The following is a 116272-nucleotide window of genomic DNA, read 5'->3' as shown; positions in this document are numbered from 1 at the left end:
TAAGATTATTGGAATGCATTTTAATATTATTAGTTTATTAGTTTAGAAATTGCAACGCTTTAATTTTTTGAAATTATTTATATTTTTTAAATTTTATTATACTTTAAATAATATATAAATTGGATTTCGCGCAAAAGCGCGGGGCTTACGACTAGTTCAAACTATAATCTTGATTTAAAAGAGACGTTCTTATTGGCCGGACTTTAAATTGAAGCATTTACTTTAGTATTTATTAGGTTCATTCACTGTTCAAATGAAAAGAAAGAGCAATTATGGAGTAAACAAGGGACATATTAGCAATTAAAATTCATTTCGGTCCATTATCCCGATAGATCACTATTATAAAAAAGGGAAAATTTACTTGGCCCGAATATTTTGGACACAATTTGGCCAGAATGATATTTTTGAAATTAAACCTATTATGAGGAGAAATACTTGTGTGAACCTAATTCGTCACGTAGAATTATGAACTATCCATTAAATACATGACACGTGGCGCTATTAAATGTTATATCCAATCAATAAAGTGCATTTAATTCTAATTAAAATATCAATAATTAATATGATATTTATTGATTGGATACAACATTTAATAGAGCCACGTGTCAAGCATTTAATGGGTAGTTCATAATCTTACGTGGCGAACTAGGTTTACACAAGTATTTCTCCATTATGAGGGCATCTGTGAAAAAAAAAAAACTACGTATCTAATTGTTTTTTCCAACTTTCAATGCCACTAATTATTACTCTTATTAGTACTAGTATTAAATACACTTATTATTAAAATGGTCACTATATTTATAGAAAGAATTAAATTGCCGATTTAAATATTTATTATCCACATAATTTATTGTTATAAAAATATTTAAAGAAGTCCATATTAATAAGTAGAGAAATCTGAAGTGTTGAGTATTAGATATTTAGGGCACATATGAATTCAATTTAAAACAATTAACACAAAAAATAGTACATAGTAAATTTTTTAAATAATATTTTAATTCTCTTTAACACATCTTCAATATAAAGTCAATAAAGAATAAAAAAATTATTTTATAAAACTTGGAGAAAATTGTCTCATGTATACGATTTAATACAACTACATCGATGTTTCTTTCCTAATTTAAATGATCAAATTATACTCACGATAACCTTAAAAAAATTTATAAAAATAATACTATTATCTATAAGAAAATTTTATATTAAATTGTCTAATTTTATACAGCTTAAATTTTTCAATCTACTTAAATTAAAAAAGATTAAGCATGAATTTAAACTTTAAAGAGGGTGAATTTGATTCAATATTCAATATAAAGTATTTTTTTTCATATGATAATCTCATATTTAACCAATTTGTATTCGGGGTTAAATTTTATAATATTTTTAATTTTAGGTTTTGAGGATATTTAAATATTTTAGGTCTACTAGTGTAAAAAATTATGAACTTTAGCGTATTTTATAAATTTATTATGAACTTTTATTTTTGACAAATTAAATCTGAACTCTTAGGGTTTTGCAATTTTAGATCCTGAACAATTTTCCATTAGAAAAATACTAATGTGCACATCGGAATAACCATTGTTTCGGGGTCTATATCAGCGTTTTTCTGATAAAAAATTATTCGGTGTTAAAATTAAAAAATATCAAAAGCTGGTGTTTTAATTTGCTAAAATTTAAAATTCGTATTAAATTTACAAAACACGTTAAAATTTATGATATTTTACGCTTTTAATTTAATATTTTACAAAACTTATGGCAACTTTTTAAAAGATCATAATGATACTTAATGAAGGAAACTCAATTTTGCATAATAATATGATGAGTCGAGTCTAATGGATTCACCTACTGTAGCGAATCTCAAGAATCGCCAAAAAATAATAAGTCAAGATGAAATTATTAATTTTGAGTTTGATATTCATAAAAAATTATTTGGAAGTTATTCAGAGAATTTGAAATCGAAAGTGATAAAAAAAGTCAGTTTATGCTCGAAATAGTTTATTTATGAAAATGCCATAAAGGTAAAATTATAATTTTGGCCTAGTCTTTCTATATAAAGCCATCATATTCTTCATTTCATTTTCACCATTTTTCTTGAAGTTTCCAAGCTCCCACTTTTCCCTTATATACATTATTTCGAACTCTTTTATTAATATTTTTTAAACAAAAAACGTTAATCAATTATCGTAGATTATTAATCTATCGTTTGTTTTACGATCAAAAGAGTTTAAAACTGTTAGTTTCCACATATTTTTTCAAGTATTTAAATTTCAATTAATTTTTTTAAATTTAATTTTAAATATTTAAATTTAATTTTTGAAATACTTTTTGTATTTTAAAATCAATCGGAACAATGAACTAGAACGATATCCGGACTTTGCAGTCTGTATTACAAGTTGGCATACGTACGTTTGCGTATTTTTACCAACATATAACACTACGGAATTTGAGTCGAGTTCAACCTTGGTCTAATTAGAGTTTGACTCGACTTCTATATAATCCTAATTTGTAAACACTTATTGATTTGATTATTAATTTATTTTATCCTAACATGTACTTGTATTTTGTATTCTATTTATTACCAATAATGACATAATGTTATTATTTATTGCTTTTGAAATTTTTGAAAATTTATTTTATTAAATATATTAGTATATGGCCCCTTCAAAATAATATATTCAATTTTGATAAGATATATTGTTATTTTTAAATGTTCATCGATGATTGTTAAATTTTCAAAATTATCTATAATTTATCTAACAAACTAAGGTTACATTTTGTATAAAATAAAAATCAAACATTATTTTTTAGATTTTTGTATTAACTAAAATAAAAAAGTATGATATGTTTTATAGTTTTAAAATTAATGAACATTATAAAACTAATATATATCTAAAACATGCTACGATTTATAATTTTAATCTTAATATTGATACACATAAAATTATATATAAAGTTAATATATATACATAGTTTAATCATAAGAGAATACAAAGAAAAGGAATAAAATAGAAAAAGAGACTAATTTTCTAGTAACAAATGACATTAACGGTTATTAAAAGCTAGTCTTAATTAGTTTGGACATATGGCATTGCTTCTTTTTGTGGTTATCCATTAAAACCCACATTAATTGACCATCAATTCCACCAAAACAAGAAAATGCCGCTTAATAAAACGGATGGAATATAAGGACTGATTAGCAAATTAAAAAAATTTCTGGCCATTTTGTGTCCATAGTTTTTCGGGCCATTTAGTATTGCCCTTCCAAATTTTCTTAAATTTTCTAAGTCGATATTATTAATTAATTATGAGATGCAATTGCATGCGCGTAGCATTAATTTATGGTACAATAACTATCAACCAAAAAAATTTATTATCATTATATATTTTAAAGTATACTAATATCTTATTTTTGCTCAACATACTTTAATATGAGAATTTGTTAAAAATACTCTTTTCTTAAATTTTATTTGTAATATAATGTGTAATTTGATTTTTTTTTTCTTTTCTTCTATGGTTTTTATCACTTTTTTATTTCAGCTTTTTAAATTGGAATAATTATAAATATTGTGTGTGGACTAATTTGAAAAAGTTTAATACATATAGTTTAACCCATAAATTACCTTTTTATTTCCTGAGTCTTATAAATTTGTTTTATTTTTTTATTAAACCTCTTAACTTTCAATTTCGTTCTATTTAACCCCTCAAATCGTGAATGACACGTGCACTGATGTATGAAAAAAATTCTTCACCTCTAAATTATATTATCTTGACCTATAACACCCTTCAACTACAATCTTTTCCACTTACACATCTAAACTACTATTTTCTTACACATTTAACCTCACACGATGTATTGATTTTGTAAAAGGTATAAATATGTCTTTCATATTTAACATAAAGAGCGATGTCTTTTATATACTATTTAAAAGTTCATTTAAGGCTCAATTGTTTTAAATTTAGGGTGTTGAAACTTTAACTCGAATTTGAAAGATTCGGAATTGTTTTTGAAAGGTTTGAAATTGCAAAGAATTGAAAGTTGGCATCTAAAATTTTTAAAATTGGAAGTTCGTGTTAAATTTGCAAAACACATCAAAATTTGTGATCTTTTAAGCAATTAATTATTCATTTAATATCATTAAAGTATATGAAATCTATATATTTTATAAACATCGTTAAAAAGAGACAAACTCCTTTTATCATTGTTGAAATGTTTAAAAAAAAATTAAAAATCAGCGACAGATTCAAATTCGTCATCGCTAAAATGTTTGTTCTGTCGCGAAATAATTTTGTGGCTAGATATTTGTCGATCGATTGAATACGTCGTCAATCCGTAGGGAAACCATTTATCGACAGATTTTTTTACTTCTACCGACAAAAAAAATTGTCGCTAAAAGCAGGATTTCTAGTAGTGTATGCCAGATTCGAGTCTTTATGAACGGTTGTTGGAAGTTTGGTTTATCTCACTATCAATCGTCCTGATATTGCATATGATGTTCACATTGTTAGTTAATTTGTCCCTTCTCCTACTATAATTTATTGGGCTATTTTTATATGGATGTACATCTGTGGCATTCAATTTCAAACTCTGTCTCTTTCATCCACTTCATCCTAGAATTATGTGCTTACTCTGATGCCGATTGGGTTGGTGATCCACTAACCGTAAATCAACTACCGACTTATGTATTTTTCTGGGTGATTTTCTTATTTTTTGAAAACGTAAGAAGTCGATGTTGTATTCAATCTTCAACATAGGCCGAATATCGTGCTATTGCTTCAACTACTTATGAAATAGTTTGATTGTGATAGTTACTTGCATACATGGGTGTTTTCTTACGTCGACCAACTTCTTTACATTGTGATAATAAGAGTGTTGTTCAAATTGCTCATAACTTGGTCTTTCATGGAAAGATCAACATGTTGTAATTGACTGTCCTATTACTTGTCATCATTTTTTGAATGACAACTTTTTTTTTCAAACCTAGAATGTATTGATAAAGACATAAATACAAATAATGAAAGTCGTATTACAAAGAGCTCAATATGATCTTCCAAATTTGAACAATCAAATACTAAACAACAATCTATGATAGAATGATAACTTGACATTCCCCTTTGTTTCTTCTTCCTTCAGCTTGCAGATTTGTTTACTAAATTATTGTCCTCTTCGCATTTCCGTTTTTTAACCGACAAATTATCGATGCTTATTATTGTGGCATCATGAGTTTAAAAGGAAAATACTAAATAGTTTATTATGCTTATTATTATTTAAGAATACTGTAGTCTTTTTCTTTTTTAATTTAGCATATATATAACACCATTCATATTATATTAGAATTAAGACTTTTCATTATAATTTATCCTCCATCTTATTTTATCTCTTTGTTATTCTCTTTCTCTATTAAATTAATAATATTTGCATTCTCTCATCTTAAATGCCCTTAGTTCTAATGTGTAAATCAATTTGATCACAACATTAATTAATTAATCAAACAATATGTAAAAGATAATCGTTCTCATTCTCATTCACATTCGCAACTTCAAACCAAATACATACTAATCTCATACTATAATTTTGAAACTATAGCCACAAATTGGTAGTGATTTCATTTCCTTATCATGGAAACGACTAGATTATTATGCAAACCAATCCCCTTGTTCAAGTAATCTACAATCTTGAGCGACAATCGATCGAACAAATCATCAATGATGGAATTTTCAAAGTGAGTTGCTAGTATAGATTCTGTAACTGCCCTTAAATACGTGGCTACGTACTTACCTCGTTCCCATTTATTAAACACCAATTCTTGATTATCATCTTCAATGTTTACATCCCAACTCAGTTCGAATTCGTCTAATTCTGCAATCATGAATGAATCTTCTCTTTCAATTAAACTGACTATTTCTTCTTTAGAAGGAGCATACATTGGAATATCACACGAGTCCAGAATTGATTCTTTGATTATTCCCTGCATCAATTAAAAAACTTACTACAGCAAAGAATTCTATTATATATACAAATTAGAGTAATTTAATATATAGAGAAAATATACCTCTCTATCAAGAATTATAGTGTTGTCATATATATTCTATATTTAAAAAACAATCGTTAGTGTAGTTCATCATTTTTGCTTTTTATGACAAGTATATTCATCTGCCTGATAAGGATACGAATAAGTCATTGTGTTTATCTTAATTACTGTTAATGTTAACAGTAGATAGCTATTAAGGTGTTATAGATAGATAATACCTCTCCTTGTATTCTATATAAATACTGTACCATCACAATTGATTTGATTATCTGAATACCAAACTTCTACATGGTATCAGAGCCCTACAAGGGTTAAACATCTACAATGACAAATAATCAAACGATTGTTCCTGTCAATTCCATGGAAACAGTGCATCTTCCTAGTGCAAATTTTACTTCTCAATTATCAATTAAACTCAATACAACGAATTATCTTCTCTGGCAAGCACAACTGCTGCCTTTATTACGATCATATGACTTGGCGAGTCATATTGATGGAAACATCGATCCTCCACCAAAAACAGTGAATGAACAACCAAATCCTCTATTTCATCAATGGTACAAACATGATCAATTAGTTCTTACCTGGATCATTGGCTCTGTCTCAGAAAATTTTCTTTCGCAACTCGTTAATGTCACTTGTGCTAGAGAAGCATGGCAAAAGCTTTCAACAGCCTACTCATCCGGCTCAAAGGCGCAAATTCGAATGATCAAATCTGCTCTCTATCGTCTTCAAAAGGAAAACAGCGAATCGATTGCATCGTATGTTCAAAGGGCAAAATCTATGTTTGATCAACTCATTGCTTTGGGAAATTCAGTTCAAGAGGATGATCTTGTTCAGGTAATAACCAATGGCTTAGACTCTACTTATCGTCCTTTTATTCGCTCATTGGAAAACCGTCTTGATGCGGTTGGATTTGATGATTTATATGGCTTGTTGTTAAGCGAAGAATCAAGTTTATTATGTGAAACAATGAAAAATATTGCTGTTCCTACTGCCTTTTCTGCCTATTCACACAATCAGGCTGCTGCAACTTACTCCTCTGGTGGTCGGTCCTTCTCTGCCTATCGTGGCCGTGGTGGGCGGTACCGTGGCAGAGGACGCACAAATAATTATGGTCGTTTTTCTGGTTCTGCTGGGAACCACTGGCAGTCAGCTGCTGTTAATGGTTGGCAGTCTCCAAATATGCCGAACCAAAACAGCAACCCCAACTCGTGGCAATTCTCTGGCCGCACGTCACAACCAGATCCTATGACTATCACATGTTATAATTGTTATGACAATGGTCACTATGCTAATACTTGCTCATCTCCAAAAATTCGTCGTGAATCCCGACCTCCTACTCAACCATCAACTCACCTTGCCTCTACCGCATCATCCCACCCACAGCCTTGGATTTTGGATTCGGGTGCAACGCATCACTTGACTTCGCAAATGGAGAATATTTCAGCCCCTACTGAATATACGGGCCCTGATGGCATCAAACTCGGAGATGGTAAAACTATTCCTATAACCCATACTGGTTCTTCTTTCGTCAATATTTCTGGTTCATCTTTTTATTTAAATGACATTCTTAGAGTACCAAAAGCTTGTGAAAATTTATTGTCTATTTCTTCGTTTACTAATGCTAATCAAGTTTCTATTGAATTCTTTCCATGTCATTTTCAAATTAAGGATATCCACACGAAGCAGGTGCTCCTTTCCGGCCCGAATGAAAATGGTCTCTATACTGTCTCAGTGATGCCGAACCATGACGTTTCTCCTACCAAAACAGCCTTGAGATGTTCTCTGTCTACTTGGCATGCCAAACTTGGCCATGCTAATATTCGCACAGTTCAGCAAGTTGTAGCTAGTTCAAATATCTTGGTCGATAACAAATTTGATTTATGTCATGCTTGTAGTATTAGTAAGAGTCACAAACTACCTTTTCCTGTTTCAGAGTCTATTTGTGATGGACCTTTGGATTTAATTAGTTCTGATGTTTGGGGACCATCACCGGTTCCGTCAGTTGATGGATTTCGTTATTATGTTCTTTTTCATGATCAATATAGTAAATATTGTTGGATTTATTTTTTGCGCAATAAATCAGATGTCTTGAATACTTTCATCAAATTTCGGCATATAGTTGAAAAATTCTTTGGTCGTCCAATTAAAGTGTTTCATTCTGATTTAGGAGGTGAATTCATAGCTTTAAAGGGTTATCTTTCTGATAATGGAATCACTCAACGTAGTTCCTGTCCTAAAACTCCAGAACAAAATGGGTCTGTTGAACGTAAGCATAGGCATATTGTTGAAACAGGTCTTGCCTTACTTAATCATGCGAGTATTCCTCAAAAGTATTGGACTTATGCTTTTGACACTGCTGTTTATGTTATAAATCGCTTGCCCACTTCTGTTTTAGCTAACAAAGCACCTTACACTAAATTGTTTGATCTCATTCCAAAATATGACGACTTACATGTTTTTGGATGTCTTTGTTATCCGTGGCTTCGACCCTATGCTCACCATAAACTGTCACCTCGCTCTACTTCTTGCGTTTTTCTTGGTTATAGTAAATTACACAAAGGTTTTATTTGTCTCGATTTATCATCTCTGAAATTAATAACGTCGCGACATGTCATTTTTGCAGAAACAAATTTTCCATTTAAGAAGACCAGTGATGCTTTGCACTCTCCTGTACCGGCAAACAACCCAGTTACTATCTTGGTTCCACCAATTCCCATTCCCTCACAAAACATCTCAGCAATACCAAACTCATCAACATCTCCACCAATCATGTTACATCAAGATCACTTCCTACCATCACCTTCCCATTCGTCTAATTCCCCACTGCCAGTAATCTCACCACGTCAAAATTCTCAAACCAATCCTCCAACTTTAACATCTATTCCATTTCACCAAATCCCATCTGTACCATTACAAGTTGATGTCTCTCCACATAACCAATCAACCACATCTAAACCTGCTCCTACCGAATCAACTCATCCGTACAATACCCGAACCAAAACTGGAAATCTTAAACCCAAACAGTTTTTAGCATGTATTTCCGATCTTGACGATGAGCCGACATGCTTCTCACAAGCATCAAAACTTCCTCATTGGCGGGCTGCCATGACGGAAGAAATCAATGCACTTCTCCACAACCAAACATGGGATCTTATTCCTCCGAGCATGACTCAAAATGTTATTGGCAATAAATGGGTTTTTCGTATTAAAAAGCATCCTGATGGTTCTATTGCTCGATACAAAGCACGCCTAGTGGCCAAAGGCTATCACCAAAGACCGGGAATTGATTTCCATGATACTTACAGTCCAGTTGTTCGCCCTGCGACTGTTCGGTTATTGTTGTCTCTTGCAGTCACTCATAATTTGTCCGTCAAACAACTTGATGTCTCCAACGCATTTCTTCATGGAACACTTGAAGAGGACGTTTTCATGAATCAGCCGCCTGGCTTTGCTCATCCAGATCATCCCACTTATGTTTGCAAACTCCGGAAGTCCCTATACGGTCTCAAGCAAGCACCTCGTCAATGGTATGAAAAGCTATCCTCCGCTCTTGTTCTTCTTGGATTTACAAGTTCTAAAACTGATTGCTCACTCTATTATTACACAAATGATAATGTTCAAGCTTATTTTCTCATCTATGTGGACGATATTATTCTTACGGGCAATGACAACTCGTTTCTTGATACGGTTGTTCACTCTTTGAACAAAGATTTTGCACTCAAAGATCTTGGCACATTGAGTTACTTCCTTGGTGTTGAAGCTTCATGGCAACCAAATGGACTTCACTTAACTCAGAAGAAATACATCCGAGATTTGTTATATAAAGCTAAAATGGATCTCGCCAAAGGCATTTCCTCACCAGCCGACTGCAAGCAGAAACTATGCCTCACCGGTGGGACTGCCATGATCGATTCTAGCATGTATCGGAGTGTTGTTGGGGGGCTGCAATACCTTTCTTTAACCAGGCCTGATATTGCTTATAGTGTGAACTCGCCACGGACTACCATTGGACAGCCGTCAAGCGTATTCTTCGCTACCTCCGAGCTACTTTAGATCATGGTATTTTTCTCAGGAAAAACAGCTCCTCACACGTTTCTGCTTATTGTGATAGTGATTGGGCGAGTTCGGTTGATGATCGCAAATCAACTACCGGTTTTTGTATCTTTTATGGCTCAAATTTAGTCACTTGGGGTTCAAGAAAACAAAAGGTTGTTGCCAAATCTTCCACTGAAGATGAGTACCGCGCACTCTCCACGACCGTTTCTGAGTTACAGTGGATCACGTCTTTACTTAAAGAACTTCACATTTCATCCTCCTCTTGTCCAACAGTTTGGTGTGATAATTTAAGTGCTACTTATCTTACTACTACACCGATTTTTCACTCTCGGTCAAAGCACTTGGAAATCGATTTTCATTATGTGCGTGAACAAGTTTCCAGCAAGCAAATTGACGTCAAATTCATCAGTTCAAATGAGCAAATTGCAGATGCGCTTACCAAGCCGCTCTCCAGCAATCACTTTGGTTATCTTCGTACCAAGTTGACCGTTGTTTCCTCCCACGCTCAACTTGCGGGCGGATGATAAGGATACGAATAAGTCATTGTGTTTATCTTAATTACTGTTAATGTTAACAGTAGATAGCTATTAAGGTGTTATAGATAGATAATACCTCTCCTTGTATTCTATATAAATATTGTACCATCATAATTGATTTGATTATCTGAATACCAAACTTCTACACTGCCAATCAAAAGATGTGATTGATAAAAGAATTAAAAGAAAATATGGCACTTATATTTCAAGATCAAACTATGCAGTCCTTAAATTCTAGTAATATATACCATTTAAGTACTAAATTAGTATTTTATAAATTTTTTCGATGGAAAATTCAGTGATATGGTCCACAGATATATCTTTTAAATTTACTTTTTCTAATGTTATGGTTTTTTTAGCAATTTAATTTCTAAATAACTATCTTGACTGTGAATAATAATTTTCATTCACACGCTCTAATTATTAACATGAGTTCATATCATCTGATCCTGAAAGAAGAAGAATGCAAGTGTGAATATGGTAAATATTAATAATTTTCTCTTGAAATAAAATATAATTTAATCTCATAACTTAATCTTACAATTAATTGATTACTTAATTCATAATTTAGTTAGTTTAGTACACTGTAAAAATAATTACATTTCCTAATAAAAAAAATAGATAATATAAATATATTGAAAAAAATCATGAAATGTTTTCAAAAATAACGTTTATCAATATTATAATAAAACAATATGATATCGAATTTTACTTTGTTTATCAATATTATAATAAAACAATATGATATGGAATTTGACTTTCACGGTATCTTTTAAAAGAAAGAATATGAAGGAAAATTAAAAAATACCTCATCAACCATATCCTTGAGGGAAATATTAATCAATCGCAAAGGTTCACACCCGCCGAATTTGCAATGAGGATTAGTAGTCTGAACCATGCATGTAATCACCATGTGACCACCGGAAATCATCTCTTCCGAGCGCGACCTTAGAAATTGTGTGAAATCTGTTTTGAATTGATTGAAATATGCTTTGTATATAGTAGGAGGGCTTGTTTCGGATAACCAAATATTGCCTTTGTTCAATGAAACTCCAGATTCAGTCAGAATTTCTTTAGGTACCTGATTACAACATCCGTCACTAATCTGTTATAATTTTGTGACGAAAAACAGGCAGTTTGTGACGGACAAATCTGTCACTAATCCGTCACAAACTGCAATCTGTGACGGATTTTCATCCGTCATAATTTTGAGCATCACAAAAACACAAAATACTATATAATAAAGTAATTGGCAAAAATGTATCACCTGAGACAGCCAATGGAGAGTGTAGGAAGAGTGGACAAAGTGCAAGAAGTGAGATGGAAAGAGTCTTCCGTAGAAATTTCCAGGCATAGCTGCTATGAAGCAAGGCACGAACTTGCCACCTTTCTCAACCTCGAGTTTCTTAAGAAAATTCGGCAATGACCTGAAGATCGAGTTGAAATCATTTGTCGGAAGATCGTTCAAGAAAAGTTGGAGAACGGGAGCTTTTCTTTTTAGTCGGTTGCACGCGTCGTCAATGGCGTCTATGATCTCCCTGATCGGAACTAAAGTGTTGGGACCTGAAGAGCAGCCCATGTCTGCTATTTTTATGCAGTCTGAAAAATTCTTTCTATATAACTCGCTTATACTTTCTCGTAACACTGGTTTTGCTCTTTGCATCACTTTCTTCTGTTAGAAAGACAATCATGAAGGTTTGAATATTATGGAAATGTGCTAATCGAATTTTGCTAGTTCTTTTTTACAAATTTGCCATATGCATTGCTTCACTTTAGAGTTTTAAGGCGAAATTTTGCATACATGGCAAGTTTTTAAGTTAAAAAAAATTAAATTTTGACCAGCACTTTTGGCTAATAAATCTCATGTTGAAAAAAATAGTACTAGAACTTTAGTAATTAAAGTGGGAAAAAAAGAAATTGGTCATCAAGATAAAAAAAAAAACGATAATTTAAATACTATTGGAATCAATTACTTCTAAGTTAACACATCAAAACAAAATAAGTTAAAATTTACTGACTCCGAGAATTAAGTGTTCTATAAAATTCAATAAAACATAACAACTGAAATGATGATAACCGTTACGTCAGAAGTCTATAAATTAACAACTGTTTTTTTGAAAAATTCAAATTTAAAATCAAAATATTATTGGAAGATAGAGACATAATAAAAAGCTTGCCTGAAGTAAGGAGTTGTTGGCATAACTGTTGTTTCCATCACCAGCATTCATGTGTAGAACTTTCTCTAGCTCAATTCTGTCACCACCTTTCTCTTTCACAAACTCCATAGCAATAGCAACTCTCAAGCGTCTAAAGATAACACTTTAAAGTAGAGATAAATACTAGAAGATTTGTTTTCTTTTTCTTGTATTGATACATTAGGTATTTCAATTATATTTTATTTATATACTAAAGTTTGTATTTTGAATGTGAACCATATAAAAAAATGTGGTGGGCCATATATATACGACCATTATCAGAAATAAATAATTTTGGTCCCATCAAAATTACATACCTTTTCAATTTACAGAACAAACAATAAAAGCCCATTCTTGTTTCTTTTATTCCCTCCCTCCCACTCTAATTGACATAAAATATGGAATTTTTGATGTCCCATTCTAATTGATAAAACTAACATAGCTATAATTTTATCTTTTAAATTTTCATCTTTAACCTCATTTAAAATTAAATTTTTTATAGGAAAATGGTGAATATTTAATGAGAATTTGACTAATATACTAATAGCATTAATTAGCTCCATTATTAATAGAAGAGTATAGAAGTAACTATCTATATCATTTATTAGTTTGTATTGATTATTGTAATTTAGTTATTTTGTCAATTAGGGTAGGACGGAGGGAGTATTCTTTTAGCAAAATAACTTTTTCTGTTATATTTTGTTAAGTATGTTTTTATAAAGAAATTAGATAGATTGATCAGTCGGTTTATAAATTAAAACAAATATATCTAAAACATGAATGGTCCTATGTGAAACTATTTAATTGGTTCAATTAGAATAAAAAAAATTCTTTGTTTGTGTTCGATTTGGGATGTGAATATATTTAGTTTTGTTAAATTGTCAGATCATACGGTATAAGATTTTAATAATATATATTTAATAAAATAATTAAAATTATGAAAAAAAAAATTATATTGCTTTTATGTTCTAGACCTTTACATTCTCAAGAATTAGATCAAAATGTTTTTCCAAAATCATAAATTTATACAACTCTATTAATTAATGATAAGATTTATTATCTCTATACCAATAAAATTGTCCATCTTATCATTATAACACAGTTTAAAAAAATACAATTATATTATAAATTTTTATAAGTTTTTTTTTATTTTTTTTATCATATCCTTATATAATGTACTGTCTACTTTCAATTTACTCATAGATATCAATAAACATTAATTTATTAGTGGATTTTAAATAGGGATGTTATAGAAAAATTAAATTTAAAATTTACTTTTAAAAATAGATAAGAGTTTTGGAACAATTTTTTTTTTAAATAAACAACTTTATTGGACGGAGGAAGTAGACAGCTACAAAATAATATTCCCTCCGTTCCAATAGAATTGTCTATTTTAAGAAATTTTTTTGTCCCAATATTCTTGTCCACTTTTAAAAATTAATTAACTTTTACACTCAGTTTTTCTATATTAGCCCTATTTAAAATTTACTAATGAGTAAATTGAAAGTAAATTGTAAATGAACCCTATATTAAAAAAAAAGGTTGACAAAAAAAGTAAGAAACTTTTTATAAAATTCATATACAAAAATTATTGTTTTTTGAATTTTATGATAAAAGTAAAGTAGACTACTCTATTAGAACGGAAAGGAGTTGAAATTTTTAATTACCATAAGAAATGATTTTTGTATTTTTCTGTTACGATAACTAGAGAAGGATATTTTTTGAAAATACAACTGTTACTTGAAAGATTTTCTAATATGTGCCATGAAATTAAGTTACACAACGACAAAAGATTAAAAAGTGAAAAATCCAATAGTCAAGATATAGTGCAATTATGAATGTGGGGGACTCCAAAAATCTCTACCCTTTTTTGTATGGAATCGGATGGAGTATTTAAAATTGTTGATTTTTTTTATAGTAATGAATAGGCAAAAGGTACAAAAAAACTCTCGACTTTTTTTAAAAAGTACAGATCAACTCTTTTATTTTTTTTGGGTATAATTAAATCCTTGTATTTTTAAAATTGAACAATTAAACCCTTATTGTTTTAAAATCGAAAAAATAACCCTTTTAGTTTACTTTTTGGACACTTACCCTCTCAAATTTTCGGTAAATATTTTAAACATTAAAATTATTTTTGAGCTTTTTTCCTATATGATTATGAGAGATATGTCAGCCATTAACGGGTGTTTCTAATGATGTTGGACAAAAGGGGTTATTTGTTCTATTTGAAAACAAAAAAGGCTTAATTATACCTCAAAAAAGTAAAAGGGCTGATTTGTACTTTTGTGAAAACTACGAGAGTTTTTTGTACCTTTTGTCTAATAAATACTAATGAATAATTTAGAGCAAAGTATCAACTAAACCCAAATTAGACCTCAGGAAAGAGTTTCCTCCTAAAACCTAGTGCACTTGGTGCGTTTTAGGATTTCGGTAGGTCTGATCTCTTGTTCATCAAGTGGTGTTTCTCCGTTAGAGTTTTTGTCCGGCCGTATGGCAGAGGATGGTAATGGAGATGTGGTTGCAGTTTATAGTAATGGAGAAAACCTAATGTTAACAAAGGAGAAGGAAGAGGAGATTGTTTTGGTGGAGGCGTGCGAGGTGGACGCAAAGGTTTGAACATTGTTCTGGTTCAAATAAATATGAGACGTACTTTTAACTCGATTTGGAAACTGAATAAAAGTTTCAATATTAAGCAATGACCGAATAATATTTTTATTTTTCAATTCTATTCGGTTAGACATTAAGAGAAAGTAATTAAAGGGTGCCCATGGACTTTTGATAACTACCTCCTTATGCTGAAAGATGTTTATGAGGATGTTTCACCTATGGAGATGGTATTTGACGTCGTTCTTTTTTGGATTTATATTCATAATGTCCCCATTGGACGCATGACAAAGTGGATGGCGGAAGTAGTGGGGAAGAAGATTGCTGGTGTTGGGCGACACAGCGGAAATTCAATTAATTATGCTAGTGAATAACGTATTGTGCTAAATAATTATACCGGAAAAATTCCCAGAAAAAATTGGAGGGTCACGAGCGGACCATTTAAGTACCAACCTCCTAGACAAAATTCAACACGATATAACTAACTTCACAATAGGGAATTCCAACTAGCCTAATCATTAGCGTCGAAAATAAATCAAGGACGGCAGAAACAAAATGATAAATGACACCGAGAATTTTTTACGTGGTTCACCCAAAATGCTGGATTACGTCCATGGGACAAAGTCCGATAATTCTTCCACTATCAAAATAGTAGGCATACAAGTAGAGTTATTTTACAGAGAGATCTCACCAAAATAGTGACATTCAAGTGTTTCCCACGCATCCGAAATAACCTCACTATTTTTATCTCTCACTCACTCTAACTTCTCACACCCTTTAGAGAAAGCGTTTCTCTAGCTCGCCTATTAACCTGAAGCTAATACTCTCACTCACAAATACTTTGTGAATTTGGTGTTTGGTGTACATTAATCCCTTTCACCCCCTTCCTATTTATAGGAAAAAGTGTAGTAGCCTCCAAGCCAAAATTTGGCTTGGAGGTTACTCCAAGTAATTTTTTTTATTTATAACTTGTGGGGCCCACCATGTGGAGGGACCCACCCTGACAAATCTCCCCCTCCCGACTACATGGGAGGCACCACCAGTCCAGCTGTTTGTCGACAATATTCAAACTTTCCTCGTGGAAGAGCTTTGGTTAACATATCAAATCCATTTTCATTAGTATGGATCTTTTCCAACTGTAGCAGCTTCATCTCCAATACATCTCGAATCCAGTGATATCTCACATCGATGTGTTTGGATCTTGAATAAAAGGAGGAATTCTTCCCGAGGTGAATAGTGCTTTGACTATCACAAAACAGCTCGTGCTTCGTCTGGTGAAAACCAAGTTCACTTAAGAACCTTTTCATCCATAGCAACTCCTTACAGGCTTCAGTTGCTGCAATAAACTCGGCTTCTGTTGTTGAGAGTGCAACACATTTTTGTAGTCTAAATTGCCATGACAAAGCTCCCCTTGCAAATGAAATCAGATAACCTGATGTAGACTTTCTCGAGTCAACATCTTCAGCCATATCTGCATCTGTGTAGCCAACAAGCACAAGTTTTCCATCTCCAAAAGATAGACACATTCTTGATGTACCTTGAAGGTACCTAAGAATCCATTTCACTGCAGCCCAATGTTCTTTTCCAGAATTTGAAAGGAACCGACTCACTACTCCAACTGAGTGAGCAATGTCTGGCCGTGTGCATACCATGGCATACATCAAGCTCCCAACTGCTGAAGTATATGGAACTCTTTCCATCTCCTCCTTCTCTTTCTCAGTAGAAGGGCACTGTTCAAAACTCAGTCTAAAATGATTAGCAAGGGGGCAGCTAACCGCTTTAGCCTTATCCATGTTGAACCTTTGAAGTACTTTCTGAATGTACTTCTCCTGTGATAACCATAGCTTCTTGGAGCCTCTATCTCTGGTTATCTTCATGCCTAGAATTTGCCTTGCCGAGCCCAAGTCTTTCATCACAAAAGACTTGATCAACTGCTTTTTCAAGTTGTTGATTCTTGAAATATTCTGGCCAACGATCAACATGTCATCCACATAGAGCAGAAGTATAATAAAATCCTCATCAGAGAATTTCCGCACGAACACACAATGGTCTGAAGTAGTCTTCTTGTACCCTTGCTTCCCCATAACAGACTCAAACTTCTTGTACCATTGTCTCGGTGCTTGTTTTAAGCCGTATTTCCCCTTTTCTTCGAAACCCTCTGGCTGCTCCATGTATATCTCTTCCTCAAAATCACCATGAAGGAAGGCAATCCTTACATCCATCTGCTCGATCTTCAGGTCGAGGCTTGCTGCTAACCCTAGCACTGTACGAATGGATGTCATTTTCACCACTGGTGAAAAAATCTCATCAAAATCAATTCCTTTTCTTTGGCCAAATCCCTTGACAACTAGTCTAGCTTTGAAACATGGTTGTAGACCGTGTTCCTCATTCTTTATCCTGAACACCCACTTGTTCTTCAAGCCCTCTTGCCTTTTGGCAACTTCACCAGCTTAAATGTATCATTCTCATACAAGGATCTCATCTCATCTTGCATGGTGTCAATTGTTAGCAATTTTACTTACCAACTTGTAAATAGTGGACTATAAGTCCGGGTTATCGTACCCACAAGGATGAGAGGTTCAAAGTGAGTGAACTAGATTTTGATCTTCAATTCGTTTAGCAACACACAATTGGTTGAAGTTTCAAGAATCCGATTACTAATTAAGAATTATACTAAACGTGAAATTGCAATTAACAAATAAAGAGATACTAATTATCAAGAATTTAAATCAATAAAAGGGGAAAGTCAAGGGATTGGTAATCCAACCTAGGTTATGCATTCATGGTTGATCAAAGTGGAAGCTACTAAGGACCGAGCGAGGCCTAAAACGTCATTCCCGCTCTCTTGAGCCTCAAGGAATGCCAAAACCGCTATCTAATCATTTAATCAACACCAAGCTCACTCTCGTGTTACAAGGCAAAACTAAATCATTATCTAACGATTAATCAATCCACTCTAAGGCCACCTAGATTCAAACCCACTCTCGTGGTGCTCTAAAATCTAGGTTTTCAATCCTATAAGTCAATCTAATCAACCACCTCTCGGTGTATCAATCAAACTCTAAACATGATTAAGGTAGCTAATCCTAATCAAGCAATAAGTAATAGGAGTGAAACATAAGCATACAACACTAAGAACCAGCCAATCAATAAAACCCTAAGTTATCATACCAACCCCCTAACAAGGGGGTTTAGCCACTCATACTCAAATTAACACAAGCAATTGAGGAATAAGAAAAGTAAAACATTAAAGTAAGAAGAATTACCTTAATTAAATAAGTAGAACAAACAACCATAAAGATAATGAAGATTCACAATAAGTAAGCTTGTAATAAAAATGAAGATCTTGTTCTCACAAAGAAAATAAAACTTTCAATCAAGCTCCAACAATGGAGGAATCTCTAAGAAGATGGTAGCTAATCTAAAAGAGGTAAAAATTAGAGAACAATCAAAATGTCTACAACTTGTTTCTACCTAAAAAAGATAAGGTGCTATTTATATGGGTTACAAATGAGGTAAATAAAGGACACCCTTCTAAGGAGTGTTGGGCCTAAAAAGGAAATTGAGCCCTTGAGTTTTGTCTTGTCTCGAAATTCAAATTCTGAGCTTCTTTCTTAGGGGCTCAATCGAGCCATCCACTTAAGAGTGAGGGCTCGATCGAGCCTTTGCCTTCAAGAATTCTCTGGACAACTTTGTACATAGGGCTCGATCGAGCCTCCCTTCATAAGTGAAGGGCTCGATCGAGCCCTTCCTTTAAATGCCCATATCTTACTCGTTTCTTTGCTCTTTCAACTCGCTCATATTCCGAAACTTGATTTCTTCCTTCTTTAAGCCCAAAACACTTCACGTTGCTTCATTTTACCTGAAACGCCAATACACAAAATAAGTACACCAATACGTGGAAAAAGCGCTTCAAAGTATACTAAAAGCAAGCGAAAACAACTCCTAAACATAGGTGTAAAATGCACCTATCATCAATCCATTTCAACTTGTGTTCATCATCCATGGCTTCTTCAAAGCTCTCAGGTTCTCCCCCGTCAGTTAACAACACGTACTGATCTTCAGGATATCTGGTAGATTGTTGTCGAACTCTATCAGATCTTCGCAGAACTAGAGAATCCACATATGCTGGTGGTTGATGATGAGCACCATAGTCATCAACATTACCTGGTTCAAACTCAATAGGAGCATCTTGACCACCTATCTCCGACTGGTCGCATTCTTCATCTCCAACATGTCTATGAACCGTCGTTGGAGGAATCAATTCCAAGCCTGTTGATTCTCCATCGGATTCCTCAAAAACATTCTGAGCCTTTTTAATATCCTCAATGGTTTGATTTTCAACAAACACGACATCACGACTTCTGATAAGTCTCTTCTGGACTGGATCGTAAAATCTATAGCCAAATTGATCTTGACGATATCCAACAAACACGCACTCTCGTTGCTTAGCATCAAGTTTAGACCTCTCGTCTTCGGGAATATGCACAAAAGCTTTGCACCCAAACACCCGCAGATGACCATAGGAAACATCTTTTCTCGTCCATACTCTTGCTGGAATACCAGACTGTAGAGGGATACTCGTTGAATGGTTGAGCACGTAAACTGTTGTTAGTAGCGCTTCACCTCAGAACATCTTAGGCAACTTTGCATGTGAGAGTAAACATCTAACTCTCTCCATCAAAGTCATGTTCATCCTCTCAGCCAAACCATTCAACTGCGGCGTCTTAGGAGGTGTTGTTTGATGCCGAATACCATTATTTTTGCAATAAGCATCAAATGGTCCAATATACTCTCCACCATTGTCTGTACGGATGCACTTCAGCTTCTTGCCGGTCTATCTTTCCACCAGAATTAGGAATTGCTTGAAAACTTCTAACACCTGGTCCTTTGTCTTCAAAGTGTACACCCATGTCTTCCTTGAATGATCATCAATGAAACTCACAAAGTATTGAGCACCACCAAGTGACTTTGGCAGTGGTCCACATAAATCTGAGTGAATCAGATCTAACACATTCTTCATTCTTGAAGGAGGGGAACTTTTGAAAGAAACTCGGTTCTGCTTTCCTGCCAGACAATCAGTACATTTCTTCAAGTGAACTTGATCCAGCCCATGCAACGTTTTTCTTTTGGCCAGTATCGACATTCCTTTCTCACTCATATGACCGAGTCGTCTATGCCACAACTCAACTATATTGTCATTCTCCGCTGTATTGACATCGTCATGGGATAGCTTTGCATGCATCATATATAGTTTTGAATGTCGTTTTCCCCCTGGCCACCACCAATGAGCCTTTGGTCAGCTTCCATTGTCCATTGAAGAAGGTGTTGCAAAAACCTTCATCATCCATCTTGCCTGCTGAAATTAAATTCAGACACATATCTGGGATGTGCCTGACATCCTTCAGGACTAATTGCGTACCATTCTCTGTTTCCAGAGAGACATCACCTTTGCCTACGACTTTTGCAAAGTTCTCATTTCCCATTCTTACATCACCAAAATCGTATGATGTGTAAGATGAGAAGAATTCCCTTCGAGATGAAGCATGAATGGTAGCTCCAGTGTCGATCACCCAACTCGTCTCGTGAATTGCAAGATTGACAATATCTTCATCATGGACTTCGTTGAACTCCCCGACAACATTTGTTTGTTCATCATCACTGCTGTCATTTTTCCTCACATCTTTGCCTTTGTTCTTTTCTTGGTCTTGCTTCAACTTTCGACATAACATTTTGATGTGGCCCTTTTTCTTGCAGTAATGGCACTCAGTATTAGCATATTTGTTTGACTTTCCTCTGCTTTTGTATCAATGTTTTTGACCTCTAGCTTCGCTCCTCCCTCTAGATTCTGCAACGAACACATCTGATTCTGATGAAGAGAAACCTTGTGATCTCCGTCTACTCTCTTCATTCAGGATGCCACTTTTAACGGCTTCCAAATTTACTACTCCATTTGGTGCAGAATTTGTTAGTGAAATCTTCAAAGTCTCCCAAGACTCTGGTAGAGAGGCAAGCATGAGGAGAGCGGGCACCTCCTCGTCAAACTTTATGCTCATACTTGATAACTGATCCACAATCCCTTGAATTGCATTCAGGTGATCAACTATAGAAGTCCCTTCATGATATTTTATCTGCGTTAATTTTGTCAGATAAAATAATTTGTTGTTGCCGGTTTTCGACGCGTTCAGCTCCTCAAGCTTCTTCCATAATGTCTGTGCATGAGTCTCGTTACAAATGTGGTTGTACACGTTATCCTCGACGAACTGTCGAATGTAACCACACACCTGCTCATGCTCGAACGCCCATTCTTCATCTGTTTTTCCTTCGGGTTTATTTGTTAAAAACATCGGTAAATGCAGTTTCGTCACAAATAGGAGATCCTTCATCTTGTTTCTCCATATGTGGTAATCTATGCCATTTAAACTGACCATCTTGCCAGTTTTTGCCTCCATATTTTCGACTAGTGCCTAGTACTATAAATATATCTAATTTATTTTCTGATGTGGAGGATCCACTATCTAGTGGCAACCACAGAGCATATGATAAATAGATATATAAATACTCAAACCAGCTCTGATACCAGTTGTTGGGCGACACAGCGGAAATTCAATTAATTATGCTAGTGAATAGCGTATTTTGTTAAATAATTATACCGGAAAAATTCCCAGGAAAGATTGGAGGGTCACGAGCGGACCTCTTAAGTACCAACCTCCTAAACAGAATTCAATACGATATAACTAACTTCACAATAGGGAATTCCAACTAGCCTAATCGTTAGCGTCGAAAATAAATTAAGGACAGCAGAAACAAAATGATGAGAGTTTTTTATGTGGTTCATCCAAAATGATGGATTACGTCCACGGGACAAAGTCCGAATAATTCTTCCACTATCAAAGTAGTAGGCATACAAGTAGAGTAATTTTACAGAGAGATCTCACCAAAATAGTGACACTCAAGTGTTTTCCACGCACCCGAAATAATCTCACTATTTTTATCTCTCACTCACTCTCACTTCTCACACCCTTTAGAAAAAGCGTTTCTCTAACTCGCCTATTAATCTGAAGCTAATACTCTCACTCACAAATACTTTATGAATTTGGTGTTTGGTTAATCCCTTTCACCCCCTTCCTATTTATAGGACAAAGTGGAGTAGCCTCCAAGCCAAAACGCTTAGAGGTTACTCCAAGTAAATTAATTTTTCTTATTTATTACTTGTGGGGCCCACCATGTGGAGGGACCCACACTAACAGCTAGTTGATCGAAATCGATGAAGAAAGACTAGGGGGTTGGAGCAGATTTTTAAGGGTGAGAATTGAAATTAACATCAATAAACCTTTAAAAAGAGGAGTAATTGTGAGGGATGATAATAATCAGAAACGATGGTTATTAATTTAATATGAGAGGCTAGGAAGTTTTTGTTACGCTTGTGGTAGAATCGGGCATCAAGACATTGATTGTGAACAAGTTGACTCAGAGGCTGAAAAATCATGTTATCAGTATGGAGAAGAGATGAGAGTCTCACCATTAAAAGTGATCAGCATAAACCAAAAATTAAAGAAAAAAAAGAAGAAAATCTAGTGAGGGATATGTATAAAAAATTAAACATTGGGGAGAAGAAAGGGGAGAAGGTAAGTCGTAAGGACCAAAATGTTACAAGAAATACTTTCATGTATGGGGAAAACAATAGTAATATTACCTGTGCTGCTGGAAAAGTGGTGGAGATTGGGGATGAGGGATTTGAACAGGAGGTGGTAATTGAAAAAGGACAAGAAATAAGTAACTACAATGAAAATTTGCATCTAACAAATGGTCCTTCCATGCATGGGACTGTTCACAAAAAAAGGCTCAATTATTGGCTAGGAAAAATCTAGATAATAGGAAAAAGAATGACGAAAGAGGGTTGTTCGTAGTGGAAAATCATCAACTAGTTCAAATTCAGCGAGAGGAAAGCGAAAAGAAAAGAAAAATGGGGAGGACGAGATGGATGGAATGGAGATTGACAGTGGAGTGCAAGTTAATAAAGCCATAGAAGGAGAATTTGTGACAAATCTTTTATCGGCCGACTCGGATATTTACCGAGTCCGTCGGGACCAATAAATCACAATAAAATCTCTTGGTGGAAATTTTAATGAAATTAGTGGCAAAGTGAAAGGGTTGGTGGTAAGTTGAGAGATGACAATAAAATGCAAAGGTTTTACGATGCGCTTAATCAATGTGATTTGAAGATTTGGGTTCCAAAGGAAGTAATTTCACTTGGTGTAGAGGAAACGGAAATAGGGATCCTATATATGAATGCTTAGACAAAGTGGTGGGCAATTAAGAATGGCACAACTGGTTTCCGAATGCTTCAGTCCTCACATTTTTAAGGGAAAGCTCTAATATATATCATGCTCCAATTTTGTTGGAGGCAAATGGAAATAGACAATTTCAGCCTCAAAGAAGGAAAAAGTTGCCTAGATTTTAGAAGCCATTGTAAGGAAATTGTCAAATAGGCCTAGAATGATATTCCAAATGGGCAAAGAATGAGTATGGTGAGCAGAATTAGCGACTATATGAAGAATTTGCATAAATGGAGCAACGGTGTTGTTGGCAATGTGGCGAATAGAAAAAAAGCAAAACGAAAACAACTATTGAATCTACAAATGTAGGCAGCAAACCACGCTCAATTCCAGGAAATTCGAAGAATGGAAGCAGAGTTGGACGAGCTGCTATGCTGTGAAAAATCGTATTGGATGCAGAAATCCAAAGCCTTGTGACTAAAAGAAGGGGACAAAAATGCCTCTTTTTTCCATAGGAAAGCATTACAAAGGAGAAAGAGGAACACTATTGAGGGCTTGTTTGATTCAACCTTTCATTTTTTTGCAAATCTATCACGAATATGAAAATTCGGTGTTTTCTTTGTTAATACAACAACCGGAATCAACAAAAAAAGAGAAAAATATTTTTTGAGTTAATTAGGATATTAGTTAGATTATGACATTTATTTGGGAAGAAAGAGACACCAGATTGTTTAATCGGTGGTAAATTTGCAGATAATGAAAGGTGGTGATTTTATTGACATTCTTTTAAGAACTTGATGAAAATAAAAAAAACGTATAAAGTGGTGATTTTTTATAAAATTAACCCAAAAATAAAATAACAGAATTGTTCTTGATAGCAAAAAGCTAAATTTTAGTTTTAGACCCTAATTTATCAAGTTTTAAGTTTCGATGTTTCCAAAAGTTTGCTCAAAGTTAGCTTATTAAAGTGTCATATTTATTTCATATTTTTCGACCATCTTTGAGCTAATAAAACTATTACTTAGAGTGGCCCAAACTCTAAATAAAAATGACATTCCTAAATTTTGAAACGTCGCCTATAATATTTGTTTAGACTTTAATTTGAAAATAGCACTGGGAAGTGTCGAAAATTAAGTCGGAAGTTACCACTGCAGACTGTTTTTTAAAACTGCTGAAAACAGCCCTATGGGCTGCTGCCTTTGCAGCAATTTCTTCTGCTGTTCTGCCACTTTTATGGCAGCAACTATTCTGTAATTTTATTCTCCATATTATAACGAACAAAATAATACCAAAACCGACTTATTCCAACATTCCGTTAGCTCACAATCTTATTTCAAAGTTTGCCTCTTAAACACATTTTATTACTTGTTCAAAACAGTTTTAGAATTTATATTTTGGATACTTTTAAAGCTTGAAGACTTTACATTTGTAATCAATTTTTGTAACAAAAAAAAGAGTTTCTTTTCTTAAGAAGATAAAAAATAAAAATAGAATAAGTTACTCTAACGTTTTTCACATGGAATATAATTATACATACATTTTCCTATTTTAAAATCAAATTGTTATATTTTTATTTTATTTTCACTTATATTTTAATCATTCCGCTTATTTTTAGATTTCAACTATATTAAAAGACTTTAACTTATTTTTAACATTAAGTATTAACAGAAATTAATATCTCTTATTAAATTTAATGACTTGGTGAATTCAGTTTACATTTTTATATGTATTGCTATTCTAAATTTTATCTTGTTGATACATTTCTGATACATATCAGTTTTGTAATTTATGTTATAACTAGATGATGTCAAAATTTTATATTATGGATATATTTTTGATACATATTTGATATATTTTTGATACATTTTCGATATATATTTGATAAATCTCTGATACATATATGATACATCTTCGACTCATAATTTATTTGTGATATTTATCCAAAAAAAATAAACATGATACATATATTTTTTAAATGTATTTAATAGATAAATCGCTAATACATATTTGATATATCTCAAACATATATATATATATATATATATATATATATATATATATATATATATATATATATATTTGATACATTTCTGATGCATATTTGATATATATTCGATCGTTTGGACCCTTTTTCTTGTTTTTATACATTTTTTTTAACTTTTGTTGTATATATTTTTTATCGTATATTTGATATATCTTTGAGACGTATAGAAAATTTTATTACATGTGTTACATGTATGTTTTTTTATACATATTTGACACATGATAGATACATTGTTTTACTAAATTTATACACAATAGATAAAAAATTTAAATGTATTTCATAGATAGATCACTAATACATAATAGATATAGTTTTTAAATGTATGAAATATATATATCGTTAATACATAATTTATACATTATAGGTACATTTTTTACCACATACTTTATACATGATATAATTTTTTTAAATATATTCAGTAAATACATCTCTGTTACATATATGATAAATATATTATTTATGCATCAGATCCGTGTTCGATTTGTATCAACAATGCATCCGATGAATAATTCATAAAATTATATTTTTTTTCAATTGTATCATTTATATATGGCTAATCCTCTGAAAAAACCTCCACCTTTTAGCCCCTTTTCGTTTGCACCCTGATGTTGTAAAATCTCCAATTTTACCCAAATTCACACCTTTCGTTTTCAATTCCACCCTTAAGCATTAAATCAACCTTTTTTCACTTGAAAAATGTCCAAATCAATACTTAATATTTAAGCATATATACTAAATAGAGCTTAAAGTTATATTTAAATAAAAGAATATTCTTTTCACAAATTAAAAAAACTTAATAATAAATTTTTATTGAATTCAATAAATATTATTATTTTGTACAAATTCAAATCCGATTTTATTCGACCTCTCTAATTTATTTGATATTATAATTAATTTAATTTTTTTTTAATGTATCATTAAAAAAATTAATTTAATTAACTAAATAATTAATAAAAATACTACATCCGTGTATTCCGACCCACTCTCGGTCGGCCGCCGTCGTCCTCCGGGTATTCCGACCCACCCCGGATCAGCCGCCGTCGTCCTCCGCGTCTTCCTCCCATGGAAGCCGACCTCCTCGTCTTCCATGGGAGGAAGACGAGCTGGTTTGTCTTCCTCCCAAGGAAGACAAACCAGCAGCTGGTCGTCTTCCTTCCATGGAAGACGACCAGATCTGGTCGTCTTCCATGGAAGGAAGACGACCCAGGTCGTCTTTCTAAGGAGGAAGACGACCAGATCTGGTCGTCTTCCTAGGAGGAAGACGACCAGCTCGTCTTCCTTGGGAGGAAGACGAGCTTGTCTTCCTTGGGAGGAAGACGAGCTTGTCTTCCTCCCATGGAAGACGAGCTGTTCGTCTTCCATGGGAGGAAGACGAGCTGGTCTCGTCTTCCTCCAATGGAAGACGACCAGCTCTGGTTCGTCTTCCATGGAAGACGAACCAGAGCTGGTTCGGTTTGCCGGAGGTCAAAAAAAATTAAACTAAAAACGATATAAAATATAATTTAATTAGTTTAAATTTATTTTCGAAATAAAAGCAGCAAGTTTTAAATAAAAAGGTTTGTATAATATTTAAAATTAATTTTTAAAATTTTAGAAAGATGGTTTTTTGTTTTAATTATAATATTAGGGACTATTTTGAGTATTTATTAAAATATGAAATATTGGAAAAAAGATCAATTTAATGCTTGAGGGTGTAATTGAAAGTAAAAGTTGTGTATTTCAATAATTGAGGGTGGAATTGAAAACGAAAGGTGTGGATTTGGATAAAATCGGTGATTTTGCAACGTGAGGGTGCAAACGAAAAGGGACTGAAAGGTGGAGGTTTTTTCAGGGGATTAGCCTTTATATATTTATGTATTTTTATATTTTTAATATTTTAAAATTTAATATATTCATATTTCCAAAATTAATATTAATATTTGAGCAAATTACTCTAAGGTACCTCATATTTGTCATAATTCACAATTTGATACCCATTGTTTGAAAATCAAACGATTTGGTACTTCAGTTTTGATTTTGTAAACTATGAGGCCCTTCTGTTAAATATAGGTACTCAATCGTTAACGGAATGAAATGTGAGGTACCAAATAGTTTACAAATGAGGTACCTAATCGTTTACATAATTGAAACTGAGGTACCAAATCGTTTATATAATCAAAACTGAGGTACCAAATCGTTTGAAAATAAATTTCAAATTATTAACGGAACTAACAGAAGGGCCTTATAGTTTACAAAATCAAAACTGAGGTATCAAATCGTTTGATTTTCAAACAAGAGGTACCAAACTGAGAATTATAACAAATGTGAGGTACCTTAAAATAATTTGCTCTTAATATTTTTAAAACTTATATACAACGGATGAATTTTTTAATATTAGAATTTATATATTTTAATATTTTAAAATTTAATATATTCATATTTCTAAAATTAATATTAATTTTTTAAAACTTATATACAACGGATGAATTTTTTAATATTAGAATTTATATATAAGAATAAATTATTTGTGTTTAAAAAAAATATATCTTTTTACGCGTCACCTGCTGACATCAACATAATGATACGGCTGATTTAAAAAAAAAATGTAAAGATTCTCAAAAAGAAGGTACCTTCCGAAAAGTGGTCCTTTTTTGGTATTTTTGTTGTTTTTTCATAATAATTTAAAGATTAAGTCAAACCATAAATTACTAGCGCAGAAATAAGTCCCTTTGCTGAGATATGTATGTTCCGAGTAAAGACTAGGAATAAAATAGTAAGAAGACCAAGACAAAGTTTGCTTTGTTGGATTGGAAGCCATTATATACTGATAAGAAGATTGGAGAATAAATATAATACAAAAAACTGTTGATTTTAATAAACATAGAGAGAGATTTTGTATTGCTGGCTTGAGTGCATCACTGTTCTTTGGTGATCATAGAGAGAGATAATATAAATGGCTGAATTAGCTTTGACTGGGACTTTATTTCTGGCTGATACTCTGTTAGCCTTTCTCAACCAGAGAGACGGCCATGAAAATGTTCATGTTGAAGTTGGAAAGCTTGCAAATTGGCTGAAGTTGATGAAATCATATATAACCGATGAACAGCCAAATGAATCTCAACAAGTTGCCAAAGATCTCGTGAAGCAAGCTCGAGACGTGGCTTATGACATCGAAGATATTCTCGACGAATACATGCTTCGTCTGTCGCGTGCTGAATACCATAGCTATGCGGTTACAACTTTTGCATCCAAGATTTTCCATTATCCAGCGGACAAGAGAGCTCTCGGGACCCTGTCGGACAATATGAAAACTGTCGAAAGCAAAATCGAGCAACTTTCAAAAGGACGGGCGCTTCTACGTCCTGGTAATAGTACTTCTGATGCTGTCTCAGAAGCAGGTTCAAGCTCTGGCTTCAGACATGAAGCTTTTGCGAATCTTGCAGCAGATGAAATTGTGGGTTATGAGGAGCAGAGAAATTTGCTTCTTGATCTCGTAACAGGACGAGATACGAGGCGTATTACAGTTGCAGTGGTTGGTGCTGCTGGATCCGGCAAATCTTTGCTTGTCAAAAATATTTATGACAGTAGAGAAGTTCAACAACAGTTTGATTGTGTTGCTTGGGTTCATGTGCCTCAACCCTTTAGACTTGATGATCTGTTGCAGCAAATCCTGCACAATGATCTGAAGCACAAAAGATATCTTGTAGTTCTTGATGATATTTGGAGGCAAGATGATTTGGACAAGATTATCTCTGCTTTACCTTACGCTGTCGATGGCTGCAGGATAATTTTTACGAGCCAGATTACGGGTTCTTGTGGTCGGTTATCCAATCACGTCATTGAATTGAACGGATTGTCATCAATGGATTCTTTGAAGCTTTTCTGTAAGAAGGCTTTTGGAACTAGAGAATGTCCTGATGAGCTTGTGAAATTGTCTCAGAATATTGTGACGAGATGCGAAGGCCTGCCCTTTGCGATTGCCAATCTGGGGAGTTTACTGTCAAGGAAGAATCAGAATCAAATCGAGTGGATGAAATTACACGGTAGCCTTGCGTCCGAAATTGGATCCAACTCTCAACTCTCCATTATCAGCAGATTCTTAATGCCAAGCTTCAGAGATCTTTCGAGCACTATCAAGAGTTGTTTCTTGTACTTCAGTCTTTTTCCCGAAGATTGCTCCGTCAAGCGAGGAAGGCTAATTCGCGCATGGGTTGCTGAAGGATTTGTGAAGAAAACAGGAAGCAGGACAGCAGAAGAGGTTGCTGAGGATTGCTTGAATGAGCTTGTCCAAAGGAATTTGATTTCTGTTAGCCAACTGGAGATCGACGGACGGATCAGAAGCTGTAGAATTCTGAACCTCGTTCGTGGGTTTATCGTTTCAAAAGCTGAGGAGTACAACTTTGCAAAATTCTTATGCCACTCAGATATCACTTATCCTTGCGAAAAAATCCGACGCCTATCTGTTCAGGATGCTAGCACCGACTTTGCCGCAAGCGTAAATTTGGGTAATGTCCGAACTTCATTTCTGTTTCAGCATAAAGACATCACTCCCTCCATAATAAAACAGATGCTTGATAAATTCAGATTGTTAAGGGTTCTAGACTTGCAAAATGCACCTTTGGAGGATTTTCCTGATGAAATTATTGCTCTCAGACTATTAAAATATTTAAGCCTGAGCCATACAAATATTAGGAAAATCCCAAAATCCATAAGGAAGCTTGTATTGCTGGAAACCCTGGATCTAAAGCAAACTCGTGTAACCGTGTTACCGTTCGAGATCCTTAAACTTCCAAACCTGCATCATCTGTTAGCGTATCGTTACGACGTAAAGAACTATGTCACCTTTGAAAGCGTCCAAGGAGTGGAGTTTCCTGTTGGAATTGGAAAACTATGTGCTCTGCAGAAGTTGTCATTGATAAAAATGAACGGAAATCGCGGATTTGCTAAAAGCTTGGGAAATCTGATCGGACTCAGGAAGCTCGGTCTTACGGGTCTAAGACGAGAAGATGGAAAGGAATTGTGCAGATCGATTCTGAAAATGGAGAAACTCTCGACCCTCAATTTGACAGCAATAACGGAAGACGAATATCTTGATATCGACTACATGCAGTATCCTCCATCCTGTCTGCGACATCTGCATCTAAAAGGCCGCCTACATAAGTCTCCAGAGTGGATTTCCATGCTTCACAACGTTGTCAGAATCACCCTGAAGTGGTCGAAATTGAATGCGGATGAAAATCCTGTCGAAGCCCTCCAATCTTTGTCAAGTCTGACAGAGCTTCATCTGGTTGACTGCTATAATGGCGACAAGTTCGAATTCAAAGCGGACAAGTTCAGGAAACTAAAGGTGTTGCATATTGAGAAGTTTGATGAGCTAAACATGATTACAATAGAAACAAAAGCAATGCCTATGCTTGAAAAGCTAACCTTTTGCAGGTGCAACAATCTGAAGATGCTTCCATTAGGAATCTTCAATCTCTGTCATCTTCAACAACTACTTCTGTATAGTATGCACACCGAGTTCATTGACAAACTTCAGAAGCACTCCGAAGATCGTTGGATGGTTGACCATATCAGAATCATCCATTCTTTCACTCTTCAAAATAACCAATATTGGTCACTCCAAAAAATTTCTTGAGGTGGGCGAAATGGAAATGCTGAAACGGTAAATGCAAACACGAGGAATGGGCGAAATAATTTTTTTTTATAAAAGTTATAAAAATATAGGTTTCTGAAGTTTTAAAAGTATAGTTTTCTTGCAATATAAGTAATTATTTCTTCTTTAAAAGTATGCCAATGTAATTGTTTAAATTGTTGTTTTTTGGTGTTGTAAGAGCATCCTCCTTCAGTTTTTACAGTTTGAAACTATTTGAAATTAATAAAAGAATTATGTGTGTAAACAAAACTTACAAGAATGGTCAATTTCAGAAAATAACAAGCTAGTAAAGATCTCACTATAGTCTATATTATAAAATTTAAATTTGCTGCAAGCTTCACAGTTACTCGACAAAGTTGTGCAGTAGTCAGCAATTGAACTTAAAAATTTGATTAGATTTGTAAAAAGTTGAAAAAAGTTTTAAGTTTTTAAATGAATTAGGCCTATATAAAACATGAATCGATTTTCAAAATATTACATGTGGACTCAATTTGGAAATGAACCAATCTATATTGAAATTATACATAGTTGTAATCAAAAGCAATTAGCATGGTGAGAAGAGAAGATTAACATTTAATACATATAAACATGCATAAAAATTATACTATAGTATTAATCATTTTCATCATCCTCTAGTACTTGTATCCCTCAACAAACAAGCTCTCAGAAGCCAAACCACCGGCAGCTTCTCCTTCGTACTTTCCGAGCGTCGCGTCGGAATTACTTTTGCACCGAAGCAGAAATGTCTGCTGAGCTTTCTCAACATTTTCTTTCTTCCCGGCCCATGTTTTGAGTGTGCTTTGTTGCAGAGCTCGTCCGAAGGAGAAGGTTAGTGTCCATGGCTTCAATACTGAAAGCTTGTTCATTGCATTGAGGTTCAGAGTCGCCTCTTGTTCGCTTTGTCCGCCGGAGAGAAATACTATGCCTGGAACTGCTGGTGGAACTGTCCGGCGTAATGCGGTGACTGTATGCTCCGCGATCACCTCTGGTGATACCTGTAAAATTTGGAAGAATAACAATGGCAATGTGTTCAAGAAACTTTAAGGAACTAGATAAATTATTTATCTCTATTATAATACGATTGATTGAAGAGAGAGAAACACAGTCTTGACTAAAAAAGGAAGCAGAATGAAACGATTAACGAAAAAAATAATATAAAAAGAAATTTAGACAACTGGAAATAATAAGTGAACGGCTAGAAATGACCGTCCATTCTGCCTCTTTAGTTTTTATATGTCTATTTTAGAAAAAATTATTTTAACTATAATAATTTTTGCTATAAATTAAATTAATAATTTTAATGAACAATTCCTATTTAAAAAAGGAAAAGCTTTTATGTACAACTCTGTAATCCCATTTTACATCAAAAGATAATAGTTCAATGAAATTACAATAATATTTGATTCAATGTATATTTTTAAATAATATGCAGTGTTAGTTATTTATTTTTTCATGAAATTCAATAGTGTTTTATTTTTTTCTTATTCATTAGAAGTAGACTGATTATTGTTTAAACAAATACCACAAAACAAACTCAATTTTTAATTAATTTAATACTGTATATTCACCAAAATAATTCATTTAAAAGCATTTAATTAATTTAATACAATAAATTTTTAGTTTATTGTTGAAACATATATCTACAAATATCAATAAATTAATATAAAAAATTATCATCGAGAAATTCTGAGATTAGCTCTAATTAATAAGTTTTTTTTTTATCAAATTCACTATTACTTTTCTATCATTTAATTTGGGGTCTGATTATTATAATTGAAATTCATTTTTTTTTAAATTCAATTTTCTTTCATTAAAATTCATAAAATAATAAAAATCAAATAAATTTTTAAAAATAAATTGCAAATATTTATTAATTAAAAATAAAATATTTAAAACATGTCTCAATGTTTAAAATTTCCTAGAATAAATATATCAGTACCTTGGGGCCACTTGAACCAGGAGTAACCATGTTAGGCTTAAGAAGAGTGCCTTCAAGAAGTACATGCTGATCATTCAAAGCCTTATAAACAGCAGCAAGAACAGTTTCAGTCACAGCAGCACATTTCTTCACATCATGAGTCCCATCAGTCAACACCTCCGGCTCCACAATGGGCACCAATCCATTTTCCTGACAAATAATAGCATAACGAGCCAATCCCTGAGCATTCTGCTGAATCGCCAATTCTGACGGCTCGGTAGGACCGATCTTCAGAACTGCACGCCACTTCGCGAATCGAGCGCCAGCCTTGTAGTACTGCTGGCAACGAGTGGCGAGCGAGTCGAAGCCTTGAGTTGTTGTTTCTCCATCAGTGCCGGCTAGTTCGACTGTTCCTTTGTCAACTTTGATGCCGGGAACGACGCCATTTTCTTGGAGGAGTTCGACGAATGGTTTGCCGTCGGAGGTGTTCTGGTAGAGAGTTTCTTCGAAGAGGATGACGCCGGAAATGTAGGTTAGGGCGTTGGGAGAGGTGAACAGAAGCTCGCGGAGAGCTTGGCGGTTTGATTCGATGTTCTCGACATTGATGCTGGAGAGACGCTTGCCGATGGTGCCGGTGCTCTCGTCTGCTGCTAAGATACCCTTCCCTGGAGTGGCGATGTACTTGGCAGTCTTGATCAGCTCCTCTGGAGAAACAGTGCATTGCTTAAATATAAGGATATTTAATAAACACAATCTGACGGAAGCTTTGATACGTGAAATTAAAAGCCTAGGAACTAAATTTTTATCCTACATTTGCAATTATCAGGACTTTAATTTGTATTAAAATGATATCAATACTTATAGTTTGTATTTCATGTCAAAATTGATGGCAATATATTATAATGTAATTTGAGAATTGCGACTCAGCTCACCGTATGCGATTGACATATGGTGTCCCGCTAAATAAAATATGTTGAGAATATACGTTAGCTAGTTACATATATTCAATCGAAAAGTGCCGAGTGTACCATATCTCTAAAATAAAGGTTAGATAGCTTATATCATTTTGATATAAAAAAAACTAAAATTTAATACCAAATCAAAATATAGAGCAAATATGCATCTATAATGCATGCATAAATACAAGGAATATTGTTAACCAATGGTTTCTACTTTATCATGATACAAGTACACGAATGTGCAACTCATGAATTGGTATGGAAGAAATCAAACGTTTGCAATAAATAATGACATTTGCATACTGAATGAAAAATGCGTCTATTCTGAAGTCGCACGCGTAACATAAATTTCGAAGCCATAAAAAAGTTAAGCCAATTATGGGATGCTTCTATTACGTTAAGGTTCACTTCCTCGTACTGTTGTATGTGTTAGAAAGTGAGTATGAAAGAGAGTATACCTGCATATTTGCCAACAAAGGCAGACATGGCTATAGGAAGGATTTTGGATAGGACGAAAATTAGAAGACAAAAACTACAACTCAAAGCAACTCAGATATATAAAGATGAGCTTCTATTCTATGGAATATACCCAACCGAATCAAACCCACGAACAGTTCATCGCCACGTGTAAGCAGATTAGCCCATTACATATTATCACCCTTGGATAAACTAATGAGTGATCATTCTCTAAGCCAAGTGGCATCCCATTTCCAATTTATCCCCAAATCTCTAATAGTATTAAAATGTTAGTATTTGCAAAATCCCATCCATCCCTCATCCACAGGCTCTCTCCAATTTTTGAAGAGCCACAAAGGCTAATTTTGGATGCTAGCAACCATATCAAAGTCTTTATCAATTCATATCAGAGCTTTACTCGACCTGATCGGTTCAATAAAAACTGACAAAATTCATAAATATCTAAACTTTTCAATCCTAAAGCCAAAAATTACACTGATATTATCTATTACCAGGCTGAACTAACCAAATATCAAACATTCCGAAGAAAATATTTCAGTTTCGGCAGGACCAAAATTTTGCCCACCCCTATTTACTTTTTTCATTCATCAAATGCACCACCTATAAGCTCGAGATTAAAAGAATGATTTAAAGATATATGCCAAATCACATAATGTGAAAAGAAAAATGCACGCCACAACAATAGTAAGGACCTAACAGCGGCATTCAGACTAGTGAATCAAACGAAATAACGAAAAGTCTGGATATTCATCATACAAGTAAGATATTTAAATTTGGAGATACATTTATCATTAAGCCATGCATACAACGGATAACATTTATTTGAGTTTAGTTTGGGGAGGGGAGGGGAGTTTGCGCTCCTGGCGGATTGCAATCAAAACCCTCCCCTCGTGCAGAAAAAATAATGGAAGTAGGCGAATAGGCGATGCATGTTTAAGGTGAGAAAAAGAGGGAAGAAAAATGAGGTGAAAATTTTATGCTATAAGTCAAAATTTGTTGAAAACTGAAGTTGCAGAACTCAGCATTTAAAAAGGCATAGAAAGTTTAGCTGATTCCTCTCAACTCCCTGTGGATAATTGGCAGCTCTTAATTGATCTTTTGTCCAGGGGCAACCACAGGTTGGTCATCATCGTCTGTTCCGAAATATCTATCCCCAAACTCTCCCATACCAGGAACGACACGAAAATCTTCGTTCAATCCAGTTTCAATCTCGGAAGTTACTATCTTTATTCTTGGGAATTTTTTGCAGACCACATGAACTCCCTGAGGTGCCTGGGGAAACAAAATGCAAATGTTTGTACAGAGATGAAATTGGCAAAATAATACATTGAAACAATAATATAATAGGTTAAGGAAACAGAAATGACACGGAAGGCCTTGACTTACAGATATAAGATTAAGAAATATAATGTTGCACTCTGGGACACCCTTTCTAATCAGCAATGAGATGGCTTGAACAGCGGAGTTGCCTGAACAGAATGTAAACTAGTCAGCTTGAATCAGCTAATTAGAAACAGTTACATATGAGATTAGCATCTATCAATTTTAAGTACAAACTTGCAATTTATACTATCCTGCAAAATGCATATCGGCAGTATCTTTAGACATGGGTACAAATACAATAGAAGATGAGAGATTCTTAGGTAGACTCAGTCCACCACGTCACCCATAGACTAGCCTATCACATAATGACACGTCATTAAAATGATGGCAATCTTGTAAATTCGTTTATTACTTATTTACACTTTTGAATAGTAATATTACAAGATTGCCATCATTTTAATGACGTGTCATTATGTGATAGGCTTAGTCCACGGATGATGTGGTGGACTGAGTCTACCTAAGAATTTCTCATAGAAGATAGCACATAAGATCCCCGAGATACCAACTCTGATACATGTGCAAATTCTAGGTGGATTATAGTAATAAAAATCTTACAATTCTCTGTTTGATTCAAGCCTATTCCCTACTCTAGCAATTCAAACCAATTTGATGAATCGCAAATCAGTCATTCAAATTTAAATTCAATCTCATTTTGAAAAGAGCTGTGAAACAATTCCCCAAGAAATTTAAAATGAGATTATTGTTTTTTTTGTCAAAAATGAGATTATCGTTGAAAAGCCAATAAGTTATACAAACCTAAACAATAAAAACAAATGAGCAACTCCGGTAGCATATCCATTCTAGTCTCTTACTTTTAGATCTACAAAAATTTCTCAAATCCTAAATACTAAACGCAATAAGTACACGATTTTTATAAATCTAAAATTAAATTTGTTTCGATATTCTTTGATTTAGATTTGTTTCGGAGCTTATTTGATTGATATGAGCATTATGATTCAAAAAGAAAAACGATCATGGTGAGAATTTTAAACCTACGCTTTATAGGTTATTGTGATTCTAATTGGCTATATGATCCTCTACAGTTAGCCAAATATCCCACTTTTTAAGTTACTCTAATTGATAGTGACAACCAACACCAAATCTTACGATTAGATTTGACAATTGATCCACGACGCAACATAACAAGAATTTGATTCTAGATTTAACAGCAACGACAAGCAAGAAAAAAGAATCAGAGGTGGACCATTTAGCCGAGATCGTGAAAAAGCCTCATTGGCTTTGCAAATGTAACACTTTCCATCAAATCAAATATTCCATAGTAGTGGGAGGGTGGTCAGTGGATATGGGAGAGCATAGTGAGAGAGATGAGAAATAGTTCCTATCATTAAAACAAACCTGTCCCCAAAATTGGATCCAATAGCAAAACATGTCTATTTGAGATGTCTAGTGGCAATTTCTCGTAGATTAGCTATCAAAACAATGAAACAACGAGAAAACGTCAGAATTAAACAGTTGGGAGACAACAATATACGCCACTCTGAGACATACACACAAATATAAAGAGAGAAGATTCTGCAAACCTGCTGACCATTGTCTCCTTCCCTATGAATAAGTATCTTCCCGATCTTGATGCCTTTACAACATGCTCGCAAAGCATTCTCCATACTCTCACCGCTGTAATAAGTTTATGGCAAATCAGCTAGTTGTTTGACAATAGGTAGAAAAAAAAAAGGATGAAGTAAATATAAAGCGACAAGAAGATGATGTTAACAAAGCTTTCAGATTCACAGATGCAAAATCCAGTCCAGTATTCCATTCTGCTCCTCTAAGCAATACTTGTATGATTCTTAAAGTGAGATTGAAACTTAGCAACAATCAACTTAGGGAGAAACTTTGGAAAAATTAAAGTTTTCAAGCAACAGAGCAATTAGTAATATCCTTTTAAAAATGCAGTACTCAAGTAAAGTAAGGTCACTACAAAGTATATTGAATTGGCCAGTCTAACAATTGCCCACCACATGATTCTATATAATGAACATAGGCTAAAGGTGAAAAGCAATTAAGCATAATAATAAAAATCATAAGGTTAAGAACTCGGGTATTTTACACGGGAATGTTTGGGAACCAGTGGAATAATGCGAAATTCAGAATGTGCACAACGGCTAATTCAGTTCACCAAGATAAAGTCCAAGGACAAAAAAAAGAGCATCAGCAAACGAAAGAATGCATACTGATAATTCTTCTATTTTGTATTTTTAGTTATTTCGATTGTTTTTCTCAGCCATCTATAAACATGGAAATCAACTTTCTTAAACTAAATTTTCCTTCTGATTGTTTTAGAACTCTCCCAATAAATAAATCCACTAATTAGAGATTTAAAACCACACCATACCTCCTAATTACAGAGACACCACATAGCCTCTTACAGAAATCCACACCTGTGTACACTGACCCTGCAATTTATAACAAAAAAGGAAATGTAGCTAAAATTAACAGATACAATTTTAGCAATTACAGATTCAAAATAACATCAATGGAAAAAATTCAAACAAAAGAGCAAGGAACAATACAAAATATGGCTAGACGCAAATAATAAATTACTCCTCTTTCAGATATGGGAAAAGGGTCATTTATGCCCTTAAAGTTTGCCTCCAGGATCAAACAAGCTCTCAACGTTAAGAAAGGTTCAAATATGCCCTCGACGTCTTAAAAAGTGAACAACCAGGCCCCTATTTTGACTTATAAGTTAGACGTTGAGGGCCTGGTTGTCGAAATTGCAGGGCTTGGTTGTTCATTTTTCAAGACGTTAGGGGCATATTTGAACCTTTCTTAACGTTGAGGGCTTGTTTGATCCTGGAGGCAAACTTTAAGGGCATAAAGGACCCTTTTCCCTTCAGATATAGCATAGCAAATTCTATAAAGGGTGAAAGGACAAGGACATGAAATTTCAACACCTAATATAATCAATATTTCCAAAACAGCATAAATCAAAGAAAACAACTATCTCTAACATAAAAGAAAGTGAAGGCATCATAAAAAAGTGCTACGCTGAGGATTTACTTATGCATTACATTTAGTTTAGTAACAACACAAATCAATGACACAAATCATCACCCAGGAGCCAACATGGTCACCATTTTCTATATCTATCAAGCAAAAGCATAAAGAGAATTATACTACTGGAAAACATCAAAACCTTGCAGGAAAAGAAAACATCATGCAAAAATTAAACCAGAATCAAGTTCTGGGTACTCCATATGATGCGGTAGGAAGCTGTGATAGTGGCATCAGCTAACCTGTGGGTGTGGTCACCTGCTTTTCTGTAAACGGTAGGTGTCCTAGACCATGTTCAACAACCTAGTAAACATTCAAGAGTTGGTATGGAAAAAATGCCTCATAAAATAAATAACTTTCAAGTTAATAAAAATAAAATTCTCTCAGGAAAAGAGAAGAGAAGAAAAACTAAACTAACCAAACGAATCAGCCGATCAGCATAAAAAACAAAGTCATGCTTTGTTGTTTGAGCATCACGTATAAGGGTATGCATACCACGTATCTGCAGGAAACAAATGACAGTTGTTGGATTTAAACAAACAACTGCTACTGGGTGTTGAACCAAGCAAACCACCATATACTTTTCAATCAAAATTTACAAATTTTACAATAGAAATCATCATCGGGAAAAATTAAAAAGGAGGAAACCCAACCTGAAAGGTTGACTGAATCATATATAAATTAGGATATATTTTACATAAATCATGTTGTCCAAGCTTTGTTCGGATATGCTGTACAATTAAATCAACAGCAACATGATTATCTCCTCCACGGGGAATGATGATATCTGCATATTTCTTGGTTGGAAGTATGAAGTCATCGAAAGCTGGCTTCACAAATTTTGAGTACTGCATAAAACTAGCTGTCAGTTTCTATCAAAGGATAGGGTAGCACACCATGATAGCAAAACTTTTTTTTTTCCAAAAAATTATAAGAGAACCTATCGTCATGTGTCATAATGGAGAACATACTCAGAGTAGATGTGAGATCTGATCAACGTTTTTGAATAATTTTACAAGGTTATGTGTAAGGTGAACAAGAAACACTGATCAAAAGGATGGTTACTTAGAGAAGAAGGGTCAGATTGCAATGCATAAGTTTTTCTTTGACCATTCGACTATAATAGACATTTTTGCATGAAATTCAGAGGACTTGTTTTAGAATCAAATATATAGAGGAGGAGAAGATCAAAGCGAAGTGATAGACAAATAATTGTCTCCATCAGTCAAATTTGAACCTTGCATTTTTACAATAAATATAGTGCAGGATATGGTGCAAGTTAGTGAGATTGACTATAATTTCATATCTTCTTATCTCTCAGTTTAACAAACATTACTTCTTTTAAAAAAAAGGAAGAGAAATCTAGGTGAACAAAATGGTGCAAGTAAAAAAAAAGGCTTTCACCGGCTATTTATAACAGGATATTTTATAATAAAAAATGACAGAAATAGATTTTCAAGATCACAAGACAGTGAAAAACTAACCTGATCAAGAACAGCACCAATATCTCTGCCCTTCTCAGCAGTATCACGCCTTATTCTTCTCGCCAAACGTACATCAGCATCTGCACTGAAAATTGTACAATGTGAAGTAAAAGCCCAACTCAGCAAGAAATAAAGCAAAAGATGTAAAACATGCCATACATTCAGTCATATTACCATGAACATCAGAGACTGTTCTAAAAGAAAAGAAAAAAGAATAAACAAAGTTGGTGAGAAAATAATATGAAATTGCTATTAAGTAGGTGCAGAAAGTGAGGAATGTTAAGGCAGTTTATTGGACGAAAAAAATAATCACCATCTCTTAGAGTTATCTGAGACACTTAGCAAAAGGATCAAATTAAGAAATTCATTAATCAAGTCGAGAAATTAGCTAGTCAACGAAGTTAGCCTTTCATTAGCGAGATTTCAACTGAACATGCATATGCCATGTGCACATTTAAGCTTTATATGTGCAAGTACACACAGCGTTGCACCAAATGAGAATTTGCTTGTGCCATTTCGATTTATGATTCAGGCGATGGAATTTGTGTCATACTATATAGAATTCTTTAATATTCAACTAAAGCATCTTATTCCACTCCACTCCCAGGAACTAAAGGCTGAATGACACTTCCCTAGGCCTACTGATGAGTGGATGAGGTATAATTTTGACATGGACCACTTAAGTTAAAAAACAATTACATAGTTTAAAATTCAGATGACTTTATATATAAACTTTAATATTTACATATCATCGTGCAACACTGATGTAGGATAGAGTGGTGAATCACCTACTTATTTTTTATGGTGTCTTGGAGAGAAGAACTGGAGTCATGATAATAGAGTCTAAATTAAAGAATTAAAATCTGAGATTGGATAGACAGCAAAAAAAAGTAGATCAAAGTAAACAGAATCTATCACTGAAAATGTCACTAACAGTATTGTGGCAGGCAGCCTCTACAAGAAAATAACAGGACAGAGAGAAATGGAAAGAAAAAAGGGGGAATTCCTACTAGTAAGGACATAAACTCCCAAAACACTCGAAACAAACTCATTTATATAATTCACAGTCAAAAGAAATAAATAGGTTTATAGTTAGTTCAAAAACAAGGTCCTATAGTATTTGTGGAGAACTAAAGTGTATTTGGCGGTTTCTATTGAATTCTAAGCAGCCAGTTAACAAGACAAATCCTAAATGATAATAGAAGTCCATTCCCTAAGTTGGTAGGCCCTGAAAAACAAAAACAATTTAATAAAAACATTAGACTCTTAAAATAAAGAATTAGATCAGAAAAAACCCTGAATTTGCTTTTCATTGATTGTATTAGATGCCTTCTAGATGTCATATTCCTATCTAACGGAGTATGGAAAGCCTGTTTCTTAACAATGATACAAAATGCAGAAGTAACGCTTCACTTTCTATAAAGTGTAAAACAACATAACATTCAAGATTACATAATCTAGTTGTTTATTTTGAAAAGAAAAAAAAGAACTAAATAAAGAACACAACATTACAAAGATAATAAATAACCTGTATCAACAAATATCTTCATGTTCATCAATTCTCGAACTTGTGTATCGTGAAAAACAAGTATGCCTTCCAAAATTATAACATCTGATGGATTAACCTGAAGAACAGTAACAATAATTACAAATTTACAGTTAAAAGAGATGGAATGTCTAAACATAATCTGAGTTTCATATGTTCGCCTCCACGTCAAAGATATAAACAGTAGACAACAGGTCTAAATTTGTCCACTAATGAAACAAATATCAGAGAAAATAACTAAACAAAATTTTGAAGACATCCCTCCTCGATGATAAGAAAGAGCCAAATATTAACTACAAACAATCTGAAACTTTATGCCATCTGCAACAAGATTTAGCATAAAAAGAAGGTCAATTTGGCATTGCATTAATCAAATGTAGGAGACAAGAAAAATGTACCCTTCTTGCAGGTAAAACATCATTTTTGTAGCTCTTGAAGTCATAGTTCGGGATATCTACTGCTTGCCCATGCCTCAAGTTCTCCATGACACATAGTAGTTGTTCAGTGTCAAAGGCATCTGATAATAAAAGAAAACATTATAATGAATATAAGGACCAATACAGCATAATCCATCAGATAGGAAACTACTGTCACCTACTCCTAAAGCTAGCAAGGCTCTATTCGTGTATGCTCATTAAAATTCCTATGCCAATGCATAAAGTACAAAATTATGTTTGGAACCTTAACTTTTTGGACACATCGACTCACCAGGATGGTCAAAATTGTAATCTTGAACTGTTGTGAGTTCCCCTTCAGTCAGATTGTGATAAAAGGAATCCTGCAATGTCAAATATTAAAATCAGATCATCCCAGGCAAAGTAAAATCAGGAAAGCAAGAAACTCTAATGATTATTTAAAAAAGGAAAAGTAAGGAAATTTAAGTGTAAACTTGTGTTTTGCTAGTAATTGATTACAATATCCATTCTTGAAGCATCATTCCACAGTTCACAGCTGTTAAATAAAGCAATAACAGAGAACTTTCCACATATAAGGAAGGCTGAAAAAGAGGACAAAGGATAACAGAGAGAACACAGCACTTCAGTTTACCAAGTCCTTCTATCCTTCATTTAGTCATTACACGTAACAGAATTTTTGTATCTAGCCATTCAAAGATTTATAACACAGCTCATCAATACCTGGTTAACAAGTACTACACGCTGATCATGAAGTTGTTGAATAATCATATCACAAACTGTCGTTTTTCCAGAAGCTGCTCCCCCAGCAACTCCTGTGCCACAATAATAAAAGAACATAGCACTTCTCAAACTCAAAAGTCAATCTTGAGATACAAGTTAAAATACAACTGGAAAAATTTAGCAGAACAAATACGCCAACAAACAAGTACAGGTCAAGTGCACTTTTTCTGTGTATCATCAGTCTAAATAGCAACTGTCCTCTTTACCAATTGCCAATAAAAACCTAACAAAATTAACAGCAAAACCTCTACACAATCTGCAATCAACCACTTCACCATCTTATATAAGTAAATCTTTCTACTGCATGGATGCTCCTTGATAAGAGCATCTCTTTTCAACATATCTATGAGCTGAATATTTCAGTTATTCTCAGATGTAGCCAAATAAAGCAATACTCAAACCACATCTACGCCAGGCAGCCAGGCCCCCGTGCTCAACCCATGAAAGATGACATCCAAACAACTTACTAGTGCATCAATGCTAATCTTCACATGCTCTCCTATTAAATACTCTCTATGGTGTTCAACTTAACTCTTCATAAAAAAATATGTTGAGAATTACATTTTCTTTTCAAAATAAATAAACGCATGTTAGATTCCATCTTAAAACCAATTGGTGTTAAGTGGAGGTGTCCAACCAATATATAAACACATGTCCACTCACACACACAACCAATGTGGGATTTCTCACTTTAACACTCCCCCTCACGCATAGCGTGTACGGGCCGAGCAACAAAGTCCCCCCTCACGTAAATCTCACGTGGGCCGGGCCAAACTCAAATTGTGTGAATGGACAAGGCTCTGATACCATGTTAGATTCCATCTTAAAACCAATTGGTGTTAAGTGGAGGTGTCCAACCAATATATAAACACATGTCCACTCACACACACAACCAATGTGGGATTTCCCACTTTAACAACGCAAAAAGAGACTTTTCTCAAATACTCATTTTAAATTAATCTCTCATCATGATGCCTCTAAGACTAGCATTCTAAGAGCATCAAACCTTTATTAATTAAGAATTCAGCAACTTACATAGAAGTTTCTCATTCAGCATGAAATACTTTTTCAGCCTAAACTTAGAAAGATAGGATAAAATTGTGTAATTAAAAACTATGAGACTCCAGTTTAAAAAAAAAAAAAAAAAAAACTATGAGACTCACCGATGACAAATGGCTGTTTGTACATCCCACCATTTTCAGATGTTGTTGGCTGCCCCATCTCTCCATTTCTCGACCCTAAAGCATCCATATGAAATCCAGAAAAATGAGCTCTTGATGAAGCCTCTATCATATCCACAACTGATTTAGAATCCATACGATGAGACCTGCAATAACCATAGCAATTTGATTCAGGCACATAACACCATATCTCATGCTAAATAACGTTGCCTCATATCTCTAAACATTGCCATCCTAGCAACAATAAACTTGCCAACATATTCAAATACACAATAGAACACTGTGTGTATCTATATATCTCCAAAAATTCGATACAAATCAAAACAGAAACCAATCAATCATGGCAATTTCTGATTGAGATGTCTATGATCCGAAACAAGTTCACTTCCGTGGAAATCGGATAAAAGCAGCATAGAATCACAAGCCTCATTCCAAACAAAAACATGCACTAAAAATGTAAAGTTTCGTGATACCAATCACTTCCTTTTATTCCTATTATTACCATATAAAATCATCACTTTCCATTTATATCAAAAAAAAAGCATCACTTTAGCATTGCAAAAACTCTTTCACATTACAGAAAAATATCAAAATAACAACAATATTAATCAACAAAAAAACAGAGGCAGATCAAAATTAATAAGATACAAAAAAACAGCAATCACCTAAAAAAATCTAAAAAAAATCTAAAAAAACACAAAATTAATAAATAAACACAGATTCACTAAACAGTGTGATCCAAACATAAGAGACAATTATAAATAAAAAACTAAAATTAATAAAAAAAATGCACGAGATTCTTGAATATACCTGTGCTGTAATCTCAAAGAAAAGATCAAAGGAATTGATAGGGAAATTCAAGTGAGTATAAAATTGATATTTTATTTATTTTAATGTTTTTTATTTGAAACAAAATCCAAATTAAAATAAAATAATTAGGGAAAAGTATTTTAATTAAGTGTTGTAATTAAGCGAAATTACAATAAAACAAGAGAGAAAGGAAAGGAACTAGTATTGATTTTGGAATTATATATAGGGCAACTGTGCGACGGAGACAACCCACCGGAAATTTATAATCGACGAATTGCCCCTATAATTTTGAAAATATTTCAATTTAGCCACTATTATTACAAGATCTTACGTTATCCAAAAATGATGATGTTAAAGAAATTCTCTCGAATGTCACTCTTCATTATTAAAAGGATTAATTCACTTTAAGGTCTTTTAATTTTATATTTTACCGATAAGCTATATTTTAAATGATATAAACACTGGACAACATTCTAATAGATCGTGGGATCGATTTCTTTCACAAGCGCTCCCCTTTTTCTAATTATAAAAGAAAAATTATATTTTTAATGTATTTGATCTTTAATTTTTTTTTTGACACAATTAAAATTTATTAATTGGATTGAGATTCCTCAAATTCATGAATTTGAGGAAGTCAAATTCACAATCTAATGAATGGTGTAAATCAATTTAATTAAAACTGTATATTTTTTATCTACACCTTCTATTTGATAATGAACGGTGCGAATTTAATGAACTTGACCCATCAAGTTCAATAAATTTGAAGAAATTTCAATCCTAATTAATATGAGAGAAAAAGTATACCGTAAATTTATAAACCTAATTAAAAATATTACTCCCTCCGTCCCGTAAAGATAGAAAAAGTACCACCTTTTTTTGTTCCATAAAAATAGAAAAAGTGGAGTTAGTTAAGTCAAAAATTATCAAAATATCCCTACATGTTTATCATAAAACCTTAAATGCATAATTTGAAAAAGTAAAAAAAAAGAAGTTGTAAGTGTTATATTTAGTAAAGTGGCTTTGGGAAATGTACATAACTAATTGATTACAAAGGGTAATTTAGACAAATTATCACAAGTTACCTATAAATAACTACTTTCTTAATTCTTGTAAAATGAGTGCTTTTTCTATCTTTACGGGACGGAGGGAGTATAATATTTTGATACAGGTTATAGCCTTTGAGGTTATCTTTTTGATATTTCCTAAATAAGTAATAATATAAGCTTCAAATGACCTCGTGTTGGTGTTGCTTGAAAGCTGCTTCAATGCTTAAATTTCTAAGAGTTTTCTGGTAGGTAAATAAGTGTATGAGTATTTAGGGCTAAAAAGAATTATCACCTCCTTAAACACCATGGAACGTCTATTTATAGGACCGATAAAGACCAGTTATCAGGCTAGATATCGTGGTCTGAGTCCACGATCTCTAAACATTTCATAGCCATATTTTCTTTCAAATCTGGTTAGTGGATAAGCAGGTTTGGTACTGCATTCTCTTGCTCGACTATCCAGGCGAACTCGAACTTCTTAAGCCGAAGCCTCTTCATCAGATGGAGGATCCTAAAAAGGCCGATCTTCCTTAATGATGAGGGAACCAAGAAGAGCGAAGCATGGAGTTCGGATATTTCTAAATCGGTATTACATATTTTAACCGCTTCATGGGTCATTAAATTACACATTCGTTTAATAAAAATTGTTGAATGCTAAGCGAATAGTATAGTATAATATTGTAAGTTGTTTTTAGTAATCCGATTTTTTTCTTTGCTGCAAACATGTATTATAGTATTTGTAATTCAAATGTTGGTATACCTAAAAAAGAATGAATAATGCAATGGAAAATACAATTTAAAATATTATATATAAAATATACACAAATTGAAATCAAAAGCTGCTTCGAAATTGATTTGTAGTTATCGAATGACGAGTGTCTTTATTAATATACATGCATCGCTTATAAAAGAAGGAGAAATGATTTCATGAAAAATAATAATAACCTCACATCTAAAACAAGGTTCAGTATGAAGGCAAGAAAAGTCTCTAGTCGATGATAAAGAGATATGCCAATTAGCAGCACATTTACTAAAAATATCTTTTCGTGAAATCATATAACAAGACATAATTCTTATATTAGTGACTTTTATACAATCTCTTTAGGGAAAGGATGATTCATGGGGAAGGAGGACGTTTAACCTCACGGGAAAGATAATAACTCCATAAAAAAGATAAAATCCCACCAGGAAGGACAATAACTCCATGAGAAAAGACAAAACTTCTACAAAGAAGGACGTTTAACCTCACGAGAGAGGAGGTTATATGATTGAGTATATTTGAAATTTAAAGGACAAAGTTTTAAAATAAAAAATATACATAGTGTAAAGTTGCAACAAGTATTACTTGTGAAATAAATTTAAAACAAATTTTATAAAAAAAAAACATAAATTAAAGATTAAAAAATAAGATCAAAAAACTTATATGTAAATTACATCGACATGCTTTTGTAGAAATTTTAAACAAGTACGCAATCCTGAAAATAATAATTATCTATTTTATTATTTATATAACGCTTATATATTCTGAAATTATCTTTTTTGCTTTCACGCTATGTTCTTCTAAGAGTGTTAAGAAACAAATAGATGCTAAAAAAATTATTGATTATAAAATTAAAATTTGTATTGTCATAGTTGAAGTTTAAAAATTCTCGTTTTTATAGTTTACATACTTTTGTATTATCTCTTTTTACTGCCGTATTTATGCTAATGCATTTTGATAATAGAAAGTTCAAACATCATAAACAGCGGGTGGTTGATCTTTGGCATGTATAATGTATAATGTATAATGTATAATCTATGAAATTATTTATTTATCAAACTTTTTAAGGTGTTGCTATATTTTAGTTAAATAAAACCCACCGATAAATTTTTAGCCCAAATGGTATAGCCGACGAGCAACATTTTACTAAAGTTCCGGGTTTGTTTTTTTTTCATAAGCATTTTTTCTTTTTAATATTTTAAAAAGTTACTCTGCCAACTTATTTTAAAAGTCTCCGTTTTTATTTTACATTTAAAAACTTCATTTTTGTTTTTAGAATAAAATTATATAAATATATTTAATTTTCTCTAAATATAAAAAAATTCATATTAAAAATTTCCACGTTCATTAAAATAAAAAAAATCAATCCGGTTCTCAAACTTGTGTCTCCAGATTAAATAAATATTGTTTAACTTTTCAATCAATTAGATTTAAGAACTTGTTTTTCAAGTCAAATAAGTCACTTTTAACCTTTTCAATCATTTAGATCCAAGTTCTCTCTTTTTTTCTTATAATTAGGAGGTGGAAGGTATCGAGCCCACGACACAGCAAATTGCTACCTAGCGCTTATACCGTTTGAGTTATAAGTCATTGGTAGATCTAAATTCTCTTAATTTAAATAAAATTACTCCTAATATATATACCTCAAACATGTGACTTTAATGCAGCATTATAATTTTTATCGAATAAAGGGTCAACACGCCCCCTGAACTTGTGACATAGGGCCATTCAAACCAATTTTTACTTGTTTGAGCAACAAACTCCAAAACTCTTCATTTTTGGGGCAAATAACCCCATAATTTATATTTTTATTGCAAAAAATAAGTTTAGAATAATTTTATCGCAACAATTAATTTTTTTTATATTTTTTTTTTCGCATTTTTCACCTCCGATTTATATTTTACGCGTTTCTAAAGTATAATTATAGGGTTATCTGACTGAAAAATAAAAAATTTTGAGGTTAGTTGTTCAAACAAGTAAAAACTGGGTTAGATGATCCTGTATCACAAGTTTAGAGGGTGCGTTGACCCTTTGTTCAATTTTTATCAGCCCGTAATTTACATGTAATTTTTAGACTGATCCAATTTAATCTCTATTTAATTTTAAATTGTCTGGAAATTAATCTCAATTTAAAAAAAAATTGTCTTTTTGTTGTATTAAAAAATATAGACCTAACCTGGGCTTAAACTTACCCTATCATAGGGTGGTTTCATCCCACATAACTTACTTGATTTAAAAACACAAATTATAAAATCTGATTGATTAAATTATATAAAAAAAATTAATTGATTAAAAAAATGACTTATTTGACATTAAAGTATAAATTATAATATATAATAGCCTGAAAAAGTTAAAAACAATTTATTTAAACCCGAAATATAAATACAAAAATAAAATAAAAAATCGTAATAAATATCTTATTAATTTTTGCAAAGAATGGAATGAGATTTGTAAAATGAAACTGTGGAAATACTATTTTGTATAATCACCTCTAATGAACATTACACGTCATATACACGACGTGGAATCAAAAATGTGGGACTGTTGTGCAGTGTTAGATTAGATTAAGAAGACACACGTAAGCGTCGAGTAGGATGTGTACTTCAATGTCTAGAAGCTCCCACAATAAAGTTACACATCCACCACGAGTTGGTTCCTTTGGTTTATAGAGGACTTAAATAGCACTTTCCCCCTCAACTTGTAAGCAATGAGCAATTAACACATCAGTTAACTTTGTGGGTAAATTAGTTATGAACTTGTATATTATGAACAATTAGCCCTATTTTGCCAATTTACTCCCTAAATTTGTAAGTTATTTGTCCCTCAATTGGCAATTTGCCCCATCAAATTTTAAGCTAATTTTTCAAAATGGGGCTAATTGTCCATAATCAGCAAGTTCATGACTAATTTGCCCACAAAATTAATTTATATGTTAATTGCTCATTACTTACAAGTTGAGGGGGCAAATTGCTACTTAAGTCGTTTATAGAGATAAGAAGTTAGCATTGTTTATAGGCTAAATCTATTTTAAGATCCTTAAACTTTTATCTTTTATTTATCAAGTCCTTCAATTTTTATTTACTTTCTCAAATCTTTAAACTTTTATTTTTTGGTTCATCAGGTCTCTCAACTACTATTTGACTTTCTCAGACGATTAAAATTTTATTTATTTAGTTTATTAGATCCTTAAACAATATCCATTTAAGAAACCAATAAATCAAAAAATAAACAATTAGGGACTTGAGAAAGGCAAATAAAAGTTGAAGTACCTAATGAACCAAAAAATGAAAATTTAAGGACCCAAAAAAGTTAAATAGAAGTTAAGGGACTAATGAACTAAAAATGTATAATTTAGGGACCTCAAAATAGATTTAACCTTCTTTATATTATTTTTTTAGAACAAAAGATCAATTCACCCCCTTAACTTGGTACGAAATATCAAATGAGTCATTTTGAACGATTTTGGTATAATTTAACATGCTACTTAACGAAACCGGATCATTTCAACTCACAACTTAGCAAAACCGATCAATTTCACTATCGTAACAGAAAAAAGGAGAATGGATTTTCTAATTAAAAAAATAATTCTAATTAGTCTTAATTAATACTAATTAAAATTTTAAATTAAACACTAATCTAAAAAAATTAACTTTTAACCCTTTTCTTCTTCTTCTCTTCCACCTTTCACCGCCGCCGTCGTCGTCCACCCTTCCACCACCATCGGATCTACTCCGTAACATATCTGAGGAGGAGCAGATCTGCTCCTCCAAAACGCGGAGCTGGGCTCCTCGTATTTCTGGTGAGGAGCTACTGCTCCTCGCCGAAAAAGCAAGGAGCAGACAACTCTTCTAAAAATGAGGAATTATGCTCTTCTGAAAACGACAAGTTGCTGCTCCTCAATTTCCGGCAAAAAATGGGATGGAAAAAGGGATAAAAAAAGTCTCTAAATTTTAGTTTAAAAAATAAATTGATTTTTGAAAACTTTAAAATATAAGGGGCAAAATTGAAATTTAAAATAAATTAGGTATTAGATCAGAAAATAAAATAAATATTTAGTACTATTTTGAACCTTTTATTCATCAAAACCAAAGAGTGTGTCACATTCCCTGAGGGAGAGTGCGATTTATTCGATTTTACAAAGTTGCAGGTCTGTTTGATCCAAAATCGTCCAAAATGACTTTTTTGATATTTCATGCCAAGTTGAGGGAGTGAATTGATTCTTTGTTCTTTTTTATAAGGGTACATGAGGTGTCCTAAACTATAAGACGGTATTTTTAAATTTTTCACATTTAAACTAATTTTAGGAAGATAAAATTTCTAATATCAAATTTTAAATGAATGCATATATAGATACGATAAGAATCTGCAATTTCATTTAAGTTAAAAAGTGTAGTTTACTAACTCACATGCACCTTGAGACCATATTTGTTCTATTTTAATGAGTTGTTTATGATATTTTTATTACAATTTATTAATATTACTTTTCACATTAAAAAATAATTTTACCATATTTTAAATACTATTTTTTTATATCTAATAATTATATTTAAATATATTGCACTTTACATATATATTTTTTATTTTTGAATAAATGTAATTTTCATCTATTAATATATTTGGATATTATATAATAACAATAAATTTATAAGTTAGTAGTAAATATTATATGATCTAATTTTAATATTAAATAAAAATAAGATATTGTTATGTTCATATCTAATTTTTTATAATTTCAAAATAAAGCCCATAAATATAGACCTAATCTCCATAAATATAAATTCTCTGTTTCATAAGAAATTCAACCTCAAGGATTTGCAAGCAATACATCAAGAGGTTTTCTACATTCACCCTTTTGTTAAAATAAAGAAAGAAGGATCAAAATGACGATGTCAACCTCATATAGTCTTTGGTTGTTAAGATCATGAAGATGGAAAAAATCAAAGAGGCCAGTCATAAACAAGTGAAAGAGTTGCGCCGAAAATAACCCAAGGCGAGTTAAGACTCAGACCTGTTAGTCTAGGTACATACTCTTCGAATAGCAATCCACCCGACAAGTAGGCGAATAGCCACAGGTTTGGCCCGTTATTCGACGAGTAGCGTTCTACTCATCGAGTAACAGAAGGTCTAGACGCTGCTCCTTCTGGACCTGTTCGACGAGTAGGTGCCCACTCGTCGAGTAGGCACCTAAAACCTGACAATGTTGTTATTTTCACATAAAATCAATGTACTTGCTTCTAAATCCCGTAAAATATAATCCTGAATTGTTATATAGAGACTTATTTAGGGCCTCTATAAATTTGTGGGAACAAAGAATTGCAAAAATATAAGAGGTTGGATCATAAGGAGAAAATAAAGGAGATGGGCAAATACTTGTCTTGACTCCAAAATGAAAAAATTAAACCTCTAGAGGCTAGGAACGATTAGAACGGGCCACAAACGATCATAACCGTATTTACGAGAGAGTGGACGTATCACATGAAATTATGTACGTGAAAATGGTTACAACATGTAATATTACCATTTTCCCCTTAATTCGATTTTCGGGTCCTAAACCGATTCTAAATCACAGTACGAAGGGTTATATATAACCTCTATAAATTTTAAATAATTAAGAGACAAGGAGTTAATAATGGTTCTAAAAAAATACAAGAGGTTGGAGTCATTAGATAGATAAAAAAAATACGCAAGAAGTTGCCTTAACTCCAAAAATTAAGAAATCCGACTTCTGAGAGTTATAAAAGTATACTACTAAATACCGCCCCTAAATTACTAGGTACTACCTTATTTTTTACCTAAATATATTTTTACCTTTTTCTAATTCTAAAACTTACATCAAATTCTATCAACTCACATTCAAACACGAATACACTTAATTTTTATTTTTATTTTTTATCAAAAAAATACACTTATATTATTTTTAAGTACAAATATATTAAGTTTTATATTAATTTTTTATCAAAATAATATACTTATATTATTTTTAAGTACAGATATATTAAATTTTATATAAATTTTTTATCAAAAAAATACACTTATATTATTTTTAAGTACATATATATTAATTTTTACATTAATTCTTTTATCAAAAAATTCACTTATATTATTTTTAAGTACATATTATTGGTTATTTCGTTTAATTTCAAAAACAATTCGTTTAATTTCAAAAGTGTTTCTCATTTAATTTAAAAATAATTTCAAAAAAATAATTTTTCCCGAAAATTTAAGGGACTTCCCCGTAAAACGTCTTCCTAAGGGAAAGACTTCCTCGGAAAACGTCTCCCCAAGGAGAAGTTACAGCATAATGGTTACTGCAGAATGTGGGTGTAAGGAAGTTTCAAGATGCTCAAAGGTTCATTAAGAGGTTCTGAGGCAACCGCAAGGAGTTGGGAAAAGTTTCAACTGGCACTATTTTCCCTATAAATAGAAGATCATTTTGTTATTGCAAAACTCCGATCAAACATCCCAAAAAACAGCCCAAAAACAAAAAGTTTACAAACACATGTACTTTTTATTTTCTTCATTGTAAACACATTCACGGGTTGAACGCTTTTCATTATTTTCATAGAACTCAAAATGAAAGAAATAGTGGATGATCCTATTGCCGACAATGTAGGACATGAAAACTATGTGTATCACATGGTTGAAAACATCACAAAGAAAATGGGAAGCCGAGTGAAGATGTACAACTTGATTTTGGAGGACAACAAACACCAATTCGGCAAAACTCTAAGCCGAAATTGGACAAGGCAAAACAAATTTATCACCTTCATGGCTTTGCCGATACAGCTCGTTGGTTGTTGATCATTAACTTTGTTGTTTCGTGGCGAAAGACCACTCGAAATCGACTCATGAATCGAAATACCAACCACGCTGCCATTGCCTATCGAGGCCAGATAATCAGCCGCATTATTCGCTTCCCTGAAATGTTAAGCATTAATAGAAGGGTTGAAGCATAACAACAGCGTGCAAATGCAACAAGCCCACAGGTGGTGGCAGTCTTAGTCTCCGATAAAGGGACCAATTCAAGTGAATTATTGGAATCCATATATTCAAGGCAAAAATCATTTCTAAGTCCCTATAGTTTTAATATTTTGACTTTAGATCCCTATATTATTTATAGAAATTGAATTCATATACATTTATAATAAGTCATTCTGTTAGTTTGTATAGAGTAAAATTTAATTCAAACTTTGATTTACAGTGATAAAGTCCTGATATTTTTTATATTTTATGAAAATCGAGTTCCTATACTTTTATTTTAATCAATATTAAATTCTGATTTTTTTAATCTTTCAATAATTATATATTTCTTTTAGAAGTATATGAATTATTAATCCAGTAATACGAGATGGTGATAAATTTAATTGTTATTCTATAATATTTAAATTAATAATTTAGGATATAAGATTAAATTAGTAATTAATTTTATAAAAATAATAGGAATAAAACGTGTTATTTTATGAACTATAGAACAAAAGTTTCCTGCTGCCCAGGCAGCAGGAAATTCCTGCAATTACTTATGTGGCAGCCTAAGAGAGGCTGCCACTGTTGCCTCACTTAGATTTGCTATTAATTGGTTAATTAACTATTTTAGTGCTACTTAATTAACCAATTTAACTATTACAACAAGATTGTATTTCATCCAAAAAGAACAAGATTGTAAAATAATTTCATAACTAAGGTCAACTTCCGTTATCCTAATCATGAATCGGTTACGATGTAAATGTAAAATTATTTAATACTATTAAAATATTTTAGAATAACCACATAAGAACAAAGTGTTTGAGATGTAGTCATGTTTTGATATATTACATAATTTTAGTATTTTTATCTTTAATTAATACAATATTGAAATATGTAGTCATGTTATGTATAATATTTATATTTATATTTATTTAACTTAATCAAATATTTCTATATGTCTAATATAAAATTCAGTTTATATTTAAATCAATATAATTTTGAAATATTTTTTTGTATATCAGTAATTTTGTATAATATTAAAAATATTTAAATTTATAGTTATATTAATATTTGTATTTTAATACTGTACAAAATTTTAAAAATATGACTTTAAAGTTAAAAAAATATAAGATAAATATAATACATAGATAAATAAAATTATGAAATAAAAAATGTAATTATTAAATTGGTTTATTAACCATACGTCAAAATCAATTTATGATTAGGATAATGGAATAGTATAAAAGAAGTTGACATGAATCGGTTACGAAGTTATTTTATAATATTGTAGTGATAATTCAATTGGTTAATTAAGTAGCACTAAAATGGTTAATTAACCAATTAAGAGCAAACCTAAGTTAGACAACAGTGGCAGCCTCTCTTAGGCTGCCACATAAGAAATTGCAGGAATTTCCTGCTGCCTTATTTTTGTTCTTTTAGAAATACAAAATTAAATTCAATTTTATTTTATGTATTATTATTAACTTATATAAATGTCAAAAATAATATTTATAAAAACATGAAGAAAAATTAAAATTCATTTAAAATATTACGTTTTTTATTTTTAAAGTTTTATGTCAATAGATCAGATCTCGGTTAGAAGTGGAACTTAGTCCATATAGACAAACAATGATGAATCCAGATATTTTCTCAAATATTGCAAGCATCAGTAAAGAGCAACATATATATTAATAACAACAAGAACAACTAAACGTCTAAAATGATTACATCAACATTGACAATTTTGTACCCACTACCAAAATTTTAGCCTAACACCATAAAACTGCAATAATCCGGCAGAAATTGATAAAACATAAGCATAAACAAGTAGAATAAATAGGGCCGATGGTGTCGTAGAAAACAGAGTATCCACAGACATGTTTACCAGACCTGTAAGCACGTTTGCCTGCAAAACCATGACACACACTACTATTATTTAGAGGAATTAAAATTGAAAGCACGTTAAGAGTCGGAATCAGTTGAGAATGATTCATCACCAGAAGAAATGTGCCTAGTAAATTCCGATTAACGGCTTCTTCAAGCAATGACATTCTACTTCCAGCAATGAAATCAGAGAGCATTAGTATGGCCAAAACCTGAAAAGGTAAGTGAATATGAATATTTTCAATAACATCTCTTTAACTTCAAGCTTTATTTGGTTCATGGAATAGGTAAGGAATAAAACAGTTATGTCAAATGGAATAGTAACTCATTGCCTTTGGCTCAAAAGTAAAAAATAAATAGGTAGATATTCTATTCCTTAAGAATTGTTTCCACGAACCAAACATGGCCTCAGTTCAAAGAATAAGACAAACATACATAGATATTATCTATCAATCAAATAGCCTGCGGCAGCAAGTCAAAAATAAAGGACTCCCAGAACAGCAAAAACATCATCATTCTTGCAAATAATTATTGCTTTAAGTTTTTCTTAGAATTGTTTTTTGCAAATCTTTCTTTGAATTTCGCTTTTAATTACTTTATCGTCATATGCTTCGGAACAGTATACCAAAAAGGAAAGCAATTAAGGATAGAAGTATATCAAAATCAAAAGTGTAACACTAACGCAAAAACAAAAACAGTTACTATCTACATAAATGGTTTATCCTAGAATATCAGTGGCATTAATGTGGCACAGCTGAATTTTATGTGGGGCTCTACATTGTGCCCCCTGCCATCCCTATATCTCATTTAAACTAGTAAATCACTTGGTTGACAAGTTGTTTGTGTTAACTAAGAGAGGAGAGATTCTTAGGTAGACTCAGTCTACCACGTCATCCGTGGACTAAGCCTATCATATAATGACACGTCATTAAAATGATGGCAATCTTGTAAATTCGTTTATTACTTATTTACACTTTTAAATAGTAATATTACAAGATTGTCATCATTTTAATGACGTGTCATTATGTGATAGACTTAGTCCATAGATGACGTGGTGAACTGAGTCTACCTAAGAATTTCTCCTAAGAGAGTTTCTTTGAGCTGAGAAAAGTGTTCTCTCTTGGAGGACAAATCTTATTATTTATAGCAAGGATACAAGCTGATATTCAGCACCTAATTAGCTAAACTACCATATACAATATTGTCTAATTAGCATCTACAGCTAGCATATCCTATATCAAAGGAAAGAATATTATATTTGCATATACAAAAGATAGTTGACAAAAATTGTACAGAAGGCATAAATTAAGGCTGAAATAGTGCAATAAATTCCTTTATCATCCCCCCTCAAATTGATGCCGGTAAATCGATAAGCATCAATTTGCTAACAAGGAAATTATGGCGCTGACGTGTCATGGATTTGGTGAATATGTCTGCAACTTGTAGAGTGGTTGAGATATGAGGAAGAGTGATAACTTGACGATCATAAGCCCCTCGAATAAAGTGGCAATCGACCTCTATGTGCTTTGTACGTTCGTGATAGACGGGGTTGGCTGCAATTTGAATTGCACTAGTGTTGTCGGCATGTAAAGGAGTAGGCTGAAGTTGTGTAATGCCAAGTTCTGCTAAAAGACCACGCAGCCAAGTGATCTCAGAACATGTAGCAGACATGGCCCGATATTCTGCCTCTGTGGAAGACTTTGAGACAGAATCTTGTTTCTTGCATTTCCATGAGATGAGAGCATCACCAAGAAACACACACCAGCCAGAAGTGGATTTTCTAGTGTCTGGACAGCCTGCCCAGTCTGCATCGCTGTATGCTTGTAGGTGAAGTGAAGTATTAGTAGGAAAGATCAATCCTCGAGTAGGTGTCCCAAGGATGTATCTAATGATGCGGCGGACAGCGGATAGGTGGAGGTGCCGAGGAGCTTGCATAAACTTGCTAACAGTGTGGACAGCAAAGGAAATGTCTGGTCGGGTGATGGTTAAATAGATAAGACTACCAACCAATTTTCGATACAGAGTAGGATCATCAAGAAGCTCCCCTTCGTCGCGACGATATTTCACATTGATTTCCATAGGAGTATCAACAGGTGTAGCGTTTGTGAGACCAGCTAACTGAACCAGATCTTGAGAATACTTATGTTGATTTAAAAAAATACCTTGAGATCGATGATGAACCTCTAAACCCAAGAAGTAGGTGAGCTGCCCAAGGTCTTTCATATGGAAAGTGGAGTTCAACAACTTCTGAATTGTAGAGATGGCTGTCAAGTCAGAACCTGTGATAACAATGTCATCCACATATACAAGGAGGACAACTATGCCCGTAGATGTCCTCTGGATAAAAAGGGAGGCATCATATTGGCTTTGAGTAAATGAGAAGCCAAGAAGAGTGGATCGAAGCTTTTCAAACCAAACTCGCGGTGCCTGCTTTAAGCCATATAAGGAGCGTTTTAATTTGCAAACATCATTAGGTGAGGATGTAGACATACCATAAGGTAGTTTCATGTAGACTTCCTCTTTAAGATCACCATGTAGGAACGCATTTTTAACGTCCATTTGGTGCAGAGACCATGATTGAGATGCAGCAAGGGCTAATATGGTTCGCACTGTAGTCATCTTAGCAACGGGTGCAAATGTTTCATCGTAGTCTAGACCATACTCTTGCTTATTTCCAAGAGCCACCAGCCGAGCTTTAAAACGGTCTATGCTTCCATCGGGGCGGAGCTTAATAGCGAACACCAATTTGCTGCCAAGGGGTTTCACCGATGGAGGACATGAAACAACATCCCAAGTCTGATTTTCTTCAAGTGCTAGCAATTGCGTGGATGCAACACCAAACACTTCTGCTTCTGTTCAATCTATAACTCCTGAAATGATTCAACAAATGATTATTTCTGCATTCTCCGCTTTAGGACTCTCAGGTAAAACTTCTACATCACCTCCTCCTTGGTACTTTGATTCTGGAGCTTCGCATCACATGACCAACAATACTGATTTCTTGACCAATATTAAGAAATATTGTGGAAATCTCAAATTGATCCCTTTTAGTAGTTTCATGAACAGATTGAACAGAAGTGAGACCTTCGTGAGGTAAAGTTGCATAAATTATATCGGTGTATTCAGTCCATAGATTTATAAAACTAGAATAAAAATCAGAAATAGAGTGACTGCCCTGTTGAATAGTGGCCATTTCATGTTCAAGCTGAAATCTACGAGCAGTGTTTTGTTGGCTGTAGATATTCTTCAAATAAATCCACATTCCAGCAGCACTCTTGAAGGGTCGAAGGTTCAAGATGAAGTTAGGCTCAACTGAACCTAGAATCCACGCCATGATCTGAGCATCCTTGACCTCCCACTTGGAGTGTTCCTCCTGCTCTGTGACTTTGTTTGGGATAGGTTTGCTGCCATCAATATGGCACCATAGATCCTTGCCTTTTACAAATATCTCGAAATGAAAGGCCCAAGCTGAGTAGTTTTTGCCATTAAAACGAATCATAACTGATTCGTATTTGTCTGAAGACATGATGATGTGTAGTTCTCAAAAGAACTATAATCAAGAATAGTTAAGAAAAGAATCACCAAGACTGAAATCTGAGAGAAAGAGATGTGATTTTCAGAACAGAAGCTCTGATACCATGTTAACTAAGAGAGTTTCTTTGAGCTGAGAAAAGTGTTCTCTCTTGGAGGACAAATCTTATTATTTATAGCAAGGATACAAGCTGATATTCAGCACCTAATTAGCTAAACTACCATATACAATATTGTCTAATTAGCATCTACAGCTAGCATATCCTATATCAAAGGAAAGAATATTATATTTGCATATACAAAAGATAGTTGACAAAAATTGTACAGAAGGCATAAATTAAGGCTGAAATAGTGCAATAAATTCCTTTATCAGTTTGTACAGTTTAGTGTTCGTCGATCTTCCTTGTTCTTCCTAGAAAGTTCACATTTCTTAATTACTCGAATTTGATTCACTTGCCACCTTTTAAACATGTACAATATGACAGTATTACTAGTTTCAACCCTAAGAAGACTACTGCTATTTCAGTAATTTTACTATCTTTCAATAAATTGCTCTTGCTTACATCACGAAAGCAAACCAACCCTGCTGTGAATTTACACCTTCAGGCCTTATCAACCTTTTTCCAAAAGTTTCCACATTCCTTGACTATTTTAAGGAGAAATGAAACCTTAAAACTGGCTAGGGGATTACCTGAAAGCTTTGAGCCAGCACCAGGGTAACGTAAGCCATGTTGCACTGTACAAAAGTATTTGTTGTTCATTCATGTTAGAAAAATCAATTAATCAATTTCACAAACAAATCAACTAGAGCAACATATTCTACCATCCTACGGGAAACACTTTCAACATGTCTGTCCAGAATCACAGTTATCAACCTGCAAGACAATTTACAAAAATGGATAGTCCTTAGTATTTCTCGTAATCCAATTGTTAGAAAGGATGCTGACTATATATAGTTTCTTGGAACCAAAAGGAATACCACAACAGTAGTGAAAAGAATAAGACTCTGATCCTTGCCCACTTAATGCTTTTCATTTTAGTAGAGGACTGATTCCCGAAAAATAGATAGTAACCAAACTGGACACCAAGAAGGTACATGCTCCAATATCCTGCAAATGATGAGACATGGTCACTATTTTGGACAAAAAATAGAAACAAGAACAGAATCCCAACAGCATATGGAAATAATCCACCCTCAATTTCTTAGAATTAAAAGGTTAGTGAGTGAACTAAGAAACTATAAATACAGACTCGGAGGAAAACGATCACTGAATAAAGAGGTATTTAACAAGCCTGCACCATTAAATCCTTTCCTTGATCAATTTCTCTTCATTTGATAGATCATTGATACTGATGTCTGCTGAACCTATACTAGTGTTTGATCAATAACACATAATATGACTGAGACCTTAATCTAACAAATTAAAACCAAAGCAGATATGCATTGAGTTGGAATTGGGAATTGACCAATTCCCCCTTGTCAAGAAACCTGGGTGCATTAGCTAATGAGTTTGTTACTTAGGCATAGTATTAGCAAGAGTTCATGATGCCCAAGTAGTTTGTTAGCCATATCATAATTCAGTAACATGAAGTCAAGTGCAATCTGAGGACTGTGAAGGGAAAAACCATACTGCAAAGAGAAAATGCTTTCGGTGAATTCACAACTAAAATTTGCTTTTGTAGAACCCAAACTAATGGATTTATTCAGCTACAAAGGGCCAAGAAAACTGATTGTTTGAAAAATTACATAAATGAAAAACGCAAATCCAACCCATTGTTACTTCAAAAAATCAATAGATACTGCATTGCACCATAACAAATAAAGAAAATAGATAAACGTAAAGTCTTGTCGAGTATAGTACATTATGCTATGAGGTTAATAAAACTTGATTGTATTTTACCAAGTATGCTAAAAATCCCCTCCTTATTTTTGCTTAAGATATCTGCTCCCCTTTCATCAGAAAGCAAATACACATTTAATCCATTAACCAGCCAAAATTGATAACCTGACAAATCAAATCAACTAATAAGAAACGGTTATCAAAATATTTTATCCACGAGTATAACAAGAAATACATTCTGTTTAAACTATACCAATCAGGATTGCTAAACCAAGAATTCCTGAGTACTGTGGAGGAACTCGAATTATCGAGGTAAGAATTGACACAGCTGCTAGTGTGAAAAAGAAATTCCAATGTACTCCATATTCTCCTACATGAACCTTTAAGAAATGGAAAAGAAATAGACTTTCCATAAGGACAGGAATTATTAAGCAGTTTAAAAGTAACATAAAAGAGAGAAGAAAATCATCTCTGAAAAAAAAAGGTTTTACAAGTTCAGGGCTGCTCATTATTTTTAAGTTTATATGACAGGAATTTACATATGAGACCCTGCGGTAGGATTACTAGTTTTTTAACCACTAATTCTCACAACTGACTGAAAAAATAGCACATGAAGACTACAGTTAAGAAACAACATTGGTCTTTTGTTATCTTCAACTTGAATTATAAAATTTGAATATGCAAAAACAAAACTATTGTATATTTATAACCTCTTTGTGATAGATTTGAACTACTTATAGAGTGCATATTGACTCCCCATCTATGATGACAGCCAATAAAAATAGGACAGAATACGCCTGTTTCAGATTTAGATCATCGATTGGACTCTTAACAGGTTAAATCTTGAGCATATACAGGATAAAGCTAGGGAAGAACCATTAAGAAATTCCTCGTATTCTATTTAAGCTCTTAAAAAGAGAAAGAAAGCTTTGACTTAATATGACATTAAATTTGCTTTATCAACATGGAGGGATATTTTAATAAGAATCTACCTGATAATCCACTGTATTAGTTGATAGAAGTCGTCCAAACCCCAAAAGCAAAAGTGGACTAGTTGACTGAATTGAAGCCTTCAGGCTCCTAAAATAGCATGACAAAAAATCAGAATCCAACAGCATCTCCATTAACATGCTATAATCATGTCCAGCAAATAATGTGATCTTGGAGCATGTTCAAACACATCTCAATAAACAAAAGGCATTATTCATGATACAAGGAATATTCATGAATCAAAATATTAAAAGAAATAAAATTGTGTATAATAAAGAAGATAGCTCCTTATTTTTACTCATTTCAGACAAGAAACTGAGAAATAAAATAGAAATCATAGTTGGAAATTGCACCAGCAGCAAATAGTAATTTGAGATATTTTTTAAAAAATGAGATATGGCACGGAGATGCTTTTCAATTATGCAGACTAGAGAACCGTATCTACTAGATACAACTCTCAGGCACCAAACTTACAAGTTACAACCTGGTGCACCAGAAATCTGAGTTAGGTTACATCATACCACATGAATTCTCCTCAAGGAAATTATAGTTTTTCATTCTTCATCGCCTTGAGAATGTATAATAAAACCTTGGAGAAAATATTGAGAATGTCCATATCAAACCAAGATTTATTAACCTAGCCCAATGGTTATTGAATTTGACATAAAACCATAACATAGACCAAATGAATTGGCCAAGTTGATGTTAGATTCCATCTTAAAACCAATTGGTATTAAGTGGAGGTGCCCAACCAATATATAAACACATGTCCACTCACACACACAACCAATGTGGGATTTCCCACTTTAACACTCCCCCTCACGCGTAGCGTGTACGGGCCGAGCAACAAAGTCCCCCCTCACGTAAATCTCACGTGGGCCGGGCCAAACTCAAATTGTGTGAATGGACAAGGCTCTGATACCATGTTAGATTCCATCTTAAAACCAATTGGTATTAAGTGGAGGTGCCCAACCAATATATAAACACATGTCCACTCACACACACAACCAATGTGGGATTTCCCACTTTAACAGTTGAACCTTTCCAGAATATTTATCTGGAGTTTTAGTTCCTTAAATACATATCTCCATTTATTTTTCTGGTTTATAAACTCGCTATGGTTAATTAAGCGAAGGAAAAAATAAATAAAAACTTTATTGCTCCTTCAAAATTGAATAAGCCCAGTCCTTAAGTACCAAAATATATGAGCTCAAGAAATACGGAGTTAAGTACTTAAAATAAAATCCCATGGGCCAATAAGTTTTATTAATGTGTTGAAGACTGAGAACTTGTGTTCGATAGGAATCTGCAAGAGGTCAACTGAAGTATGTTCAACAGAATAAGACTCTTCTTCTGTGCAACCTCATCGAAATCAGTCATAAGATGTTTAGATTAATCACTTTTGCTGAAAATATTCTTAACTTGAGTAAACTCTATAGTACAGTGGTCTTTGTCTCTTCCTTCACATTGCAGATAATTAGATGTCGAAATGATGTTACACTTTCTATATCAAATCACATGTTTAGTTGTTCACAGTCATACATTCAAATCCTACATTATTGCTTTTACATATATAAAGAATGAGCTTAAGACAAGAATGTGCATAGCTATAAAGAAAAGGACTTACACAAAAGACAGACTTCGTGCTTGTCTTGAAACTAGTGAATTCGCCAAAATGAAGGAGCCAACTCCACAATCCATCTGAAATCATCCAATAAAGCTTAAACTCAAAAGTTGCTTTCAGCAAAAGTAATCATTACAGTCCAAAATCTCATTTAGAATAAGCTCATCGCTATTTTGTTGCATCCAGATAAGCACCCAGAAACCCAAAAAATCAAAGATCTAAACTCTGAACAGCTGGTACCCTGACAAAAGTAGGACTACACTACAGTTGTTTGACAAAGGAGAGTTCTAAGAATGGGAAGGAAACAAAAAGGGGTTCAACATGGCTGAAAATAGAAATATTTAGTTAACTATTTAAGGATTTAAGCATCAATAATATAGTTTGTGGCAAATTTAGTTGAAAAACAAGGAAATGAAGATTGAGATAGAAGAACAACAAGAAAATCCTTCCTTGATAGCAACGAAGTTTCAAAGAAGCAAATTATCAAAGATTTATCATAGTTTTAGGAATGCAGACCTAGGATACTTAGAGTTCAAACTTAGACCTTTTTTTCATAAATAGACCTAACAAAGAAAAGGAATCTACGTAATAGATAAAGTGTAAGTTTAGCTTAATCCAGTCCCATCTACGATATATGGAGCAAATACAGACACGACATTAAACAAAAACAGGTATGGCTATTTTTGAAAAATTGAAACATATACGCCGCAGACATATCACTCGAATAGTATACTTGTCTACTACGTTAAAATAATACATGCATGCATAAAAAAGGAATTACATAGGGTAAGTATACACATGTTTCTGAATTTATTAATTCGAACAAGATATATAATTATCTTTTAAAATAATTTTGTGATGTGTCTAATAAGTATTAGATACTCATAGAAAATGCATGTGACACAAGTGTTGAATACTCTTGATATTTTATTTTTTTACTGTTATGTTGAATGCAATCAGACCAATGCCAAAAAAAAAGAACACTTGCCGAATAAGTATCCAACACTGCACACCCTTTATTGAAGGAGTGAAGGGATGACAGTGGGTGGGGTGGGGGTAGGGATGGGGATGAGGATGGGGATGGGGATGGCTATGGCAAATCCTATCCCCATGCCCATCCGCATGGGTATCCCCAGACTCATGGAGATCCCTAAACCCGTTGAACTTTTAAATATTTATAATAATGAAGTGTATAAATAATTTTATACTCCCTTCTACCATTTATAAAGTCCCTTTATTGTTTTACATACACATTAAGAAGGCACAAAACATTTTTTCCCTTATTTTACCCTAATTAATTGTACTTTGGAAGTATAGATATAATTAATTGTCTTGTAAAATGTGTTTAACCATTAACATAAAACAAAGGGTAAAAAAAATTGGCTGAATACATAGTTTGACCCCTGAACTTGTACCCTTTTACCCATCTAACCCCTAAACTTAACGTCTCACCTATCGAACCTCTGAACTTGTTAAATAAGCCGATTTGACCCCTGAACTTAATAAATACGTAAACATTAAACCCCTCCGTACATAATTTCTTCTAGAATGTTTTAAGTGACAGGTGGACACGGAAGGGTTCAATATTTATGTATTTATCAAGTTCAGGGGTCAAATCGGATTATTTAACAAGTTCAGAGGTTCGATAGGTGAGACGTTAAGCTTAGGGGTTAGATGGGTAAAAGGGTACAAGTTCAGGGGTCAAACTATGTATTAAGCCAAAAAAAATTAAACTAAAAAGGTACAATGAGACTTCTTTAAGTACGACATAAATTGACAAAGAAACTTCCTAAATGGAACGGAGGGACTAATTCTTATGAAAGATTTGGGAAAGATATATAAGCTACTTAATATCAATAAAATTTTAAATCATCAACTTTTAAAATTTAAAATCTTAAAATTTCAAAAACAATATGCACGATGTTATATTTTTAAGTATATTCATAATTAAATTTGTATTAAAAAGAATTAATTAAATTATATGTTATAATAATTACTAGATCAACAAATCAAATTTCTAATATAATAAATAAAAGTGATTTATATACATGTATATAAACCGGGTCTCCATGGATGGGGACTACACTCTCTGTCCCTTCTTCATTCTCGTAGATGGAAAATAAACTTTCCACATCCCTGTACACATGGGGCTAATTAATGGGAATTATCTACCTCATTCGGGCGAGATTCCCTAGGGGAATGAGGAATCCCCGCCCCATTGTCATCCCTAAAAAAGTGTTGGTGGATCATAGTCCCATACAGGACTATAAAAGGAAGTTGCCTTACTTAAAGAAACCACAAGACCAAAAAGCCCAAAGATATCAATTCTAAAATATAAAGAAGTGATAATAAAAAATATTACGCAAAAAGCTAGCGGAATAGCTGTTTTCAACATCAATTTATGTCCCTAAGCCACTTAGAAAAGATGTCAACTAAGCAGAATCAACTAATAAACAGACCCTATTTAAGAAAAGCCTTGTGAACTAATCCAAACATTTAAATCATGATTATAATATTGCAATATGTAAGCATGGAAGTCATTAGTTAATTGCTATCTACATTACAAAATGACATGATAAACTTCAAAAGATAAGTCAGATTTTTGTCCGGTGTTGGCTTACAAGCTACACTTCATACAATTTTCACAAGGTCTCAAGTCTCCAAAGGTGATAAAAAAATCTTTTTGGTAGAATTCAAAAGAAAAATAATAATTTTCATGACGAGAAAGGGAAAGGAAACTTCAACAAAATTCAATAGTTCATTGAAAGTGAATGGACGCAGCATTTTAAAGAATCCTTACCAAACTCGTACCATATGTCTCAGTTTTGGCATATCTTCTTGGATATATTCTAAAATCAACAGCCAAGATACAAAGGCAAGTAACAGCCATCTGCATTAAAAGAATTCATATTACCCAAAAGGAAAACCAGAGAAAACAAATCATATAGGTAATATGCAGTGTGTAAATGAAGCAAAACTGAGTACCACGAGAACCCTGTATGAGGAAATTATTGAACTGAGAGAAAGTGAGCCTTGAGAATAACAAGTAGAAGTTGCAACCCTGTGCAACTAATACTCAGTCAATCAATGTAGCTGATTAAATAGCTCTCCCAGGAAATACTAACAGTAGCAGCGATAAGAACGTTTGTGACTTACAGGTTCTACCTTTTAGCTGCAATGGTGAAAATGAGTGCCGCCAGCAAGATTGCAGATATAAATATCCATTCTGCTAGAACCTGCAAGAAATATTCTCACAATTCAGGAGCAGAATAAAATGATTATCCAGTAGTGCATATGAGAGACATGATTAATCTACCTGGTTTCTTCTCACATTGTTAATAAAACATGAATCAATTCCCATTGCAAATTCTTTGTTACTTGCGACATGATTTTTATGTTGTACAGATAGGCCGAAACAAAATGGGAATTGAAATGAATTCGAAAAAAAAAAAAAACTTACTGTGAGAAAGAAGAGAGTAGGAAGAAGCAGAAAAAGAAAATCCAAAGTTAAAATGGCCATGTAAGAGCTGCCATGATGTTTCTTGATACGGACATTACAGCCTACATAAATCAATATGAGCATTGTCATTCTATCTATATTAGAATGATGAGGATGATTACAATATCAGGGGAGAGAACCCACCATTTGTGTAAAAGGAGGAGATGGAATGTTGGAAAACAAAGAGAAGCTGCAAAAAGAATAATATTAAATGAAAATAAAATAAAATAAAAAAAGTAAAAACAGATGAAGAAACTTACAGGGATAAGAGAGGAGAGTGCAGCGATTTCAAGCATGGAAGAACCCTTCAAATTGCTTACGAATCTGAAAATACCACAAATAAAGTTCAGTCAGTCAATTGTAAAGGAATAAGCGTGACAGAGGACATGAGAAATTACTCTTCTTTGAGGCGTTTCTTTGGATTGAGTGACGATTCCATTTCACCCAGATCGCTTCTTTGCACCGGTCTTTGTCTTCCCAGGTCACAGAAGATGGAACTGAAAATTAGATGATGAAGCGTGGTGAAAGTATGGAGCTGCGGCTGCACAAGGTAGAAGAAGACTTTTTTTTTGACGACGAAAAAAAAAAAAAACTTGATGGGCCATAATTCAACTAATTTAAAACAAAAAGGGCCAGGCCTATTTCTGGAGATACATCATTCATTTCCATTTTTTTTTTTTCAAAATATTACAGAAAATGCTCCGTTTTTCAAAATATTTGTAAAAATACTCCGTTTTAAAAAAAATTATTGTTTACCTTTTTTTCCGAAAATTTATTTTTTTACTCCAGTTTTATTTTTACTCTGAAAAAATTTGTAAAAATACTCCATCCTTTTAAACCGTTTTAAACTTCATTCATTTCCATTTGTATGTAACTTTTTTCCTTTCATTTTTTTCTTTAAACATATTAATTTAATGTATTATATTTATACATAATTATTTAATTTATGTTTCTATGTTATTTAAATGGATTTGTTCAGTTGAAAATTGTCAGTATACATTAATAGTTGACAAAATAATATTTGAAAACTTTTTTGTGATTTTTTTATATAAATATTTGATAAAATTAATCAAAATAAATTAATTTAGGATATGGATTTATTCGTTCTTAGAATATAAAAAAATATCAACGCGTATGATTAAGTAGGTACTCCAATTATAATTTCCGAACAAAATTAACTTGTTATTTACATATAGTTTAGTCTGGGCTGAATTTGTTTTTTGGATCCGCCACTAACTCTCTACCCCCCTAATATGAAATTCTGATTCCGACCTTACTTCTTTGGTTGTACAAATTCAGTTCATGCACAAATCCAAAATTTCAGAACAATTGATAAATTCAGTAATCAAATCATGAGAAAAGGATGTCAATACTTCAAATAACTCTCTATAATAAATTATTTTACTTTTTATTAATATCCTCTTAATTACCTGGTTCTGATTTTTTTTACCCTTTTCTATCTCATATTTTTTTAGTTTCAAAAGTATTTTTTAGTATGTTACGATCGAGACATGAGTTGAAAAAAAAATGTCTCGATCGAGACATGTCTTTACAGTATATTTTTTTATGGTGGATTTAGGATGTATTTAGGGTGTTTTTTAATAATGGTGTTTTTTTTAATTTTTTGAAATTAAAGAATTTTTCAATCAAATCATGTATGTCTTGATCGGAACACGAGTTAAGAAAAAGAATTATTTCAAAATTATTTTTAAAAATTAGATATCCGGTAAAATTAGTAAAACATGGGCAATAATTTTGTAGTTAAATTTAAAAAGTAGGATAACATTAAAATTATCCCATCAAATAATGTGTACCCGACTATATTATTTATGTGATGAATATTTTTTGAGCATTCTAATTCATACATTCGTTATATGAATAAATTAGATTAATATCTCTTAAAACAATTAAAAGTGACAATATAAGTAGTAATTTTTTAAAAAGTGATATTTAGTAGTACTTATTGAATTATTGCCAAATTTTAGTGATCAGGAATGTTTTTTACACAAGAGACTCCTTATACTTGTGTGGCCAGGGGAAGTTATCTATTGACAGGTAAACAATGCTGGAGCCTCTAGAGTTGTAGTGGACGAGGATCGCCTGAGGGCGTTAAATATAGAAGATGAAATAATATTATATTTTTAAAATGACTAAATCTAATTATAAACACTCTATATTTAGAAGATGAAATATTTTATTTTTTTTGAGCTATCTCATACTTATTAGATAGGCAATGCCTTAAAAACTCCCAATCTTTTAGCCCATTTTCGATCCTATCCTGACGTTAAAAACTTGTCAGTTTAACCCTATTTTGCATTCGTTTCAATTGTACTCCAATTCTTATTTTTTGTCACTTTTTTTTATTTAAATGATAAAATCATTTAATTAACCATGTTTAAAGATAAAACTAAATTCATTTCCATTCGAAAAAGTACAAATAAGTCTTTTATTTTTAAAACCTAACTAAAAACAATAATCAAATAAAAACTAATTAAATTTATTTAATTAATTTAACTAAATCTAAATAAATTTTAAACATGTACAATTAATATATGCTATACATGAATAACGATTTTGAAATTTTTCCAAATGAAAAAGACATCAAGTTAATATTTCAGGGTATACAATTGAAACGATAAAATGCGAAATAGGATAAAATTGACAAAGTTTTAATGTCAGAATAGGAAAAAAAAAGGGCTACAAGATCGAGATTTTTTTTAAGGTATTAGGCCTATTAGATACAAGTGTATATTCCGTCAGTTGATAAAAAGTTAGGAACAATTTAGAAATAAACAAAATCATTGTTTAATATACAGTCTTTTTTACTACTAGCACATATATTTAAATGACGAAATTTTGTATCCATAATTATGATTACATTTAATAGAAAGTAATTCGTCCGATCTGTCTATTTTGCGAGTTTTGACAATCATATTTAAAAAATAAAAAAAATGAGAGTCTAATCAATAAAAATAACATATAATTTAATATTTTATGATAAATGGGTACGTATTTGAAGGCATTTTTATACAAAAAATTATATAGTAACAAAATTATTTTAATAATAACATCCAAATTTTTATAAAATTAGATATATAAATTTTAAATTTGTACGATTTTTTTACTAGTTATTGACTAATTTATCATAAAAACAAATTAAAAAATTAAAATATATTTTATTTTTATCAATTGCATCCTTTAAATTTTATTTGTTAATTAAATATAACTATCAAAATTTGTAATATATATAGTATAATACACCGAAATAATATAAGTATAAACGTACGACAATCACTAGTTGTTTCGGTTATCTCTTTATACTTTTCGATATCATTTTTCTCTTTTAATTATCTCAGTTCACTATTCTTCTTCATTTATTACTCGTTTTCTCCTCTATTTTTCTTTCCTTATTTTCTAGTTCTTTGATTATAAAAAATACTCTACTTCTATGACTCAATAAATATTTTTCAGATTTTAATATCTTTTTTAGCATACATAAAATATGAGAGTACATTATACAACTTTTGGTATCATAGATGTGTTACATAGAATAGACAAAAAGCAAAAACAACAAAATTAGAAAAGACCCATATACATATCCAATTTGATCCCATCATCTTCATTCTCATTTTGAGTGAGCCCTAAGTATAGTCTTGATGAGCAATCTTGAAGTTGAAATGGTGCCAACAACTCCAAGAAAGGATCCAAATGCAATGAAAATAAGATTAAGGACAAGAAAAGGTTTACCAATGGAAGGCCAACAAATCTTGATATAAAAAGCACAAGGCAACACTATACAAATAGTGACACTAACCAAAGAGCCAGTGAGTCCAAGAAAATGTTCAAAATATGGGAGGCTTAGGGCTAGGGCTAAGATCACAAGGAGTAAAATTGAACCCACAATTCCTCTTATAACCAATTTTAATTTTGGAGTTAGTGAGTGGGGAAGAGAGCGCTCTAATTGGATGGCAAATGGTGCAAATTCTAGGGCATATTTTGTCATGGGTGTTAAAACTGTTGCCCATAGTGCAATTTTTGTTACTATGAGATGAGGTGGCATGCTGAGTGTGATTTGAGAGTTTACTTGTGGACCAAACAATCTTGCACCCATGAATGCTAGGGATGTGTATAGGGCTGTTACTGATGCAAAGCTCACTATGGATACCTGAAATAAAAAGTGAATAAATAAAAATGAGTATATATGTATATATAAATTGGAATTTTATAGTAGAGAAATACCATTTAGATTTTAACATTTTATAGTGGAATTTTTTTCCAAAGAAAATGGTATTAATAACAATCCAATGTTCATTATCATTTTATAGAATTTATTTTATTTAAATCAGATTCGTGGTGAATCGTTCTTAATTTTTTATATGAATATATTTTATTATTTAAGAAGAATAAAAATTGTGATATAGATTCACAAAAATTGGACTTATAGATGAAAAAAATACTCATTTTAAATTAATGTAGTAAAATAGAAATTAGATTGACAAATATCATTATGATTCTCTATATTTTCTTGAGGGGAGGAGATTCTCTAAAGTTGAGAACAGAATAAAAGATGACCTCAGTAAATTTTTCAGAGTATCATATGAATTTATAAGTATATGAGGGCGATTCATCATAAACATTTTCGTGGTTATCAAGCTATCGTGTCTTATAGAACAATTATCCACTTTTAAATTCTTACATTTTAATAATTAAATTTTAATTTTATCAATATAAATAGGTCACTAAATAATTTCCAGTGTATTACTTTTATGTGTATAACAAGAATAAAATATTTTCTATATATTTTATTTACTATAAAGTTATCAAACTATATAGTTATTTTAAAATAAATTAATATTAACTTTTAAATGACATGACAAAATTAGAAGGACGATCATTTTTTTCGTCAACCATGTAAGTAATTTTTTGCCTCAATTCATAATTTATCGACCTCCTATTGGTAGTAAAATTAAAATTTGATCACCAAAACGTAAGAATTTAAAATCATGTAACCATCGTAAAACTCGGTTTATCATAAAGACTCGGATTAAGCAATTATTTTCCATAAATTAAAGCTGGCTATCAAGATTATATATATGTATGAACAAAAGTAAATATACCTTAGTAAATTTGGCAGGCTCCTTCATAGATTTATACAAATCAGGAAAAACAATATGACCAGCATAACTGAAGATATAAAGTCCAGAAATTGCAGGTATTTTCCTCAACTCAAGAACTGGAATTTCATAATTACCTTCAACCCCTCCAAAAGCAGCAACAAATGCCACAGACAAAAAAATAACAACAGACATCAAAATACCCCCAGAGGAAAGAAAAGATATAGAAGATAAATTTCTGATCCAAAGGCTAGGAACTGCTACCAACACAGCCACCATCGTTAGCCACTGAGATGCCGACACGTTACCCCAAGACAACATGAAAATAAATTTATTTCCTGAAAAAACAGTTTTAAGGTTGTCATGAAGAGAAATGGTGTAAGAAACAAGGGCCATGAAGATCTCCATGTAGATAAAAGTAGTGGCTAAGATTCGTCCTTTGGTTCCAAATGCTTGTTGTCCTATGTCGGAATAGCTTCTTGATTTAGGGTTTTTGTCGAGACATTTTCCAAGAATATGGGAAGTGTATGTGCATATTGCTCCTAGTCCTATGAGTAAGAATATTGAGACCCATCCTCCATTTTCTAATGCATATGGAGTTGATAATTGCCCCAGTCCTGTAATTAAATACAATACATTCAAATTACATAAAAATATTGATAAAACTTATCATAAACATACACCAACTTTCTTTTTTTTTAAATTTATACACGGTGCTGAGGTGATACTCATTTTTAGTCACTGAATAAGTGCCACGTAATACCGTGTATGAATTTGGAAAAAGGTAAAAATTGGTGTATCCTTATGGTAATTATTAAAAGACATGATCAAATTGAGAAAACATGTAAAATGATAAATTTTTATGACATTAATCCAATATATAATTATATTATAATTGATAAAATTAAAAGTGTTAGTTAGTATTGATCAATAAATTAATATTTTCCTGAAACATATAAAACCATGATAAAAAAAAAATATGAAGATTAGGGTTTGGTTTACCTATGAGCATTCCAGTCATGTTGATGACAGCATGAAAGAAAGAACTATTAGGTTGATGAGTAGTTGGAATATTAGGCTCAACATACTTCAAATCTCCAATTTTTTCTTCACACTTGCAATCTCTATTATCCCCCACACAAGCTTCACAAATTACCCATTTCATACCTGAATTTTTCTCACCACTCAGTGACTCATCATTGCCTACTATTTGACTCTTAGAAGACATGCAATTAGACCTAAAGAAGTATAATTATGAAGTTGGAAAAATCTATTAGCTACTCAAGAGCCTTGGCATTGAATCAAAAGAGAGTTGATGTATTTATAGGATGAACAAATGGGTGCGTTTGGTATCAATATTGCTGAGCATAATTTGTGAGAATCTCTCTCATTGTATATGAGTAAGAGTAGAGAAATTGCATGATTCTTCCTAACTTTGTAACACTAGCTAGCATCATGGGCTGAAGCAAGGGGGCAGCGTTCGTGGGGGCGGTCCCATCAGTTGTCTTTGGTTACGTCGAATCAAACCGAATTAAAATTTTATAATTTAAATCAAACTTGTTTGGTTGATTTTTTGATTAATTTGATTCAATTTAATTTTTGTGGTGCATTCCATTTTTCCGGTTCTTTTTTTAGCAAAATGAACAATTTTTTTTCTTTTTAAAATAGAACTGAACCAAAGACTATTTGTTCTAGGACATGTGGATAGAGGAACAAAAAACTGTTTTTTTTTATAAATCTAACTAAATTTTTTAATTTTGATAATTTTAGTTTAATTTTTAAAATTAAAAACAATTATATCTTAACTTCAAAAATTACTTCATTGATGTGTGAAATTATATAGTAAAAGTTATTTCTTAGAAGTTATATGCGTAAAAATACATATATAAATTTGCTTAATTCATCATTTAAAGCACTAAAAATTCATATTAAATTGAACAACTGGTGAAATTGGTTAAATTATAGCTAACATTAATCGGATTAATATTACGGAAATTTATTTTTTGGTTAGATTTATATAAAAGCAAAATTATTTAAATTTCTTAGATCATTAGGTCTTTTAATTTGGTCCGATTTTGCCACATCTATGGCCGTTTTCATACCCATTTCATATTATTTATATTCTTTAATCGTTATGAAGAAGTAAAAACCCTAAACCTCTCTTTTCTCTCAAAGCAAACCCTAGCCGTCTAGAATTTTTTTATTGTTTATTCTCCGGCAGCCGTCAATGGTTTGATTTTGCTATTGACGGTAGCCATCCCTTTATATATGTTAATTTAATTTCATAGATATAATAAATAGCCAATTCTTTTCCATTTTTTCTTGATGGATTAATATTTATCAACGAAGCGCAATTCAATTACCAAGAAGCAGAGATAAATTGAAGATCATCAACAACAAAATGAAATCGTTTATGAGCTATATTAGGTTTATTTATTTTTCATTGTTTTGTTTTTTTTAAATGTTTTATTTTGTCCTTTCTTTGTGAAAGGTTTGTTGTCCTTCCTCTGCGGAAGGTTTGCTGTCTCTTTTTTATGAAGGAGTTATCAAGTGGTGGTTGAACCGAATGATGTGAGTTTGTGGGTGATGGGTGATGGATGAAGTTTGATCGAAGAATGATTGAAAACTGCACTAAATTAGCGAAACAGTTAATAATTTATTTTTATTTTCGTAAGTAAGATCTGCTAATCAGACAGCATGTTGTCTGTTCCATGTCAGGTCATCGGGTTTCGTTTTCGAATTATTCCGAATTTCTTACAATTGTAACTGTTTCATATTCGATTTAATGAGATTTGATGAATTCAAAAAAAAAAAATATTCTTTAATCGTTTCATTTTGCCCCTTCTCACACTTGTTTAATTTTCTGATTTAAATTGCTACTGACTAACATCATATACGCTATTGATTTGTTGCAAGTTTAAACTTAATTAGATGAAAATAAATAATGAATGTGGTATATATACCTTATTTACCATTTGATAGAATCTAAAAATGTGGAGAAAGAGTTGGCAAATGGAACAAATTGAATTTGCTCATGTCCTGTGGAGCTGTCATTTTACTACATACGTACACACAGTTCGGATCATTAATTTTCATGATTCGAACTTCCAAGAAGATATATTGGAATCAATTGAGTGGAGATTTTGTATAATTTGTGCAGTTTAGATAAGTGCAAAACAGAAATTAATTAATAAATTGGAAGCTACCATGTTAGGAAATATTCCACATAAACATATCTGTATATACATTATTATTACAACTTAAGAGCTAATGTGACATCATAAAATAATTTCAATTACATTTTTTATGTAATGTAATCAAAAAATAATAAATAAACCTCAGTGACGGAGTCAGAATTACTATATTATGAAGGGCCTAATGGTAATATGGATTATATGTACGGAGCAATTTTTAGAAGTTGAAAGGGTCAAATCATAATATATTTTAATTTTTCATATTTAGAAAAATTTTAGAAGTTGAAGATCAAGGCCCTATTATACTCCTGGCTCCGTCATATTATGAGAAGATAACAAAAATATTCAAAAAATGGAAGAAAATAACAAAAATGCTAAGTTTGTTGAAATATTACATGAGCACCTCAAAAAGCTGAAACTTTACATTTAATACCTTCCCAATGAGGATGCAACACATGGCACACACAAAACAAGTCAAAAAAGTCAAAAACGCGTCAGAATAGGTCAAAAACGCGTCAGAAACGCGTCTGACATGTGTCTACCACGCGCATCAGAGTTGTGCACCAATCACGCGTTAGTTTGTCAAAACTATTCAAACATGTATCATTTATGTATCTGTTATGTATCAGATATGTATCAAAGACATATTTGATTATCATTTTTTCATTTTTCTTTAACAAAAATAAATAAATAAATAAATAAATATATTATTAATATGTATTATTTATGTGTCTCGAAGGTGTATGTATAATATATTTTAAATTAAAAGATATATGTATCACATATTTTAATTAAAATTCACGCATTACATAAATTATGTTACAAAAAGAGTATTCATAAAAAATGTTCTTTCTACATGTTTGATGCGTGCCTTGTTCTTTTATTAATTATGAATATATATATATATATATATATATATATATATATATATATATATATATATATATATATTCATACACACACTCTCATATATATGTATTAATAATGTGTCTTTAATGTGTATGTATAACATATTTAAATTAAAGATACATGTATGATATATTTTAATTAAAATTTACGCATCAATAACATCAATAACAAATACATCCAAGATACATTTCAGATACGTCATATATACATCTCATTTTTTCAAGGTGTGACTGAATAAATTTAGTTTTTAAATTCATAAAATGGCCGAGAAAAAAGTGATGCTAAAAAGTTATAACTATCGCTCAGATAAGCATTTCCTTATATTTTCAATTATTGTAAACCATATACCAACAGTTACTTTACAATTATAATGATTCACTAGTTTAAAAATCGATCGATGTATCTACAATATATCAACGATGTATCGGTAATGTATTATTGATGTATGTGTGATGTATCTGTAATGTATCTACAATGTATCGGTGGTACATTGTATTTGAGCTGTTTCTAACATGCATTTAATATGTATAACATATGTATCTGATATGTATTCAAGATGTATCTCGAACACAGTCACATACTATTAATGGAATTTATTGAAAAACTATATCTTAGACATGATAAATCTTAAATACATAAATAATACACTTCTTTCTCATTTGCAATGCTATCATATTTTCTAAATAAATATACTGTCATTTTTATAAAACAAAAAAATTGAATTAAACTCTATCGAATTATACACTTCCAGCAAATGGATTGAATGACGAGGTTGATGAGTTTTGGTTGCAAAGAATTTTCACAATTCTTCTGGCTGGCAACACCGGAACACTAGACCTCTTGAAAGTTCTAATTTCCTCCTCCACATCTTTATCCCACGATGTATCAGAGATGAATCAATAATGTATCAGAGACAACTTAAATACATTTTCTAAACATCTTAGAGACAACTTAAATACATTTTCTAAAAAAAACTATATACTAAACTTCTCACTAAAGACACTGTTAAAACCATAAACTACAAATAAAAAAAGCACATAATAGATGTTAGCAAATAATAATATACTATTTATATCACATAATGTATAAAAAAATATAAAAAATACATCTATTAAATAATAAAAAATAAATGTACTATACATGTATCATACGTGTATCCACTATTAAATTATAACAATTGTACTAAATATATATATCAAAATTCAAATCCAAATTCTATAATTCGCAAACTAAAGCAAAAAACTAAAGAAATATTTGCAATTAGGTCCTCCATTTTTAAATTAACTTAAATTGATTCAAATTATCTACTTAGGCTGCTGAATCATCCTTGGACTCACTTTCACATTCACAATCTTCGGCACTTTCTCCATGAAATGTGGTACCTGAGCTTTTCCTTTTTGCCATTTCATTCCTCTAATTGAAACCAGCTCCACAACTTGTATGACACCTTCATCACCAACCCCTTTGCACCTCATCCCCAAGCCTTCTAATTGAAACCAGCTCCACAAATTATCGCTTAGATAGTTTAGTCTGCAAAAACAAAATGGAGATGCAAATAATTTCCACAACTTAGGCCGTTTTCTTTTCTTTTCATAACAAACACCTTTAACTTTAGCTTGAAAATCTCTAACTTCCTTTAAAAATATCCTTACATCTCTTGCACCAAATGGATTACCTTCTGGTTGTCCTCCATGTTCTTCATAAGCTGCTCTGAGCCGTCCGATGAGTGCGTCGAGGCTGCCCCATGCTTGCCGAAGCGGGCACAGGCAATGTGCCGGTGGGTTTGGCAGGCCAAAAAATGGATAGGTTTGGCCATGGACTTTAGTTTTTCCGAACTGATCAAGATAGCGGAGGAACTCAAGAACATGAGCGCCACTGCACATGGGCAGTGAGAGTGGTGGCCGGTGGTTCATGACAACTTAGGGTTTTCTTATCAATAATTTTTTTTAAAAATTGCAGTTTCTAATTGGGTGTGTGAGTAAATAACAACAATTTGAATGAGCTTGAATTATTTTGATAGAATGATTTAATTTTTTGGTGTTTGTTGTTTAAATTGTTTAAGTTTTAAGGTTAACCATGGCCATTAATGGAGGAAATAAGAAAATAGAAAGAATAAAAAAGAAAGAACAAAAACAATATGTGTCAGATCTATAAAAAATAGAATCAAAAAGGACAAGTGGAAGGTTGTGATTAAGTAGGTATAAAATGTAATGTTTTCCCGTTATTAGCTAAAAAAAGTAAAGAAAAAATTAGCATAGGTGTAAGATTTGAGAAGCCTTAACATTTTTGTAAAAAAATCCCTTGTTTAGCCCATTCTTGTAATTTTCTCTCATATTGTACCCTATGGTCATTTAGGGGAGGAGCCAGAATTTAATTTTAAGAGGGACCAATTATACAAAAGTTTAAATTTAATAACTATATTCAAAAAAAAGTAATAGGGTTTTTTTAAGGAAAATAAGTAAAAAGGGGTCAGTTATATAATTATCTAAATCTAATACTAAACCTAATACTTTTTTTCCATTAAAAAAAAGTTAAATAATTTTTTTTATAGGAAAAAAAAATTGGGGGGGGGGGGGGGGGGGGGGGGGGGTGGGGGGGGGGGGGGATGTTCATCTAATTTATGAACCACAATAGCTAACCAAACAAATTTACATATAAATTATTAGTTATTAGCTATCAAATCATCAGCAATAGAATTCAGTGAAATTTAACATGATGTTGATTCAGGTTTATTAATTGAATGAAGGCTCTTCTTGTTATTGTATGAGTGTTGAGTTAATAAATTGTTTTTTTCAAAAATAAATAAATCTGATTATTGAATCTACTTTTCTGGTTTATAAAAAGTCATTTTTGTTATAGTGTATCAATTAAAAAATGTTGAAGATTAATCTCTTTACAAAAATTCCTGATGCTCCACTCTACATGACATATATTTTGTGTTTCAAATCTATGATGTGAAAGTGAAACCCATTACCACCTTATTGGAGATACTGCCGCCATATGTATACATATAGGCCGAACCGAGATAGAATGGACGGTCGCTTCTTATCTACTTTTCGACTATGTTTTAATTCTAATACCCTTTTTTTCTCTATTTGTCGCATTAATATTCTCCTGTAAAGTCGTTCATTTTATTGATTCCGCCACGGTATACATATATATAAAAATTCTGATTGCATCAAGTACCCTGTATCTGGGAGGGAAACTGATGCCAATGTCAATCGAATCTCGTAAAAAATCTGATTGCAAGTAGCACCACATTCTCATGTTCATTTCACATGCATTTCTCTTGTGGATAATGAACATATTACATTAAATCAAGAATATATGACATCTACATTCTTTCTCAGAATCTCCCCTACTACAACATGGACACCCAAAAGAAGAGATGCTTATGTCATGACTCATGAGTATTATTCCAATTTTAATTTATTAATTTTTTTAGTTTATTTAAAAATATCAACAAGAAATAAGAAAAAAAAATTAGATAGTGACATGTTTGGACAAATGCTTCTTGCCACTTGAATTTCATGGATAAATACTTGTTGCTACTTGAATTTCATGAAGGATAAATTTACATAGTAACATTGAACTAAATGCACAAGTAAAGATAACACTAAATGAGCACCGCTCTTGCATGTGCCTAATCTTCAGAGAAAATAAGCCAAAAACAGCTTTCTGAATCAAATTAATAAATTATATGATATACAAATAAACACAAAATAACACAGACCAGGACCTTAATGATTGGCAAACAAACTACAGTTAACATATAAATAATGTTACACAACAGTCAAATTCACATTTATTTGCAAACTAAAATGAAAATTAATTTACAAAATCAACCCATGTGCTCCATATATGTCTCAATCAAGGTATTTCCATTCACCAGTTTTGTCGTTCCGATAATCATATCATATGCCATTTCTTCCTGCAAGACAGACGATGATGATTAAACTATACGAACAAAATAAGTGAAATCAAAGCATATATATATCAACAAAGCAAGTGCTGAACCAATCGGACCTTTTGGCATTTGAATTTTATTAAATTTGAACACATTGTTTTATAATTAAAAAATAACCTCGAGCTGCAAGTTGTTTATGTAGAAAAAAGAAAAAATAAGAGGATAAAAAGTTAATACAGCATGTAGCATTTCATTGCCCCAATGCACAAAACATTCTATAAGCTCAGCAATTTTCTATTTCATGAAATTACACTGTATCTCGTCACAACTGTTTCTCTGCATTCACTCCTTCTCATTTATTCTACTAATTGAGCAGAAACTCAAAACCCTTAGGGTCGGTTTTAAAAATCCCATAATATATTTAATTTGGGTTTTTCATAGTTGCTTGGAACAAGAATCATAAGGAAGCTTATGGACATTATAGCTTCAAAAGGAACAAAAAGGACAAAGGAGAAGAAAAAAATAAACAAACTATGAGGAAAGTTTTTTCTAAAAAAAAAAAACAATAATCTACAACAATGATCATCAACCCACTTGACAAACCCAACCCAGAAAATAATAATAATAATAATAATTTGAAGGACTAGAATCTCCAAGGACCAAGTAGTTAATTTGTTATTAATGACTAGAAATTCCAGTTTTCACTATGTTGACATAGTTACTTGTAGAAGTTCCAAACTGAAATATGGCATGGTGGTGAGACCTTTAATTAATACAGGCACAAAATGGCCTGATTATGCGTTTTAATGACAGATTACATACCTGAGCACTAAGAAATCGGAGAGCAGAAATTTCTGCATATGTAACCCCTCCAATGAATACAACAAGTACTAGGGAGCGTCTTCCATCAGCTATTCTGAAATACATACACCAGTGTCAAAACAAAGAAAACAAAAATGAAAAACTAAATTGTTGCATGATATAAGCTGGAAATTAATTTACTTATGGAATTATTTGGATTAAATCATGCCAAGGAATTGAATTCTTGCAAAAGTAAGTTGCTCTGGGCATTTTATATTTTGAACCGTGCTTTCACTGTTTAGGGCATTAACTGATTTCTTTCAACTCTTGCACTTAGCTATCCAAACATGAAACAATATATGTATGAGAGGACCAACACAACTTTTTCAATGAACAAGAGTTGACCAAAATATGCACTACAAATGATTCAGACACATCTTCATGGATCTCGTGGTTCTAAAATTTATTACTGGCACATCCTACCACTAATAGAGCACAGGTGTCTGCATCTTAATGAATGGTCTCAATAGTTCCTATAACAAATAATAATATCCACAAACTGGAGATGGTAACCGCAGAGGAACAGACATAATGAGTTTAGTTACCTGCCAACAGTTGCTGCGGTCCCATTCAAAGTGTTGGAAGACGGACTGCCAGAGAATCCAGCCTGTGTATGTGACATAAATTAGCTATTTATAGCGTAGAGATAGATAGATATAAAGTGCAATAATCTCTGCAAGATTGAAACATATGGAAAATCATAACGTACTAACTGCAACATCATATCATGACGTTCAGTTATCAGAAAGAAAAAATATCTCAGACAATGAAAAGATCCACAGGCAACACTAAAAGATGAGGACACAATATCTAGTTCCATCATTTGTGAATAACTGATACACTTGAACATTAGGAATGCATTTGATGCACCACAATAATAAATGATTGTGTCCACAATTTGCTTTTCTCAGCTACATATCTCAGGGGAGAAAGAGAGAGAGAGAGAGAAAGGGGAGTAAAGAGAGTAATATACTCACTCTCTTGGTTTCCAAGTGTGGCCCAGGCAGCAACCTCAAAATATCTTCCACAGAACGCCTGTAAGGATTGATCATCACATTTAGGGAAGAGAAGGCATGTAAAATTCAAAAACACATGGCAGTCTTGATAATTTCATTTAAACATAAAAAAAGAAAAGGATACAGTGAAGCATCATCAATCATCAACATGCCTGATGCATTTAGTTTGGCAAAAAAGTGACACTGCCAATTGAACTTACCGCATTGCAATAGTTAAATTGTCTTGAAGATTTAAGTTCTTAAACAATAAATGGTACAAAGATAAAAAGAAAATCGATGTTCTCTTTTATATTCTCATGTTACTTATTCTTGACTCTAAACAGATGCAATAATGAGAAGCAAAACGGACATGTCAGAAAGCCAATTGCTTTGAAACTCAGGCTCGGGCAATTAAGATGTAATTTTTATTACGTGTTCCATTCTATATGTATATGTGTGCATGAACGTATGCTCATTTCTAGGTCACTAGATAACTGAATACTTTTACAGCAGCAAACATTTCTAGGTCATTATATAAATAGAAAATGACTAACCATCCAGATCGAACAGCATGCTGAACAAGACGAATACTCAGCGGTGCATATCCAGAAAAGACATAACTTATGTCAGTTGGGCTGTTGCATAAGAAATAACTTCAAAAGTTAGGACTTAATTAGCACACAATGCTATGATAGTACAAGTGCTGTGAACCTGAGAATTATACATAATCCATTTACTCTGCTGGATGTCAAACAGTTAAACAGTCAATCTGAAAACTATTTTACATTTCTTTAGAGTGATATTTTTCTGTCTGAATTAAGAATCCAAAATAAAATGTTGCAAAATGAGTTAAAGCTAGCATGTCAGAGCCACACTTATGGTTTTCGATCACTATAGCTGTTGAAAACGGGAAAAGAGAATAACAATTATAAACTTCAAAATGGGCTTAACATGGGATATCAAGGCCACATGTGCTGGTTTCAATTGTATATTAATTATTGAGGCCAACAAAAATAAATACCACAAAAGGATAAAAGGAAAGACAATTTAAGTATTGTCATGAATGTTTGTTAGTTCTTCCTCTGAACACGTAATCATCTATGATAGGGTCCAAGCAATTGAAACATACTTATACATATACTTTCCTTTGAGGAAATAGAGGTAAATTTAGAAAGTTTCAATTGTAATAATTTAGTGTTGTGGTGATAGTTAAACATGAATTGAAAAAACAGCTCTTAGTTGCCTATATCCCAGCAGATCTAATTCTAAAGAAAGAAGACTGTGTTGCTGTTCTACTGGAAAAAGGAAGAATAAAAAGTTCCACATGTAATTTTATCATCAGAAGCAATGATTAAGAGGTATTACTTAGCAGTGTTAGTATCTTCAACCACAAGTTGCAGATTGTTCTTGATATTTACCCAGTTGCTTCTTGCTACCTGCAAGGAGCAGGCGACAAATATATTCAATAATAGACTGACTGAAACACATTTAAACTTTTATTATGCATGTAAATTATGATGCAAAACCTGCTTATTAAGCAATCCAGCCTTTTCTAAATTATTCAAGGTAGCTATATGTTCAAATCCATAGCTGTGGAGTAGCTCCCTCCTGGACCAAAAGTACAGAAACATCAAACGTCTATGATGCATCACATACATAGGTATATGATAAAAATGGATAAAACCATCATGCCAGTGAAGTGCGAAACAACCAATGAAATGATGTTGGACCAGCTATTCTTGCCTTATATAATCAAAGTTCTTTTTGGGTAACCCTGAGTTCGTAATAGAGAGCAAGATGAGTAGACGTAGAACATTGATAAGAGGTTCCTGCTTATGGATCAATTCTTCGATGTACTCAAAACATCTGCATGCAACATCGTTTTCAATCAATTAAGACAAATCCTTAAAAACATGTCATAACAAATTGAACAGCTAAAACTAGACATTGACTGACTGAAAGAAGAAATGCTTTGTGTTTTAAATTCAAAGTGAAGACAAGCAAGCTCTCAAGTCCAAACTTATCACAATCACTTCCAATTTCATGTAAATCATCATAGTTCTCTCATCTAGAGATGCATGTGCGACAATTAGTATGCAAGTAAAAAAGTATAATCAGTTCGGCTCTCATATGACACATGACCACTACAGCTACTATTAGTTGACCAATTTTTTTTCTCCTTCTAGGTTCTTCATTAGAAATGCCTATTCATTTGTTTCTGTTTCAGATAAGTGAAAAAGATACAGCTAAGACATTTTCTTAAATATACATATATAAAAAAAAGAATCTAACAACACAAAAGATGCATCAGGGCATTCCAGAATCATTTAAATAATCATTTAAGAGTACCAATTTAAGTTAAGTGACATTTTCATTCTCATGACCTCCTGGACATGATTCAAATCCTTTTTCCTTTTTTAACATTTCCCTTCACAAGTGTCTACTTTGTTGTCAGTGCAAAAACAACATAAGAAACAAGCCAAAACATCGAAGGCTGTGCACCTACTAAACAGAAAAGTTTAAACTATCGACCCAGCTCAACTCTCTGAACATCTATTCTAGTTACAGAGTTGAAGTATACAAGAAACACTAGCATAGCAAAACAATAGAAAAATAAGCCATTAAAAAACCCAAACATATGCTATTGGCAGGTCCTAAAAGGAATGTGCGTCTTCCATAGAGTTTTAAATTATATAAAACTGTCTATAATTAAACAATAAACATAAAAGCATTATTGTCGCTCTACATCTTTTCTACAATCATATAGAATAGTAATGAAAGAGAATGTCATTTAACATGTTAAATTTTGTATAGTTATGATTTTTGTTATGGAGAAGAGGGATTAATCTCAGGTTCACTAACAGTTTTGGGCTATGACAACCCTTTATCACCCCCTATCACCTTATATTTCATGTTATGCTCTCATAACTTGGAGGTAAGTAATCATATCAACTTACGCGTCATAGTTCTCGCCATCGACGAGTGTATGCTCCATGTCCAGTCGTGCAAGAAAAGACGGCTTGGATGTGAATGTTGACAAATGCTGAGCAATATTAATATGCCTCTGAAATAAATAGCAGCAAAGTTATATCTAGCATTTATTGGAACTACCCTGGAAAAGACCATGGGTGGGGCAAGAGAATATTACAGTCATTTCTGGCAATGAGTTAAGCTTTTTGACAAAATCCTTCAACTCAGATACTGTCTGGTTCTGCATGCATTACATGAAAGCTGGTTAGAGATTGTATATAGAAATTGAAAAGGATAGCATTGGACACAATATTACAAATATTCTAATCAGAGTAACTGTGCACTACGTTGAAGCTTAACAGGGTACAAAAAAAGTAACACATTTAATAAGCATTGCTAATTAATAATGGCTGCATTTGTTTTCTGACTGGCAGCAAGAGAAAAATTAGGAACCAAATGATAACCTTCTGTGACTTATTCAGTGCTCTTAAAAAGAAAAGAAGAAAAATAAAAAACTACAAAATTACTTATAAATGCTGAATTTACAAACATCAGTCCAATGATTTTCTTATTTATTTATAAATATGCTAAATACTTCACTTACATTTGTTGAAATCTCTGAGTAGTCCTCCTTCATAGATGTTGCTTTTTGTCGTAGGACCTGCAATCATACTGCAGATGGCAACTAAATCCAAGGGAGGGAGTAATCCTAACTTTCATAGTAATCAAAGATCAATTAATACTTGAAAATCAAATCTACTTCCAGTGGATAAGAAAATCAACCTTGACAACAGTTTCGAAGTTGAGATCCCGAGTCTCTTTGAACAGCTTGTCACTGAAATTAAAGTCATATCATGAGCAGTAGATTACAAGATTGAGAAAAAGAAATATCATCTGCTAATAACCAAATCAGAAATTTCTAACTTATTGAACCATTTGTGGCCATCTATAAAATACAATTTCCAGATAATTCAAGCAAACAACAAAAAAATCTAGAAGCATCCATAATACTATAACACAAAATAGAGAGCAAAAACAATGCAAAGATTTTTTTTTTTTCAAACAGATGCACCATTATACCTTGAATTAAGTGGAACTTTCATCTTCTTTCCCTCTTGTTGTTGTACACCCATTACAGACCCATCAAGCTCCACAGAACCGTTATTGATTTGCAAAAACTACAGCAAATCAATTAGAGACTGCTCATAAAAGAACCCAATTAACTAGAAACAAGAGTCATTTTTCTTGGAAATTTAATAAAAGATCACATGCATAATAGTTAGTGATTGAACTTCCGACCATAGAAACTATACACAACAATGATTATGCTAGAAGAGACTCGATCCTATTACAAGTCACGGTGACATTTACTGCCATAAGTTCATGTTATCAAGTTAAGTATATAACCAAATGTCAATTTTACGCAACTTAGAATGAAACAAGGGCAACAAATGGGGAAATGAGTTCCTGATTATAAACATATTTTTAAATAAAAGGAAAATGAAATCTTGAAAATCTAAGGCAAGGTCCCTTCATGACAACAGCAGAAGTTGATTAGTATTGTCTCAAATTACCTCATCTAGCAGTCCTTCATATGTTAACTGAGAGCACATTGGAGTTACCATGTCCACCTACAACCATAAGTTCATTTTGTATGAGAAAGCACGTATGCTTGAAAGAGATATGAAGCATTTACCATAAAGATTTTAAACAAGTTAGCTTATCTATTCTGGAAGCATTAAAAAGTTCAAATTTCTAGAAGTGCGTAAAATGAACCTTCTAAGGAAAATCAGTTCTATCAATTCCCACAACAAGCTTCTTGGGTTCAGTAAACCAGTAGTTGTATCAGTATCAAAGCAGATGCAATCAATCAAACTATACATATACAATATATATAGTTGCTCAATGATCCTAGTTTTGTGACCTTTGCTTTTCATTGAATGTATATGTACGTATACACCGCATCACATAAGAAAAGAAAAATTGGAAGACATTTAATTTTACATGAATATTTTAAGCAAGTTCTATAATGATGAATTCACTCTACATAGACAAAGTCATCATGGAAAGAGAATACTTCTGTTTTAAATGTTTATAAAACATGGCTAGTCATGGATACTATCTAACATTTCCCTCTGAGATTCACCCTTAAATGCAAAAATTTAATTATTCAATGCATGTGATACACCGTGCTGGTGCTTGAGTCATCCACAAGTTTCATAATATCACATGCAACAATACACTAATGCATAAATTGTACCTCCCTGTCTAGAAGGATGAGTGTATTAATCTCTGGAACACCCATCTGAGGAAGCAACATCATTATCAGTAGAAGCCATAAGCATTAGCAAAAACACACCAACATAGAAGAGGTTATTGCTAATTTGAGAGTAAAGTTCAGTTGAATTCAGTATAGGGAGTGTTGTGATCCACAATTACATCGGATGAGTTAAGCGGTTCTTCAGTCTGCATGTGAGTGAGAATGTCAGCAACGCGTACTGATGCTTTTCCTTTAGCTCTTACATGTGGAATCACTCCAAAAGAAGACTGCAAGACATAAGTTTACAAACAAAATTCATTCAAATCATGCTGACGGCATGAACAATCTTCACAAAATTTAAAATAAAATGATACACAAACCTCGAGCTTATGAATAGCCTTTGCGATATGCCAAAGAGAGCTAGGATCACCGTCGACTTGTAAATCCTGACATTAACAGAAAACGATATATAGAAAGGTGATGATCGAGGATAATGAAGTGGAAGAAAGTAGACGGAGAGAAAAATAAGTCAAAAGTGAAAGTGAAAGTAAAGCGCATTTTCAACCCTATCTTACTTTGTTGGTGTAATCAAGTTCAAATGACAGAAGATCCTCGTCAAATGGAACCATGTATAATGGGTATTCCCCTATGGTCATCAAATGATGAATTTTTTCCTCCTCCAGGACCTACATTACCACAAAGACTAATGATAACATCTACATATATCAAAAGAATTTTAGGACAATAAAATTGTAATCCAAATATGACTCAAGGTCATAAAAAATTGCACCTTCTCGCAAACAACCTCACGGCGAGGTACAAAATAAATATAATACTCCCTCTCAAGTCCTTTTGAGGTGTCATGGCGGACATGAGAGCATATAAATCTCATCAGATTAAACCGAGAACGAACAAGGTAGACCACTTTGGTGCAATCAGTCTGAACAGGGTCTGCCGAAAGATGCTTTAGTTCAGCACCATGTTCCTAAAACAACGAACCGGCAACAGTCTCTTAATATCAGTAATCCAATTCCACATAACGAAACCATTCAAATAACGCATTAGAAGTTAAAACAAATTACCCTGAGAATCGATGTTTGGATGATCAAGGAAAGGGAGCCACTAAGCTTTGGGTCAATCACTAGACACTTATTTCCTCTAATCTATTATAACAAATTCCAACCAAATCAAAAAAGAATTAAATTGAGCAGCAAACAACTATGATTATATAACAACATTAATAAAAAAGAAAAAATATTAATTTCAGAGCGTACATTCCGTAGGATGTTTATAAGCTCTTTCTGAGATTGTTCCCTGTAAAACATAAATAAATAAACAATTAAATTTCACATTATTTATAAGTTTATGCATTTTATTTGAACATATAGTTTCACCTGAGTGATCTGAGATCCAGTGAAGAGTTATCCAAATTTGGAATCTGAGCCATTCAATGTTATTACCTGCAGCCAAACTCAAAAACAAAAATCGAATGATTATAATGATAATGCAATTCAATTCAATTGAATTTATGTCAATGCAATTATGTAATTTAGCAAAACCCTAAGGAATGACCGTGAATTAAAAAAAAAGGAATAATTGGCAGGGTGTTTGATGTTCTCACCGGGAAATTTTTGATTTGGGGAAATTAATTTAGTTTATAGTACAAATTGAGCGGCGGAATGAGTGTGATCAGAACCAGACTACGGCCGGCTCTAGCTAGGTGCGGTGTTCAAGAAATTGTGATCAATGGCTGGGTTGCTATATTATACTTATGAAGATGATGAAAAGAGAGCGACAGAGTTGATCTAAAACAGTAAAAAGCTGCTCCTATGTGGAGAAAGTACAAATATGGACTTGATGTTTTATCTTAGTTGAGATATGGTGTGTGTTGTTTTTGTTTGTATAAAATTGACATTACTTTAAATTTTTGAACTTGTGACAAAAAAAAATATTAGCTAATAAGATTAGTGTTGGAATGGATTTATACGGACGGGGGGAAGTGGTGAGCTGATATATATATTACGTCTAATATATCGTATCATATCATATCATACTAGTCTAATATATTATTTTTTATAATTTTAAAAATTAATTAAATTATTTGAATATATGCAACTCATTTCATTAGAGTTTTAAAAATAATTTAATTTACCTTAAATTAAAGAAAAGCTCATCAACTAAATTTCCATATTTATGTCTTATTTCTTAGTTATTGTATTATAAAAAATGTAATTTGTGCAATATAGAATGTAACAAGTACCAAATTACTTATTTTTGGGTCTATGAGAAAAGTACCATTATACCCTTTATACATCCACCTTGTTCGGTTCCCTGTCTCCTCATTCATTACAGCCACCATTCAACCGTCTCTATTTCTCACCACCTTACCGTTCATCTCCGCCGCCCACTAGCCCCAAGTAATCTCGCAGCAGCAGAATTTTGAGCTCCGTCAGGTGAGTAGTTAGACGGAATAAACCAATTGTAAATTTGAGATATATATGTGTTTATCAATTGATAGGTTAATGTGATGTGATAAAGAGTTTCTTTAATGGCCTCTAAAATCATTGGCTAATTTCACTTCTTACAGTTTCATATTGTTTTTTCTTATAGCCAGGGCTCATTACTTATTTATTCGTGCAATTTGAATTCTATTTTAAATATTGAATCTTGGTTTTCTAGGTGCTGTAAGGTATTTTGAATTTGGCTGCTACTATTTTTACTTTGGCTGGTGTTGGACTGAAATTTTGGAGTAGCTGAGAGAATGTTTGCCTTAGTTGCACTTTTGAGCCAGAGGAGCTTTAAGTTTGTTTCTTCATTTGGATGACTGTCTCACACTAGCTTAGCTGATTCTAAACACATGCGTTGAGTGATTCTTTACTGGCATGCCAACACATCCATGTCACCATTTGTTTCGTCATTTTGACAAAAATTAACAGTCATTCACTTCTGTTAGTAACGTAGTATTAGGAGGAGTCGGAGACAATTTAATTGAGGGATGATGTGGAATAACTAGGAGTAGACTAAAGAGTAGGAGAGGACACACGCTTATTCATTTATAATAAAAGAGGAGAAGCAAAGAATTTGTGCCCGAAAAATTCGAAGATAGGGTTTCACAAAGAATTTCTCTTTGCTTTGCTTTGAACACTAAAGTTAGGACTTGTACTATTAAAGATGTGTTATTGTCAATGTGGTTTATAATTTGCTCCTTCCTTTATAGCTTTTTTGCTTTTTAGTTTTGATAATGTAGTTAGTAGTATTAACTTGTTTTATTACCACTGGATATGTATCTTTTTAGAAATTGAGATTGCCTAGTTTGATTCACAAAGAAGTCTTTATCATCTAAATTCTTGAGATTGTTGGGTACTTTTTCGTTTTCTGAATGGTAGCTTAGAAATTCATGTTATCCAAATAATATTCAACTCCTAATCTTAATCTTACTTGACATTAATTTGTTATCTATATTTCTCGAGCAGTTTTTGAATCACTGTATCATTTTATTTTTGGTAGTGACAAGTAATTGAAGGCAAAAACAGCTAGGCCCGAGAAGATGAATAGCTCTTCAGCATCCAAATCAAAAGTAGGGTCTTCCTCACAATCTTCTGAAACTTCATTTAAGCGAAAGCGGGGAGTTTTTCAGAAAGACTGTAAGTTGAAAGCAGCAGTATTTAACTTTTTGTTCAAGTTTTATTATTATGGGTTGTTATATTATTTTGATTCTTCTCCACTACTATGTTTGAATGCTACAGTGCAGCATATGATGTATGGTTTTGGGGATGATCCTAATGTAAGTCATACAAGATCACAGCTTTATTCTCTTTTTGACATATGATTCTCTTTAATTATGCTTTGTTGCTTACAATTTATTATTACATTGCACACCTCTCAAAATATTGAACATGCTTTTTTATTTACATTTTGCCTCTGTTTGGCATATACATATTGTACCATAGTATTTTTGCTCTTTGGATTGAAAATTGTGTCTTGGAATCTAAGAATGAGATGTAGGGTGATAATTGCTTTTAATTTAAAAAAGCGGCGGCGTCATGTCATTCACTCTAGAGTGAGCTAGCATGAGACACATTTTCTCTAAGTCCTGTACCGGCTTCTTCTGTGCTGCAAGTGCTAGAAAGTCTTTATTATTTGATTCTTAGTTGCTATAAATAAACTGCTTGTGGCTTTGTTAATATTCTTGTTAAACAAACTGGAGAAGCTAAAATAAGAGGTTCACTTTCCATGCACTTATGAATCACTTGCTGCATAATCAGCCTCTTCCAGAAACTGTGGCGCTTGTGGAGGATATTGTTTTGGAATATGTCACAGATTTGGTAAGCATTTTTTTCTTTTTGGTCAGCAAGTATATTATAGCTCCAAGCAATAAGATCTGGTGGGTGTTTATCTCTCTCATCTACCTTATTGTAGGCGTATAAAGCTCAAGATATAGGATCGAAGAGGGGCAAACTATCAGTTGAGGATTTTCTGTACTTAATTCGCAAGGTACCTTATTCCACAATTTTCTTTCCTTTCCTTTTGTGTTGAACATGATGTTACCATGTGCATGAGATTGAAATTGCTTATAGCCTATTTTAGTGCTACAAAGTGCAAATCACTCAACATTGCCGTATTTATGGATGTGCATTCAGTTCTAACGGAACAGAAATGAAATCTAGCTTTTTTATCAAAATCAAACGGAACTGAATTTACGAAAATCTAAAATGTTTCAAAGCGAGCTAACCAGTCGGTTTGATTGATTTTTTCAATATGGTTCGTTTTTCTGTATGGTTTGTACTAGAATTCAACTGAAACTTTTTATGTCAAAAACCTAACCAAACCAAAAAACTAAATTTATTTGATATTGTAAAACTGAACCGAATATGTCGATTCTGTTTGATTATTTGGTTTGGTTTGGTTTTTGAATACCCGTAGCCGTATATGTGTGGAGAGACTGAAGGAGGACAGGGTGTTGGGGTATCTGTTTATGGAACTTGTGTATGATATGTAAATGATAGCTAAATCATAATGCTCGTGCACATCACATGCTAAGTTCCTTCTGTCAAACAGTCAAGCTAGTGAATAGTTCATATGGATGGATAAACAACTGAAATCATGTTATCTCAGTTAGTACCTTCCTATTGATACTTCTTGCTTGCGTTTTTTGTTGCACGAAAGAACACGTCAGATATACATAACCGAAGTTCTTGCTCTGATTCTATTCTACATCATAACCGTCAATAACTTTGATCTTGCAGGACCTACCGAAACTTAACCGTTGTACAGAACTGCTATCTATGCAAGAGGAACTGAAACAAGCTAGGAAGGCTTTTGAAGTGGACGAGGAGAAGTTAGCAACAGTTGAGTGACATTGGAGAACACAATGAACTTTGCCTCATCTTGTTACTATGTTCTTTGTCGATTACCTTTTATCGGTAGTAATACTAATCCCAATTACAGTAAACATTTCACTAGAGAAATAGATCAGTATATAAGAATATGATTTTGTTGATTTTCATGCACATTTCTTTTGACAGCAATGATGAATGTGGAATATAATTTCTGTAAATAGTTGGTAATTTTCTTTGGCGAAACTCATATTTGAGTCCCTAATCTATACGACATTTGATTATCTAGTCCCTCATCTTCAATTTTGTCTTCTCCATCCCCTAAACTTTTATTTTTGCCAATTGGGTTTGATTTATTTAAGATTCAATTGGGTCCCTAAACTAGATTTATTTGCGGTATTAATATTAGGATTAATTCCTAAAAAAGTCACGAACTTTACACGGAATTTCATTTTAATCATGACCTTTAAAAGTTGTCATTTAAAGGCACGAACTTTCATTTTATTTCAAATCTATTAGCAAAGTAAAATTCGGTGTATTTTTTCTGACTAAAAATTCCTAATCCTAGATACTCTAACTGAAAGATAATAAGATTTGATGTTGATTAATAACTTGGGTCTTTCATTAATGGTTTAGTGAAGAATTTAGTTAATAAAAATACACTGAAATGATGAATTTAAAACAATATGAAAGTTCGTGCCTGTAAGTGGCAACTTTTAAAGGTCATGATTAAAATGAAATTTCATGTAAAGTTCGTGATTTTTTTAGGAATTAACCCTTAATATTAATATGAAGTCTCTAGTTTTATCTTATTAACTTCAATGTTTTCAGTTTAATACTATGGAATGTGACTTGATTAAGGTTTATGAAGATTCTTTTTTGAGGAATTTGCACAAAATACTCTATTTTTAGATTTATTTGTTCTAAATACCTCAATTTTAAAAATTTATATTTTTACTCTCTTTTTGTAATATTTCTATCTCTACCCCAATTAGAATTTTAACTTATTAGCATTTTTACTCCACTCATGTAAGACACATGTGCACTCTTATTTTTTTATTTTTTCTCTTTCTTTCTTTTCTCTCTCTTCTTTTCTCTTTCTTCTCTTCTCTTCTCCCTCTTTCTTCTTCTTCTTCTTTCCTTTCTCTGTAATTTTTTTTTACGTTTTTTTTTTCATTTTAATGAAATTTCTTAACATATTCTATCCAAAAGTTCAAGATAAAGAAGAATCCATTATGAAAAATTCGACCTAATTCGTCTTAAGAAATAACAAAGTTTTCTGTCATCGCCATTGCCATCATTGATCTTCTTCTTTTTTTTTCAAAATCTTCTTCTTCTTCTTCTTCTTCTTTCTATATTGTTTTAATTGTAGTATCGGTTTTTAGTGTTTTTTTTTTCAATTTTATTTGAAAAAAATCGTTTTTTTCATTAATGATGTTTTGACATAGTTTTCAAACGTTTTTAAATTAATTTTAGAAATTGTTGAAAACTGTTTTTTCGAAACTGTTTTATACTGTTTGAAACTGTTTTGTTAAAACTATTTGAAACTGTTATTTTTAGACTGTTTGAAAGTGTGTTTAGAGAAACTGTTTTAGACCGTTTGAAACCTTTATAAACGGTTGGAAACTGTTATTTTTGAGACAGTTTTAAAGTGTTTTTAGAAACCGTTTTAAACTGTTTGAAACCTTTATAAATTGTTTGAAAATGTTTTTAGATAAAGGTTGCAAATCGTGTTTTATGGAACTGTTTGAAACTTTTATAAACTGTTTGAAACTATTGTAAACTGTTTGAAGCTGTTTTTTTAGAAACTGTTTGATACACTTGTAAACTGTTTAAAACCATTGTATAAAATTTTTTAAATGATAATAAATATGTCTTTTAAAATTTGTATGAAACTGTTTGAAACTGTATTTGAAACTGTGTTTGAAACAGTTAGAACTCGTTTTTAATAAAACAAATAAATAAAAAACTATCAGTTTTCTTTATTTTTGGAGAAAGTTATGATCGTTGGATTTGAATTCCAAGTGAAATTTAAAGCGATTTGATTGAATTAAAAATTCGAGCGGATCGGAAAATAAATTTAAAACTAGGAATAAAACTTTAAAAAATAGTAATAAAATCACATAAATTAATTTCTAAAATGTTATCATGAGCTGGAGAGTAGATTTGATTTGCTGATTTGTTATTTTTTTTAAAATAAATTGAAAAAATGAAAAAAAGAGAAAGAAGAAGAAGAAGAAGAAGACACTGTAAACAAGTGGAGTAATTTTTAGGTATAAAAACAAATAAAACAGGGTATAAAATTAATTAGCTGACACGGATAGGTAGGTAAATCAAGTCCAAATATTGTAGTAGGTAATTGCTAATTTTTTTCTTATTTAGGTATTTCCCTAATTCTCTCTTTTTTTTTATCAATCTTTCAGCTCATAGTTCAATTCAATTGGTACCTCATATAGAAATTCGTTTAAGGATCCAATTGACAAAAAAATAAAAATATAGGGACTGGATAAGACAAAATTGATGATAAATTGATGACGAGGGACCAAATAATCAAAAGTCGCCCTTTTCAGACCCAATTTATGTATTCTATGCTTATTTTATAATTCTCACTATCGATCTCATTAAACAAATTTTCACTAAATCCAAAAGCAAATCCAGTTTCATCAAACCAGTATATATAGAATTCACAACCATTTTCAAGATAAGAATAATAAAAAAAAATCCATGGATTTGAATTATTCCTAGCAACAAACAAATTTTGATTCCCAGCCGAACCAGTTGTACTGGTTTTCAAAGCAGTGGTTTGAACCTATCAGTCAGCATCTTTGATATTTTATTGAATAGCAACTCTTGCAAAAATGCTGCCTTAACACAAACAACGCAGTTTTGACCACGCCTGAAATGAAATTTTACTTTGAACAATTGAAATTTTCTCACAAATCAGACTTTCCTATTCAAAATTTGTATCTGGCTATTGACATAGTGATACAATGGACAACTTATGAAACCTCAAAATATAGGAATAAAGAACCAATATAGTAATAATACGCCATATCTCAGGCATTGAAAAGTTTTCTAAAAGGTCCATCCTTTCTATCTTTTGCAGCTTCTGTTAAAGCAAGAAACCTCTTAAAACCTGTTGTTGCAGCACCTCGTCCGAGTGCAGCAGCTCTAGTAAGAACGTCTTCTCGAGAAGCAATAAATCCAAGTGATTGATTTGTTATTGCCGGAGCAGGAGCTGTTGGAGCAGTAGGCGCAGTTGACGGTGCAATAGAAGGCTGTGTAATTGCTGGGCCATGTTTGATGAAGTCATCCAGTATAGTTTGCTGATCTGCTTTTTTAAGACCCTGGATATGCCTCACCAGTTAAAAGAAGCAGAAATATGGAATGATCAGACCTAACATTTCAGGGATCTAAACTAGATCTTCATAAGATGGCATTTGGCAGTAATTGATAACAGGCATATCCAGGGAGCTAAACCAGATCTTCATAACATGGTAAATTGGCAATGTAAAAGTATTCTAGTGAATCTAAAAAATGCACAAATTTTGATGAACTGGAATTACCCTCAGTTATGGATGTGCAAAAACAGAATCTAACTGAAAAATCGAACCTAACTTTGTGGCCCTTTAATTAACCTTTTATCATTTATGATCCAAATAAATTAGTTGTTTTAATTCAAGGGTAATTTATAGATCAATGTGTTTAAAAATACAAGTGACATTCTAATATTCAACTATAGCATTGATTTTTTTTTAAAAATGACAGGAAAATGTAATCTGTGACTTAGATTTAGCAATTAATACCAAAAAAGGAAAACTAAGTTTTTTTTTATATTTAGAACAAGCAATTTAGTTCCAACGTTTGTAACTAACAGAATCTGGCTGAGATTTTGTGAAAATTGGTATTAAAACACCTAAAAGTTAGTATGGTTTGGATTTTTGTTTTGCTTGTTGTAAATGCAAAACTGATAGAAGATTAATTCTTGGGAAAAAAAAGTGTCAAGTATGAAAATAAGCAGAAAACAATCAATTACCTTAAGCTCTAGTATACGCTGAAACTCCATTGGCGTTCCCTCTGGTAACAATGCCCTATATGTATCTGCTACAGAATCAACTGGGGAGAGTATAACCTGTAGAAATAAAGTCTCTCTCAAAAACAAAACTTGTAACTAGTAAGACAATTAAACCTGAAAAAAGACGGGAAAAATTACCTTCAAAAGTGATTCAGCTTTACTCATTTCTCGGCTCACAAACTTTGAGTAGCTAGCAGCACTAGATGTCTGCTTCAGCAAAATAAAGTAAAATGGTAAAAAAAAAAAAATTGGTAAGATCACCTTGCACACAGTAGTACAAGAAAACAAAAATTTGATTAGCTGAAAGAATGAAAGTCGTTCTTGTAATGTTTTACTGGCTGATAAGCTTCACATGGTTTTACTTGTAGGATATAATTTACAGTCATTGCCAAAATGCCAACACTTTAAAAAAAAAAAAATAAGTTTTAACTAAGATGTATGCACACTTCGATACTAAATCTTAGATGTGGAGAAATATACATAATAGGCCACCTATTATAAGACCAGTCATGAGGTTGAAAGGAACAGCCAAAAACATTGGCTAATCTCCAGATATGGCAAGTATTTTAACCACTATTATGGGACCAATCATGAGGTCTAAATAGATATGTTGCTGATCCAAGCACTATGCAACTAATAAAGTTAATTGTTCATTAAGAGCAAAAGAGAATTAAATTCCATAATCTTTAAGTTCACGTAGATGCAAGTTATCAGGGGAAATTTACTCACCTGCCGACCAAGTGAAGGAATCTCTAAAAGAATTGTCTTTACCGCTTGAGTATCTAAAAGCATCTGCACATCACCATGATTTTTGTTATCTCTCAATTGTGGGAATCCATCACAAGAATGATCCAAGATAAAAAATATAAAAAGGAGTCTTTACGCTCTAATGAATATCAGTCCGCTAATTATATGCTTGCTTTTTGAAAGAGCATGGTCATGTTCGTTTTTCGGAAGTCACCAAGAAAACATAATAAGTTTTCAACACAATGAAGGATCAGAATTTTAGAAATAGATACAAACACACAACAAATTCTTTCAAACTTCTAAACCCTGAATACATAAATAGAAGTAGATATTGAAATTCAAATTCTGATGTGCGGAATACAAGCAAAAAGATGCAGGCATCTTGGAAAATAAGAGAATTCTTATAATGGAGATCACAAATAATCTAGTTTATGATTAAAATTTAAAGATTTTTAGTTCTAATAGAGTTTCTGTTTTTCTCTTTCTTTTTTCCCATTTACTAGCTAGCCAAATAAGCAAATTGCTGGCCAGCAGGTCCATAAGATGAAAATATCATACAAGTTTCCATATGAGGTGCAGGATTGAAATTGATTTCTAGTTCCTTGTTCCAGAAAAAAAAATTGATAAATTGCAATAATTTTGCAACATGCCAATAGTTGCATCCAGCTATGAAAAATCTCAAGCTTTATGAGACATGTTATTTGATTCACGACTGCTCCATTCACTGATGCACAATTCGACTACCTTAGGACCTGAGACTTGGTCCATGTGAATCAAGGAAGTGTACTAAAAGTCTAATTCCCAGTAACTGCCATCAAAGTATCACATCTTATGCATTTTATTTACCTGTCAGTTTTTTCTAGGCTACCACAACTATGCAGAAAAGTACAGAACGTAATCCAGGATACTTACTTGTTGGGTTCCAGTTTCTGATATCTGCTTGCATTTGAAAATGTTGGCATAAAATCGTGGACCAAGTGATGATGCAAGCTGCACAAGATAGCACAAATCACATCAAAAAACATTTTCTAACGCTTTAATACCAGATTTGCACAAATTCCAGAATGCAAGAAAGTGTAGAAAATGTTCCATCAACCTCAACTTATGCAAATATCAAATCTACATGGGTTTTAAAACTAAAGTATCAAATCAGAAAAATAGTTTGTTCAGTAACTTTCTGGAACCAAGATTTATCATCCATAGCTAAAAGATAGAAAAGAAAGTACTAAACGAGAGCTTCTTTCAGCAATCTCAATGACCATTATCTGATTTTGAGTGATTTTATATATGATTAGGATGCAGGAAGGAGACTATCACTAAAATCATTTAAATAATCCGTCTCTTCACAATCCCCCACAAGAACACCCTGTTTACTAAGAAAATATTTGTAACCACCTTGTCCAAAAAGTATTGGAAGTAAACTGGAGAAAGAAGGCTTCCAAGCACAGGAATGCTATTTGTAACGATCATATTTATGCCATTCACATACCTGCAAGAAGAAAAATATTGGTTAAAATTGCTTTGCAACATTTGCATCAGGTCTAGCATTTGTGACTAGAATCTTAACCAAAAAGTATCTTACTCTGATTGGTCACCAACACTTTCAAGTGTAGCCCATGGAACGCGTGTCATTGCAGCCATTTCAGCATCAAATTTAGTTTCCAGGCCATGCACTAGGGTCATTAGTGCTTCTGTTATAAGCCCTGAAAATTCCTCCTGCACAAATGCATAATTCAGAAGATATTAGAAAAAAAAGGAACACAGATATGGCATACCCAATATAAAAAAGGATGGTACCTCAACTGATGACATATCCACCCCAGCTGCTAATTGAGAATCAATTATTTTGGATACACTTTCAGCCAGCTCACCTGACTATCAAATGCTGAACCAAATTACAACTTTCATGAACTGTATTGCCAGTAGCACAGATATGTTTAAAAGCAAAGCTAACTTGTTAAAAAAAAAATCATCAAAATGCTTCTTACACTGAACTATCAATAAGTAATAGGACTCCTTCCATGAAGATATAAAGGCAAGACTAGACACTAACTTCTTAAAAGAGTAACAAAGAGGAACGTTGCAAGAAACATTTCCCCTGGAATCTTACTAAACTGGTGATAAAATCTGATGAAAATATTAAATGAAGAAACCTTGTAGTTCTTCATCTATCAATATTACCTCAAACTTATAAAGATATATTACAAAAGGTTATTGAGACCTGAACCGTCCTATTTCTTCCGCAATAAAACATGGCAGACATATATGATCTCTTTAAAACTACTTTCAACAACTTAACAGCAATATTATAACAGCAGAACATACTGAGCAACTAGTAAATAGTTATAGGCATATATAAAAAAATTTTAATTATCAGGGAAAAAGGGGGACCCAAACCTGAGACTCCTAGATTTGGGCATAACACCCCTATCAATAGCCTATGCTTGCAGAGACTGCTGCAAATGTAATTAACAAAGGCATCAACTTACCGTTTTTCGACAGTACTCAGCTGAATTGACGATATAGCAAATCACTTTTTCATCTTTATCTGACATCTGTTGAAAATTGTCTACTGATTAGCACATATTTAGTAAACCGCTTTAAGGCATTTTTAAGGCATGACAGGCATGCTGATACCTTTATTTGTCCATCCATGCCTGTGGCAGCTGCAACAAGCCCAATTCCACCCTTCGGTAATCTCACCTTAAGCTTTGTCACATATGCTTTAAGAATTCTTTCAAATACCTGATAGCAAGAAAGTGGAAGAGTAGATTATGAGCATAGTTTATAAAACTGTAGAACTGAGGTCAGCATCTCACTATCAGCTTTAAGGTCAGTCACATTGCATTACATTGTTGATTGAAATTACTTTTTAAGCAGCAACAACATCCAAAAATAAAGACAACCAAGAATTACCATTGCTGCTATTTCTTCTACTAGCATACATGCATACTATTTTAACTCTTATTGCTAAGAACAAAACTGGCCAATTAAGATATCTATGGAGTTGGAAACTTTCAAGAGCCTGCAGCCTAAACTGAAAACTGAAGCCTGCCATTAATTTATAACTGGAATATTAATCTCTATTCTAACAATACTTGCTATAGCACTGATATGCATTTTGTTAAAAAGATAATTGGGTGTTTCAAGGTAAGTCTGCTTAAAGATCAAGTAATCAGCTATGCAAAGAAATCCAAAACATTACAAAAAAAAAAGAGACCCTGAAATAGGTACCTTAAACAAATTCAATAACGTGTGGCCTTTTGTCAAGGCACTGCACCGCTTTAAACTCCTCTTGATTATAAGAAACAGCTAAAAACACAAGAAAGAACAGTGTTATTCCAATAAATACATAACAATAATTCAGATATGATTAGACCTCATCACAGACCCAGGTACCAAACCAGAACAAAATTCGCAGGCCTCCACATGTGGTTTTACTTTTGGTCGAGCCCGAATTTGCATGAATTCTCACTGCAGGTTAGTTTGGGCTTAGGTAAAAAGTCCCAGACTGGGATTTAAACAGCCTTTAGATATAATACAATAACCAAGCTTTAGGTTTGATTATCAAGACGTCTTTCAATAATTCAATAATATTCCTTGAAAAATATGCTATTACGATTAATAAAAGAGTTCTTTGCAATTTGAAAGGTCCAATTAAAAAAATGATAATATAATTAATATCTAATTCGCCTTATATTTATATCTATATTCTAAAAATCAACTTCCAACTAACCCATATGCAGTTCAATTTTACATCACAATAATACCATCTAGAACTTGTGGAAAAGCAGCTACTATAAGGCATTGAACATAATTTACCCTGTAATATTTTTTTCCTCAAATCTGTTGCACATGTCATCCAATTCAAGGGAAGGAGAGGGAACATCTCTCAATACATTCAATTCATTCCACAACATAGAAATTTTAACAAGTGAACATATCTTCTGTTTGTACAATTTGTGAAAAACGTATTATTAAGGGAACCATGCAAACAAAGACGCAGAAGGGTCCTCAGCTTGAGGCACAAGGCGCAAGGCGAGGCATGTGCCTTATACACACAATGATACAAAATTATCAAAAAAAATTCTAATATTTGTTACTAACAAGCTCACACAATAATGTAACTATAAACAATAAAATCCTAAACTTAAAACTAACAAGCTCATATAATAATGTAACTGTTAATACTCAAACCACATAAATTGTGACAAAAAAAAAAACAGTGGCAACAAATGTTTTCAATCAAAATGAACTTTTAGGATAAGTTTACAAGAGTTAATATTTCTAATATGATCAATACTAATATAGCAACAATTTCTAAAACACATGTTGAAGCACAACTAATCAGCATTGATTGATCACATCCAAATTCTACTTTTAAATATTCTCCATTGTCTTTTTCAAAATCAATTTCTTCAAATTCTTGAAAGGACTTCTTTATTAATGTGGAGTGGAAGCCCTTCTTGTATCTTCATTCTATTTGTTTCTTAAATTCTTAGAGATTATATGTGCATGGGTTTAGTAACAAGTAAAGAAGTTCGTTGTTTTAGGTCTTCATGGGCCTTTCTGAGCCTCTATGTCTAGGAGAGCCTCATGAAAAAAACTTGCCCTTTAAGGTTTAAGGAACATAACTAGTGAAATTTTCGATATGCAGTTCGACAAAAAGACTTGTCTAAGAGCATTAAAAATGCCTGCAAGACATTATGTACTTGCAAACTAATGCAGCACAACCAATCAAGATTGGATCAAATAGCAGACCGAAAGGTAATTTGCAGTTTGGGGCATGAGAGAAATGCATACTCTTCTTCCAAAGCTGAAAGATAATGATAATTATTGTGATGACAATGATGATGCAAATTAATATGCACATGGAATTTCTTACCTGCATACTACTGGATAAAACATTATTCTGACTGCCTTCCTCTATATCCCATGTTTCCTCCTATGTAAAAGAAATTCAGTTCATAGATCAAGTAAAATATATAATCATACTTAACTACTGAACATGCTTAGGAGTAATACGCAAACAATACCTGAACAAGTTTGTCCAGATTTTCCATCAATGTCTTCTGTTCTAGTTCTACATAAACTGTCAGATGAGGCTCAAAGCAAGATGAAATAATTCCACGGAAGTTGAACTGCAAAATCAATGAGCTCATAACATTATAAGCAGACCAGGTTAAGTCTATGAAAAACAATAAAGAACAAGTAAAAACCATTATCAAAATTAAATAAAATCCAGTAGAAACACTGGACAATTGTTAAAATAAAATGCAACCATGCATAAAGGATGCTTTATCCTTTTCTGGAGCTGAATAAGAGTAAATCTACAAAATCTTTTGATAGTGCAGCTGACTTTCGAAATTTATCAACTCTAAGCTCCAGCAGAAGTTAATAGGACATTAGCAATTAATACAAAAAAAAAACACAACAAGATGCTCAGAAATCAAAGGTCATGCAACTGCATGGTATAATAAATACCATGTGTAACTGAAAAAATAAAATATAGAAAAAGGGAAGAAAAATATACCCCAGCTCCCGGTACTGATAAATCCTTATTTCCTTCCTTCTCCTGTAAGCAGAAAACCAAAGCGGGCAATTTTGAGTCAATAATATGAAAGTAAATCACTCTATCAAGAATAAAACAATTCGTACTTCAGGCCCAGTTCCTTGATTGGCAGCTAGTTTTCTTTCATACTTCTTTCGTATATCTGACACATTTTGACTATTACTATCCCTCCCAATTTCTTCAATCTCATTGCTGATTCCTCTATTAGTAGAGCCGCCTCCAAATTTTTCCGCCAATTCATCCTCAAATTCTAAAGTTCGTTGTAGTGCCTGAGATGATAATAAAAAATAATATCTATACTAAACAATAGGTTTACAATTCTATTTGCAACTTTACTGCTGAAGGAAAAAACAAAAAGAGGATAAATGAATGGCCTAATCACTCAAAAAACCCTCACCTTTAATTTTTTTTCAATTCCACCCCGACGTTGAAAATTTGTCAATTTTACCCACTTTTGAATTTTCCGTTTTCAATTGTACCCCAATTTTTTAATTTTTGTTAATTTTTTAACTTAAATGATGAAATCATTCAATTAACTAAGTTTAAATATGAAATTAAATTCTTTTTTATTCAAAAAAGTACAAATAAGTCCTTTATTATTAAAAACTAACTAAAACCCATAATCATATTAACACTAACTTAAATTCTTAATTAATTTAACTAAATTTAAATAAATTTTAAAAACGTACAATTATAATTTAATTTTTCAGGGTACAATTGAAACACAAAAATGCAAAATAGGGTAAAATTGACAAATTTTCAACGTCAGGGTATGATTGAAAAGGGGCTAAAAGGTCGGGGTTTTTTAAGACATTAGACCTAAATGAATTGCAGCAAGAATAATATTAAAGGATTTCACAAACCCTAACCAGCAACAATGTTCCAACATCTGGCTTTTCTTTGAGACTATCAAGTATCACTTCCAGTTGTTTCCTGAAAATGCAAGCCATGTGAGACATTTCCAGCATAAAATATATCTAATCTCCAATGCTAACTAGATGATGCACAATACTTTTCCTTCAAAATCTTCATTGTGACGATGTGTATGTTTGTTATAAAATGATAATAGAAAATTCTATTAAGCCTATAAAAATTGGCATGCAACATGGATATAACAAGCTAAAGAAATAAATCCAGCAATATCAACAAACTTGTAGCTGTAAATCAGTTACAAATTAATTTGGGACCATATGTCAGAAAATATTATATGCATGATGGTTCTAAGGAATAGACCACTTTCACTAATTTCCCAATTTACACCAGATAGTTATGAACTCAAAATTCTCTCATTTCCATCTTTTGCAACAAGCCAAAAGCTCAAATCACGCAGGAGTTGCATATCGAAAACATGGGCGATATAACATATATAAGCCATTTAAGCTCTGTAATTTGTCATAACCAAGCCTGACATGCTATGTGCATATGAAGCTCAGCATATGATTAAATGTAATATCTCTGCTTCTTTTCAATTTGTTTAATTTTCTTACATGGATGAAATAGCTTTCAAATATTAAGATGCACACCGCATACAATGATAAAAATACGTAAAACTTTATGATTTCGTGTTTTGGAAAATTATTAATTAAAAATATCATATGCTCGTCTTTTCGTGATGGGCAGGTTAACCTAGGAATTTCAATGGGCTAGGCAAAATAAATCCATAACCTTTTTTTAGGGTATAAATCAAATGTAATCAAGTGGATTTCTAAATAACATTCAAAATTTCATATCACAGAAGTCCAAAACCTACCTTGTCTTCTTACAGAATTGGATACATAGCCGATATGGGACATGCCACGTTGAAGGGAAGATCTTCCATATCTCCTCATTTGTTCTTATTCGACGCTTGATCCATGCATATCTTCTTTCAGTTTTGTCCAGCTTAGCTAGCTCTATCATAGAGAAAAAAACGGAATGTTTGAAAGCAAGCTCATTATACAGCTCCTATACTAAAACAACATAAAAGAAAACAAATGAAACAAGGAGTACAAACCAGCTCCTTCAAATATTTGTTCATATGAAGTAAGCTCCCTGCTGCAGAAATTATTTACCAACTCTTCCCTCACAGATGGCTCTAATGCGTCAACAACCAAACATGCATCAGATAACTGCTGCAATAAATTACTTTCCTCCGTCTCTTTCCCCGTACCTAAGCTGATAAAAAAATTGTGGAAAAAAGTAAAAAAAGAAAATAAGAGGTATTTGAAAATAAAAAAAAAGTCAGCAATTGAAACTGAATATGTATCTTACCAGAAAGCTGAAGTTATACCAATCGGTTAATTTTGAAAGCTCGTCAATGTAAAAGCAAAGCTTGTAATGGAAACAACATGGCTAAAACAAAAAACAAAAACAAGGGCATACCTTGAGAAATCAGAAAACACATGAGACTTGAGTATTTGTTTAATATTTTTAAACTTCTCTCTGAGCTCTGTGATCTTTGGTATATCTCTATAGGCTTCAAAATGACTGCATAATTGGTTTACAGCCTGCAAGGTATCACGAAGAAATCCTTTTAGAAAACACAATCGGAAAGCAATTTTTGAGAAATTTCAAATTAAGCTCTTATATAATTACAAAAATAAAAATGCAATTAAGTAAACTTGAACCGACATTCTACAAAGAAGTTGACATCTTTGTCTTTTTTTATTCATAAAATAAGAATATTTTAAAGCTCAAAGAGAAGCTAATCTACTAGAAAGAAGAAGTGAAAACTAAATGTATACGCGAACTGAATAGCAGACACAGTAATTCAATGGGTAAAGACTACAAGGCCACAGAAATTGAAAGTAGATTTCAAAATAAGTTCCACAACAGAGAAATCCAATTTGATTCTATCAATCACATATATATGAAAAGAAAATGCCTCAGAATTTGTACTGAGTTCTGAGATTGAAAGTTTAGATTAAACTCTAAAAAAAATGTGCCTATAGCATGAAGCATGCCTTGTATATATCTACTGCATGAACTTTGTGCAACTCTTACATAATAGGAGTGGCTCTCTAAATTTCACATATCCTCAATATATTGAAGCTTCGGAGGACAAATTTTTTCTGCAATGCCATACTCTCAATAAACAGAAGAAAGGGTAATGATGCACTTTATCCACGAATGCATAACATAATCAGATGTTCATAGGCAACAGGAAAAATTAATACGAGAACATATAAGCCACAAAAGGAGCTTAGCTTCCAACTAAAAGCACTAAAGACTAGAGGTATAAACAGGCAGCAAATTGTCAAAAATGAAATCCCAATAGATAAAAATGTAAGGCACCATGTAATTGTCAAAATTGTAATAAACTGTGATACAAGCATTAATAAATACCTCCAGCTGAGCCGCTACCTCCTTATATTGTCGTTTAGAAGCCATTAACTGAAGTTGCTCGACAGCAGACACTGCCACAGAACAGAAAAGGCATGATGTCGAAGTTTACACACAAAAGTATTTATTTAAAAGAAAATAACTTTACAAATTTCATGCTCAATGAATTTACTGTAACTGTAGCAACTGCAGAAACTGTGTTAATGAACAATATATGGAAATTTTGATGAATGACAAAAAGAGAATTTTAGACTGCCTAAGCAATCACAATCACAACAGAGGCATTTTAAATGCATGCTTGGAGAATCAGAATGTAAGAAAATCAAGGTGAATGATAGAAAAAAGAACAAAGTTGGTATTCCCAGTATTTTTCAATATATTCATTATGAAATATAAGTTATAACTAGATTAATTCAAACATAGAATAGATATAGGAGTTGCACTATCAAATATGCATTTATTTGAGGATATATCTGGCTTACAAGTTTATCTAGGCTAGGGAAGAGATTTTTCTTGCTCTTAAAGCTAGGTTTACTGGTCATCTACTACATACCGCCAGCTTTTTTAAGACTCTTCCTTCAAAGCCATTGATGTTTGCGCTTCTATTGTTTTTAGCCCAGTAAAGAATCTATAATAGAAGAGACAATGACAATAGTTTACTTTTGGTACTAGTGGACTTTTTTTTCCCAATATATTTCATGTTCAAAATTATCATGCAGGTTATTTTAAAGAAACTTTAGCAAAAGAAACAGAACAGTGTGTACGCCTTTACAAAAGACACTTTTAATCGCCTTCTCATGGAAAAGCATTCATAAGGATTTGCAAATGATAAAGATTAGTGAAGATGGGTAATTGGGAAACGGCATAGTGTAGGATGATGTGAATTCAGCTAGGGGCGAGCAGGCTGCATAGAATGGCTTTATATATGTTTACTTCAATTTTGTTTTCTAATTTATATTCTGCAGTGAAGTGCTACATATAAGCTGGCTGAAATAGGAATCATTTATTTGCATTCCAGAAAATAGTAGACGGATGCTGTTTTGAAAGTAAACTTAATGTCGTAATGGACTCGTCCATGCGCTCTTCATTGTTTATTCTAATGGAAAACTAAAGAGGTTAGAGTGGTTCGCATCTTCTGCAGTCAATTTAACTGCGCTCTTCATAGCTTTGCACCATTGGGGAATGAATACTTTCTGAAAAATTCCTATGGCATCTAACAGTGTTTGGGTTGCATAGAAAAATAAATTAATAGATTTTTTTTTAGTCAAAGTATGGGTTGAAATGGTTAATCACAATCACCCTAGCTTCAGACTGCTAACAGTTTCTCATACAAGCCACCAACCTACCATACACATATCTTAACTATTATGCAAATAAGTTTGGCAGAAACTGGATTGTGCATAAAAGGCTTAAGTTTGCCATTAATATAATTATAAATCTCTGGAGAACAGAAACAGCATACAACAAAAACTTTTCCCTTTAACATGAATAATTAAAAACAAAATTAATGTAAGTCTTCTTATGGGAGTTAGTAAAGTTTTCTTATTTTATATAAAATTCCACATCATGATTTTGACAGATTCACATCATAATACCCTTATAAATCCAGTATAAAATTTTGGTTAAATCTCAACAAAGTGAAATATAAAAAGAATGGAAACTTCACTATATACTAGTAAACATGAATGCATCAAGCACTAAGGAATGCACCCAAAGCAAAAAAAAAAAAAAAAAAAAAAACAGTTGACTAACCTAACATGGTAAGACGATGAAGAGCAGTTATAGTAGTTGTTATGTGCTTCTTAGCAAAGTCCAACTTCTTAATGTCACGGCATATTTCCTGTACCATTGTCTCACTTTGCTCAGCTTTGGTTTTTATTTCTCTAATCTTGTACATTAGTTCCTGCTCTCCAAGATAACAGAACAAAAACAGATTCACTAATGATGAACACTTGATGAAAACATAAATTTCACTAGCATGAGAAGAAACAATAGACCAATTATAAAATGACATACTCACCTCTACAGCATGTGTGGCAGCAGCAAGATCTTCCTTGGCCTTGGTTCTAGAATTACTCTATAGCACAAATAATAACAAATTAATAAATCTCCATATATAAATACAGGCATGAGGATATCTCTTCCGTTTTTCACAATAGCATTATGTTTTCCACAGCAAAAAAATCGACCTTCTTTAAAATAGATAATTTGCAACAGTTCAATTGAATGTCTAGAAAAAATCTTGCATTTAATAGCCCTTTTTGGAAATAAATAATATGCACTTGCAAGAATCCAAATCAATTGAATTCCACATATATCAAACTCTCGTGTTAGGATAGCTCATAGTTGCTAAAATTCCAATTCTTTCCACTTAAGAAAATAAGGCATGGTTTTGCAAATAAGAAAGCCACATATGATTTCATTACATTCAAAATGCATCTTACTTTAGTTAACTCCATAAAATTTAAAGTTAGGTAAAAAATAAATGTAAAATTCTAGCAACCGCACGCTTCCCAAACACATTTAGTTCAATACAATTGTGGTAATTAACAAGCATGATCAGCTGATAGCTTAATAATATTTACTGGAAAAGAAATCAATCACCTGCTGGCGAACAGCAGCGAGTATACCGCCATCAACACGGCGAATTTCACTCTGTATTTTCTGCATAAGCGGCTCCACTCCTGTTAATGATGCCTCTGCCAAATAATTCCAAACAAAAATTAAAAACCATTCATTACTCATTCTATGATCACAGACATTATCACAGGAATGATTAACAAGGAAATAAATACGAAAATTCAAACAGAAAAAATGCAATAAATCGAAAGGAACAGACCTGTAGGGAACATCTGATTGATGTACTCTAATGCGCTTAACTTGTCCATTTTCAATTGAGATTTAAATCAACAGAAAAAATTTGTTGATATTTTAAACAAATTTAAGGATCTCCGTGATTGATTTCTAATATTTTTACTATCATTTCAATCAGATCGAAGCACTGAGAACTAATTGGTGGTGAACACTGAGTTCAGAAGAAAAATGAAGAAAGAAAGAAGTCCGAGAAGAAAGTGGAAAGGGCTTTTTACATAAACATATATCTTTTGTAAAAATATAATTTTTATACGGGTCACAGTTTTCAATATGAAAACTACCATGAACGCTGAAGATTATTACTTTTTTACGGACATCATATATATACTGCTCCAAGTCAGAACCTCATAAACCAAATAATTTCTCTCTCCTCAAAGTTCTCTCTCATTTCTCTCTCTCAACTCACCTTTTGTTCTTCGCACCAATCCGCCTCCGTCGTTCCATTTTCACCGTTTCTCTTCCATTTTCCACCTCCGTCATTCCGCCGATCCGTCTTCGTCTCGCTGTCATCTTTCTTTTATCATTTTGATTGCAGATCTGGAATTTTTTGTTAATTTTTTCATTTTCAGATCTGTAATTTGTTAATTTTTTACTGTTTTTTCACCATTAAACATGTATAAAGAGTATCTTTAAATAATTTAAAACTCATTTCATGTTATGTAGAATAATTTTGCGATTTTATGGAATAAAATTTTGTTATTTCTGCATTTTTCTTGTGTTTCTGCGTTTTTTTATATTCTACAGAACGATTTGTTAATGATGATTGATTGCTGAATTATTGTAATATCACAGTGTTGTAGATTTTATGTTGATTTTGTGTAGATATTATGTTGATATCAACCGTTTTTTTTATTTTAACTTTGGCAAATAAGATAATATTGTCTGTGAAATAAATTAAAAAATTAAATTAAATTAAATTGAAACTAGATAATGATATGATAGTATCGGGGAAGAAGACAAATAATGAAGTTGAATTATTATAATGTTACAGTGTTGACATTGTGTTGATTTTCGGTTGATATTTTGTTGATTTTAGTATTGGTGAAGAAGAAAATAATGATATGCAATGTTACAATGTTGATCTTATGTTGATATTGTGTTGATATTATGTTGATATTTAGTTGATTTTATCATTAACGAAAAAGAACACATTATATGTGAAATAAAATAAAAGAAATTGAAAAAATATTAAAAAAATAAAATTAGTGTAAAAGAAGATTGAAAAATTTAAATTAGTTAGTTTATTACATATGTTGATTCCGTGTTGATTTCATATTGATATTAAAACTGGCGAAAAACATTAACAGTAAAAAAAAGTCGAAAATCCAAAAAAAAATCCAAAAAATCAAAAAAATTAAAAAAATTTAAAATTAAAATATGTGATAAATATTAAATGCAGGAATATAATGGTGAAAAAAAAAATCAAAAATGATGAAAAAAAATGTTGGAAAATGGGAGTTAATCTAAAAAGTAAAGTTTTTTTTCAAAAAGTAGTATAAAAGAAAAGAAAGTTGGTATGAAATGTAAAGATTTAGAAGAGATAATAAAAAAGTAAATGTTAGAGAAAAAACAGTATTTTATATAAAAAGCCCAAGTGGAAAAGCAGGCTCAGGCCAGCCCATTGTTTATTGGGCTGGACCCTAACAAGATATTGTGTGTCAGTCTAGTTAACTAAGCAGGTTTTTAAAATTATAATAATTTCTAAATATAATTTCAACTAAAGTTTAAATCTATACTTATATATAACAACACGGATGGAGGACGGGCAAATTTACTGAAAATTTTTTTTCAGTTTACTACTAAATAAAAAATTTATAGTCATTAACTAATTAGTTATTTAATTAATTACTACATAATTAAAGTACTAATTAGAATAAGTAGTTTCAATTATCTCCAATTTAATTTTAAATATGTAAAAAATAACTAAATTGTCTCCAAATTAGTAGGAATACCTATCTTTTAGTTTGATTGAACTATAAAATTAAAATACTGTTTTTGGTCAATATAATATTATTTAAATTTCTATTTTATTATTTTCAAAAATATTATTAATAAAATTAAATTAAATATTTAATTATGATTATTATAAAACCAAAAAAAGAATAAATTCAATATGGAAAAAAAATTTAATAACCGAATATATTATATTTACTTTTACAAAAATTCTTAACTAATTTAATATTAATTATAAATAAAAAATTGATATAATTATAATAAATTTACTAATATGTTCATTGACGAGTTACGTTACGAGCCACGTGCATAGCACGTAATGCGGAACTAGTATATTAAAATGAACAAAGGATCACTTTACCCCTACAACTTGTCACAAAGTATTAAAAACATTCAAATTGAAAAAAAAAATCACTTTTACCCCAAACTTGTAAAAAATGGTACAAAATCTCCCCTCCCTACCCTCACTTAAGAGAGTGAGATACGCCCTCAACTTAGCACAGAGGATCAATTCACCCCTCAACTTAGCACAAAATATCAAAAAAGTTATTTTGGACATTTTTATATCAAACAGATCCGCAATTTGCGTTTTTCGGTCAAAAAGCCTCACCCACGCTCTCAGCTAAGAAAGTGTCGTATACTCTCCGAAAAAATGAAAAAAATTTAAAAAAACTCTTAATATCTTATTTATTTCTTAAATTGATACTTAATAATTTTTAATTTTCAATTACATCTTGCAAAGGATCATTTTAAACTTTTTCTTCCTTCTTCTTCTTCTTCTTCTTCTTCTTCCGATCACCACAGTTCGCTGCCGCTTTCGTCCCCCACCACCTTCTTAGCGAGTCCGTCCCCCCATCTCCTCAGGCGAGGAGTTGCTGCTCCTAGCAGATCTGCGTTTTAAAGCGAGGAGCTCTGAGATGCTTGTCTCAGGAGCTCTACTCCTCGTTGCTCCTAAAAAACGAGGAGCGGTTTGTGACGGAGTCGGGTCAGGCAGTTTCAGGTGGTTTAGATTTAGGTGATTAAATAAAATGATTAGACTAATTAGGTCTAATTAAAATTTTAATTAAGTTTAATTAAAGTATTAGTTATGATTAATTAGAATTAATTAGCTTAATTAGCAATCTCACTCTATTTTGGGTGTGTTTTTGTGTGAGAGGGTCTGATTTGAGCGAAAAACGCAAGTTGCGGGTCTATTTGATCTAAAAACGTCCAAAATGACTTATTTAATATTTCGTGCCAAGTTGAGGGGTGAATTGATCCTTTATTCGTATTTTTTCTAAAGTGGTTTTTAATAGAAAAAAGATTTAAAATGGTGTTAATTTTTTTAATATTTTAAATTAATATCTAATAATTAAAAAAAAACAATTTAATCTCTTTAATTTAAAACTTAAAATAATAAATTAACCCCCAAAATTTATATATATAATAAATTAACACCCAATTTTTATACATATAACAAATTAACCCCAAATTTTATATTTTTAAACGAAAACAAATTTGTAAAAGATACAAAATTTGAGATTGAAATATCTTTCAAACAATAATTGATCGAACAAAAGGCGTACCAAAACTGATTTGAAATACAAAACCAAAAAAAACCCCTCCAAATTCCCCAAATGTCGTCCGCCTCTAATCCTCCATCATCCGCCACCGCCACCGCCGCCACTCGGCCATTCAGCACCACAACAGCAACAGCAACAGCAACAGCACTTTACCAGCTGTACCAACCCAGACCCCAAACGCAACAAGGAGGGGTGATGGGCAGGGCGGTTGTTCCTAATTGTAACCCTCATCCTCATCCTCATCCTCTTTTGATGAGGCAACATCCGCACCATTATGCTGCTGCTCCTATTAAGGGAATTCCACTCTCTGATTCTAATGGTTGTAAAAACACCAGGTATTAAGCTCATATTTACCAATTACCATGATTTCTTTTATCATTAAATGTGATTTGTTTTCCTAATTTTAATTAGGGAGAGAAGCAAGGATGATAATTTTGTTGTGGCCAAGGATAGAAAAGTAAGAGCAGCACAGTGTTTTGTTTGTAAGATGATAATTCTGATGTGACTGTGAGTCTCAAGCACATTGTTTTATGTTTGCAGGTCAGAATATCGCAAGAGTCTTCTCTTTACGGACTTTGTCGATCATGGTTGCGAAATGGATTTCCTCAGGACAATCAGGTTATTTTCTTTATGATGCTGTTCAAGCGCTGGTTATTCTACTTGTTTGTCGATAATGCTCAAATTTAGGTCATTAATAAAACCATCCTAATTGAGTCATTGCCTTGCTTTTAGGGATGTCCTCTGGATTCATAAGATTAATGCTCTGCGCATTTATATAAAGCTAACCCTTTGATGTTAGAAATGGCACTGACATAATTACAACACATGAACTCATGAAGCATGTGCAGTATACTGGAATCTGACATATTTTGCCGTTATGTTTCCTGTTTATGTCGTACTTATTATGTATTGGAGCAGCCACAATATGGGGATGTTGTGAAGGTTCTTCCAAAACCTTTGCCTATGTCTGATGTCCACCCTCATTCACTGGGAAAGGAAGGTGAAGAAGTAGTAGAAGAAGATGAACAGGTTTGTACTCCATATCAAGTGTGTCCTCTTTGATATTTTATTTGCCTACATCTTGATAGTCTACAAAAGTGTTGGTTTCAAGGATTCTTTACCTATCGATTGTTGGTTTGAAGGATTCTTTATATCTTGATGATTCTTTTCCCTTGGGGTCTGCTCTCAGGAAGAAGAATCCGTAGACAATTTATCAGCAGAAGATCTATTAAGGAGGCATATTAAACGTGCTAAAAAGGTTCGGGCGCGGTAAGTTTCCTCAATACACTTCAACTTTCTTACCATGAAAACATATCATTAATTCACATCAAAGTGTTTCACAAGAAGGGATCCTTTTATGGTGACCCAATAATATGTTGTTATCAATGTTAAACATCTTAACAAGGCATGAACTACCCTCCTTTTTACCCTTTCATGTAAAAGAAAACAAAAGAAATCTTCAATATAAATAACACATAATCACTCACGTTTGCCCTCTCTAACTCACCAATACATGAATAGATATTCCAACCACTAAGAAGCGGGTATCAGCTTGTAATTGTCCATGTCTATGATATATTTACAGCCTACAGGCCAATTTCATTTAAGAAAGAAATAAGAATTGCTCCAACATTGAGTTTTGAGTTTATCTAACCTAGCAACCTTTTCTCCTCAAGGAAAAGACACATTAGAGAGAAAACCCAATGATGTCTTAAGCTTTGAAGGAAAACTCAACTCCTAACTGAAGTTTTTATTTTGTTCCTTGAGCATTATTTAAATAAAACTGTTGCAAGATTGTGTATATAACTACCTTCCATATGAAGAGGAAAGTCCCTCATAAATTATTAACGCATGAACTACTTGAATTGCATTGCTACATCAAACTACTTTACCTTCTAGTTCTTTTACTGTCCAAGTCCACTGGTGGAAGGATGACATAAAAATTAAAACATAGGGGATTGTAGCACACTTTAGCCAGAACAATGTAACGGGAGAGAGGAAACAAGTAACATGACACGCAATAGTCAAGAGTGGATAGAGGCGAGTTGCAAGTCATGACATATAAGAGAAAAACGTCATTGTCGGCTTCTTTGTTTAACTATGCTTATATTTTTCTTATCTTACAGTAGCTCTGAAGCATTTATATGACTATTACTCAGTTGGGTATTCAGAATTGGCAAAACTTATGAAATTTATATCAAATTGACTAGTTAGAGGACTCAACATGGAATAGGATATGCTAGTGTTTGACTGCAATTCAAATGAGGTGATATTAGTGATTGCCTTGCAGCTTAAGAGAAAAACGTTTGAAGCGAATTGCAAGATACAAAACTAGGCTGGCTATGCTCCTTCCTCCACAGGTAGAACATTTCAGAAACGACACTGCTGCTGGAAACTGACCAACACAGATGAATTGGGAATGTTGATATCAGACTCACATGAGCTGGAAAAGTGCAGCATTCTGGCAATTATGGAAGAGTTAAGGATCTGATGTATTCAGGGTAAAAACTTTGTTGGTGTCTTTTATAATTATGTGATGGTCCAACATCCTCCTGCCAGAAAAAAGTATTGGACTGCAAAGCATGACTCAGAAAATTTGCTTGCCTGATTTCCATTTGTTGCTGTAAAATGTATTTAGTTGTATTGCATCAGCAATAGCACATATTTACAGAAACGTGTTGTACTAATAATTTCAACGCCATTACCCATGTTTAGGCTTTAGTTTCAATATTTACAAACCTGTTCTTATTCGTTTATTTGATTGTGACTTGCGATCTATAACAAAGATTGGGGTTCATCATTTTCACTACAAGCTGTGTACATTGAGTTTTTACAATTTTATCCAATTATTGCTGACAGAATCCATAGAGTTTAGTAGTGACAATTCAATTTAATTTACATGTCAATAGAAAATAAAGAAAAATGCCATGTAACTTTATGTGGAATCCTTGATTGTATCAGGAAATGGATGATTATACTGCTAAGGATATCGATAAATTTGGATTGTTAAGTTGCTTGAGAGACCAGCGTTAATGAATTTCGTTTCATCTTTTTAGCGATTTAAGCCAAACATTTAAAACGTTACGAAATCAATCAAAACGTTTAAAAGTTACGAAACAAATCCTCCATTT

The 116272-nt window shown here is 32.5% G+C and overlaps 10 protein-coding genes across 13 annotated transcripts; 3 read left to right on the top strand and 7 right to left on the bottom strand.

Annotated features, from left to right (window-relative positions):
- Positions 1-5533: 5533 nt before the first annotated feature.
- On the bottom strand, positions 5534-12978 carry LOC126686097 (7-methylxanthosine synthase 1-like). The gene is made up of 4 exons (XM_050380126.2): positions 12802-12978; positions 11892-12296; positions 11433-11705; positions 5534-5963 (listed from the first exon to the last, which is right to left on the bottom strand). The coding sequence occupies exons 1-4, from the start codon at positions 12907-12909 to the stop codon at positions 5601-5603; spliced, it is 1149 nt and encodes a 382-aa protein (XP_050236083.1). The 5' UTR covers positions 12910-12978; the 3' UTR covers positions 5534-5600.
- Positions 12979-28614: 15636 nt separating this feature from the next.
- On the top strand, positions 28615-31763 carry LOC126687226 (disease resistance protein RPM1-like). Its single transcript, XM_050381701.2, has one exon. It carries the CDS (start codon positions 28682-28684, stop codon positions 31364-31366), a length of 2685 nt encoding a protein of 894 aa, XP_050237658.1. The 5' UTR covers positions 28615-28681; the 3' UTR covers positions 31367-31763.
- Positions 31764-31874: 111 nt separating this feature from the next.
- On the bottom strand, positions 31875-34899 carry LOC126687229 (fructose-bisphosphate aldolase 5, cytosolic). The gene is made up of 3 exons (XM_050381707.2): positions 34720-34899; positions 33324-34006; positions 31875-32379 (listed from the first exon to the last, which is right to left on the bottom strand). Exons 1-3 carry the CDS (start codon positions 34745-34747, stop codon positions 32017-32019), a joined length of 1074 nt encoding a protein of 357 aa, XP_050237664.1. The 5' UTR covers positions 34748-34899; the 3' UTR covers positions 31875-32016.
- Positions 34900-35466: 567 nt separating this feature from the next.
- LOC126687227 (uridine kinase-like protein 3) lies at positions 35467-45631 on the bottom strand. Of its 2 annotated transcripts, none has more exons than XM_050381703.2 (15): positions 45607-45631; positions 44526-44689; positions 43303-43394; positions 42875-42944; positions 42565-42683; positions 42149-42245; positions 40621-40700; positions 39790-39984; positions 39555-39638; positions 39379-39439; positions 38475-38535; positions 37663-37756; positions 37478-37550; positions 36125-36207; positions 35467-36010 (listed from the first exon to the last, which is right to left on the bottom strand). In XM_050381703.2, the coding sequence occupies exons 2-15, from the start codon at positions 44677-44679 to the stop codon at positions 35825-35827; spliced, it is 1449 nt and encodes a 482-aa protein (XP_050237660.1). In that variant the 5' UTR covers positions 44680-44689; positions 45607-45631; the 3' UTR covers positions 35467-35824. The 2 variants fall into 2 exon arrangements, with proteins under 2 accessions (XP_050237660.1, XP_050237659.1); XM_050381702.2 differs by lacking the exon at positions 45607-45631 and adding an exon at positions 45354-45545.
- Positions 45632-55792: 10161 nt separating this feature from the next.
- Positions 55793-68041, bottom strand: LOC126687228 (uncharacterized protein At4g17910). 2 transcript variants are annotated; one of them, XM_050381704.2, is made up of 16 exons: positions 67890-68041; positions 67752-67815; positions 67636-67681; positions 67453-67553; positions 67158-67228; positions 66978-67053; positions 66793-66882; positions 63996-64069; positions 62371-62458; positions 61632-61758; positions 61439-61543; positions 60517-60646; positions 60361-60412; positions 60229-60273; positions 56120-56218; positions 55793-56028 (listed from the first exon to the last, which is right to left on the bottom strand). In XM_050381704.2, exons 1-16 carry the CDS (start codon positions 67928-67930, stop codon positions 55876-55878), a joined length of 1362 nt encoding a protein of 453 aa, XP_050237661.1. In that variant the 5' UTR covers positions 67931-68041; the 3' UTR covers positions 55793-55875. The 2 variants fall into 2 exon arrangements, with proteins under 2 accessions (XP_050237661.1, XP_050237663.1); XM_050381706.2 differs by lacking the exon at positions 66978-67053 and having other exon boundaries at positions 66804-66882.
- Positions 68042-70954: 2913 nt separating this feature from the next.
- LOC126685879 (amino acid transporter AVT1H) lies at positions 70955-73918 on the bottom strand. Its single transcript, XM_050379859.2, has 3 exons — positions 73608-73918; positions 72609-73222; positions 70955-71656 (listed from the first exon to the last, which is right to left on the bottom strand). The coding sequence occupies exons 1-3, from the start codon at positions 73831-73833 to the stop codon at positions 71117-71119; spliced, it is 1380 nt and encodes a 459-aa protein (XP_050235816.1). The 5' UTR covers positions 73834-73918; the 3' UTR covers positions 70955-71116.
- Positions 73919-80368: 6450 nt separating this feature from the next.
- On the bottom strand, positions 80369-89515 carry LOC126688106 (vacuolar protein-sorting-associated protein 33 homolog). The gene is made up of 23 exons (XM_050382683.2): positions 89323-89515; positions 89096-89161; positions 88976-89015; positions 88784-88864; positions 88492-88686; positions 88277-88387; positions 88082-88147; positions 87881-87988; positions 87702-87746; positions 87016-87072; positions 86522-86619; positions 86225-86276; positions 86046-86102; positions 85620-85682; positions 85429-85535; positions 84215-84337; positions 83998-84079; positions 83837-83907; positions 83026-83106; positions 82454-82511; positions 82022-82083; positions 81438-81531; positions 80369-80639 (listed from the first exon to the last, which is right to left on the bottom strand). The coding sequence occupies exons 2-23, from the start codon at positions 89146-89148 to the stop codon at positions 80550-80552; spliced, it is 1794 nt and encodes a 597-aa protein (XP_050238640.1). The 5' UTR covers positions 89149-89161; positions 89323-89515; the 3' UTR covers positions 80369-80549.
- A 485-nt stretch (positions 89516-90000) lies between these two features.
- Positions 90001-93325, top strand: LOC126685860 (transcription initiation factor TFIID subunit 13). The gene is made up of 6 exons (XM_050379837.2): positions 90001-90154; positions 91209-91345; positions 91448-91485; positions 91967-92026; positions 92121-92195; positions 92948-93325. The coding sequence occupies exons 2-6, from the start codon at positions 91249-91251 to the stop codon at positions 93056-93058; spliced, it is 381 nt and encodes a 126-aa protein (XP_050235794.1). The 5' UTR covers positions 90001-90154; positions 91209-91248; the 3' UTR covers positions 93059-93325.
- Positions 93326-95921: 2596 nt separating this feature from the next.
- Positions 95922-109821, bottom strand: LOC126687061 (vacuolar protein sorting-associated protein 53 A). 2 transcript variants are annotated; one of them, XM_050381419.2, is made up of 24 exons: positions 109592-109821; positions 109357-109451; positions 108773-108829; positions 108505-108655; positions 106756-106826; positions 105793-105917; positions 105425-105585; positions 105182-105323; positions 104295-104364; positions 103518-103700; positions 103393-103434; positions 102896-103000; positions 102745-102804; positions 101094-101171; positions 100497-100604; positions 100349-100414; positions 99657-99734; positions 99442-99575; positions 99255-99348; positions 98772-98849; positions 97842-97904; positions 97251-97319; positions 97074-97169; positions 95922-96384 (listed from the first exon to the last, which is right to left on the bottom strand). In XM_050381419.2, exons 1-24 carry the CDS (start codon positions 109638-109640, stop codon positions 96094-96096), a joined length of 2466 nt encoding a protein of 821 aa, XP_050237376.1. In that variant the 5' UTR covers positions 109641-109821; the 3' UTR covers positions 95922-96093. The 2 variants fall into 2 exon arrangements, with proteins under 2 accessions (XP_050237376.1, XP_050237377.1); XM_050381420.2 differs by having other exon boundaries at positions 104301-104364; positions 109592-109820.
- A 3286-nt stretch (positions 109822-113107) lies between these two features.
- LOC126685778 (uncharacterized) lies at positions 113108-115897 on the top strand. Its single transcript, XM_050379735.2, has 6 exons — positions 113108-113476; positions 113553-113598; positions 113682-113759; positions 114060-114170; positions 114331-114410; positions 115432-115897. Exons 1-6 carry the CDS (start codon positions 113196-113198, stop codon positions 115538-115540), a joined length of 705 nt encoding a protein of 234 aa, XP_050235692.1. The 5' UTR covers positions 113108-113195; the 3' UTR covers positions 115541-115897.
- Positions 115898-116272: the final 375 nt, after the last annotated feature.

Source organism: Mercurialis annua, linkage group LG6, assembly GCF_937616625.2.
Source record: "Mercurialis annua linkage group LG6, ddMerAnnu1.2, whole genome shotgun sequence".
NCBI lineage: Eukaryota > Viridiplantae > Streptophyta > Magnoliopsida > Malpighiales > Euphorbiaceae > Mercurialis > Mercurialis annua.
The sequence above is the reverse complement of the archived record's forward strand: the minus strand, read 5'-3'. Positions and strand labels throughout refer to the sequence as shown.

Excerpts from the sequence above, each read along its gene's own strand:
- LOC126686097 (XM_050380126.2), bottom strand. The coding sequence starts at position 12,909 with ATGGAGTTTGTGAAAGAGAAAGGTGGTGACAGAATTGAGCTAGAGAAA. Across the intron at positions 12,297-12,801 it reads CCAACAACTCCTTACTTCAG|AAGAAAGTGATGCAAAGAGC; the intron begins GCAAGCTTTTTA and ends TCTTTCTAACAG. Across the intron at positions 11,706-11,891 it reads CTCTCCATTGGCTGTCTCAG|GTACCTAAAGAAATTCTGAC; the intron begins GTGATACATTTT and ends TGTTGTAATCAG.
- LOC126687226 (XM_050381701.2), top strand. The coding sequence starts at position 28,682 with ATGGCTGAATTAGCTTTGACTGGGACTTTATTTCTGGCTGATACTCTG.
- LOC126687229 (XM_050381707.2), bottom strand. The coding sequence starts at position 34,747 with ATGTCTGCCTTTGTTGGCAAATATGCAG. Across the intron at positions 34,007-34,719 it reads CTTTGTTGGCAAATATGCAG|AGGAGCTGATCAAGACTGCC; the intron begins GTATACTCTCTT and ends CTGTTTCTCCAG. Across the intron at positions 32,380-33,323 it reads CTGGTTCAAGTGGCCCCAAG|GTATCACCAGAGGTGATCGC; the intron begins GTACTGATATAT and ends CAAATTTTACAG.
- LOC126687227 (XM_050381703.2), bottom strand. The coding sequence starts at position 44,679 with ATGGATTCTAAATCAGTTGTGGATATGATAGAGGCTTCATCAAGAGCT. Across the intron at positions 42,246-42,564 it reads ATGTTTTACCTGCAAGAAGG|GTTAATCCATCAGATGTTAT; the intron begins GTACATTTTTCT and ends ACTGTTCTTCAG. Across the intron at positions 39,639-39,789 it reads TGATTCAGTCAACCTTTCAG|ATACGTGGTATGCATACCCT; the intron begins GTTGGGTTTCCT and ends TGTTTCCTGCAG.
- LOC126687228 (XM_050381704.2), bottom strand. The coding sequence starts at position 67,930 with ATGGAATCGTCACTCAATCCAAAGAAACGCCTCAAAGAAGA. Across the intron at positions 66,883-66,977 it reads CCTCATACAGGGTTCTCGTG|ATGGCTGTTACTTGCCTTTG; the intron begins GTACTCAGTTTT and ends CTTTTAATGCAG. Across the intron at positions 60,647-61,438 it reads GGGGATTTTTAGCATACTTG|GATATTGGAGCATGTACCTT; the intron begins GTAAAATACAAT and ends CATCATTTGCAG.
- LOC126685879 (XM_050379859.2), bottom strand. The coding sequence starts at position 73,833 with ATGTCTTCTAAGAGTCAAATAGTAGGCAATGATGAGTCACTGAGTGGT. Across the intron at positions 73,223-73,607 it reads CATGACTGGAATGCTCATAG|GACTGGGGCAATTATCAACT; the intron begins GTAAACCAAACC and ends ATTTAATTACAG. Across the intron at positions 71,657-72,608 it reads AGCCTGCCAAATTTACTAAG|GTATCCATAGTGAGCTTTGC; the intron begins GTATATTTACTT and ends TTTTTATTTCAG.
- LOC126688106 (XM_050382683.2), bottom strand. The coding sequence starts at position 89,148 with ATGGCTCAGATTCCAAATTTGGATAACTCTTCACTGGATCTCAGATCA. Across the intron at positions 89,016-89,095 it reads CTGGATCTCAGATCACTCAG|GGAACAATCTCAGAAAGAGC; the intron begins GTGAAACTATAT and ends TATGTTTTACAG. Across the intron at positions 88,865-88,975 it reads TTATAAACATCCTACGGAAT|ATTAGAGGAAATAAGTGTCT; the intron begins GTACGCTCTGAA and ends TTGTTATAATAG.
- LOC126685860 (XM_050379837.2), top strand. The coding sequence starts at position 91,249 with ATGAATAGCTCTTCAGCATCCAAATCAAAAGTAGGGTCTTCCTCACAA. Across the intron at positions 91,346-91,447 it reads GGGAGTTTTTCAGAAAGACT|TGCAGCATATGATGTATGGT; the intron begins GTAAGTTGAAAG and ends TGAATGCTACAG. Across the intron at positions 92,196-92,947 it reads TTCTGTACTTAATTCGCAAG|GACCTACCGAAACTTAACCG; the intron begins GTACCTTATTCC and ends TTGATCTTGCAG.
- LOC126687061 (XM_050381419.2), bottom strand. The coding sequence starts at position 109,640 with ATGGACAAGTTAAGCGCATTAGAGTACATCAATCAGATGTTCCCTACA. Across the intron at positions 98,850-99,254 it reads TCCAATACTTTTTGGACAAG|CTTGCATCATCACTTGGTCC; the intron begins GTGGTTACAAAT and ends TATCTTGTGCAG. Across the intron at positions 97,905-98,771 it reads CAGAAACTGGAACCCAACAA|ATGCTTTTAGATACTCAAGC; the intron begins GTAAGTATCCTG and ends GGTGATGTGCAG.
- LOC126685778 (XM_050379735.2), top strand. The coding sequence starts at position 113,196 with ATGTCGTCCGCCTCTAATCCTCCATCATCCGCCACCGCCACCGCCGCC. Across the intron at positions 113,477-113,552 it reads AATGGTTGTAAAAACACCAG|GGAGAGAAGCAAGGATGATA; the intron begins GTATTAAGCTCA and ends AATTTTAATTAG. Across the intron at positions 113,760-114,059 it reads GATTTCCTCAGGACAATCAG|CCACAATATGGGGATGTTGT; the intron begins GTTATTTTCTTT and ends GTATTGGAGCAG.